Here is a 144,179-nt window from a genome sequence, read left to right as displayed (position 1 = left end):
TCCTTACCTCTGTCCCTTGCAGATCTGTGTCTGGCCTTTCTGTTGATGGGTGACCTCTAATAACCATGGTCAGTTATGTGTAACCATGTGTTTAGTCTCCCTCCCAAGGATCCTGCCTCCAGCTCTCACATATCAGGAGAGTGGACTTACACCCATTGGTTTGTCCCACATGCTCCCAGAGAATACCAGAATCTGACTGGTCCCTTTACATCATACCTTTTATGATGTGAATTATTTTTGACACTGACTTTAACATTCAGGTAAGTTGCTGTGATAATAACATCTCTAGGACTTTTTAAATTAGGGTTAATTGTTAGAGCCAGCAGCTGAGGGTATGTAACACAGGAGGCTTTCATTTTATTTGTTATAGTGAACTCGCATAGTAGTGATCAGCTCCAGTTTTGAGTTCTCGTTTATCATCATTGAAGAATGTTGTAATTGCTCTGACCTTACACTGGGACCCAGGGTTCTCAGTATTTTTGGTGGAATTTAAGCAATAAACAGAAATTGTTCTTCTCATTCAAACCTTACAAAAAGTTGGTGATCTACAACTTTTAGAAAGGGTAAACAACCAACTCAAGGAAAAGCAGACCCTCGTGTTTCGCTGACAATTTTACTTTTTAAGTAATTATTTCGGAAATAAGGCCTTGCACATATGTTCCTGTGAAGCTTTCCACAGTAGCAAGCAGACAAATGAACACAGAGTGACTTTGTTCTATATATTATTTTTTAAAGAATTAAGAAAATACTTTCAAACTGACTTATAAGTTCAGTGGTTAAGAAAATATTACCTTAGTTTTAATTATTAAAACCAGCTTCTAATTAAAAATGTCCATTACTGCTTACTTTGATCAGTAATAAATTTTCTAGAGACTAGTTAAATCTGGTTTAATAAATAAAAGTTTTCATCTGCATGTACACTGCATGGAGCACTCTTTGTATAGAATTTAAATATCAGGACTTTAGGGGGGAAAAATATTATATTTCACACGACCTGTAGTTAGCAAACCATAAAATTAAATTTTGTTCTAAATTAAGAATTAACCCCAGACTATAGCAAAAATGAATCTTATATGAGGTCAAGTACCATACTTGTACCAGACCATATATACAAAATGTAATTAAATCTTAGGTAATAATCTAAAAAGTTATCTTTTCTCAACTTTTGGAACAGTACTGCTAATTCTCAAAAATTTAAAGTAATTTCTTCAAGAAAACCCTTTAAAATAATTTTTTTTAAAGCCCATGAAAACATGTGACAAAATTTATTTTTGTGTATTATTCTACATTTTTATGCATGGAGAAAAATGCTAAAATATAACATTGAAAAGTTAAGGATTGAAGACAGGAGGCAAAGAAAACTAAGTTGGTTTGTTTTAAAAGCTCTAATGCATAAGTTTCTTATTTTTATAATAATGCCATATTTTTATAAAATGTCATCTTGACAATTTTTTCAGTATTATGAGAGTTATAATTTGCTGATTCTGTTCAGAAGTCATCAAAAAATTCAAACCCTTTCTGAATTTTTTTTTTTAAGTCAAAGAAGAAAATACTTTGGAAAGAGTTTTAATCTAGTAAATCCCGTGCTAACTTGTAATTCAGTTCTCTAACGTTTGTTTAATACATATATATTCACACTTTCAACTTTACTTTTCCTTTATAGAAAAATGTGCATTATCTCCTGTTAAGTGTTCCAGTTATGACCAAAATACTGTAGATGGCACTGCAGAGCATATGAGAAATTTGGTTTTTTTCATACTGAAGTCACTCTATTGCTAACTCTACTGCACAGTGGGTAAAGGCATGAATACAAAACCTTTGCTGAAATTTCAAGATCTTTTGAAAGATCATTTCAGAATGTGACTAATTAGACCAAATCAGGGGAAATATACCATGAAACACAAGTGATGAAAAGTTTTGTAAAATCAAAGATGGTCTTGTTTCTTTTTTCTCATGTGTGGGTCACTGTGCCTTTCACAGCTATTCAAGTCCTACCTACTTAACCTTTGCACATTTTTTGGTCACTTTTAAGCATTAACACTGCTTATATAATGATGTTTTTTTTCTTTATGTAAATAAAATGATGCCAACTCTTGGAGTGCAAATCAAAAGGGGTTACTGTGAGTCAGTGAGTGGCTCTGTCCAGATTAAAGGGGAAAAGATGCAGTCTGTACTGTCATTTCCAAACAACAATTCAGGAAATTCCATTATGAGTTCAATATTTTCTAGACATCCTAGTTTCTGAATGTGTAACATACAGGAAAATGTGACTTTGAAATGGTTATGGATGCTTGTGCTTCTCTGAAATGTGAGATGTGCAATGTACATTTTTCTCAATGTGTGAAAAGCTTGGCTGATGTCTAAGGGAAGGGCTCAGACTTATCTAATTAACATGCTCAAGTGCCAGGACCAGAATTTTATGACCAGTCATTCAAACTACTTTGTTTTTTCTTCACACTGAAGTGCCCAAGGACCTCCTACACCTACTCCTTGCATAAGTACAAGATCATGACTTGTCCCATTTTCTGTATCTTCAATGTACTGCTGAGTATCTTACCAGCAGTAAGCTGTGCAAGAGTTGGCTATATTCAAGGGTACTTTCTTTCTCTCAACAAGCTTTAAGCACTGATAATATGGACAAAGCAAATATGAGACTTGGGCTGCAGATCATGCACTAATATACTAATTTTCTAATGTGATATCCAAAAGAGACAGTAGCAGTGTTTTAGATCCTTAGAAGACAAGTGCAAAGTAATGAATGAGTGCCATAACTTCTACAGGATACAACACTGAGTCCAGTTTTGAAAAATACCATCCAATTAAAATGATGTTATATGCATGGATGTTGTTCAAAACCCAGCCACAGAGTACTTCTTCATCTTGTGAGCCAGCATCACAAGAGCTTATGTATTAATTACATAAGCTCAATTTGTTTAGCTTTTCAAAGAGAAATTGCAAGGTAGGTTTGATCATTTTTTAGAGTACATGCAAGAGAGGAGGTTTCTGAAGGCAGGATTTTAAAGAAAAAAGGATAATGAACTACAGCAGCAAATGAAAACCAGCTACCAAGTGATAATTTTAAAAGAAGCCTGCCAAGGATGTTGCAGGTAGTTAGGAAACTAATCACTGAAGTGGCCTGCAAATGGGGGAGCTGATGATCTATAAACTTGAAACTTTAGGTTGGATATTTTTAAGAGCTATGTTCTCACTCAATCACAAAGTTTTACATTAAAAGCAAAAATTTTTAAACAAAATATCATACCTTGTGTTATAAAGACCAGCTAGATGATCCTAAAGATCCTCTGCTGTCATAAAAAATATTTTTCTAGTACTGATAAAAAACCTGTACAGTATTTTTACTAAAAAGAAAATTAAGACCTTTGAGTTCAAGACACTAAGAATATAGATTCTATATAAAACTATGGTTATAATTTGTAGTTGAAGAGTAGTTTTTCTTTTCTACTCTTCACTCTCAAATGAAACTTTCTACACGTTTTACTAAAAAGATTCCAGATGGAGACAATGAGAAAAAAAATGCAAAAACACAAACAGGTCCAATTTATGACAAGAAATCAACTGGTTAGAAACATTTCTGAACAACTCTTTTATGCAAATCCAAGAGAAAAAAATCTACCTCCAAAATCTTATGGTCTTCCTGCCATTTATAATGTCCTATGAAGTTAGTTTTTTACTATTCAGCTGTAGTCAGTGTAAGGTTCTAGTCCATCAAGATTTTGGACAGTTAAATATTTCTGGCCAGGATGGTGCATCATGCCTTCAACCCTGGTTGCTCAGCTGGCGTTTTGAGAAATGTATAAAGCAGTTTTGAGAAATAAGGACACTTCTGTTTTTGCACAGATGGTATGATCAAAGCACCCTTGTTATTTTTAGCCTTTTTTGCAATTACTGTACCCTGACCTCAACACTGTGACCCAGAGAGCCACTGTTTTACATTTAAGTCTCAAGATGAAAGCAGTGTCAAAATTTTACATAATTTTGATATTCTACTCTAAACCACAGGCAAGATCAGAACCTGTTTTGTCCCCAGGAAGTTTTCATTTTGTAAGACAGCTAATTTCTGGACTCATATGCCTATTCAACTTCCTGTATTAAAAAAAAGATGTTATGAAATATTTTTTTTGTAAATTTTGAGAATATGGGAGAATTACTTTTCAACGCAGTCCTAAATACAGTTTGAATGCTGGACTGCATTTTACAGCTTTATAGAATAATTCCTCATTTCATTTCTTTTAATAAAATAACAAAGTTCTTTTCCAAAAAGACTGGAGGAAACAAATATCCATTTCCAAATCAAAAGATAAATAGTCCCAGACAGTGATTCAGTGAGCTTGGGTGTCAAAGTACTTGCTAAAAACTTGAAGAAAACTTAAGTATACCAAATATACTGTATTTGATTACTTCCATGAAATTGTCTATCAGTTTAATTTTAGAAAAAAACATTATCATGTAAAGCAGTCAGCAGGCTGATGGTTGAAATTTTCCCTCTCTACTCTGCTCTGGTGAGGACCCATCTGAAGTAATGCATCCAGTTCTGGGATCCTCAGTACAAAAAAGACATGGACCTGCCAGAGTGGGTCCAGACAAGAGCCACATAAATGATGGCTAAATAGGTGCCTGGAGCACCTATGAGAAAAGGCTGAGGCAGCTGGTGTAGTTCAGCCTGGAGAAAAGAAGGCTCTGAAATCTCATTGTGGCTTTTTAATGTATAAAGGGAGCTTAAAAGTAAGATGGAGATAGAATTTTTTTTTGCTTGTAGTGACATAACAAAGAGCAACAATTTTTAACTGAATTGTACATAGGGAAGAAATAAGGATAGGATAAGGAAGACATTTTTAATGATGATGGTAGGGAGACACTGTTGTAAGAAATTGTTGCCTGGAAAAGTTGTGCACACCCCATCTCTGGAAGTGTCCAAGGTCAGGTTGGCTGGGGCTCCAAACAGCCTGATCCAGTTGAAGAAATCCTTACTCATTGCAGGGGGAGGGGAAGATGGACAAGATGATCTTTAAAGGTCCCTTCCAATCCAAATAATTCTAAAATTCTATGATTTTATGATTCCATTTTTACAGTGTTGAAGCAAAATCAATCAAGTGTTTTTTGCAGTACAAAAATGCTTTTATTTCTGGGAAAATGCTTTTTTGCAGTTTGTTGATATTTTCTAAGTATGTTGGTGTAAAAAAAAAGTCCTGTCCAAACAGTATTTAGTATCAAGACCCTACTAAGGTGACAGATCCTGTGTTATGAGCCCTTACAGTTCAAAATTTTAGGAAACACAAATAATATACACATTACTGGATAAGCATCTAGCCAAGAAAAGATCACTGAAAAAATACATTTTGAACTACTCCTATATGAGTTAAGACATCCTTCCTCCTCTCTGTTCTTTGTGTCAGAATGTGAATTGATTAACCTTTATTTACTGTTTTATTGCTTTTCCTGGAGGAAAAATACCCACACCCTGCTGAGCTAATATGCGGGCAAAGAAAATATTTTAACTTTTTACTTCAATCTCTAAATCTTAGGTTGAAAAAAATAATAGAGAGAAGGGGAAAACAGAAAGGCATGGGTTAGAGGGATGAGGAAGAATAAGGAAAATAGAACTTATTAAAAGAATGTTTACTAAAATATTGAGAGGACATACTGGTAAAAACTTTTTTTTCAGCAGAAGAAAGAAAGCTAATAGCTCAGGAGAGGGGATGAAACAAGATTCAAAATGACTCTAGCAGAAACATTTTGAAAGAGAGTCGTTTGTGTGATGTTAAGAGAAGGAAAAATAAACTGCAGCATGTGAGGCATGAAAGGAGAGGGGATCTGAGGATCCTTAGATTTTGGAAGAAACTGAAAGGGTATAAAACTAAATGTGATAAACACAGATATAATCTGGGTGTGCAGGTCAAGAAAGAAACAAAAGGTTAAGTCAAAAGTGCCCAGACTCCATGTCTCTAGTGTTGTGATCCAACATGATAGAATCTAGGGGCAAAGGACCTTAGGAATTTAACTTGAGCCTTACTGATCCTAAACAAACCTGATAATTCCATTCATAACTTCTTAAAGTTACATACAAACATTTTAGCATAACAGAACTCTCCCTTAGAAAATCCAGAGTACATAAAAACATGCATTAGATATCGCAGGATCCTACAGAGGAGATATTTTTGGCTCCTCGCTGACCTTTTCAACCAGAAATTATGTGAGCAATGCCAGTGTTTTAACCATTCCAACACTAGTTTGTCTAGAAAAATGAAAATAATCTATCTTTATTTTGTCTGAAGTACAAAATGCTATTTTATGCAAAAGCAACAGGCAGCATGTGGTAGACATTATAGAAAACAATCGTGTGACACATTTCCCAAAATAAAAACACATGTAATAGCCATGTGTCAGTTGAATCAGAAATACAGTTATACTTAAAGGCAATTATTTCCTTCTTTCGTCCCCATTTTTTTATATCGTAGCATGGCAAGTCACTGCAATAATTTTTTACAGACTAATTTTGGCATTACAATTTTTCTCATCTTTTTTTTTTTTAAATTGCAAAAATAATGTCACAAAAATTGTAATGATCAGTACACATCAATATTGGTCCACTAAGAAAATTGCGCAGAATCAAAGGATGAGCAGCGGGGTATGGAAGCAAAGAGACAAAAGGCCCTGAAAGACCTACAAAATTTAGAAAAAATTATCCAAAAAATCTTCCAACAGATTTATACATGATTCCACATGATCAGTTATAAAATAAATGTATTTTAATTCTATTTGATGTTTCATCTATGAAACTAGGTATACTGTCAAAGCAAAATAACCTTTCCTCTTCTACTGGTTCTTCAATATCTCCATCTCTTAGTGGAATTGAGGGCCTTTATACAAAATGGAAATATTGCAAATTTGGATGGGCTCGTCTTAACTAAATAGGTGCCACACATTGTTCTAGGAAATAATGAAGAGTTGTATATCTTCATACACAGAAAAACAATACATCTTTTGTAAGTGTCTTCTTTCAGAGTAAAAGGAGAGAAAACAAAAACTACTGAGAACGAAACCCCATAATTCTTTGAACCCTGTCTCTCTGTAATCGTCTCCATCTTAATACACAAGACCACAGCAAGACCACTTCCCACTGCTGGGCAGGATGATTTCTTGCACTTAAAAGGGAAGTGGTTTGTTTCCAAATCAAGGAAAACAGACACCAGTCATCTCCACACAGTGATGTGCTCCACACAAGCACATACATGTAATGCAAGCAGAAATTAAAGTCAGTCATTTCCACTCCTGCTACTTACATGGAAAAGAGCTGAGTGTTGGAAGAGTTTAAGCAGTGGGCACAGATACAGAGGAACAATAGGAGTAACAGAGTGGATTTCAGCCCAGAGCAGTTTAGCACATTTACCAAAAGCTCTTCCAAAGAACACAATGGTTCATGTGGTGGGATTAATGCCCACCAACCACAACTATTTTGGTCCAAACTTTAGTTGTGGTCATACACAGAGTACTCTGACAGAGTTCAAAAAGGCATTTATAAATTCAAAGCTAAGCACATGTTCATTTGCCTTCCCAGAGCAGACAGAGTGTTTTGTGCCTCTCACACTTGAGTCCAGGATGAAATCAGACACTGAACAGAAGTCTGCACCAAGTGTGCCCCCACTCCACTGACAGTTCCCACCTGCGTGAGGAATTAAATCAGGAACATTCCTCTAAGATGCCAGAACTCCTCTACTATATAGCCAAAACATCATGGTGAAATCCTTACTAAACACATTTTCTAAAACATCAGCACAGTGTCAAATGGCTACCTGTTCCCTTTACCAAATTGTTTCAGTTACTAAAATCTAAAAAATTTTCAAGTTCATGTATTGTACTAACACTTGTGACACTTACACGGTTTCATTGTCCTGCTGAGATGAACTCTGCACACCATGGAGTTAAGACACAAAGGTAATCAAAAACATTTTGAAAGATGAGCACTGTGAAAACCAGATTATAGTACACACAGCAATTATTTTGTCCACTTTTGCCTCTTGCTGTTTAACAGATAATTGTGCAATATTCAAATTTCCCTGAACTCACCAGCTTCCTCTATTAAAGTCTTATGTTGGTATCACTATCTTATAAATGCAGCAGTTCTTTCTAGGCTGATGATTCCTATCTTATTATAAAAAATTTTCCACTCAAAACAAATGATTAAGAGTCTCTTAAAAATTATTCAAAATGGTTTTTAAAAGTGAGAGTACTTTGTGATTACCTGAAATATCAGGTAATGATTTAATACCTGCATAATACTCCCACAGTGTATCATTGTTGTTTCCTTTCACTGAAGATAAAAATTCCAGTCAAAGCCATGCTATGCAATGATTTGACTTGAGCTAGTGAGGCAGCCTTTATCGAATTTTCTGTTTTTGGAGGGGACAAGGATACAATGAAAGAAACACACCAGAGGGACAGTAGGTCACTGTCAGTATTGAATTGACACTGGATGCATACATATGCCATGATGGATTTTTTCTTTCCTGTTACAGCCTACTTATGTCCCATAATTTGATCTATGAAAAGCCAGAGAAAATGTTTGTCCGTAGCTTTTCTTTTATTTGTGTGATTTCTTTCTGTTCTTGTTTCTGTGCTTAGGCCTTCTTGATTTTGATATTGCTCATCTGCAAATAAAACACGTGATGAAGACCTGGAACTAAGTGCTTTTCTTTACTGAAATTTCAGATATTTGTTTGTTTTCATCAAAGTGTACCATGATATGAGGTTCTGCAAACCTATCCTATATATACGAAAAAACTTTTTTGCTTTCCTTCCTAAGTATACAACAAAACCACATTTTTAAATTATATTACTTTCAATGTTGAATGTTAGTTTTAGGAAGTTTGGCTGATTTTTTTTTTTTTTTGGTATATACAATATTTACATAAAGTTAAAAAAATAAAAGTTAGTCCAAAATTATTTGGTTAGTCCAAAATATCACATTATCCAACATTCAAACATTGCTTGGGCACACTTCTGAGGCAGTATTAGTAGCCACAATTTAGTCTTCAGCCACCATTATTCTAGAGTTAGCATTCTACTTTAAAAAAAAAAATTCAAATCTAGGAACAAATTTCTGATGTAATATGAACCTCCTTCATTGATGCAAATAGTGTGGTGAAATGTCAAGATGAATTCAGAGTCAAGAGGACAGTCAAGGAGAAACTCACAAACTGAAGGTTGCTATCTGTTAAAAAAGGTCAGTGCAGGAGGCTTGTGGCAAATGGGCCACCAGAAGTTCAGATGTGATGCCAGTGCCAGGCTATCCCCCATGGCTGTCAGATGGTTTCTGCTGTTTTTCTAGGCAGTCCAAACCCTCAGCTACAGCAGAAGTAAGATAGAAAAAGGTACTGAGAATATTATGAGCAGATTTCTCAGGAGACCAGCTGTATATCATTCCAGTACCCCTGAGAAAAGTTTGTCATCACTCACAGAAGGAACAATTGCTAAGGAACTCTATTTCTTAACTCTCCAAGGAATTTGAGAAATGTTCTGTATTAAGCATATCTTGTATCTAGGGTTAAGAAAGTTGACTGCTTTTAAGTTAGGAGATAATATCCTAGGGACTGGACAAATTGTAAGTGTCCCTAAGAACTAAGACACCAGAAGTAGTAAGGAAATACAATTGCAACTGCAAAGATTCTTGAAAACTCAAAAAATGCCAAAATTTCTATGAGTAAATTAGGTACCAAGGAAATGATACCTGAAACAGATCTCTGAACAGATGAATTCCCTCTATGTGTCAGTGGGTGAGTTTGAGTGTATGGGTGCATATATGATTTGCTGACATCGTTAGAAAATTTTTTAATTATATTCTTACAGTAAAGTTTTTATCAAAGAAAGAGTATAAATAACTTTACATTTTCTTAAATGGTGCACTAAAGAAGAATGATTTTTCAAAAATTTTATTGCTTCTTCTTAAGATGGGGCATAATTGTTATATGCTAAGATATGACACTTCAAAAGCATATTTAAATACTTAATTCAGATCTGATAGAAAAATTCCCAAGTCAAACACTTTTCTTCTGATAAAGGCTACACCTTGTTCAGCTGATGTGTAATTAAACTTAGCTCTGACACTATCTAAAGTATTTAAATATATTCTTTTTTTTTCTCAGTATACATCAGAATTTTAAGATGAACACCTCCATTATTCTGGCTTTAATATGTATCCTGTTAATATGATAAATTGAGTATATGTGAGAAAACAAGTCCAATGTCAGAAACATTTGTGCCCAACAGAAAACAAAAGTTTAGAATCAGGGAATGGAAGAGCAGATTATAGGATAAACAAGATATCTCAGATATTTTTATTTTTAAATTTTTTTTTTCAGAACTGCTGTTATGCCATAGAGGGAGCTGTGTGGATGTGACCTCAGACTGTCTCAAATGACCATGGAAAGTCAATGTTGTTCCCTGGAAGCCTGTGGGGGTCCCTAGTGGTGCACAGATCCACCTACAGCCCATAGGAAAGAGCAGTCCTTAGGGTGGCTAAGGACACCTGAAAACATTCCCACTTTCTATCTTTGAATGAAGGCATAGGAACCTCAGACAAGACAAAAGGTATCCTCTGTGGGATACTTTTAAAAGTTTCTTTGGTGGTAGAAGAAAAACCCAACAAAACAGCCAAACAAAAAGCAATAAAAAGACAAAGGCCTTCAAGCTGGTACAGATTCATCTATAAGAAAGGTATTAATAGTCTGCTAAATGGTTAGATTTATAGACAATGTATGTATTCATTTCATAGTTCAACAGAATAAATAATCTGGAAAAACCAGAAGTTTAAATGATGAAGTTAGAAAGTCTATATTACTCTTTTGATGACACCAATTAATAATTCAACTGAACGAGCTTCCTCCTAAAAGGATAACTGCCCTGAATAATAGCTCAGACTCTTTGGTTTTTCCTGGTGATACAACCTTGCATCTGCTGTCAAGTAAAAAAAAAAACTGCCAACCTACAGACATTGAACTATCAACTAAACTCTGCCCACACCTGTGGAGGACTCTATGGCAGACTGGAGCTATTCCTATTTTTCAAGCAACTCCTCAATCTCTTTCTCCCTGACAAAAATATTTAACCTGAGTTTTTTCTAGAATAGGCAATTAGATGACACAACGTTTTTTCCTCAGGCTGATGCATTATGTACTAAGACACAATTGACCTTCAAGATATGAGAAACACCAGGAAACAGTAACTGTTTTCAAGCTGTTAAAATGCTGGGATGAACTCAGATGCCAGAAAGAATCCTTTTGACCAGCTATTTGTCTCCATATGTAGATGGCTGTTATCCTTCCTTTCTACAAGCTGTGAACAGAACTAAGCTATTTTGCATAATAAGTAAAGCTAAGCAGAAGTTCAGGGACATCATAAAATTTATTTTTGCCTCTGACAGTCTTTGAGGTGAGAACTGGACTTCTGTTCTTCTTCTGAAAGGTTTTTTATTTGTATGTATAAAAAAGATACATGATAGAGGCAATGGCTAAGGGTGTTTTTACCAGGTTATTTTTAAGTGCTCTGTGGACACTTATAAGACAGATATATTGGTTTCTGTAAGGAATAACACCTAGAGGAGGGAATCTGGTTGGACACTTTTCATGACAGTGGTCCTCTTAATAGAGTATTAGATTCAGGAAATATAATTTTAGGTTTTGTTGTAGGCAATATGTGTGTCTTACCATTAAAAGATGGCAGTTTGTCTCATCCCTCTGAGCCTCTGCTTGAGAGATGTGGGGGTACAAGTTAAATTTGTTACACCAAGCCTGTGTCTGTCTGTCTGTGGAACACAAGTTAAATTTGTTACACCAAGCCTGTGTCTGTCTGTGGGGTGTCTCTCACCAGCATTGCAGCTTAGGACATGTTTTGTCTCTTCTTCCTCTGATGACACACTATGTGTTGAAATCATTAAAATGTGCATTTGCCAAGTAATGGCCGAGGTTTTTTTCCTCCTCCTGTGTAAATTACTCAATCTCCCTTTGGTGTGTGGAGGAGGGAATGTAGGCTTGTCATGAACATAATTCCTATATTGAAGGATTGTTTTCCTCTTCAATTGTTTTTCCTTGAACTTCATATAGACAAATAGTGGTTAATTGAACTTACTTGGGAAAAAAGTCTTCCTTCTAGGTCCTCTAAAATACTATGTGGATTTCAATGCATTTGAGAACTTGGATTTCCTGGTATTTATATAAATGTCCCACTGAATATTCATACCTGTGTGGATAAGTAACTTACAAATAACTCTTGGAAGCCTTTTGTAGAAATTAGGCATTAGGTTTAAAGATTGACATAATCATTATAAAATGCCACTCCTACTGCATCTCATATCCAAGGTGTAGGCATACCTTGGATATTTTATCATGTTCAGACAAAGGAAATAAAATACAATCTGTCTCTAAAAATCTATTCCATATAATTTCAGTCATTTATTATGAAGTTAAATCCAGTTAATTGGATTGAACCAGGAGAAATGAAGTTATCTTTTGTGTAGTTCCCAAGTCAGAAAAAAAAATACTGGTCTGATATTAAAATTTGACTGTATGTCACTTATCTAGATTGTCATATCCCTGATAAAATGCATCTTATCCTCACAGATATTAAAGAAGAAGCTGAAAACTTCTTTCATGTCTCATCTACCTGTGTATTGGACAAGTAGATATATTTTGCAAAAAATACCTACAATGAATAACTGTAAGCAATCTTCTTCACAAGCCTGTTTCTATAGCCTGTTGTTCTGGTCAGATGACATTCAAAACTTTACTGCAAGCCAAGAATTACACTGAGATCCTACAGTTGTTTTATGTTCTTTTTTTTATTATCTGACAAAGAAAGAAACATCCTGTTTCTTATTCAGAGTTACAGCAAAGAACTGACACCAGCAAAATGAAGTGCACAGACACTTAGTCAGAGTTTAAGGCAGATGAATTCTTGGATTTAGGCTTTGATTTCAGTTTAAAGAAGTTCAAGTTACAAGATTAAGGGTACAGCTGTTGTTATGAATTTAGAAACCTTCTTTAGAATTTAGAACTTGTTTAGTTGATAATTTCATTCAAAATCAGAGACCTGGCAAGGAAAAAAGTTGTGTGAATCTTTTTGCAAATAAAACTATGTAGTGGCAGTTATGTTACATATGGCTGGAATTTTTGCCAAATGCTTAGAAAATGACGTACTTATTTTTTTTATTTCAAGGTAGAAAACAAGTATTTTTATCTGCATAGATTCCAGACATGTCATTTGTTATACCATGTTTATTAATACAAAGCTATTGCAAATTCAATTGCATTGACAGTCTAGTGACATCAGTACAGGCGTTATATCCTGTTGCTTTTTGCAAGGAATAAGAATGTTAAAACATATTATATAACATTGCAATGAATACTTCATTATTTTTAAGTGTAATAAGCTAACTGTTTTGTTCTTAGTGTATGATCTTTCTTATGAGTTCTCTGTTTGAAGGCACAGTGAAGAAAAGTGCTTTATTTTCACACCAGGGGCTGCAGAGTTAAAGCTGTAACTGGTTTTGCATACCTCTCAGCAAGCCAGGGCAGGGCCAGGGCAGGATGTGAACAAGATTTTATGGATAGGTGTTTGTAGTTGAAAACCAGTAAAGCTCAGCAATGTACAAAATGTGGTACAAAATAGATGCTATCTAATAAGGCACCTGAAGAAAGACTGGGTCTCACAGAACCGTCTCTTTTGAGCCACAAGGTGTCGGATGGCCACAGGGTTTGTGACCCCAGCTTGTATTAAAAGTCTCTGCTTCAGCCCACGCGTTCAAAGGATCAGTCAAAGCTCTTCAGTTTTCAGTCTCAAGGCTGTTTATTGTATCATATCTATAAAATTTTCTCCCTGCCCAGCTGAGGTCCATTCAGCAGGACAGCCAGAGGCACTCTGCCTGCCCCCAGGGCGGTGTTATCTTCATATACTACAAACCACATATAACATGTTTACAATTATTTTCCAATACCTATCACCTAAGTTAGACAGTGAGTTCCTACTCTAAACCAATCTAAAAGTGCCAACATCACCAGTGAAGATGGAGGTAGAGAAGAAGAAGAAGAAGAAGAAGAAAGGCTAGACATGCCCAAATCCCTCCCTCTTGTCCCCCAAAACCCTTATACAAAAAATCCAAAAATCTACATTTTCACCCTGTGATACCTTTATTATTACACTACTTAAACTGCTGTGGCTTTTATCTCTTCATGTAAAGGTGGCAATTTGTTCCATGGTTCTTATTCAAACCCACTGGTGTTCTGGGCTGTGTGCCAGGGTCCCTGAGACCCCTGGCAAGGGTCCTGGCAACTCTGGACTCCCAAAGGGATGTCCTGAGTTCCAACACAAAGGAACAATATTATAGCAAACAGTCTTTATTTAGGGAGGAGTTCCATCAGCTGCAAAGGAATTATTTTGGACATAAAGCCTGATTTTGAGTACTTACTTCCAGTTTTACCTATTGCTTTGTAGATGCATTTGATTTTGAATTCAGTTTGGAGTATTCAAAGGTCTTATTATCAGATGTCCAGAAGGAACCTTCATGATACAAAGTGGAAGTGTAATTTGTAGGCTGGACTTTGATTCTTAAGATTGCTCAAGAGACTTCACATAAACATAACAGTCAAAGCTTATCCTCAGAACAAGTACCAAATGTCTGGAACAAGTATCTCAGGTCTGAAAATGACCCCAATTTCACATTAAATTCATGCTGAATTTAATGTGAATTAATCATAACATTGTGGAAAATACAAATAAAAGAAATTTTATAGTCAGGAGGTTTTTTGTTTGGTTTGGTTTTCTGCTTAATTTTTATTTTGCTTTGGTTTGGGTTTTTTTTCCAATAACAGCTTGTTTCAAATCTTGCATAAGCACTTTTATTGTCATAGCTGCTGTGCTGAAAAATTAAACTGTGGAAAATCCATTCAAAGTTTCTTTCAAGCCAGCTGCATAGGTGAAGAAAGGAGCAAAATCAAATGAAACAAAGGAAATCACTTACTGTCTCCAACAGAAGATGGATGCCCAGCAATTCTCTAAACCTTGGAAGTCAACCCACAACACCACCCATGATCTGTTTTATTTTTAACCATGAAAACCTATGGCATGGAATTTCCCTTTGGCCAGTTTGTGTCAACAGTCCCAGTAGTCCCCCCTCTGCAGTGTACTTCCTGGGGTGGGAAAGAGAGAAAGCTCTGATGCTGTGTGAACACAGTTCTATAACAGCCAAAACATTGGATTTTTTAGTAGTTCTTTAGGCACAAATGAAAAATGGGCTACTATGAAGAATGTTAACACCATCCCAGCCATCCTCAGGACAGGGATGCAGCTTCATTATGTTTACATCCTTGAATGTATCTGACTATATGAGAGGACCATAACTTATCATATTCCCCTCTTTAGCTTTCTCAGGCCTAAAAACATTTATTCCCAACCTCTTGTTCACATCAGATCTTTTGTTATATGAACTTGTTCAGGGTGTGTCTCTGTGTGTGCATGCATGTGTGTGCATGTGTGAATAAATACATATTTGGGTTCTTTTCTTTTTCACTGATTAGCCTGCATGGGAGACCCAGAGGAAAAAAAAAATCACCTCCTTCCTTGACAATTAACAGTTTTTTTGTATAAAGTAAAATGTGAAGCCACACCTTTTGAATTAGCTATCCAAGAGGTGGGATATGGTTAAGAGGACTGAGGGGAGTAAGGGAATAAGCTGATGAAAAATTCTCAAATAATCAGAATTAGAAGGCAGGTAAAAACAAAAAAAATAAAACTGAATGATCAAAATTATTTTATTCACAGGAAATTGCTGACAAGGCTGTAATTTGCAGGTTCTGAGGAACCTGTTGTGTGTGGTACACAGAATGGTCTCTAACTGAAAGGATACTAAGGCTCTTTCCTTTACCATTGTATTTAACAAAAGAATATCTTGGCTAATTCAAGTGTTTTATAAGGAACTCAGAAAATTATTATTCCTGCTTTTAATAATGTATTAAAATTGTTCTCAAGGTGTCTAATGTTCAGAAAAAAACCATGCAAACTGATAGTTTTTTTGTTCTATGGGGAAAAAGTTGTTAGTAGGTCATAACACAGGAAATAGAAGGAGTAGGAAAAAAAAAGAGGATTGCCAAGTAGAAAAAATTAACTGCTGCATGCTGGTCTACAGAAAAAAATGTGTGGGTGAGATGGTTAATCTTTGAGGGCTACTGTGAGAATAAAGAGAACACCACAATGAGATAAGTGCTTCCTTTCCCTGCAGTCCCAAGCTTCTTGTGGAACAATTTAGCTTCTTCTTCTTGTAGTTTAAGCAATGGTGTGACGTGTTTTCTGTTGGCATTTGCCTTTCCACATGGCTGGACTCTGTTTCTCTGTTTCACCAAACCAGGTGTCATTTCTCTGTAAAACAATGCCTCTTACACTATCCTGTTTTATAAGAAATGTCAAAAAAATGAATAATTAAATTAGCAAAATATTTAACTTTGTTTAAATGCAGCAAAATCTGTGTTGTGTAACACTCATTTTACTTCGATAAGCTCCATTAAGTTATATGGAAACTTGGCTCCTTTTCCCTTACTGACGCTGAAGTATATTGGAACAAAAGTCTATAGCAAATGGTGTAGATACTGTGCTTTAAATCTTGCACACCTTGGGGGAAAAGCAGACCTCAGAATTAATGATTTCATTAAGCATGTATACTGTAAGGAGCTCTTGAGTTTAAAAAAAAAAAATCAAGTCAATTTCATTTGTTCTTAAATTATGACTGCTTCAAATCTTGTACATGTAGAGACCCACTGTTTGATTCCTCTTCAGAAGAAATTTAGAACAAGTTGTTTCAATTTGCCATATGGACTTAAACTCATGGCAGAGGGTCTTGTGGGTTTCCCTTTTTTCAGAAATGAATGCCTGAGAAATCCAATTCAGCTTTTCTGACCAATTCTCTCCCATTTGACAGCCATAATATGATTTACTGGCTTAAACTGAAACTGCTGTTATTTAGCTTAGCACTGAGATAAAGAAAAGCTTTTTTTTTCCCCAGTCTTTTCAGTATCCTCAGTTTTGTTGCATAAAGGAATTCCTTTGGGTTGAGGACTGACTACAACTCAGCATGTCCAGCTGAGAGAGCCTTCAGACTTCACCGTTTTACACTGAATGTACCAGTAGGCATCCAGGAGCTTTTAGTATCTCACAGTGGGGTTTTTAACAGATGATGATCCTCGAGTGCAGAAAACTCTCCACCATGTCAGTTTCTGACCTTCCAAAGGGAGAATACCTTCGTGTTAATGCCAAGGTTTTACCCACCAGTTTTCATCTCACCACAAAACGTGCTGTTTGACAGAAGAAAGCATGAACTCTGTTAAGCAAGTGGAAATTCATTGTTGTAGCTACTTGAATGCAAGCAAACCAGTCACTACATTTTATGTTAGGCACTGCAAGCTAATTCTTACTAGAACTAGAACTTTCACATTTGGGTCTTGTAACCTTTAGGGTTTTGGGATCTGTTTTTTGCTTTGGTTGGGGTTTTTTTTTGGGAGGAGAGTGGGGGTGTTAACCTATTTATTTTTTACCCATTTTCATCCTTAGGGCATACTTTCTCCCTTCATTTTTTATTATTAATTTAAATTTTCTTCTGCAATGCCTTTGATCCCTGTCTTATGCACAGAGAAGGCTTTGGAGAGCTGACTGATAGTGGAAAGGTGAGAACTAATACATGTTTGTTTTGAGGTAGTTTTCTTGCTCCTGTGATTTTTCCTGGTTTGGTTACAACTTTCATAAATAAAACAGATGTTTGAAGATGTTTCTGGGGAAAGGAAAAAGCGTTCTGAAGATGCACACAATAATGAGATTTGAGTTTTACATTCAAGAGGGATATGACAGTAGGACACTACTGTCCTTATGTCTGTAGGACTGTAATGTGGCAGCCATATTTTCTAGTTTAATATAAATACTATGCAAATATTAATTACTGACCTAATTACTGCAGAAAGAAAATAAGATTTCTTCTCTTCTGTTATCAAAGTTGCATAAGCCACAACCACATAGTGATTTTTAATCACAGAGATGTTAATATTCTCAGTATTGACCATTGTGCATTGTCCTGACTGATGGGTTACTCATTGCTAGAATTATCACTGGTAAATAAACTGATAGCATATTAGATTTTTTTCCTCTAGAAACAAAGAATATATTGATAATACTTAGCCTCAGATAAAAATTTACTCAAAATAGCAAAATATCTATATTTTTAAAACTTTGTAATATTAATTTCAAGATATTCCAGAGTATATGGTAAGATGCTATTAAACAATGCTCTAATAATAAAGTATTTTGTAGTATCTCAATACTCTGCCATTGTCTTTGCCTTTCTCCTTTCAGTTCCTTCTTGAACTCTTGCAGAATTATACTAAATGTTTCTGATTATTCAATCTTTTATTCAACCACTTAAACTTTCATGGTGAAATTTTAGTTACTACATTATTTCATAGTCTTTTCAGGTCTAAGTGATTTAATTTATATAGTCCCACCCAAAACATATAACCAGAAACTATGGGCAAGAAACCTTTATTGGATAAAGGAACCATGTTAAATAATTAGTTTTGAGGAATAGCTCAATTGTTTACCTGGAGAGACCACAAACAAAAAAATATTTTTTTTGCTCTGAGAATGTATTTTTTTAATTTTTGTTCTAAATCTTTTTTAACTGCTATTAATGATAAAGAATCACTTTAAAATGCCCCAGCTGTACTTCTAAAACCATTTTAGAACAGGCAGTATTTAAAAGTCCCAGTACATATATTAAATGAGCTCATTAATTTAGTATTAGTTCAAAAATTCATCTTGCTAACTCTCTTCTTATTTTGGATTTCTAATGATATAATTATTTCAGGCTTTGGGTAAATTTTATTATAAAAAGGATGAAATCTATGTCCAAAATCTCGTGAAAAAGTTGAAAGAAATCAGTCAGATTACACTGTCAGAGAGTCAAAAAAGGAGCTTCCATTGGGACCACTACAGCACCTAAATCTCCATTTCAAGTAATCCTTGCTTCTTAGGAGGACAAGAACAGTCAGGACAGTAATGTGGTGAACCTGATCCCATAAAGTTCACAGAGCTGAAAGATGCAGAAAATATGTGAGGGGGAAGCAAAAGAATAAGAAGAGGGGTTTCAGCAAATGTGGAGTCCTAGGAATTACTCTCTTTGCTCCACTGCAGGGAAAATTAGAGCTTGTGCTCAAAAATTTTGTTTTGTGCACTTAGCAATGACAATGGGGAAGTCAAAGTAGAAATCAAGACTATGAAAGCCTCAGGCTTTGGGCCCAACCTGCTGTCCCCTTTCTCTTGCTCTAAATGTAGCTTCCTGCAGTGTGTCTATGTGTGGAAGTCATTTCTATTGGTAATTCTGCTGAGCTTTTACCCTTGAAAATAATGGTCACACAGTTCAGAAAAGACAGCAGAACCTTGGCAGTCAGCTCAGTAATTGTGTCCTGTCTGACTCACCAGAGGTCTGATAAGAAGGCACTGAACACAGTGTGGCTTTGTGCCAGGCTATAAATATATTTTAGAATCATCTAAAGCCATATAGAAGCCACCACTAGGTTTTACAAGGATGGAGAGCAGAACTGCCAAATATGTTATTATGACATTATTTTCTCCTTGTCATATGGTGCCGAAGAATATTCTAATAATACTTGCCTCTCAAAAGCATTAGAACAGTAAACTCTTGAAGTGGGTAAAATTACTTTCCCCACATATGTTGCTACCTGAAAAAAAAATGCCTATGATTATTCACTACTTTTCTTCTGATTAAAAAAAAAAAAAAAGAAAAAAAAAAAGAATTATGAGAGAAAAGCCCAGAGAAAGGAATATTAATTTCAAGTTAAAAAATAGTAGTTTCAGGTAGAGGTGTTGTAAGGCATAAAAATGGAAGAGTTTTTGGATCCACTGAGTATCTGTCATGTTAATCACCAAAATTCTAAAGGTGATTGCCAAATGAAATTAAATTGCTATGAGCAGTTGCTTTTGACAAGTACTACAGAAAACCCACAAACAAACAGGAAAAAACCCAAAAAAACCCTTAAAAAATTACAATGTGAGCATCTAGGAAGAATATAAATTTTGTTAATCCCTGAAAAGATGAAACAGACCAGGAATGTAATTTAGATAGATTGAATCCAACAAAAGATATTTTAAAAAGTAAAGACATTGATATATAAATGTTTAAATTAAAAACAAAAATAAATTTCTACATGCAAATGACATAGAAGTACTAAGAATGCCATCAACAGCATTTCAGAGAAAATCACATTATTTAGAAAACAATAACAAAAATCTAATGTACTCTTGTTAATGAAAAACAATTTCACACTATCCACTAGAAAACAGTATTGGGACTGTTTTTAGCTTATGGTGATTTTCACACACGGTGTACTTTTTGTTTGTTTATTTGTTTGCTTGTTTGGGGGGGGTAAACTGCTCTGTCCATTTCTATATTTATTGCTTGGATCCTTTTATTCCTTGTGTCCTTAGCCTGTTCCCATATTGTAACTCCCAGTCATTTCCATTTCCTCGTTGTCGACATCTAAAGTCCTTTCTCCTTGAGATGTCTTTGCCAGAGGATGCTCTTGGGCTGTCATAATATTTATTAATAAGCCACTGCTATCTCATTCTTTCCTCTAAAAGACATGGAATGTGTCAAGGCCTTTAAAGAATGTTCTAGGTTTCCCCATGGTGAGTTTAAATGAAACAGGAAAGGGTGCCTATAACTGATATGCAATGAGACCTATTTATTTTTTCTTAAATTGTTTTTTTAATAGTTTAGTCAAATAACAGGCAGAAACCTATTTGTAGAGATTCAGAGCTGTGAAACAAAGAAAAATGGCTTGGAATTTAAAATTCAGATTAGCTATCAGGAAGAGGTATTTTTACAGTGAACACAGCTGAATAATAGAATAAATTACCCAGAGAGGTGCAGCAGTCTAATGACTTCACTGAGCAGGTGAAATTAAGCATACTTGTGGGAATAGAGAACAGGAAAACTGTGTGAAAATGATTTCCTGGATAAAATGTCCAGATTGTTTTCAGCTCAAAAATTTGAGGCTGTAGTTGAGTTAAACTCACTGAAGATAATGTAAGCTCTTCGGAAAATTTAAAAAGAAGTGAAACAAAGCTTCTATTTTTCATCTTTTACTGCTTTTGCACCTCTTACTAGAAAAATGATTTTTTTTTAAATTAGAATTACATGAAAGAAAAATAAATATACATTGACTTTACAGAAATTACATAAAGATTTCCATATTCTAAACTCTATAAAACATTACCACTAACCACTTTGGAAGATGTTTTGCCAAGACAATCTGTTGCTACTAAGCTGAAACAAGATGCAAAATTTTAAGATTTTAAACTCTGTGTCAGAAAATCACTTATTTCCTTGTTTTTTGATATTTAGTCTGACAGTTACAAAGTCACACATGGAACTCCAACCAACTATATCAGTATATTGTCTGTTCAAAGGTACTAAAGGAAAAGTTATCCACTAGCTCACAATGTCCATCTGAAATGATTGTTCATATTTCAGTAGTCATTGGCAGTTAATGGCAATTCTGTTAGTTGTTTATTTACATTTTAATGGCTAACTAAACAAATCTCAATACTATTAAACTCCCTCAAACCTTTCCACTGCATTGTATTTTTCTGTCCATTAACTTAAATTATATTAATCAATAATTGAAGACAGTAAATTCATGCCTTCCTGTGTACTTATGTACCACAGAATAAAATCTGGTTCTAACCCTTATGTACTCTTATTTGATACTGCATTAACATCAGGAGGGTGTTCAAAATAATTTAATATATTATTTTCAGTTTGGAAGATTTGTGTCTGTCCCTGTTACTTAACTGAAAACTGCAAATTTTCTCCTGAGGTCAGAGTCAGGCAGGTTCCTTTTAGATATATCCAGGCTTTGAAAGTAAGATGATCTACATTTTCCTAGAAAACTTCTCAGATCAACACATGTCTTTCCAGGAAATATCTGAACTGCTAGAAAACTTGTTCTATTTTCCTTAGCCTAATTATGTCAGTTTGGAGCCCAAAATAAACATAACCCAGTCATAAACCATTTTATGATGTCCATTCACACAGCACTCCTGATAACCAACTTGCAAATCTCTAGAGTAAAATGCACAAAAAAATTCAAATCATTTTACAGATCCACAGCCAGAAAGATCCCTGCTGGCTCCACATCTGAAAAATACCAAACAAGCATGCTTTTTCTTCCAAAGTTAATGACAATAAATGCATGAAGAAAATGAGCCAAGTTTTAGCATTTTTTTCAAAAGGAGAACAGTATACAAAGAATTCCCTGTTTCTGGTGAATCCCTTCACCTCTACAGAGAGATCTACAATCATAACACTGGAATACAAATTGATAATTCCTTGAATTTCAGAGGGAGACTGAATTCCAAGAGCCATGAGAAAGAAGGGGAGGCTGCTGCCAGCACTTTAACTGCTTTACATGAAATCTGGAAACACTGTGTTGATCTCTGGGCCATTCAGTTATACAGATGCTAATAGCTGACATTTTTATTTTCCATTTATATGATATCAGTGAAAGGGTATCTCTGCTCTCAAGAGTGTTGATAAAATATTCCTTCTGAAGAAATACACAATTAGTTAAGTACCATTATCAGCTAAATCTGGCATTCCAGTAAAATAGTCGCTGAACTCCAGAGGGGACAAATGTGAAAGGTTACCCTTGGTTTTTTTCTCTTATCAGAGCATACTGCACATGTTCAGAGTGTTATCTCATGTCATCAGGTTAGGGCAACATCAGCTGAACCTTTTCCTCTTTTACAATTGTGCATTATCAGTCCAGTCCAGTTGATATCATACACAACTAAAAGATAACAGCAGCAATACTGAAATATGATTTTGCACTCCCAGTCGACTCTCAGTGGAACCAACCTCTTAGCATAAGGTTTTTACCCTTGAGAAACACTTCAGTACTGTTAGCAGAAAATAATTCTCTTTTAACCCCTTGCAATACCTGCAAGTGGAAAAAAAAAACCAAGTCTAACAAAGAATCACGTAAAAGAGAAATAACTGATGTTCTGGGAAATACAACACAAATATAATTACAAAAAAAAAAAAAAGCTTGTGCCACATAAAAAATGTTGAATGTATAAAGACAGTTCGCTCACAGTACTTTGGAAAAAGCAGGTACTCAAAGGACACCATACTATGGCAAAGAAATGTTATTTTCTGTTCTTAACTAAGATTGCTTTCCTTCCTTCCTTCCTTCCTTCCTTCCTTCCTTCCTTCCTTCCTTCCTTCCTTCCTTCCTTCCTTCCTTCCTTCCTTCCTTCCTTCCTTCCTTCCTTCCTTCCTTCCTTCCTTCCTTCCTTCCTCAAAGCCATTATTTTCTAGCTATTTGCATATTTAGTACCTCAGTTACAGTCTACTTTTTTGGTTGGATTGTTTTTTTTGTTGCTGGTGTTCATGTCCTGTATTTTCTCTTGTATCTTTTCAGAGAATACAAACTTTAGGTCTTCATACCCCTTTTTGATTTTCTGTCTGTAACTGCAGCAACTATGTAGCAACTTATTCACAATCCAAGGACTTTAGAGAAAGACCCTGAATTCCCCCATATGTAATAATCCTAAACATGAATAATTCCTTAGGAAATGGTATTGAAACTGATGCAGAAAATGATATCTAAGCTTTGTTTCTCTTATTTCATTTCTATCTATAGTTTCAAAAAAGCAGGAAAAAAGTTTTATAAAATCACATACAAAATCTAGGTACTAAGCAAGCATAAAATATATTGATGTCCTTGAAAAAATACAAGTAGTGAGCCAGAAGAGGGAGATCCTTGTTGACACAGGAGAACTGAAGTATATGTGGCCACTGAAGCAAAACAGGATTTACTTTAGACATTACTTTTATAATCAGTTAATTGGATTGAAATTCTCACAGATATAATAAGAACCAAATTTTGTATTTCTAGTCTGTTCCTACGGGTTCTTAGGGCACACAAGGTTTGAACAGCTGAACCTCTTCATAGCAATTGGATTAGTGTCTAACAGGGAACTGCCCCATATCTCTATGTGGAGAAACACTGCCTCTTACCTCACTAGGTATTTCAATACAGCCAGTCACATTATAAACAATATTGTATTGTCCTTCTGTGATTGGGTATGACAAATACAATGATTTACATACTATTGCAAGAGGTCAGGGAAAAAAACCCAAGAAAAATGCTCCAAAATCATGGTGGAACTTCTGTGATTTAGATCCCTACAAACCTATTACTAAATGTCTGTCATTTTCAGTGTAATCAAGCAGTCAAGTACAAAACTTGTTTTTCATCTAAAGTGTAGAATATATAAGATGTTCACCAAGAAACCTGAATGTAAATCCAGTTGGTCAAAACAGACTTAGGGAAATTAATTTATTTTTGTGGTGTAATGTCCTGGGGCTTTGCTCCATGGGTAGAAATAACCACATGGCAAAACAACTTATATTAGAAGCTAAGATGAATTTTAGTGGCCTATATTCAAGAATCTATTGCTGATTTCTGCAGAACATATTAACTCAAACTTTATCTGGTCAGTCATAATAGGTCTGCAAAATGAGACTGAATACAGTGAAAGACAACTGGACATACAGTGTGAGGTATCTAAAATATGTTTCTGTGTAGTCACAGATCGAAACTGAAATAAATTGGTGTATACTCCTACCTCTCCCCTTGTCATGTTATGATAAGTCCTGAAACCTGTGCAATTTCATACTGGTAGGAACTCTGCCTTTGCTGACTTTCATGTATGGTAATTGCAATACTAATGAATTAAGCTTTTGAACATGTTCTCTATTCTCCAGAGCAATTATTTTATCCTTTCACATACCCAGACTCAGTACAGTACACAAGCACTTTCTTGCTTCTGATGTGGGATGCAATTATTTATGGAAGCACAACATGCTTGTTTTATTGACAAACTGAGCCTGAATATTTACATTCTGTGCTTCACTTTACCTTCACAAAATGCAGCATCACATAAGTTGACAGATATCTGAGCATATTGGTAATGTCAAACCATAAGTATTTTGAAAAAAATTTGGGAGAATTTTTAGTAGCTGGAAGTACAGCGGAATAGGAAGTTACTAAGGAGTAGACCTAAGGAAATGATGCTTTTAAAAACATTAACAAAGTATAGTTTCTGTACATCAATGGTATTGTCGAAAATGTAGTTTTTAGGCCTAGCAAACCATACTTGAAAAGCCACTGAATTCAACAGTTTAGCACAGAAAAGTGAAATTATTGGTACATGATATTGTGTAAGCAACATTCCATCCAAGGCCAGTAGTTCAAAGATAGACAGGTACTGAAGGTTCATTCCTGCAATACCTAAAATCCCAAGGTCTTCCCATCACTGCTAATATTCAGCCTTGTGCACAAACAGACTGCACTGGAAACCTTTCCACAGGCAAGCTGATGGGTAGTCACCTACCCAAGAAGTGAAAAAGAAGATAGTGAAAAATTACACAGGTAGCTAAGGAAAATACCTAGCTTGGCATCTGGAGTGTCATTTTTCAGATTCAGATACCCTCAGTTACAATACCTGGCTGCTACAATTCCTGGTTTTTCAGAATTGTTCTTGTGGTCAGTTAATTAAGGAGTCTGAATTCTCTGCAGCTAGTTACTGTCAAAGTCAGGTTTGTTAGCCTAAATTCTTTAAAATATTAGGTCTTTGTGAACACAGCTAATTCTAGACTCAACCACAAATACACAGAGATGAGAACTCCTGTGTATCCAGTCTAGCCAACCAGCTGGATTTGGAGCAGCTGTGAGAAACAAGCAGGTAACAGCACAATTCTTGAGAGCAGCTTTTTGCAGATGATGCACTGAAGAATGTATAGCTGTGCTTGCCACCAGCATATCATTGAGTTTGATCTGATGTTATAACAGCTAATTTCTAAAGTGGGTGTGGTATTCAAAGAGCCTGAAAAATATGCCCATTTCACAGCTTATCTTAAAACCCCTCTGTGTTAGTGGAGAAAAGGAGGCACTTTGCCAAACATTTCTTCCTTATCATGCAATCTAACATGGGTCAGATTAATCTCATTCTAAAAGTTTTTCAGTTCTCACAAACAAGGCCTGACTTGTGAGAACAGATGTAAATATCTACACTGGAGATCTCTAAAAACAGAAGGACTGATCCTAACCTGTGTGGTGTTATGTATAAGCCCCATGAAAAGCTGGATTTACAGTACTTTTGTAAAACCAACCAACCCTAACACATTAATTCAACCACCATGGGGTTTTTTTTCTCTTTTTCTTTCTTTCTCTTTTTCTCTTTCTTAATAATTTTATTCTTCTATAATGGAGAGAATAAAAGGAGTTCTGAGAATGGAGACTTGGACCTCAAAGGTACTTGTACACACACAAGTCTCAGTCTGCCTGAGACCATAGCCAGGCTAGTCCCCGTTCCTAGCATGTATGTAGCCTGGGAGTCTTCTTGCCAGTTGATCATTCTAAACCCAGAGCTAAGGTTTTAGGACTTCTCACTTGCCTCTGAATAAAATTGTATATTCCTTATGCCATGCTTACTGTCATCAGGAAGGGAGAAAGCAAGCACTTTTTATAAAGAATAATTTTTTTCCTGATGCCCAGTAGCTGACCTGCTATGCAGTTACACCTATTTAGAACAATGAAACATGAATGTGGTTTTTTCTGAAGCTCTGAATCTCATTTTAACGAGACACTGAACTGAAATTGCTGCTCAGGTCCAGAAGAAAGATAGAATTCAGCTTTTTTACTTTCCAGTTCTGTCAGTTGATTTACATTTCCCTTGAGCCAGCATGCTAACACTTGTTAATTCCCTTTATATGAGATTAAGGCACCAAATTCCCTGTAATGAAACCCACTCAGCATAATTTGAGAACATTGTGATGGCTCGATCACAATAACCATGTTGTTTCCTTAACTACTTTAATGCTAAATGAGGTTTATAGATTCCTCTCTAAAGGGTAAGAGATCAAGAAGAAAGAAAAATGCCACATGGTGTGTCAAAGGGTATATTTATTGATTTCTAATCAAGACTGAGGATTGATCTATCCTTTGAATCCCAGCTTCACTGATTTTTCACGGGCAGGTTTTGAAGGACACCATTTCAGACATGTTAGATGCTTAGAACATTATCAGGCACCTAACTGTATTTAAAGCCAACTGCCAAATTCTAAAAGAGGAAGGACATAAACAGATGCTCATGAATATCCTCCAAAATGTGTATTGAAGTGTTTTCATTTATGTACATATTAGTTATTATCTCCTCTAAATCACTCTTGAAAGAGGGATTTGTGTTTTCATAACTTTATCCACAACATCCCTATGACCTGTGTTTGATCATTATACAATTTTAAAAAGGCATAGGTACTACAACACTAGAATTAGAAAATTAATCTGTCTTATATCAGAATAGATCACAATTGTAGGATCCCAGATCAGAGTAATTTTGATTCCATAGTGACCATATTTTAAAACCATCCGTTACTTGGAAATGTTTTAAATTTCCAAGAGGCACATTGAGCTGACTGTGCTACTCCAAGAGTTAAGTTCTATGCAATAGAGTAATAAACACATTTCGACTTTTAAATCAAAAAACAGAGATGAAGAAACTGTACCACATTTATTCATTCAAAGCAGTACTTTAATCTTCCTTCAAAAATATTGATAATGGTATCAATAAGTCCACTAATATAGGAATCTCTCACAAAATTATATAACATGCAAGTCCACCAGTCTGGGAAAACCACAAATATTATTTTGTTGCTGTGAGATTTTGAACATGAAAAGGCACTGTGGATGGTTACCATTGTAATACAAATCTATACTCTAAATTTAAAATATATTTGTAATTGATACCCAGTATTAAACCCATGCAGAATCATGAAAATATAAATGACTGGAAAACAAGTTCAAAAATCAGTCTTTGCTTTGCATTTGTGACTGCCAAGAGCAGTATGAATGACTTGGCCAGTTTTAGAATTTCTTCCCAGCTGTGCAACACTCTTAGACTTCTAAATTAGACCATTTTTGGCAAATCAATAACCATTTACATTTGGAAAACAGTAGTCCTCATCAAAAGAGGCCAGGTTGTGGGAAAGTAATTACTCCTAATGTGAAAGAGAACAAGAAACCAAATCAGCAAAAGAAAGACATTAATGAATCCTTTTTCCTAAACTTCAAAAGGGAGGGGAAAATAACTTGGCTCAAGTTAACATTATAATAACCATTTGTATAATGAGACAGACAGGAACTTAGTTCTTCTAACTTGAACCGAGCACAGGGTTTGACAATATTCTTTAAAAATAAAGATAAACAGTTCAGGGCTCTAGTCCCTGGAAACAGTGAAAGCATTTGGCTTCATTACTGTCTCTAGAGTCTGGAAAGACTCCTTTTGAATCACTGTCAAATGGGAACAGTAAATGTTTACTGATTTCCAGCTATGGTAAAATATTTTGTTTCCAAGTTTTTTCTATCCAAAATGTTGAATTATCTAACACTTACAATCAGTCCTTCAAAACACATATTTTTTTGGACTAACATTTCAAGACTATAAAGTATGGGATCAACACCTAGAAAAGACACCAAAATAAAACTTAACCATCACACAGAGTTCTTTTTTCTTTAACAAATACAGACTTATTCACATTTCTGTGTCAAAAAATATAGCAATTGGAACGTTTTCAAACAGGGAGCATTTTGTTGACTACCTACAGAAAAGAAGTTTTGAATCAGCAACAGAAATGATTTTATTCACTAAAGTTTTATTCTAGATATAATGACAGCAGTATATTTGCATCTTGAAAATTCAGACAAGCTTACATGGACAAAACTGCCACAGTCCCACTGATGAATGGTGCTTTTAGAGATTTTCTTTCCCCTTTTCCTAATTTGAAAATGAATGAAAAATGAAAATGGCTTTTAGGGAGAGGAGTTCCACTTTCTTTTCTTCCTATCTTCTGAAGACATCAGAAGGCAGGCAAAAACCTGTAGTATTGGGTATACTATGGAATAACTAACTAGTTTACACAATGAAAAGAAAAATGGGTTGACCTAACCTAATTATTCCCATAAAATGGCTTCAAGTGATATTTTTGAGTATTTCAAATCATGTTTAAAGCTACATATAAGTATCTTCAGAAAAGACACTGATTGGGAAATAAGTTCAATAAACTTTGACAAAAGTTTAGATTTACATGTCCTATTATATGATTTACAAAAATATCTCCAGGGAAAGAGCATTTTATATAAAATAATTACAGAAAAAAGCAATGGACTTTGATGTTATGTTCTGCATGGTGAACTTCCATATGTCATTTTAGTAATGTCTGGTAGCAACCAAAATTCTCTAATAAGGTATTCAAATGCCATGGTTGGGACATTTTAGATTATCTATATTTAATGATTGTAATAAAGAACTAGTATGACTTTTATTCATCCATTATTTAAAATAAAACTCCTTAACCTTATGGCGCTGTGTATCAAGAAGTAGATCCAAAAATACAAATCCTGTGATTTCATAAAACATTGAGGGGAATTCTAAAGATCATGAAGGATGTTTTCACATCCTTATAAGCCAACATATATTGTCTTTTCCAGCTGTAATAGTTTAATGTGGAAAAAAATAGCTTTCAGTTAACACAGACTTACACAATATGGCAAAATTATTTCCATTCATCATCTCTATAATATATGCATAGGAGTGGGAATGGTTATGAATAGCTTATCTTTTCTTTTTAAATTTGTTTAATATAGAAAGTAACTACTAATTAAATTTCCATGAAGGAACAGGTGGTTCTTTGCATAAAATAAGAAACCACAGAGCATTCAAACAGAACATCCCATCCCACTATTCTGACCTGAGCAAAAAAAAATACAAAAGTCAGTTTGAGTGACAAAAAAAAAAAGGAAATCAAATTTTTCAAATGAGGAAAAGTTCAAGATATATGAAGCTCTTAAGAAAAGTCTTGGAAAGTTTGCACTTTCAAACAGAATTGTCTCAATAATTGTTTCTCTGATAAACTGAAATATAATTCTCTAAAGCTGAATTTCTCTCTCACAATAGCTTCCTGCTCTGCAGATCCACATACAGATATAGTGTTGCTATGACTTACCCAGTTTTTACATTGGTATCTTTAGATCAGCAGTGACATCTAAAAAACTATTCTGGTCTGAGACTATCAAAAATAATGTAATTTGCTTTGTTATACAGTTCAGCTATACCTGCCTAATTCATTGTTGTTTCTGAGCTATTGAAGTTGTACCAGATTACAGTCTGACTTGTCAGGCATTTCCATGTAGTGTATTCCAGACATAGCTTTTCCTGTTCACTTTTCCTATCTGCTTTTCCTGCTAGTTATTTTAGTGAGCAGAAACTGGCCCTGGTGAGGACTCCTATGCTTAAATCACCATTTAAAACCTTGCTCCCATGTAGTTTCTGTGGTGAATGACTTATTTTTACCTCCAATGCAGTGTAGTGAAAAAGCAATATTTGTTTCACCCCTAAACATACAGGTTTAGTTTCACCAGAAATATCTGCATATTTCTGCTCTTTTGTTTTTTAACACTGTTGTATAAGTGGAATACAAAACTGGTAATGGTCAAGTGAATTCTCCCAGCTGAAGACTTTAGTCTCTAAGGATGTCAATCAGGAATCTTTCATCAGCTCTGTATTCTCATGCAAGCAAAATTTTCTGCTGACAAAAAACCTGTGTTGACAAGCTTTAGCAACTGCATTGCTGCTGCTTAATAACTTTCCTGCGCTATACTAATTTTAAAGTTAAATAATTTCTATTTCAGAATGGAACTAAATCTCTATACCCTGCTCTTCCCTATAGCAGGTATGATATGTTTCAAGTAGTATTGTGCATCACAAAAAAAATCTTAAAATATATGATCTATAGCTTAAAACAATGTTGCTGCCAAATGGTGCATTCTAAGACTAGAAAGGTTTTTTTGTACAGTTAATATCTGTTTGTCCTCATTAAACACTATTGCTCTTAAATGTTTTTGCTAGTATTAATATAATGTGGTTGAAAATTACTTTAACACTTTTCACTGATTTAGTGTTTGAGAAAAGTGAATTTCTGTTAACAATAGTTGAATGGAAAATTTCTGAAGTCTCTTATTATAAGACCTGTTGTTTGAAGGACTATATTAGTCACCTATTTTGTACTACACTCTGTATAAACACTAGCATATGCTACAAAGAAATCCGGTTTTGGGGCCCATTCTTGGATCATACTTTTGTCTCAGTTGAAACATATGCTTTTAAAGTTACATTTTAAACAACAGACTATCTTCAAAACACCCAGTGAAGTCAGCTGAATTGTAGTATACTAAATAAAACTTCTCTATTAAGTGACCAAAACAGTAGAAACATTTCTTTCCTAATTTTTTAACACTAACTTAACCTTTTTGCTGATATTTTTTCTTTGCACGTTACTGAAATTTCTAATTCAGCAGCTTTTCTGGACACAACAGCAAATTTGTGCATAGACAAGAAAACAATTAAAAGGTAAATGGGATGGAGCAAGATAAGCAAAGCTGTTTTTAGATTTTTGAGGTTCTGTTTCCATGGGTACCTCAGACTGCTTCACCAAAAGCTGTTGTATTAACTAGTTTTATGCTGCTCATAATACTCAGTAAAACACAGGAATAGCAGTTCCCAAATACGTTAGAAGAGTTGCAGGTCAGTCATGAATCACCACATATATGTAAGTATGCAGCTGCCCTAGTCATAATGAATTAATCTACCAAAACAATTGATAGGACACAGAATTATGGTCTTAACTCAAGATTAAGCATCATTATGAAACATGCCAGGTAAATGGACATTCAGATTGGGTCTCTCTCACTCTATTTGAATCCATTGTGTTTCTGACAGTTTCTGTTTTGTTCATCAGCGTGCTTTGTGATGGGAATGGGTAGGATGTTTAAACCCTATCACAATGGCATAAATATAGAAATTATACTAATTTAGTTGAATCTAATCCCTTGTCTAGGAGCAGCACTAAAACCAGTGATGCAACCTTTCCTGGTGGATAAAACAATTCAGATCATCCTTTACTTTGGCACAGCATTTTCAAGGGATATGTATCCAAATATATTTTCCAGCTTTTCATTTTTCTGCATAGGTAATAATAAATATCATGACCAAATATGAGAATTCATATCACAAAGCTGCAAAGAAAAATGAAACAAGAAATGTAATATGCTATCCGTAACTGTAGTTTAATGTAACTGATTTTACGAATTCATTTGATGTACATTTCTCTTCCATGAGCTCAGAAAATACGGGGGCTTTTGGATGAAGTTTATTGTTTTGGTAGAAACTGCATTGATTGTGCTTTTGTTTCTTTCAGCAACATCAGATGGGAGAATTTCCTTCTATTAAACCTCATGATCTGGTTCAATACCACAAAATTCTTTAACACATAAGCAGGAACACGATTACACTCTGTATTTTACAATTTACACTATTGTTTCTTCTTTGTTCATAGTACTTTTAAACTATATTTACTAGTTCATCGTTAACTACAGAATAAAAGTGATCAACTTTATTTAATAGATACTAATAGGCATACTAATTCTACAGGCATACTGAGGCAGCAGAGCATTGACTTTGAGTAAAGGAGGACAATGAGAGAGTGTACAGGTTTTAGTAGGAATGGAATTCCTTTTTTTTTTAATAGCAGATTGTATGGGGCTGCATTTTGGAATTGCTGAAACAGTGTTGCTAAGTCAGGGATGTTTTAGCTGAGCAGTGCTTACACAGGAGCAAGGCCCTCTCATTCCACCACACTGCTGAGGAGGCTGGGGGGAACAAGAATTTGGGAGAGAACATAGCTAGGACAGATGACTCCACTGACCAAAGAGATGTTCCAGATCCTGTAGTGTCATGCTCATCATGTAATGCTGGGGGAACAGGAAGGAAGGGTGGGCAAGGGAAGTTCAGAGTGAAGACATTTGTCTTCCCAAGTAACCAACAGACATAATGAAGCCCTGCTTTCCTGGAGATGCCTGGACACCTGCCTGCCCATGGGAAGTGGTGAAAGAACTCTGGAGGGACTTTGTTTGCTCATGCAGCAGAAGTGAGTGGTTCTGTGGGCTTAGCTGCCTATTGGAATTAAACCAACACTCTACATCTCTCATCTTCAGGTGATTGAATCAACTGGAAAATATTTACTGTCTTTCTAAATGCCCTCATTGCTTTCTACTTTCAATATCTTTTGTAAAGCAATTTTGAAAAAAATTTGGTTCTTTAAGTTTCAGACTATGAAAAAGCTAAAATGTATGGTTTAAATATAATTGCATAGTCCAACTTTGGCAGTGTAGGTTGTCATCAAAATATTATTGGATAGATTAGTTATTCCAAGGTCTTGAACAGAAAAAAATATGTGCTCTTTTCCAAATGGGATTTTTTTATCATTGGTAATCATAGAACACTTAATAATGTGAAACATAAGGGTAAATTTAAGCTAAATGGCAGAATCACATGTAAAACATGTGTTTTTTAGTGTTTTGATAATCTGCATTCAACAGAAACATTGTAGTGCTGGGGGTAGGAGCTATAAAGAAAGTGAGATTACATGAGAGGAGAAATACTGCATTATGCAGAGGAACTGTAGTGACTGACTTTTCTCAAGGAGCTGTTGATATTGGTCCCCTAAGCACTCATCAGTCCAGCTACATGTGTCAGCTGGGTGACATTTATTCTTCATTGGCCTCTTCAGTACCTTTGGGCCTGGCTTGGGGAATCAAAGAATGGAAAATACTCTTGTTTTTTGAGAACTGACTTCCTTAGAGCTTACAGATGTCCATGGGCCACCACCTGTATTTACTAATATAAAACTTTGGTACTGTATTGCATGAGTCACCTCAGTGCAGTCAGCAAATGCCTCTCTGTCTTTGAGAGCGGTTCCAGAAACTGTCCTACGCTGAATACAGAACTAGGACTGACTATCCAATTCAAGGTAGTAAAACTTCTTTTTTTTATTTCTAGCACTTCATTTAAATTTAAATGATGCAAAAGATAGTCCTTTCCTTGCACAGCTAACTTTTCCATGACAACTTGGATTACTTTTCCAGCAGATTAATCTAATCTGGAGTTTTTAACTGAAGTATCTAATTGCAAAGCCTCCTTGCTCTAGGTTGCCTCTATATTGACTTCATGGCGCACTGGTTTGGAGAGAGGAATCACTGAATCTCTGCTCAAACCTGAACAGACTGGTCTGACCTCTCCAAGTGCAGCTACATGTCCATTGTCACTTAATGAAGGGGACAATCTGGCTGCCCAAAACACTGCATGCATTGCCTGTAGCACACCAGACAATGTCACTGAACTGGGAAAACCCACCCAATTCTTATGGCAGGATGGGAAGCCTGCTTAAAAATATGTTAGAGATCTGAGGTTTTCATCACCTATGGATTTTGCTAACAGATATGCATCTTCCTGCTAATCTTCACCTAACTTCTAGCCCCTAGGCTTCTACAGAGACTTTTCTTCTGAATTCACAGGAGGAAGTAACATCTATAAATTTATAGAATTAGAAACTTCGAGTTCTGAAAAAAAAGTTTTTTAAAACTGATGCTGTAGTTTCTTGATGTGGAAACAACATTACTGATTCAAAGTGATTCATTATCATCTTTACTAAATGATAGAAAAAATTGATTTAATTGATTTGTCAGTGTTATCAGTGCTATTACCACAATAGACAGTACAAATCCTGTCCCCTACTCAATATCCAAAGGGACTCCATGAAGTACCAAGGACAATGAATGAACCAAAACAGGGAGCTCACTGGCTTAGGCCAGGAGGTGAGAACACTGACTGCATGTAGATCACAGCTACTCTTGTCAGGGGAAAAAAAACCTAAAAGAAAAAAAAAGTTGTAGTAGCAAAATTAGTTTTTAATCATATCAGTCAGGAAGAAATTGAATTGTGTTCAAGTAACTAGCAATAATATTTAAATTTAATATTGTAATAAAAGCTTAAAATAAATGTAATCACTGCTTTAGGGAATGGTGACATAAGATTTAATTCATCATATAAATAATTCTGAACAACTTTGCTTGCTCTCTTGGTGCTTTATTTTTACTTTATTTTTCGCTAAAATACTCTTCCTTCCAATCTTTTAAATGCTGCTCACGAAATTCATAAAAAATATGAATGTCATTATGATGGAGGGGGAAAGAAATAATTTTCAAAGACCTAAGTTCATTTTTTTATTACTCCAGATCCAAGGAGACAGGTAAACATTTATTAAAATTTTGGAATTGCCAAAGTTTTTAATGTTAAACACATGCTTGAATAGTTTTTTGGATCCCATGCCTACAACAGAACTGTCTTCATGTGTAGTTTGGTAACAAAACAAATGCCGGAATTTGAAGAGAAAATTATTATATCTTCATGTACTTAGGTACTATTCATAAATAATTTTTGGTTCATAAATAATTATTGGTTCATAAACTTGCACAGTATATCTTGGCTTACAATGTATTTGGCTAAAAGTACTTGAGATTTGAATTTCCTTTCTTCTGCTTTTAGATAAGGTAGGTCAGGACTGGAAATTTCTTTCTTTGCACTTTTTCCCAAAATTTAGCCAGAATTTTCTTTATTCTTCGTTCTTCATTTGTCTTATGGTTTTGGTTCAAGTCTTCTGATTCCTGAAGGGTCCATGTACACAATGGCAAATCAACCCAATCCTTATGCCTATGAGACACTTCAGGTGGGAAAAAACCTCACAGAAGTCACTACCAATCCCACCACCCAACACTTGCTTATGTTTCCTGTCTGCTATCAAGTCAAAAGTTCTTTGATTTTTTTCCTTTGTTTATTTTGCAGGTCTCTTTGGTCAGTGATTGTATTTTAGCATTATCTTGTTAAGAAAGTTCAAATTAAATATAAAGAATTTTTTTTTTCCTGATCTCTCCTCTCTGGTCAGTACCTTTGATACAGTGATTTCTGAGAGCTATTCTGAGATACAATGGAGTTCCTGAAATTCAATTTACAGATTAATTTAAAGAGAGTATAGCCCATATGTACATACAGTGAAATAATGAAATGCAATTTTTAGCAATTTAATATGTGAGGGTTTTTTTAGCAAGCCTCTTCTGATAATGCTTACCATGTTTTAAAAAATACTAAATTGAGCATTTTTGTTTTGACTAGTTTGTGACAGCTCTGAGAATCTATTGTAAATACTTGTGCTGTCATAAAGCATGGCTGCAAGCAATCCCCATATATGTTCATTAGTAGGTGAATGAATTGACATAATAGCTTTCACTCACTTTCTGCTTCACTTTGCATTATTTTTTCCCAGACAAATGTAAAAATATTGATTGCAGCAGCCATTTTTAGCGTATTATACTAATTTGTATTCTTAGTTAATGTGCTAGTATGCAATGAGCCATGCAGGAAAATGAATACTCTCATAATAATCTGGTTCACATCTAATTTCCTCTTGAACAGTTTGAGGAAAATCCTTGGCTGGTGTAGCTACTGTAAGTGCACTGAGTTCAGCATATGACCTTTTATTTTTAAGTACATGGAATCTCCAGATTCACTTGCATGTGAGATGTTACTGAATATTTTCTTAGGTGTTTGAAGATGAAGCATTTGAGTGACCCAATACAAACCTAAGAATAAAATTTAAAAATTAAAAAAAAAAAAAGAATAAAAACAGTCAAAGAGTTTCCAGGGCTGGTGTTTCTTAATGTGTATTTTACCCCCTCTGAAGTACAAATGCTGAAATTTACTGTGACTCATTGAAATGCTTTCTTGTAAACAATGCCTTTAATTTATTTTTGCACAAAGATACAATTTATTTTTAAAACAATTTTCAGACTGACAAATTTTCAGTTTATTGTGATGACATAACAAAGTTTATCTAAGGCACAACCTAAAGGTCTCTTCTGAAGTTTGGAACTAGCAGATACAGTTTGCCTATTGCATAAGCAAATTAATGGTCCTGAATTTTCAACTTGCTGGCAGGATCTCTTTTGACACACCCCAACTATTTCCCTCAAGATTCAGGGAAAATAAGTAGAGGAATGTGTGCACAGCCAAATTCATCTGCTTTTCCAAAGCTGGATAGAGGTTGGATACTTTCTTACACAGTGGCTATATCTACCCCTAAAACTGGAATTAAATAAACCTGACTTATTCCTGAATTATATAAACCTGACTAATTCCTGAATTATTCTGGAATTATATAAACCTGACTTATTCTTTAACTCTTTGTAATGCTTCTCATAAAACTCTTCATATAGCCTCTGACATGTGCACATAGGCATGCAACCCCAGGCTAAAAGGTAGGTAAAGTGAAAAAGCTAAGCAAACATCCTATTACCATATCCTCTCCATGCTTTTAAAGGAGTGTGAAGGAAAATGGAGTTTTGCCCAAGATCTCTTCTCTACAAATCTCGATGTTAAATCAGATTTACAGCTCAAAGTGCATTAAGTACATTAGGCAGACAGTAAAGTAACTGTAGAATAATGTCAGGTTCCTTAAGGCTTAATCCTGCAAACACAAACAGGTACATAGAGTTTTATGAGAGCTAATTCTCCCATGGAGGTAAATGAAATTATGTGGAAAATTAATTTACTCCTGTGTGTGTCTATAGGACTGGATCTTTCATTTTGTAACTTCTAAAATTATGAAGCAATAAAAGCAAAACCACTGAAACAGACTGCTTTGCCCTATAATGCAGGAGAAAGCAGCTAGTAAAAGAGATTGCCACAGTGGATGCAAAATATAGAATATAGGTCTGTTGAATGGATCAATTGGCTTCTGGCTTCCAAGAGTATTGGCAGGGGTCATTCCCTGAGTGACAGGGAAATAATCTGCCCCTGGCAAGGAGAATTACAAACAGTTGTGTAGAGGATGTTCTATGACTCTGTTGTATAACTGTAGCTTAACAGAAGTAACACTTTTGAGCAAAGCTAAATGTGTGTTATTGGATAATCTTTGTTTTCCCCTGGCCATGGGAATGCACTGTCCCCCTTGAACTGCTGACTGGCAGAATATAACAGATGGAGCAGAGGCTGAATAGGCTAAGCAATATCAATGGTGAGCTACAGCCAGCATCTTCTAAATCTTTCCTTGTGATGTTGACCTAGAAACACCAGCGTAGGCAGATTGGCATCAAGAACACACAACATGAACTACTTCATTTCTCAGAGGGAAAGACTTCAAAAACATACTTATCTCAAGGCAGACCAGGCCAAAGGGCTTTCACCCTTTCTTTTGCAAGCCCATATTTCCTCTGTAGCTCCCTGCCTTGTCCTACATGTGCCAGCCCAAGATCAAAGTCTGTCTCTTCTGAGGCTGTAACACTGCTCTAACCCATCGTTAGAAGCGCTTGAGAGTGCACACTACCAGCAATCTCATGACAGATCTTGTACCTGCAGAAGCAGACTAAATGATGAGCTCTGGATAAGCTGAGGCTCTTTCATTTTGCACTTTATTATTTCTTTATCTGTTGGTAATAGTGCCAGGGTGTACTCTTTCCATTAACTACAAGTTTTGACAAGATGATTTGCTGTCCTCAATAAATGATGACTGACAAGTAAGATATCCACTTTCCATTCCCAGTCAGTTTTAAGGTGAACAGAATTTAATGAATAAGTATTCTACCTCACTGGCCAAAATATCATGCCATAAAAAAAATTAAGTAAAAGCTTTACAAAATAGTGGCAAATAAGGCTTATTTCAAGTAGCAAAGACAGCTGGTAGAAAGTTTAATAATTTCATAAATAAAACTGCCTTGTAAAAATGACAAATATTTAACAGCATGGAGAAAAACTCTCAGCTAAATCTAGAAACTACTGCAGATTTCAACAATTTTTCTTCAATCAAAATAAACTACATATAACTAGCTCTTAGTCATAAAATAGCACAACATGAAGAAGAAAACTAAAATCAGAACATACAAATAGTTTCCTTTCTAAAAAAGGGGGTCCAAAGAATGCATCACAGAATTAAGTTCATATATTTTAAGACTAGAAAATGACCTTAACAAGAAAAAGTAGTAATTAAAATATTTATTAATTACTGACAGAAATCCTTTGAAAAATAATAAATTAATTTTTAAGAATCCATCAATAAGCAAAAGTAAACAATAATCCTTAAAATATATAATCTGTGTTTTTCAAGTGGCAAAATACTAGTTATAATTAGTGTAAATACTTTCAAACTAAAAAAGATCCTGACGTCATTGAAAATTATTTTTTCACTGAGTAGATACTTAGCTGTTAAAAGTCAAAACCACTCTACCAGATCCTATTCATCAAGGCTAATTTTAGTTAAATTGCAGAAAGATGAAAGACTATTCAAGTCTTTAGAAGTCAACTAGATGCAACTCTTGAATTGAACAAGGGCAAGAGATGATAATCAAGTAGGGTGCACCACAAAAATGTCATACCCACAGGAAAAAAAATTACTTGAGAGGGATATATTATCCTGTGATGTTAATGATGGCTATTTTTCTTTAACTCAAACTTGTGGTAGATATCATCCCAGTACAAAAAATATCAGTAGTTTACAGCACTTAGAGCATAATCAACTTAGTTACAAGGAGAAAAAATAATAATCTAGTTGAACAACAAGATTATTGAACTAGTTGAACTACTTCTGCAAAGTATGTATCACTTGTGCTTTGGCATGTTATATTGGAGAAAATAAAAAATAGCAGCAATAATAGAGCAATTTTGTCAAGGGTAACAAAAGTAATAATCCATCGCAGTTTTATAATTTCACATATGGTTCTGAATATTTCTTATAATGAAACTTGCTTCTGCAGTTGGTTTCAAAGATATCAACATGTACTGCTACAGTGATGTTTTAAAAGCATGCCTTTTTATGCTGCTTCTTATGTTATCTTCAAGTTCCTTGATAATCTTATCCTACAGTCTTTCTCAGTGGCTTTGACTTTCAAAATTTTATTCACCAGTAATTTCTCTCTGTGTATCATCGCTTCATATGAGTAATAAAATACTGTGAGCAAAAAGAATTCATCTCACACTCTTTGATCCTTCTTACTCACTGTTTGTCATGAAAGATTTATTAAAATAATACAAACTCTGGTTACTTATAATCACCCTTAAAAACACACAACTGGTATCTAGGACACTTTCTTTTTCTGCATTTAAGCATGTAATTTCTTCTTCTTCAGAAAGCATCTGCTAATGCCCACTGATGGAAGGATGTCATACTGAGTTATGAACAGCCACTCTATTCATTTCAAAACTTGTTGCACTGCTGCCCTGACAAGCCATGGAGAGAACATTATATTGTTAAAAAAGGTAGCTGCTTGCATTTGTCAGCAGTCTTACTCCTTAAGACCCAGAGGTTTAACAAATGAGAGATGTTACAAGTAAGAACTGAAATTACAGGTTTTCTCTGCAGAAGGATTATCTACAAGACACTTCGTAAGATTAAGGTCTGATGTTAACTCTGTTGATATATTCAGTAGAAAATATCTGCAAAAGTATAAAAAATATATTTAGTACCTACCTCAATATTAGAAAACTGAGAAATGCTGACCTGATACATTCACTGACAAATCAGTCCTTCCCATCTAAATAGTCACATGGTGAAGTATTCCCCTCTGAAATATCAGTACTCTCAATGAGGTCAGAAGGCACATGACTTCATCAGCATCCTAGGTAACTGTACAGGGGCTAAAGGGTGGCTGTGACTTAACTTCTGAATTTCCCTTCTCTATTCTAATCTTTGACTGATGAAATTTTAAAAAAATCACGTCTTGGGGGCTAAAATTAATTTTTGGGATTGATTTCTGTTTTTTTCTATTATATAATTCCATTTATAATTCTACTTCTTTTAAGTGGTGCAAATATTTGAACGTGTAGAGTATAAAAGCTTTTTTTTGTATATGTTTCCATTGCAAAAATACCTTGCTCAGCTATGTTTATTTTTAAAGGATAACTTTCATTCTCAGTTATCCCTCTTTAGACACTGGTTTATCTAGCTCTGAATTTATTTCATTTTTATCAAAAATGCTCAGCCCAGTTTCCTTCCTAGGATTGCCTAAAGATTGAATTTGAATCTGTTTAATATTTTCTAGCATATTCTATGGAACTAGAAAATTCAGACTGCCTTAAAGTAGTGTAATTCCTGGAATATATGTCTGTTTTCTTTGCAGAGTAATAGTTGCTCATAATGTACTTGGTTTCCCCCCTTGTGTTATTTCATGTATAGCAGCATCCCCTCGGATGGTCTATTATTCTGATCATCTGCAGTGCCTAAGGAAAGAAAAGAGCAAAGAAAAATATTTGCTGGATCACCAGGAATATTTGGCTGCACTTTTCAATTTCCTATCACAAGCACTCACAGTTTTATCCTGCCAAAGACTATCAGCCAAGGAATCTAACGTCATTTTGGAGTATGATGTGCATGATTGCAAAGAAAGGAGGAAAGGCAGGCTCTTAAGGAGTTTTTCTTGGAAGAATGTGTCTTGTTATGCTTCTTAGTGTAGTGGGTCACTGCAGAAGGTATTGGAAGAGCATGGTGTCTTTGAGCAGAATTTCCTCAGAGTACAACCAAAGACATTGATTGTCAGGATTTGTGTGTTAGCAATGAAGAACCACATAAACCCTGTGTTTTGGCTGTCCCAGGCCTGCTCCTATGTCAATATGTAGTGAAGCTCAAAGCAACACTCAGGGTCTGCTGGATGAATTTGGCTGATTACCTGTAATGGCAAAGCTTGTCCATGTGGATGACACACCTACAAATCTTATTTAATGATGAAATTAAGCAACATACCCTAATGCTTAACAGTCCTTTACCTGACAACAGAAATGATTCAAAGATTTCCCAACGTCTAAGAAAAGCCTGCTAAATTGTAAAGACTACAATGACAATGCACCTCACTATGAATGAGATCTTTTTAGTGGGAAAAGTTCAACCAGACATTGGAAAATACCATGAGGATCATTGAGTCCAGCCATAACTGAACATGCAAGGACTGGTCTGATGCTGCAGCAACCAGTTTTCCCTGCTAACATCAAAAAGGTCATAAGATTATTACCACCTTTTCTACCATTTTATTGATATTATATTTTCTACTATTTCCATTCTTTGCTCAATAAACTATTTGAGATATGCCTTCTTGAAATCCAAAAAGAAATAGTTTATCCTCAGTGCAAAGGAAGGAGTGTCTTACAAGCAAATGATCTAAGCAAACTCCTATATTTCTATGTCAGTAAAATCAGCATTAAATCATCATTTTTCCTGTGTCAAACTAAAACTTTCTTCCCTTTAGATTTGAAGCTAATTATTCTTCTTTTCTGTGTAGACAAACTGTCATATACCAATTGTGTGAGGTTGCTATACAGCACAAATGAGCTTTACCAAGTAATGATGAATTAAAAAAAAAAAAACAGAGAAGGAAAACTGTATTTTCAAGCAACACTTAGACTTTTTGACAATGTTCTCTGTGATGTTAACAAAATAGATCAGATTGATTGTGAGCCAATTTTTAAGAGGGCCTCAGGCAAAAACAGTATCAAAAAAGACGCTTTAGCATGACAAGCTTCTACATGTAAATTAAAGGGGAAATAGGAATACAGATGAACAAGATGTAGATTAACCATGGATCTTTTTACTTTTTTCCCCCCTACAGCTGTAAACCCATCATTAAAACAGTTTCTGGCTTTAACTCATGATGGTTATTTTGTAGTATGGTTGTTACCTAGGAACTGGTTACAGTGCTAACATAGAGAGCAAGTTTAACAATTTCACCATAACAGAGGTTTTGGGACCAGTTTACTTAATCTAAAATTATCACTTCTGCTCAGTCTGCAATATTTCACTGTCTGGAAAATTCAGGTAGCTAAAAATATTAAAGAGGTTTGCTTCATAAATCGTTCTGCCCATTTCAAGAATTATTACACATTTTCTGAAGTAACCCGAAGAGAGAAAATTGAGATTTGGGTCACTGGTCTAGAAAACAGTTATGCTGAACATGGGTTCTTCTTTTTTTTTTTTTTTTTTTTTTTTTTTTTTTTGATCAATGATAATAAAGTGCAAGGTTGCACAATATAGATTACATGGAAAATGAGAAAATCCAAAGCCTTACATAAAAAAAAATAAAAATAAAAACATTTAGAGTTTTGTTCTACTTTGGAGGTCTAGATATATATGTAAGTTATGAACAACCATTACTGCAGTTTCTAGCCATGGGTCTAAAAGTATCCGACATGTGCTCGCTTATGTTATAAATTCAGTTATCACCAGGAGAAATCTCAGTTTCTCTTGCTTTCCTTTTTTCCCTGTCCAGCATATGCACAAATACAGTTACTATAGAGCAAGAGACATGGAGTAAGTCACCCTGGAGCAACTTAATGCACTGGAGCCCTAAGAAGTTCTTACAAAAATAGGTAGATCTGTAACTAGCTGTTGTTTTCTAACTAGGTCTATGAAGCCCTGAATTTTTGAAGGAATGAGTTGGGTTTCATTGTTTAATAAATTTTATTCCATTACCACAAACTCAACCTTATCACCTTCCAGTGTGTTAAGGCTTCTCTGTGTGAGAGATTACTTTGACACAGCTGTTTTTCAGCTGATTTTCCTGATTCACTCCTTGTGTGAAACCTTTTGTTTTTGGAATAAGAGAGAAAACTGGAATGAGACATTTTCTGGAATTAGAGAAATTGCAGATGAACCTAATCAAGATTACTTAAATCAGTTTAAATTGACAACTCACCTTATTCCAAATAAGTTTTCATGCATAGGAATTATTAACCTTGAGTGTCAGTTTGAAAGCAATGGATTTACAATGAACTTGGGTGAAAAAGTTTCCTCCCCCATAAGAATGTTCAAGAATTTTTTATTATTTATGTTAATATTTTTCTCTACCATAATTATTCAGTCTTCCCCAAAAGGAAAAGAAACTCCAAAAATCTTCAACTAGAAAACACACCAATGAAATGCTGGTAGTGCACACTTGTGCTAAAGGGTGATGACCTGTAAAAGAGCATAATTTCCAATTAATTGTTTCTGCTAAAAATTCCCATCTGTGTCAAAGGTTAATTATACTACAGCAGAAGTTCATTATCTGAGAAGAAACCTGTTAATATGCTTACCTTCAACATTTAGTATTCCAAACTATCAGAGAATATTCAAGGTTTTTATATGTAGAACCAAATTAGAGATGTTAAACAAGTTAGAAAACCTTTATTCCAAAACAGACCACTTATTTCAGCTACATCCATTATATCAAAAGTTTTGGTACTGAAATGGGCTGCCCAGGGAGGTGGTGGAGTCACTATCTCTGGAAGAGCTGACGAGTCAACTGGATGTGGCACTGAGTGATATGCTTTAATTGACATGATGATGGTTTTTGGTCAACAGTTGGTCTCGGTGGTCTTGGAAGTCTTTTTCAAACTCAATGAGTCTATGATTCTATGATCTATAGAATGCTTTATTCTGTATTCACAGAATCACAGAAAGGTTGGCAGGGACCTCCATGGGTCATCTGTCCCAACCTTCCTGCAGTCTCCTGGAGCACATCACTCAGGACTTATCCAAACAACTTTTGAATACTTCCAGTGAGGGAGACTACACAACCTCTTTGGGCAATTTGCTCCAGTGCTCTGTCACCTGCACAGTTAAAAAGCAGAATTTCCCCGTTTATCAGTTTCTACCCACTTCCTTTTGTCTTTTTTCTCTGCACCCCTGAGAAGAGCCATCCTCTCGACACTCTCCCTTCAGACACTTAGAGACTTTAATGAGGTCCCCTCTGCCATCACTTCTCCAGGTTAAAGAGGCCCAGATGACACTGTCTTTCACCTCCTAAGTGAGGTGCTCCAGTTCTTTAATCATCTTCATAGCTCTCTTCTGACCTCATTCCAATAGTTTCAGGTATCTCTTGTATTGAAGAAGCCAGAACTGGACACAGAACTCCTGGTGAGGCATCATAAGGGCTGAATAGAGGAGCAGGATTCGCTTCCTTGCCTGTTGACAATGCTGTTCCTAATGCAGTCTAGAATTAGATCCCTTATTCCAGTTTAACCTACCTTCATGATATTTTTATAGGTATTAAATTTTCTAAATACTCAACATGTTGTACAAGAACTAGAACTTGCCCTTTCATAACATTGGTTATGTTTTCCATCATTAGTTAATTCATAACCTTGTACAATCTCCTCAGTTTAATCTGTGTTTTCCTCTTGGTATTGCTGACTAAAGAGACTGTTTAGAATATTACTTTTCTGTGAAAAGTTTATTTTACTAAAATACAGTGTTTGTGTTTACCGAAAGCTGACTGTTTAATAAAGAGGTTTGATAATGAACCAAAAATGGTAAAAATTTACTTTAAAAATTCTGTGGACAATGTTGACTGAGAGAAGTGAAACTACAATAAAGTGGATGGATTGTGAAATGAGGACTCAGGCTAGTTCCCAGAATGTTTTTTATTGATGTCCATGGCTTTTGAATCAAACCTCCTTTATAAATGTCTTTGTGTATGAGGAAGAATTCTTGTGGATCCACCTCTTCATATTTACAAAGACGCAATTCCCTGCCTTTCTCCCCTTATTCTTCTTGAAAAAGATGCAAGCTGATAGTCAGGATGTTTCTAACTTTGTCTTATATGTGAAAGCAGTTGTCAAAGTGTGGATCTCTGCCACTCCCTATCTTATTTATTTAAGGGGAAGAAGAGAGAGAAGAGGAAAGGGAAGGGAGAAGAGACAGCAAGTCAATGAGTGTTGAGTCTTAAATGAAGTAAAAACAGAGTAGTTTTGACAAGTTATGAAAAAGCTGTTAGGATGAGAAAAGGAAAGAATGCAATGTCTGTCCTGTTATCTATCTTTGATCTACTATAACTATCAATTTAGCTGAGCTGGTGCTGACCACAATATAACTGTAAAACGAGTAATAACAACCCATGGTCAGCAGGCATTCTATTGTCTGAAAATAATTCCAGACCAGCTCACATAAACTGATTTCTGAAGTCTGTTTGCTGAAATAGCAAATTTCAACTGTGCATATAAATCTTGTCTGATACTTAACAGTAGATTTTCAGAGAAGCTCAACTATCATATGGGATCCTCAAAGGAATTTTTGAGAAATGTTGAGTGTAATGAAGGATTGAAATCTAAGCACCAAAGCAGAAAACTTCTTTGAAAGAAAGGTACCTTCACATTAAAAAAAAAAAAAAGTAAATGTGACATTAATTCATTACTCATATTTGACTCAATCTTTGAAATTGAAAGCTAAAAAGATGCAAGAAAAATAATTTGTTTCTTTTCTGTTTGATAATTTATATAGTCAATTACTTTGCTCAAAATTTTACCAAACATTTTGTCTCAGAGTGTTAGCGTTCTTAAAGGCTTTAATGAATAATAAACATATATGCTAACTGCAAATAACTAGAGGATTAGAACGTAAACTTCTGATATTGATAAAATAGGGGAATTATAAGAAAATATCAGTAAAGAACATTGCATAACTCTAGGGAGGAGCCTGACAAACAAAGTTTAACAAGTGTGCTGAAAACAGAAATTTCTCGGATTTATAGAGTAAATTTAACTTAATGATCCTGAAATAATGAATGAAAATTCTAGAAACCTGTAAATGCTTAGATGCACAAATCTAGCTAAAAATAGCACAACACTGATTCCAATTATCCTCTTCAAAATTAATGCCATTTGTACAATTGTCAGTTTTATAGTGAATAAAATTTTAGAACTCATTTTGAGACATTCTTTGCGTGCTCCATTCCACACACAATTGTAGGAGAAATTCTGACTTCTTCCTGCCCAGAGTTAAGAAAAAAAATACTAAAGGATATTTTGATATATCCTTTCTTTATAAACACATTTTCTTCTGGCTGGCTGCTCCTTGAAACTTTGAGGGACCTGTGAGATTTGCTGTGGCAAAAGGTTATCCAGGAACCTTAGGAAAGATGTAAACATTCTTTCATTTTTCAGGCACTACATTCAGGCACATAATTTTCTATCACAACAAATAATGCTCCTCTATTTGTCACTGGACAAGGCAGCTATATTTAATCATAATCTGTTTTCCCAAAGACCTCCTGAAATTCTGAGAAAAGGAAAGCTTTTTCTTCATGGAAATGTACACAATTTGTCTCTTTTGAAAATGGCCTGAAATTACAAAATGCATGGTATTTTTTCCACCCATCTTTGTATTTCATATAGTTAGAGCATACCTGCACAGCTAGGAAGCAATAGAAACGCATCATATTACAGCAGCTTTATGCAGTCAATATAATTATCCAGCTTAATAATGCTGGCAGTTGGGATGGCAGTAAAAAAAAAAGAAAAAAAAGCTCTGTACCTTTGTGCAACAGAAGCATTAAAGCACACATTGATTTCAGTCAATAACTTTTAGGGACTTACATTGCCAAGGAATACTGCTTTTCTGCTTTTCTTCTCCTTTATAAACCAGTTCACTTTTATTTCTTTGGCTAAAACTGACATTGGATTTTATATAGATGGCAACATCTTGCAGCACCTTATCTCCAAGGTGGGGTTCCAGCTGCTACAGCTCCTAGACAGATTTAGTATCCATAGGAAGCTATAGTACTTTGCTACTCCTTTACCAGAACAATATGTAAATCATGAGCCTTTTTGCAGGTGCAGAAAAATCAATCTTGGCTAAAACTTTTCCTGTTTTGCACTGTCTCCCTTGTGCTGTTCTAAATGCTACAAAAATACATACCAAATGCTATTAACTCTACAGTACAACATTTGAAATGAACAAACAGGACTGTAGTTGCATAAAGAAAAAAAAAAATCTGAAATTATGCCTCGTATATTTTCAAACAATTAAAATGCTACTTTAAAATGCTAATTAAGGGTTTTATGGAAGTCTAAGTTTTTTTCCAAGGCAATACAAGGAAACTATTAAAAAATGTTAATCCAGGGCTTTTAATAAAGTAATAAAAATAAGGCCATTTTTAAGTAAGTAGTCCAAGGCTATAAACTGTAGTTTGGTCAACTGCACATGCTCAGTTGTAATGACTGGTAACTAAAGATTATGACTCTGTGATAAATCTGTAAAAAAGATTTAATTTTGTCACATTCATGCAATCAGAATTTTCTGGTTGTTTTCCTAAGAAGAGACACTGAAAAGAGATTTTTTTTTTAATATGCTGAAAAAAGGTTGATTTATTAGATCTTAGAGAAAAAGAAAATATTAACTTATACTAATTTATGGTTCATTCCATTTATTGTAAAGGAAGTAACAATTTATAAGTGGGTCCCACCACTTTAGATGGAAAGCCAATATAAGAATATAATGAGTCATTACAAATTGTTTGTGACAAGTTGGTTTTCATTACAAGGCAACATTTAATTGTTAGTTTAGTTTTCCATTATTGAGGAAAGGTAAAACAACTTTTAAAATAAATTATTCTATTGTCTTATAATGATTTTCTGATTCTCTCATATTACTATCTTAATTTTTCATATTCAATATTTTCCCAAAACAGTAGTAACTAAATATTGAAATAAAATTATACAGTTTTGGGAGCATTCTCAGTATATAAAGCAGCATGAGTCAAAGATTCTTTTACATCAGAAGTATTACTATTAATGAATCAACAAATTTTACTTATATACATGCCTGGTTTATACATATAAGAGCAGACTGTTCCATAGCTATTTTTGGAAGCATTTCCTTCCTTGTTAATTCAGGAATATAAGGTCATATAGAAAGCTTGGTCCATTAAATTTTATTCAACAATACAACCAGATTTTGTCCTTGAAATGTTCTTGTTGGCGATCCTAGACTTTGAAAGATGATGACTAAAATATAACACTTGCAAGTGCAAATAGTGTAAGTAACATATATACAATCCATAGGTGCATAGGGTTCCTGAAAGATTCTATTTCTTCAACAGCCTTGAACCACTCACTCTTTATATATTTTCCTAGATATTTAATGTAAGAAGTATTGAATCCAATTCAACGTATTAGATATTTCTATGAAACCCAAGAAGCTGGAATAAGAAACAGAAATCAGTTGTTTGTAACCACATATAAATGGATTTTTTATTTCAGGGGGCAAATAAGCCAAAACTAAACATCCCTCTTTACTCTCAATTGTGAGATATAAACTGCTTTTATTTATAAATCTTTTGCCAAAAGCAACAAACCTTCATTTCACTGCCATTTCCCCCCACAATTAAACAAACATAAGTAAAGTGAAACAGTCAATTCTTTCACATACAAACCACTATATTTCTTTTCAGGTCCTCTGAGAAATTTAGAGAAAAATATAAAGCCATATTCACAATGTAGCTAGAAGAGGATGGAAAGAAATTTTATACTCTTTTTCTATCAACTGCTTACAAGTAAGAGTATTCCAATATAATTTACTTTCTCTAGTGTTTGAACTCTAGCTCTCACTTCCCAGGAGGCCCAACAGGTTAAAAACACATTGGGAAACCAAGGGAGAAAGTCTCCCTAATCTCCCATTTCTTGTCTCTTCTGTGTTGTATAAATAATTGAATATTCATTATGTTCAGGAGCAGAGGCCTCTTCTTTCCGAAAAGCATCAGCCTGGACTAATTCTCACTTTCTCATTCTGTATTCCAGTGACTATTAAGGTATTTTATTTGAAAGACAAAACATTCAGAAGGAGCAAAGTAGGAGTTTTACTAGTTAGCATAACTTATATAAGAAATGGACAAGAAATTGACAGATTTAAGAGTTAACAAAACATAATTCAAGCCTGTATTATGACAAAAAAAGAATTGAAGTACATGTGTTCCATAGGCCCAATAGAGGTCAGTACTCTACATAATGCCATTTTTTATCTGAAGGTAATAACTGCAAAAATTACAGGTAAAAACTGAGTTATTTTAAAGGAAAGAATATATTTATTTTGTGAATAATACAGGACCCTGTCGTAAGGAGAATAGTGAGAAAATTTAAAATAACTTATCTAAGAATTTTTGATTTAGATTAGCCTCATATCTATAGCCTAGTACATAAAATAAAAAGGAAAATAACGATATAATTAATCTATCAGATATATGACAAAACATCTGATAGATTACTTAGGGGAATTAACAAGTGGGGGAACATCAGAGCAAGAATTGCACCATAAATAGTAAACTGACTAAAAAACAGCTAGCAACTGACAAACCTGAGAAGGGAATAATCAACTGAAAGAGTTAGCCAAGGATTAGCCATGGTAGAGATCTTGTTTCATACTTTGATTACATTTCATGTAGACACAAAAGTAAATGCCAGCTGATAAACCTTAGTCAAACAATATCAAGCAAACCACAGCATAGTACAGAAGTGGGTAATATGGGATTGTATAACACTAAAGGAACAAACATTAAATAAGGAACGAAAGTAGGTTCTAATCTCAACAGCTGGAAGAGAAAAAACAGTGTGGAGCAGCTGGGTGATTGTTGACAACAAAGTGTCACATCCATCAAACAGCAAATATAATTCTAATTTTTATGTGATGAGGTCCCCAGAGTATCCAAAGCAATATGAAATAAGACAAAAAGGTCTTGTTTAATTTAGTAAAATGAACTGGGATGTGATAAGATTGCTCTGCATAAATATATGGAGTGGTTAGGCATAAACACAAAAGAAAAGGAAAAGGTATTTAAAATAAACAACAATGTTGACCGAATAAAAAATATTTTAGATAGGTAATAAATACATTTGGATTGGAAACTTGAAGTTGTAATCAACAGAGCCAGAATATTCTGTAACAAGTTTCCAAAAGGAGTAGCAAGGGCAATAAACCAAACTAGTTTTAAGATGAAGCACGCTTCAGAAATAAAAATGTTACATATAAACATCTGTTTCAGCTAATACTTGCCAAAACACAGACAAGTACCCATAAAACCTTGCCTAGTGTTCTTGCCAAATTGCCCAGTGAGATGCAGTAGAATAGAGATTTTTAGGATCTTTGAATGAGATGACTCGTCTCTGACAACTATTTTGTAATGGGGCACTTCAGAAGCATTGAGAGACAGAGATGTTTATCTGCTTTTCAAAATTCAAAAGAAACCTGCTATTTCAGGCAGTTTGATGTTGCAGGAAAATTTAAAAAGCTTTTTCTAATAGTTAGTGTTGAGAATGAAGATCATAACTATTTAAGCATCAGACCCTTAAAGTTATACTCTTCTACCTCACCTAACAGAAGCTGAGTTTCTGTTATCACAGGAAATAAGATACCTCCACTTCACTGCCACTCAAAAATAGAACAAGCTGCAGCAGTTTAGATTTGGCAACTGAAGGAAAGCCTTACACAGAGCAGTAACATTTGGCCAATTTTTTGTGTGTGACAGAAATTATATCAGTTGACAGGCCTATGAAAGTTTGCAGGTAGTAAAAATATACAGGCATTGAGCAAACCTTCAAACTCTTTTCAGCAAAGCCCATTGCAGAACTGACCACAGTCCCAAGCAACAACAGGGATAAAATACATGTAGAATCAGGTCTGAATATTTTAACAGTCTAGAGCTCCTCTAAATGAAAAGCAGCAGAATATTTTTGCATTGGAATTAGGTCTTCACTGACATAATACACTGATCAGATTTAGTTTTGTTATTACCTGAGATGACCTGGTTTTCCAAAAAACTGGACAATGTGGTTTTGTCAGTCATAAAGTCAACATCTACATCAGCTTGATTCTGCAATGAAGATCATACCATTCAGGAATGGTCCTAAGATGTGTTAGTACAAAGTGTTTCTGGAGCACCTTTGAGAGAGACAAAGGATTGCTGAGGAGTCCATCCAGCTTAACCATGTGCATCCAGAACAACACCTTGTCCTCGGCTCGAGTTTAAGATGCAGTGACAGGAACTGGACTATGTTTCAAGTATGCTTCCAAACCCTATGGAATATGTACATCATTCTGAAAAGAGTGCCCAGATTGATCTGTTCAGCTTCAGGCATGAACAAAGCTCCCTTTCTTTGAATGCAAGTGACACTTTCTTGCCCAGATATATCTCCATTCCTGGAAGTGTTCAAGGACGCATTGGATGGGGCCCAGAGCAACCTGATCTAGTGAAAGGTCTCCCTTCCCATGGCAGAGGGCTTAGAATTGGATGATGTCTAAATGTTTAAGATCCCTCCCAGCCCTGACCATTCCATGATTCTTTGATATTTTTAGCTTCTCATATGGTTATTTTAGATGGCAACTTCCTAACCATTAATTCGGCTTTATTACCATAGGTGCAGAACTGTGTTCTCATGACAATAAAGTACAAGCCACAAAGTATGGTGAAGTTAAAAGTTAATGAAACATTCAAATACAACCTCTTGAACCATAGAATACCATAGTCTTTCTTTTCCTACAATAGAAAGACATTGTTAAGCTTGTTCATATTGAGGGAATTTATGGCTTTCCAATACCATGTTTTTACTTACTTACTTACATTCATTGGGGTTGCCAAAAATTAGGGCTAATTTTACATGAAAAATTCAATGAAGGCAAAGAACTTGCACAATCCTCATTAAAGGATTGTTTAAAAATGATGATTATAATAAGACATTAAATATGAGACTTGATAAAACAGGTTAGAAGTAGTTGGATCATGGTAATCAAAATTTACTGCTGAACACTTTTTCCCTTAAATCAAAGGTGAACTAAAGGTACCATGTGATGATTTTTTGTGGTTAGCAAGGTTCAGTGCCTTAAGTAGACTTGTTCTAGCTCTCATATACAAGTAGGAGTGTTCATATGGTCAGCTGCTGCATTTCAGCTGTCTGGTAACTTTAAAAAAGAATCATGGACAGTTTTTGGGCTCTGCCTATAGTAAAACACATTTTCAGAAAAAAAATAGAGATGACAAAAAAATTAAGTAATAATCAACATCCTATTGTAAATGTCACATCAGAAGCAGATTGCCAGTGTACTTTACTATAAATTCTGATTTTTTTAATTCAAACTAGTGAAAACGGTGATTAAAAAGAGGTCAGGGGAAATAATAAAATTTCTAAAAGTAAAATTAAATACCTATGCTATATACAAAATGACTAATTAAGTCTAAAGCATGAAATCTAGACATGGTCAAAAGCAAACTTTGATTTCAACACCCAATTCTAAATAAGCTAGTACATAAAGATTGAACTCCAGAGAGCATGTATAGTATCACAATTTACAAAAGTATGTAGATAGCAAGCAAGAAATATCATATAAAAACCAGATAAGACTTAATGTAAGATCAGCAGCCACAACATATTAACAACTCATCTATGAAAAATGCAGCACATTTTAGAGGGAAAAAAGTGTCTTTATTAACTTGATCACCATTTTAGCATTTGGTGGGTTAGCACTGGCCAGCAGCCAGATGCCCACCCAGCAGCCCTCTCACTCCCCTTCCTGAAATGAAAGATGGAAATGAGATGGAAAGGCCTGTGGTCAGTGATGAAGACAGTGAGATCACTTACCCATTACCTTCACTGGAAAAACAGGTTAAGTGAATTCCTTCATTCCCAGTTCCTCTACCCACCGCCCTTCATCCACAGTGGCACAGAGGGGTGGGGAATGGGGTTTTCAGACAGTCTGTAAAAGTTCCTTCTCTGTCACTCTTCCTTCTCACACTTCCTCTGTCAGTGTGGGCAATCTCCATGGGCTGCAGTCCTTAAGATGAAGCAGCTCTGGTGCGTGTCATCCACAGGCCATCATTTCTTAAAGAAATATCCACCTGCTCTGGAGTCTGCTCCATAAACTGCAGGGAATTACCTGCTTCACTTTGTGATCGCCTCATCCTCTTCATTCTTCTCTGACCCTGATAATTATGCAGGGCATAATTACACTGAAAGAAACTGTATCTATATGTTTCTATGGTAAAACACAAAATGAAGTCCAGGAATAATTCCTTTTCCAGGATCTGTTCTAGTAACTATGTAATGTGAAATAGCATATTAGAGAAAAGGGTGGGCCTAATAAGACTTGAAAATTGAAAAATCTGAACTGGTTTAAAATTCAGATCAAACCTATTAGGCCAATGAATCTGCAAGATGGCCTAGAAGATAGCAACATACATTTAGAAAAAGAATCTTCATGTGCGAAATGTTAGTTTTATATAAAACAACCAAATATGTATTTGTCTTGCTTCAGTTCATCTAATTAGTATGGAGAAAAAAAATTGTATTTTAGAAGGCGTTATCAATGCAATGGTAAATAAAAGTCAATAATACCAAAATTGCAGAGATATTGAAATATTCTTCTCTTTCTGTGAATTAAAAAGAAAAAAAATCTTTAGATGACTTACCATCTTTTTATAACAAACCTTCATCAGTGTTGTCTGATAACGTGAATATGAAGTTAGGGTTATGAATAATATCATGAATCATAAAATAAATTTAGGTTGTTTCTTACAGTGGACAGAAACACAGAAAGGCCAGTTTTGTATACTTTCTGCAAGTGCAATTAACCATGTGTCAAACACTGTTAGATACTATTTACTTTGAATTCTTCAAATTCAGATGTAGATGAAAACCTCGATGGAGTGAGGAATATCAGAGCACCATACACCTTAATCCATGTCACAGGAGATGGTGTGTGTATGATATCAGCTAGTATGGAGACAGAGGAAAGAGAGAGCCCAGTCTCTACTCTTAGTTTTTCTCTCCAGTAAATATTCATCTGAAAATATTAAAAGTAAAGCCTCTGTCCCACAGGCTTTGGGATAACCTCCAGCACAGTGACATGTATCATGATGTCATGTGTCATGAGGAAAGGCTGCATGGAACTATTTGATATAAGAAAAGCTTGCAAGGTTTAACTATTAATTATTAGGCCTTACTGTCTTTGAGAAAACTTGTCTATTATTCCTCCTCTACTGCTGCTTTGAGATCTCTTTCTGGGACTCTACAAATCTGAAATTTCTTATTGCAGAGAAAATGTGCTGTGGCATAAAACTCAGGAAAATACAAAACCAGGACTGTTTATGTAAAAGACAGGAAGAACATAAAGGAAAATTTGCCTTTTTTTTATCTTTTCTCCTTGTCTTCCATAATCATGGAAGAAGAAGAACTAGGTTCAACTGTATGAATAAAGTGAGCTGTGTGCACTGAGAAAAGTCACCTCTTTTAGGCTTCTCCCATCTGTGTGGATCAATGGGCATGCCAAGAAGGAAAGGCTCACTGCATACCTGGAGTGGCATCAGCATCAGGATCTTCATTTTGACAGCTGTTGCAGTGACAGCTGAGTCTGTGGAAAGAACTTGAAGGAGAACCCTGGTTTTACAGAAGGTACAATCTGGCCTATAGCAGTGCTCCTCATGCTACAAACCTGGTTGATAAATAAAGGTTTTTATGTTTAACACAACACAACAGCTTCAGAAAAGTATTTCACTTCAAAAGAAAAGGTTAATATATGTATTCATGTGCACACACATGTATTCACACACAAAATGTATATTCTGGACTCTTACGATGTTTCATTTGAGATGACTGAACTGCTCCAAATGTTTCTGTTCAGCAAGAAAATTGTCATGAATTTCTGGTTTAGTGCCTAGGATAGTCAAATGTTAATTTACTTCCAAATTTTGAGCTATAAATACAAGAGATCCATTAATCTTGTAAATCTTATTATTTTCCTTGGAAATTTAATTTCATGTGTTCAAAAAAGGGCACCAACCATGCATTAAATCTTTATAGTTTTACTTTTAATTCAGATTTTTATAAATTTTCCTACTTTTCTTGATGATAAGTGCTATTAATATTATTATAATACAGAAAAAATTACTTTGGGAAAGATTATGTAGTTTGACCTTCTGAATACTGCAGGATATTGGTACAGTACTTTTTTTTTCTGGAGGGGGACAAATTAACTTCATTTGCACTACATATCAGTATGTGGATGCACCTCTGATACCATGAAACCAGAGGACAGAAATCAATTTATTAAAAATCATTCCTTCTGTTTAGAAACACACCTTTTCTGACTATCAGTTCATACAAATGCAACCAAGTGCAATTTTTAGAAATGCTAAATTTTGTTCAACAAAGTGTCATATTGCAGTCTTGTATCCCATCTTGATTCGTTGAAAATCCCCCTCCATGTGCTGATCCACACCTTATTTGTGAGAATGGAATGGAAAAGCAAGTGTTTAGGAGAAAAAAAGTACCTGCATGCAAAATGTAGTACCAGTACCAACATGGCATATGAGAAGTGCTCTGAGGCACTACCCCCCAAGCAGAGTACTATTCCCACTCTGCAACTAGTGTTATCAAATCTGATCTGGGCACTGCATACAGCATCATAAAATTTAAATTCCACATCTACATTACAGAGCAGAAGTGGCCTACAGGCTTAGTTTGAAATTAAATTTACCAACTGTCGACTTTGCTTAGCAAGCAGTGCCTCCTAAAAGCTGGCTCTGGATAATCTATACTGAATGAACCAATAAGAGGAAGGAAAAGGGGGATTGTATGGCTTTTATTTCAGAATACCCTCAGGTATACATACACAGCTGGAATACACAGGAAGCCCAGAATTCCATCTGACTGTGCTGTCCTATGTGCCCTATACCTTGTTCTATTTGTTTGTAACAAGGTTGTGCAACTGTCAACAGAGAACCCTGGGGTGTTTCCTAAAAAGTGAAAGACAATCAGGACATTAAGATAGCTAGGCATTCCTATATTAAGTTTTTTAAGTTTAAGTGATTATAAATATTTGCTTATCAATATAATTCTGATTTATTCCATCACAATTTATGGAATTAGAAAAATAGTCATTGAATAATTCTGCTGGAAATATTTTCAACTCCTTATTTTTTTACTTATTTTATTGATCAAACAAGGCTGTCACTACTACTACTAATTTTTATTAGATCACTACTTATAAAATTCATTGAAAAGACATACAAAAAGCTGGGATTATATTATGTCATTCCAGCCTCTCTAATTCAAACTCTAAAGTTGTGAAAATAGATGACGTTCTAATGAACCAACAGTATCTGTATCCTAAATTTCACAATAACATAATTTTTTTTCCCCTAGAAAGAAGAAAGAAAACCTAACAAAATTATTTGATGCACATCAAAATGAATTTTTGGTCTAGTTTTGCCATACTGTGGGGTACAGCAGCCATCAAACCAGTTCAAATAACCACCTAACCTCAGTTTAGTACACTTTCTCTACAGCAAAAAGAGCTTTGTCTTTTTGGCCACCACAAAACAAGAAAATAAGAATAAATAAGAAAATATTATCCAAGTCTTCTCATTTCAGAGGATAAGAATGTTTTGGATGACACCTTTTCTAAAATATCTTGCAAGAGTAGGGACGAAAAAGACAAAAGTTATAATTGCTTTTCACAGGATGAGAGCCTTTAGCTTACCACTATTTCTGTTCCTCTAAAATTAGGGAGAGTTTATCATTGTCTTTAATGGGAGAAGAGATGAGATGAGATGAGATAAGGCTTAGCAAGTCTGAAAACTCAGCCTATAATCTTGTTTGATGGTCTAAATTGCATTCTAACAGCTGGTACAGAGAGAAAAATTTCAGGCTGAACTAAATGAGATGATGCCAATAAAGAAGAATAATTTTGAGAATCAACAGAGAAAACCCTCCCAAGAATCTGGGAAACCATCAATGTTGGGATATAAATGGCTGGGAAAGATAATAAAGTCATTAAAAGAAACATTTAAGAAAATATTAACTGTCAGAAAAAAAAAACCACAAGTACAACATGTTTGTGAAAATGATACAGTATACAAATTAAAGCAAAAGTTGATAGAATGGACACCTAAAGAGAGCACTTTATGCTTTCATTTCATAAGTCTTGAGTGAATAAGCCAACAAACACACTGAAGTAAAGTAGAAAGCCACATCTAATACCACAGTCAGAATTTATTTTTTCAGCGGAATACAGTTATATTTTGATCTCTGGCTGAGAAAGTGTCTGAAACCAAACCCAGAATTTTATAAAAAAGTATAATTCCTCTTACCTAATGTAATAGTGTAGCTAGTTTATGCTCATTGCTTCAGCTCTTCTTATAGTCAATATCTAGAAATGAGCGTTGTGAGGAAGTGATTCATTTATCCCATCCATAACTAGCTCAGAGGGTTTTCTTGGACAAGTTCTTGGCTCTGACCCCCAGCCCTATGCTTCTGAGCAATAAAGATTTTAGAGAAACAACAGTGCTATTAATCAGAATGTACTTTGACTAAGTGAAGTGTAGGTGAGATGAGCCTAATTCCTTTCCAAATTTCTACTTTCAAGAAATTAGAATCAGATCTCCTGACATGACATTTTAGAAATCAAACTATCAGACAACTAAAAAGAAGGAGTAGAAAATTCATCAGAGCTAAACTTCATCAGAGCTAAAATTCAAAACCACATTTTAAATTACTCTGGATGTGAAGCAGATACTAGCTCTGTTATTTTTAATCTGCAAAGATATTTTATATAAGAACTTTATAAAGTTAAACTTTATACAGTTTAACTTGTCGTATATTTTGTCTAATTAAGAATGGAGCTGAGTTTATTATCAAGATATCAAGTGAAGATTTCAAAAACAAAAAGTAACTGGTTGTCCCAGATATAAAGTCTAAAAAAAAAAAAAAAAAAAAGGAAATAGAATAGAAAAAGAAAGAATATTTTCATTTTCTTATTGGCTTACAGAAATTTTGCCAGTATCTCCATGAAAATCCATTTCATCAATAAATTATCACTTCTATTCATTTTATTTACAGGTGGTTTGTCTTCCAGGTGATCAAAAATTAAATTATTATAATTTTTTACTCCTTCTGTTTAATTTTACACGCCTCTATACCTCTATCTGCCTGGATGTTTTTTCAGCTATGAATAAGGAGTTTTCACAGATTTTAAAGGATATCTTAAGATAATAATAGACTACATGTATTTAACACATTATTCACTTTAAATATGTGAAATTTATAGCTATCCTCAACTCATCAAAAAATGAGTTTAAGCCCTACAAAAATGCTACAAAAGGTCTTCTGCCTTTCTAAGTCATAGATTTTCCCATAGCAAAGAATTTTTTGCATTCAACCTAGTGTGTAGCTCTAGAGCTGTGGAAGGAATGAGAAGCAGGAAGAACAGTGACCAAGGGATTTGCTATTCTAAATGCATTTAAAAATTACTAAAAAAAGACAATATGGGAAATGAGGTTTGTATAAATATTACTATGTATTTCTTACATATCCTGTTTATTTTAACACAACCCCAAAATACCTCCAAAAATAATTTACTTCAAAATATATGACATCAAAAATATAAGATATGGTCATAAACTAAATCATAGAATCATTGAATATGCTGTGTTGGAAGGGACCCATTAGTGCCATCCAGCAGAGCTCCTGCATAGGACAGGCTAAGAATCACATGAGGGGCCCCAGAATGTTGTCTAAACACTTTAAAAATATTATTACCAGAGCATTTCTTAGGACATCTCATATAATTTACCTTCCTTTCAAGCCTGAATGGATAAAAAGCTGTATAACTCAGTTTTGTGAATTATGTATGTATATATATACATGCACACATGTGAACAACCACAAATATTGTAAAAATCTTTATTAGTTCCCCAACCCTTATATAAAGGTTCTGCTAGTATATAAGCCAGTTTTATTCTGCTCAGGTGGATATGACTAAGCTTGACTCATGACAATGACAAATATTTCCATGAAAACTATCACAGTCTGAAATGGGAAGATAATAAAACCATGAAAAAAGTTTATCCAATCCACCAACTTGATAAAATAAACAACATTGTGACAGAATGTTCATTTGCTTCATATAATTCACTGAGTCCTGATTTGGCAGCTCTTGTCAGCCTAGCAGAAATGGCATACAACCATTCCCAAGCTTCTTTATCAGTGAGATTTAAGTAGTCAGAGTGGGATTTTTTCACTGTAGTCTGGACATCAGTTGGTGTTTATCACATTGCATCATATTCTGGGGCAAAATAGGCTGGATGTTGAAATTCAAACAATGGAGCACACTGGCAAGTCCTTTTCAAATCTTTTAGACCTAGCAGAGGGCTCATAGAACAAAACAAAACAAAATCAATAAAGATAACCTGAATTAGTATGTGGTTTGGAGGATGAAATAAGCAGCAGGATAACACTTCTAAACACAGAAAGTTTTCTGTGCTTACAGCAGAGACTTTTCCATGTCTCAGTCAAAGTCAAACAGATATCCCAGAGCTCGGTCTTGATGCCTCACTCCAAGATCCCTGTGCCATGTTCCTTCAGATGAGACTCAAGTCAAGAGCACAGTGAAATATCTTCTACCATTGCCTTTGTTTCCTTCTCTCTCAAGAAGAGAGAAGATGATAATGCACATCTAGAGAAAATCAGGTCCCATACAGACCGCAGAGCCATCCTACACCACTAAATCAGCTATAGCTGTAAGGATCCTTCTACTTCTTGTCAGTTTTCCAAGCAAAGCAGGACCTCATTCACTTGGGAATGCAGTGATCTCTGAGCAGTTGTGTGCAGTGGGAAAGATATCAGATCACTGGTGAGCCATTCAGAACTTTTTATTTGTACTTATGAATGTGTTGAGATGGTTCTGAACAGCCTGTGCTGTCCTTCCATCTGGAGGAAAGGGTGGCTCTATTACCAAGTTCTCATTTTGGAAAAGGAGAAACCACGGCCATTCATTTATTTTATACTCAGATATTTTTAGTGAAAATATTTCTCACAAAGTAAAGGCTGTCTGACATTTCCTCCAGTAATCCTTTCTAAGCCTCTCCAAATATCAGGATCTGGTATCTGTTCAGGGAAAATTTTGTGGACATAGGAAGGGGGAGTTGAAAGATTTCAGACTGAATGAAATTACAATTACTGAACAAAACTCTTCAATATCATATATTTCATTGCCACTTTTTGCAAACATCTAGCATAGAATTAGCTGTATCTAGGAAGCTGAAATTTGGCAGAGACAAGCTTCTTATAGGGGTGCTTTTCATCATGCCAGTAAAGAAGGTCTGATTTAGTCATAAAGAACTATCTAAATAGAAACTGGCATATGCAAAATAGATTTAAATCCAGAATTCTTTATAATAACTACTTCTCTTGGATATCAAAGTGAAGATTTTACCCAATAAATGTCAAATTTATTTAACATGAGGCAGGAGCTTATACATTAGAAGTGTCAAACTGACTATTGCATGAAATCATGCACAGAATGTACATGTTTGTTAAATCTCCCACATTCTCTTTAATAATTTTGACTTCAGTCTTGTATATAAATAACAGAAGATAACACTGATTAATATTTTAAGATCTTAACATATGCTGTGGTAACATAGCAGTTGTTTCAAATAATATAGTAATTCTCATCTCTAGTGACAGAAGAGATTTTCTGAAGTGTAAGTACTGACTCTGGGTGGATGCTGCCAGCAGCTGGTATGTACCCAGATCCTTTCTTCTTACCATCTACAGTTGTGTGTTTGTTGCCATTGCCCAGTGAGCAACACATATGTTGCCTGAGAACTTTGAGAGGAAATAGGAAGCTGATTCCAACAACAAATGCAATTCATCATTTAATCACAGAATGATTGAGTTTGGAAGAGGCCTCTGGATGTCACCTTGTTCAACCCCATCTGCTAATACAGGATCATTTAGAGCAGAGTGCCCAGAGCATTGTCTAGACACTCTTGAAAATCTCCAAGGTGAAAACTGCACAGCCTAGGCAATATGTGTCTGTGCTCAGTCACCCTCACAGAAAAAAAAAAAAGGCATTAAATGCATTTAATTCACTTTTTTTTTTTTTGAAAGAGAGGGAGGTTTACTTCTTTATATTGAAGGTTTTATCTCTATAAGAGTTAAACGATTGGTTGCTTTTGTAAAGGGATCAAGGACAATCTCTAGTTTCAGAGACTGACTCAACAGATGACACTTTAAAATACCAGTTTAACAATTGTTTCTGGAATTTCTTTGGGATTTATTTTAGTGGTAAAATGTAGTCACTTTTCATACACATATAATGAAAATAGGGGTTTGGTTATAGATTAGCCTAAATTTAATGCATTGTTATTTTACTTCCACTGCTAATTATGTAACACTGAATTGAATTAACATATCCAGCCTATCACTGGTATTAGATCCAAGAGAAAGCATCTCCAGGAAGCTATAAAGAAACCCAAGTTTTCCACAGTGATCTATCTGTATTCTGCTATTCTTACAGGCGTTACCAGACAATACTTGCTGAAACAAAATTCTTGTGCCACATAATAATAGCCTAAATCTGTACACAAATTACAAGCTCAACCATTACAGAGATGCTAATCATTAAAATACCTACATTAGATGTGAATTTCTTTAACCCCCCCATGCTTAATGACAAAGAAATGAAAAAAAGACATGATCTCCTGTTGATTTTATTATGTCTTGATTAATGATAACACACTTTTTAGGTCTGCATCATAATGTGTACAGTGAGATCTTCATAAAAGGATAATATGGTATAAATTTTCTAATGAAATGCATACAACACAGAAACATTTCATTATGCACAGCACCACATCAACTGAAATCCTGTAATGAAACTCCTCTGCATTTCAGTGGAATTATGTCTATGCTCTTAGTGAATTATTGGATGCTGGACTCTTAAAGAATTTAGTTAATTTATCTAACCTGCTTCGTTACCCCCCCCATGTTCTGTGACACAAAACACAAGTCTAGAATAATGCCTAGCAGATAAATATTAGGTTAACTTTTACCATTGGAAGGTCTTGAGAATGTAATTTGTTATCTTGTTGGCACTGAAATTATACTTTCAAATATAAGTATCAATTTTATATGCAGATATACACAGACAGGTCTTAGAATGGAATAAAAAATTCTTGCTCTGGGCCATATTTGTAAGGCCATAAATGTTAGTTTTGGAATATATAATTTGTCATAACTAACTTAGCAGATTTCTACTACCTATGTGACAGTCTCATCTTCAAGGCTAATTTAAACCTATAGACATATAAAGTGAGCATGTATGAAACACAGACTGCAGTGTATTTAACTCAAGCTGACTACAAGTATTATTGTGGATAATAAGAGAATCACGCTTTTTAGGATTTTAACCAAGGATCAGCATAGCACAGAGCCCCAGTATGTTTGATCTTTTTCTTGGGGAAATACAGGGAGTTTCTTTCTAAAAGGGCTCTGAGCTAAAATAATTTAAACACAGGAAGGCAGAAGAAAAAAACAGACACAAAAAAATTATATGATGACTGGCAACAGTGCTTTACTTCACATTTCTAATAGGGTGAAGGGTACCTAGAGCTAGTTGAAGATAGACAGAAAGAAAAGGAAAAAGGAAATGAGGGGAAATTAAAGAAACGACAAAGGGTAAAAGGGTAAATGTGGAAAACAAATTCTGAATGACATTGAAGGTTAGAGCAAACAGTCAAATCAGAGTAAATAAAAGTCTAGTCAGAACTCCACAGGGCTTTGAATGAATAAAGTCCAAGCTTTTTTTGAGTCTGAACCTAATATTAATAAAGTTCCTTAGTGATCTTCTCAGCTGCCATCAAGATCAGTGATAATACACTCTTTTGATAAATTAAGACCTGGACAAAATTTTCAAGATTCATCTTTATTTAACAGGTGTCCTCTAAACAATTATTAGATGTCTGTGCTTTCATTTAGGTAAAAGATGTCATGAATTCCAATATAATAGGGCATTGAAAAATTAAATGAAGATGCCCACAGCTACATTGTACTACATGGCATATTTTTATTAACAGTAATGGTCTTTCACAGATGAACAATCAGAAATTTACCAGGTAAGCATAACATGAGAGGTTGTCTTAATTACCTTTTTTTTCCTCTCCAGAATACATAATAGAATATTTTTGTTCTTTTGGATAATCAATTATGTGATTAAGATTGCAACTGATTAAGTTATCAGTTGTGAAAAAATTATCACTGCATTTTCACATCCTTGAATTCTGCATATTGTGTTAGGAAAAATCCTTTACTTTAATAAGAAGAATGTATTATTATTATTATTATTATTATTATTATTATTATTATTATTATATTATTATTATTATTATTATTACTATTTTTGTTCTTAAAATACAAGAAACTAAATATTATCTGGACAAACAGCAATGGTTGAAATGCTACAGGCTGAAACACATACACATATTTGTCAGAATGAAAAAATGTGTTTCATAGAATACCTATAAGTTCTGAGAGCTGGTGAACAGAGGCTGGTAGCTCTTTGTTTTTCCCAAGCAGAAGGTTTAGAATGTCATTCATTTTGCACTTAGACAAACAACATCCTTTAGATCCCATGGTAGAAGTGAATACTGGAGTGCAGAATGCTCTGTACTCTAGTGTTGGTATTTTCAAGGATTACCAAATATTCATTGCAGCACAAACAAGTCTTCCTCTTAAATGATCCTCTCAGCCTGGAAAGATCAGGAGCATGTGTCCTCTTCCCCATAATATATCTTATTGCTCCTGTGGAATGTTGTAAAAGACTTTTTCCTTTAAATTTCCTCACTAATTATTAATATATACACTGGCAGCACTAAAAGTTTATCCCTTTTTTATCAAACTGCATCATTGTTTCAAGCCTCCTGAAGCTCTTTGGATTCAACCACTGGTTTCAAATAGTCTGTAAATATTTTCTTCAGCTTCTTTAAAAAATCATCTTATGCTCTGCCAAAAATTTTAGAATAGTACTATTAAAGAACATATACAGAGGCAGGACAGAACCATTGCTTTCTCAGATTGAATTGGTTCTGAAAGTTTTCAGTCAAAGTATTTATACAAGCTTTGTTATGCTGGGAATATTTTCAAATTCCTGTAAATTGTTATATACCAAGTGCTAAAGAGTTTCTAAAATACTGCTTCAACTGCACCTTCTGTGTAGCTGCCAGATAAAAACTCAAGCCTCTATGGTTCTGTGTTCTCAAAGATGTTGATGAATGAGAGCTTTTCTGCAAGGAGACTGATGGGGTCCTGCTGGGATTTTAGGAAGGAGTCTGGGAGGGAAAAATGTTACCTATTTTTTCTTTTTATAGGCCATTGAAATAAATTGGAACACTAATAGATGTGTACAATAAGCAGCCACCAAACAGGTAAGTATGTTGAAGAAAAATATTTTTTTAAAATATGATTTTGTTCAGCTTCTGTTTTCTTAGGAGAGCACTGGAGCCTTACAGAATATATTCTATTTTGATTCATGAGAAATTGATTTAAGCAATGTGTCTTTTTCTTTAAATTGTTCTGTTTATCCTACCTTTTTTGTTTTTAAATACTGAAAAATATATTACTATTTTTATTACTCAAAAATGTATTCCAGACCTAAATGTATAATTTAGACACTTACCTTAGTCAATTTTAGTATTCTATATACAGAATAAGCTTCATCTTTCTAGCTTTACACCACAACATTCTAGTGATTTTGAGTTCCTTATTTTTAAATACTAATCAAAAGTGTGTGCCATTTCAATGTATTCAACCTTTATTTTCAATAGTGTTCCTTTTAGTCTTAACTAAGAACTAGAGAGAGTATTTTATGTGGCACTTAAAAAAAATAACAACGAAAATTAAAACTAATATCCAAGTCATGAATATGTAAATATTTTTAAAACCCAATTTACCAACCACAGAGAAGACCCCACTGAAAATCATGCCTCTTTCTTGAGAAATTTTGAGACTTCAGTAAGGTTTCTTTCTGTTAAAAATGAAAATAAAAAGAAACAGGTGAATTAATTGCAAGTATTTAATTTCTCTGGCTGCAAAATTTTCATTATGTTATTTTAAAATTTTATCTATAACTAGACAGTACTTAAAAGTTTTATTGTGACAGAAGAATTTTTCATTGAAATAGGTCTGAAAAATATAACCCAGCTGGACATTTTTTAAGAAGACCTGCTGCTTGCCAAGACCAAGACCATCAGCAATAGCCATAGTGCTCTGGGGTAACAGATTTAAGAAAAGGAAAGAAGTTGCTGCATTTCAATTTCCACAGCATTTGAAGGCAAAGAAAGGAGTGGGATTATGTGAGCAACAACTTTGCTGACACCAAGGTCATGTAGGAAGGGAGAGAAGTTCCTCCAGGCACCACAGCTGAGATTGTCCCACAGCCCCTGGTGCAGTCCATGGTGAGGCAGCTGTGCCTTGCAGCCCATGGAAGGAGAGATCCACTTACAGCCCATGGAGAACCCCACTCTAGAGGGGGTGGAGGTCCAAATGAGGCTGTGACCCTGTGGAAATCCTGCACTGGAGCAGGTTCTTGACAGAAATTGTGTCCCAATGGAAAGAGGAGCTCACACTGGAGCAGGATTTCTAGCAGACATTGTGACCCCATGGGGAACTCACACAGGGGCAACCTCTTCCTGAAGGAGTGCACCTTGTGGAAGGGACCCCACAATGGAACAGTTTATGAAGACCTGCAGTCTGTGGGAAGGACTCACCTTGGAGAAGTTCACAGATCACTGTCTCCCATGGTGGGGACCCCACGATGGAGCAGGGGCAGAGTGTGAGAAGTTCTCTCCCAGGAGAGAAAGGAGAAGCAGAGACAACTTGTGGATGACCTGACAGCATCCTCCATTCCCCTTACTCCTGTGGTACTGTCAGAGAGAAGGTAGTGGAGTTAAACCCCAGAAGAAGGGTGGAGTTGAGAGAAGGAGAATGGAGCTTTTAAGATTTGGTTTTGTTTTTCATTATCCTTCTTCTCTTATTTGATTAGTAATGAAATAAAATAATTTCGCCTAGTAGAGTCGCTTTTGCTCATGATGGCAACTGATGAGTGAACTCTCCTTGCCTTTAACTCAACCCATGAGTCTTTTGTTATATCTTCTCTCCCCTGTCCAGCTAAGGAAGACAGTGATAGCATCTTTAGTGGGCCTTTAGCCCCTGAGCTTCCAGCCAGGGTCAACCTAACACAAGATGTTATCAAAAACACATGAGTAAACTTTTGAAATATTACAACTCTGGTGATAAGAACCAGAATCCCCAATGAAAGATCCAATGAATATGCTGAGCATCACTAAAGTCAAAGTCCTTTTCTTATCATTAAAATCAAAGTCCTTTCTTTGCTGTTTAAGGTCACAAACATGACATCAATATCTTCCTGATATAAAAACAAAAGGACAAACCTTACTTTTTACCAAGCACCTTTACTTCTGGGAGATTGGCACCAATCCAGTATTCACTGGTCTAATTTTCCTTACTGCAGACCCATTCATTTTGATCAATGTTCACTTCATCTAATCTGACAATCAAACTTCTCTCCAAGGGACAGCAGAGAATTAACTTTCTAAGTCAGTAAGGGTGTACATTCTGAGCTGTAAGGAAAACAATAAGTGCTAGTTAGAGGATGTGTCAAGAAAACATCCCAAAAAACCCAGATAGGCAATATCCCCATGACCTGCTATCTGAGGAAGACTAAGAGCAGTGTTTTGTCAAAAAAGGCAGCAAGTGTAATAAAATATCACAGAGTCAGAGAACTAGCTGAATTGAAAGGGACCCATAATGATCACCAAGTCCAACTCCTGGTCCTGCACAGCACCATTCCCAAGAGTCACACCATGTGCCTGCGAGTATTCTCCAAATACCCCTTTCAATTCCGGCTGACTTGATACTGTGATCACTTCCCTTGGGACCCTGTTCCAGTGCCCAACCACCTTGTGGCTGAAGAACCTTTTTCTAATATCCAAACTAAACCTCACTTGATGCAGCTTAAGGTTTTTCCCTCAAGTCCTGCCCCTGGCCACCAGGAAGAAGTGTCTGCCCCTCCTCTTCCTCTCACAAGGAAGTTGGAGACTGCAATGAAGTGTCCCTTCAGTCTTCTCCAAGTTGAACAGACCAAGTGACCTCAGCTGCTCTTCATTCAGTCTCCTGTCAAGGCCCTTCATCATCTTTATTGTCCTCTTTTGGAAAGTCTCTAATTCTTATATTGTAGTGCCTAGAGATGCCCACAGCACTTGAGCTGAAGCCACCCCAGTGCAGAGCAGACTGGGACAATCCCCTCCCTTGCCCAGCTGGAAATGCTGTGCCTGATGCCCCCAGGACAGGGCTGGCCCTCCTGGCTGCCAGGGCACTGCTGACTCATGTTCAGCTTTCCATCAACCAGGACCCCCAGGTCCCTTTCCCCTGCACTGCTTTCCAGCCTCTCATTCCCCAGTCTGTCTGTACATCCTGGGTTGTCCCATCCTGGTGCAGAATCTGGAACTTTTCCCTTGTTTAATCTCATATGGTTGGTGATTGCCCAGCCCTCAGGTTTATCAATGTCTCTGCAGGGCCTCCCTGGCTTTGAGGGAGTCAACAGCTCCTCCCAGTTTTGTATCTGGAAACTTGCTCAGTGTCCCTTCCAGTCCTGCATCCAGATCATTCATGAAGATGTTAAAGAGCACCGAGCCTAGTGACAGGTCCCCAGTCTGATTTCACCCTATTCCCTGTAACCCTTTGTGTCTGACCTGCTCACCCATCACAGGATGGGTTTATCCAGCTGTGAGCTGGATATTTTATCCAGAAGGACTCTGTGGGAGACAGCATTGAAAGCTTTATTGAAATCCAAAAAGATCAACTGGCTTCCCTTGATCAGCCAGGTAGGTTACCTTGTCATAAAAGGAAATAAAGTTTGACAAGCAGGATTGTCCTCTTATGATGCTGTGCTGGTTGTGGCCAATGACTGCATTCTCTTTCAGGTGAATTTCAATACCTCCCAGAATAATCTCCATAGCTTTACCAGGCACTGAAGAGAGACTGACAGGCCTAGAGTGTCCAGGGTCCTCCTTCTTGCTGTTCTTGAAAATCAGCACAACATTTGTCAGTTTCCAAGTAACTAGAACCTTTTTGGATTTATAAGACAACTCAAAAACCATCAAGAGAGGTTTTGTGACGATATCAGCCAGCTCTTTGGGGATTCTTGGATGAATCCCATCAGGCCCTATAGATTTGTAGCAATTCAGATGGAGCAGCAGATCCTGCAAGCTTTTGGGGTTGACTGTGAGTTGATCATATGCTATAAGATGTACTCAAAAAGATGTAGTCAGTGCTCCCATCATCCACTCCTGAAACACAACTAGAATTTCATCTCTGTCTGCAATGATAGATTTAATTATTTTCTAGAATAAAAGTTACATTTTGAAACCCCTGTCCTGGCTCATTTTTTCTTTCAGTATTTTAACATGAGGCACACACCTCTTAATGCTTCAAAGGATATAATTATGTAACAGTGATTTTCACCTCTCCCTTCTCTAGAGAAAATCAGCAGAGTATAACCATGAAGAGACAGGCAAATGTAAATATAATCTGTGGCCTCTTAAGAAGTTTTTTTTGTTTCTCATCTGTTAGTATCACTTAAGTAGGCATCCATCAGAAACAGGCTGTGTTAGTGGCACTGCTCTGAGTAGCTCCAGCTTAAAAACCAAGATCAGAAGCTCTGGGAAGACCCTTTGCACATCTCCCATCAGCTTCAGTCCAAAGAAAACCACCATTCTCAATCTGTGATCCCTCTGAGGACATCAGTGTGTATGTCATCCTTCTCTAACTCTTTCCATTCCTGGTTTGTGACACAAAGGTGAGGAGGGAATGCACAGCACTACACAAACCCTACCATCCAGTGCTGGACAATTATAGAAAGCAGAACTGCTGGTGCCCACGGAGTCACAGTAGGAATGGGTATCTGATCGCTGGGGTACTCCTCCTCTGAAGCAGCCTGAGCTGGAACAAGAAAGGGGTCATTTATGCTGTTACAGAATCAAGGAAATGTTCTCACACAATTAGAAACTGTCTCAATTGCCTAGTACCAGCTAGCAGCTGAGAAGCAGTAAGATTCCTCTTAGCTCTAAGTGACTTTGTCAAAGCTAAGTAAAGCACATTGTCTCAAACTCCCTACAGTGGCGGTTTGAACTAATGTTTAATTTTGCCATGAAATGGACTGTGAGTGCTCAAAGAGCCAGGAAACAGCTGAGAAGCAGTTCAAAAAGCTGTTCAGGCATTTATCCTCTGCACCTCTCAGCAGTCAGTTACTGTCTGCTGATTCAGACGTGGTGTGCGAGTGCTACCCATAAAAATGAATTTAATATGGGTAAACATGTCAAGCCTATGACAAGTTTGGGATTCAGGTAATTATATGCGCACTGGAGATCAAGCCAAATTTTCACTGGAAAAATCCAGTTCACTCAGCCTTCAATAATCAGTCTTAAATAATTTACATTCAGGAAACTTTCACAAAAAAAACAAGTGAATGAGATCTGTAGCAGAACACAGCCTAGTAAGGCCTAGAGTAACTCATATTTCATGAAAGTTTTTAACAGCATAGAAAAAGTCAACATATCAATTTCCCCAGATTAGTTTTTTTTAGCAGTTATGTCTGTCCCATTCAGCAATGAGAAATGCCAAAAAGCAAATAAATAAATACATTCAAAAAAGAAAACCAAAATGTATTGGCCCTAAAGTTTCTAAAAAGCAAACAACTTCATATAATGCTCTGTAGAGCAGTAAATGAAACCTTTTGACAGAAATGACATAATATTTTGTGATGGGTTTACCTGGGCTGGTTGCCAAAAGTTCACCTACCTGCTCTCTCTCTCTACCTTCTCAAAAAGAAAGGGGGAGGAATTAATATGGAAAAGGTCATAGGTTGAGATAAAGACAAGAAGTTAATTTACTACGGGCTACCAACATGAACAAATCATCCTTTTCTTGGGGAAAAAATATTTTTATTGCCAATTAAAATATATATTTCAATGGTGTGAACCAAACCTTAAAACAGCATTCCTTCAACCCCTCTCTCCTTCCTTTCCAGGCTCAACTTCATTTCTTCATTTCTGATTCCCTCTACTCTATTTGGAGGGACACAGGAAATGGGATCCGTCCATAACAGTTCTCCCTTACTCCTTCCTCTGCTCTAGCATGGGCTGCAATTCTTTAGGACAAACTGAGACCAGCTGGACTCTCCACAGTCCTTCATCCCTGCAAGAAATATCCACTCATTCCAGCACAGGGTCCACTACAGGCTGCAGTGTAAATATCTGCTATGCCACCTCTGTGGGCTGCTGGGAAACCTCTTTTCTGCTGCCTGGAGAAATTCCTTCCCATAATTTTTTTCTGGCCTTGGTGCTCACATCTTTTTTTTTCACTTTTTTCCTTACTTCACATGGCTTACTCTGCGTTTTGCTCTTAAGGACATTTTCCTGGAGAAGCCCACGATGTCCCAGTGGGATCTGGCTGGGTGCAGCACAGGGCAGCCCTGACTTGCCCTCACAGAGGCTGCCCCTCAGTCCCCCTGCCAGTACCTGGGCACCAGCATCACAGTACACCACCACAGAATAATTATGGTTTCACCCCTTCTCTTCACACCTCAGAAAACTGTAATCAGCATTCAAGTATGCCATCCAACATGGGTAATTTAAAGAGAGATGCTGGACAACTCTACCTCGCAAAACACCCAAGTGATCAGAGGGTTAAGGTACTTTCATGGCCTTATGGAGTTAATTTGCAGTTTAAGGGAAAAGAAGGGATTGAATCTGGAACTGCTCCATGTTTTACTTGCTCTGCTGATCAACTGTCCCATTAAGAACATAGACAGACCACCTTCCCCAGTGATTGTGTCTTCTTTAAAAAGGGCCTTCTTTTTAAATGTGTACAGGATAATCTGTGTTATTCTGCTGAAAGTTCAGGTGCTCTAAGACTTAAATGGCGGGATTTTCTAAGGCAGAAATCAGACATCCATTGCTAAGTTGATGACCAAAACAAGTGGTCCAAATAAATATAAGAAGAGAACCAAGTTTAAAGTAATTCTTGACTTAATTAATCACTAAATCAATTAATAATTGCAATGGTTGTTATGTGATGCCGATTTGGGTTTTGCCTTTTTTCCTTTATATGTTCTCTGTATTCTTTGCACATACATTTGTAGCTTTGTTGCCTATCATAAAAGTGGCTAGTCTTCCCAGTACTTTTTCATGGTCTTTCCCTAGCAAAAAGCCAAAAGAATTCCAAGCCCCAAGAGGTACAAGGCCCCAGTGCTACCTTGGTTCTTCCTGGGAACCAAGGCTGAGAACAACTCTTTGAGATACATTTTCATGGGCAAAGTACAGCTAGTGCTGAGGGAGGGACTCCAGAGAAGGGGCTTGAGCTGGGGGATGGATTTCACCACCATTTGTCCTCCTAATTGGTGCTTTTAATCAGTTATGTTAATTTCCTAAAACCTATAAAGATGTACTCATCTCTGGAGGGAGTGGGCTTTTATGGACATCTTTCCATAACTGCCTCTGAAGGCCTTTAAATAAAGACCCCCTTTTACCTCCTTACTAAAATTATCTTGAGTTTCATTTCCAGGTTAGGAAAAAGGCAACAGTGTCTATGAAAGATGATGGTCACTTTAATAATGATTTGTTTAATCTCAACAGCTCTGTTTTTTTCATGTTTTTTCAAGAAAAGCAGAACCAAGCTTCAGAAGACTTTCATTAATGAAAAGACCTCTGGTTTCACTTGTTCTATAATATAATATTAGGCAATGAGACAATTTATTTACTTATATGTCATGCATTAAATGTACTCCCAGTAGACCAACATGTATTTGGTCCTTGAACTTTTCTGACTCTCAATAAATTGATTGCATTAGACCCCACCACTGACTCAAGATCTTAAGTGTTCATTAAAAAAAAAATAACAAAAAAGCTCCAAAAACCCCACAAACCTAAACAAGTTAACAAAAAAAAAAACAAACAAACAAAAAAAACCAAAAAACAAACAATAAAATCTAAAGCAGAGAAAAACAAAACAAAAAGCCCCCAAACAATACATTTTTTGCCATTGAATTGAAGTTTAAAAATTGGAAGTTTTAAGGCTGGAATGCACCATGTTGGTGTAAGTGGGACATTTGTACTTCCATTATAACCATCTGAAGACTGTGATAACCTGCCATGCAAATTAATTTGTTTCTAAAAAAAAAAGGACAAAGGTTTTAATGTTTCCAGGTCATTTATGGGAAACTAGCAGAAAGATATAACAAGAGATCAAGAACAACAACAACAACAAAAATAATAATAGTGTGAGTGCTAGCTCTTTCACAGGAAAGAAATGATAGTTTTACTTGAAAAATATCTAGTTTTCAATAAATTTAAATATAATCAATCCAAAAGCAGGAAAGCACATATTCCACTTACGCAATACTTGTTTTATATGTGAGAAAAGAAATCAGTTGTTGGGTATAGCTGTTATTCTCTAAAATTCATTGTATTACACATATTTAGAAGATAAAACACACTTTTTTACTTGGATCAACACCAAATGTCAGGATCAGAATATAAAAGGGGAAGAATGAGTTTTTAATGCTTGCTTGCTATTTCATGGAAAGATTGCTAATCAGATTAATAATGTCCTTAACAGAAAGCAGCAATGCACTACATCATTACTGACAGGAGTTCTTTAAAATCTTAAAACAGTGAGAATGTAAAAGTCTAATATTGGTCATTTTTCAGTTTTGTGACAACCAGCTGAAATCTATGTTGCCATTTGTTTGATTTCTCTGGCAACCACAATCTGATATACTATTACAACTAAATTCCTACTCTTTATTACTTCCAGTAGCATTACACTAATATTCTCTTTCAAAGTAATGGAAATTCTTTGAATATGGATCTAGCAGGCAATGGCTTAGCTGAAAGTAGAGGAAGCTGAAATTAAATATGTGAATTTTAAAATTTAATTAAAATAGAGAGACCAATATGACACTGAAACAAATTTGTTAAAGGGTATGAAATGTGACTTAGCACTTTAGAGGAACACTGAAATCTCTTTAATAGAAAATATGGTTGGTGCAACCACTTGTTCTTGGCCTTGATGCTAAAATAGTAATAAAAAAAATACTGAGACTGTTTTACATAGGAAGCTAGACAAACATATTTAGGCTTTAGTAGCTCTCAAACAAAAATTACTCATCATTGCAGTTGCCATGGGGTTAATATTTGCCCACAAATAATATATCAGAAAAATAGATCACCACATTTAATTTAGGATTTCTGACATTATTCACAGAACAAACTACTGTGGCTTTTACTTCCATAAGTGGGTCTGCATATGAGAGCAATAGTGCTGTATGCTCTCATGGAAACCAGGATACTCCAGGTAAATGTACAAGCTACAATTTGCATAATGAATGTGCAGGATCAGGTCTTGATGAGGAGGTTTTTTTGCTCTTTTTTTTTACCATTTAATCACAGTGATGTGAACTAAGCAGGTGAGATTAATTCTAAGTGAAATCAATGGATTTGTATGAGGCATAAGATGTTGATGAATTCTCTAAGATATCCTCTATGGTCCAGTACATCCATTCTCTTCACAATATAGACCAAAGTAAAAAGAAGTTCCCTGCATATAAAAATATATACTTAATCCTCTTACAGGTTGAGGAAGACAAAATTGTCAAAATGTCCAACAGAAATTTACAACCATTTCTAACTGAAGACCAAATTCAGCAGAATAGTTATAATTGGGCAGTTGTCCAATGTGTCAAGATTATCCTATTTTTCATACCAAACCTTTTATGTTCCAATGTGTTGTACATACATTTCTTTTATAGCAAATTATTAGTCAACAAAACCAACAGAAAATGAAGTATTATTGTAATGAGAATATTTATATTATAAAAATGGTACTAGGGGCAAAAAAAATAGGGTTTTTTAATATATTGGAATGGCAGGGATTCTGTGTTGGTTTCTACATATTTCAGTGGTTCTTTTTTTAAAAAAGGAGAGGACCCATTCCACAGTCCTTAACATAACAAGGTGACCTAACATAGTATCAAAGGTAGAAAAAGCTATTGAAGGGAAAATCTGATCAGAAAAAAATAGAAATGAAAGATGAACACTGGAACTGATAACAAAACCTTTTTTCCCTCCAAGTGAAAAAGTCACATTAAATTCTAGTTTTCAACCATTATGGAGATGAAACAGGAGAAAAAAAGAATGTGATATTTCAAATGATTACCGACCGTAAGACTCAAAAACTTTCAACTGAATTAGAATGGCACTAGTAGAGCCCTTGCCACGTCTCCCATACCAAGAATTCAGGGGTACTAAGTCACATAAATAATGGTCTAGAAAATAGAAAATTTAGGGAAAGAGATTCCACTCTGCTTTACCTGTGAATTTATAACCTGAGCAAAAACTAAGACAAATATTTCTTACTGAATAACCAAGACAGATGAAAGCACCTCAGCTCAGAACAGAGACTTAAAAACCTTTAAATACTTAAGAATGAGGTTACCAGCATTCATGTCTTCAGTCTTTAAATTTATGTTCCCAGGCATCTACACCTGTTTTTTAGCTTTAATATCACAGAGCAAATTAATGCAAGTTTCAGCCATAAACACCTTCATAATTTGCAAATTATCATTACCTTTCTTCTACACTGAGAAGCGTAAATCCAGTATGTAACCTCAAACCACAGTGACGACTCCATTCCACACAAAATACCATTGCAGTTGCTTTCTTCAGCAATTCACTGCTGTCATGGCCCAGTTGATGGCCAGTTATAATAAAAGTCCTTTAATTCCATCCAGTAAATCCTGAACATGAAAAAATACATCAAATTAAAATATGCTTCCAGAATAAAAGTATCCAAACTTGAATACGAAAAAGAATAAGTGAGAAGATTTTTTCCTTTTATATGATGTCTTTTCATTTATTCTTTGTGTCCAAAAAGAAAAAAAGAAAGTATTTTATTCATCATTACAATTTGTCTAGTTTCTGCTTCTGGCTCTTTTGCTTCCTTCATTTGATTAATGCATCTTTTTTATTCAATTCTTGTATGGGGTTGTGAAGACACAAAAACTCATACACTTCTGGTCCTTTCTAAAATCAAGGATAAAGAAAGTTACAGGGAAATGTATTCAGCCACTACACAGAGTGACAATAATTATTTCCTCAATTCCTAGTTCTCAGTTTGAAATGATCAGAAACTCTGTCTTGTTTCATTTCCCAAATATTGGTACAAAGGCCTAAAAGAAGACACAAAGAATCACATTATTGATGTCTCTCTAGGGTTCATCTCCATTGACATGGAGACTGGTAAAATTACCTGAGAGAAAAAGAAGGAAAAAAGAGAAGAATGGAATGGGAAAAAAATCAGAAAAAATACAGAGACAAACATGTAGAAATTAATTAATTTCACAAAGAGAATAATTTGAAATACTGTCAAAAAGGCCAGTCATGTTCTTTACATTGAAAAAAATTATTACTGCTACCAAAATACAATTCATCTACAGTAAAACAAGCAAGTGAGGGAAAACAAAGTTTCAGTTTGGGTAGAATGGAGATATTCAAATTAAATCTACAGATTTGACATTGTTCAAGGTCTCAAAATATTCAGCTTATTCCACGTACTTTTAAAAGATATTTAACTAAATATGTGTCTTAAAAATCTGCATGCACAGATACCTAGACGACCTTAAGATCTTGAGAGGTATTAATAATTGCTTAAAAAAATAAAGTAAGGAAAAGCACCAGATAGATAAGATTCAAATTCACCTGTATTGTACATGAAAATGTGGGATTATGATTTCTGTATAGAATTTGGAGTCAAGTAACTTCTTAACCAGGAAATGCTTGCTTCCTGATCACAAAAAAAAATAAACTTAATAACAAGAGTATGTTATGGCTCTTATGTGTGCTGAGCTGGTTCAATATCCAGAGAAATATGTCTACAATAAAAATAATGTGGTGGTAAAACTGCCCCCAGAGTAATGAATACAATTCTTTTACATTTCTTATAAGACCATTTTTCTCTATAAATGTATTATTTTCAAACCATTCAGTATCTAAATTTCATCCTGGTTCCAGAAGCATTTCATAGTGAAAATAAACTCAAACCTAAATACTGAATACTTCAAAACTGTTGACTTGAGGATTTTTCTTAGTTTTCTTTATCTGTATTATGAATCCAAATCATCAAAGAAAACCAGAACATGCCTGAAGAAGTACATGTATTTGTAAAAAGAAATTGATAAGAAAATCTTGTTTATAGTGTATGATTTACCATGTTAATTAGAAGAAACTTTATGCCATTACAGGTTTCCATTCAAGCTAGCATAATAGAAAGAAGACCAAATAGATATTATCTGTGTATGGATCAGACTGTTTTTTAAAGAGCTCAGTTCTCATAGCTGTCATTAAACTGCCACATATGTGACCATCTTTTCAGATAAGCCTGTCTCCAACACTTCCCTCTGCACTTTTCCAGTTAGAAGCTCCCTGGGGGAGCCATTAAGGAGCTGTGATTTTGGAAAAACACTCCACTCTCTGATGCCCACAGCAATAGCCACAATGTGCTCCTTTTTCCACACAGAGGGGTGGTCCTCATCCTGAAAATGTCACATGTCCAGAGAAGATGCATGTCAAAAGTACACAGAAATTGGGGAAAAAACAAGATGTTGAAGATGTTTACACCACCTAAATGCAATTTGTTTGGACACTGGAACTAACAATCTAGGGTTCAACTTATGCCTTGCTCAGACTGGGTTTAAGCCTAAAATTTGACTCTTCTAGACTTCTGATTTGCCAGTCATGCAACCATTTAAGGAGGTCTCACACAGTACATAGTAGATAACAACCTCAAAGGTAGATCTTCCTTCCTACCAGAGACTTTGGTGAGCCAGGAAAACTTTGTTTTCAGTGGAAAATACATACTGTTAACTCTCCCTCAGGTGGAACTGGAGAAGAAAGCTTCAGCCAGTCCTGCTCTAAGCTCCTGCTTCTCAGCTGAATCTGGAGCCCAAATTACAGCAGTGTGAGTTGGTTTTTTTGCCTTTCCTAAAAGGCAGAAGCAATCAATAGTCACCCTGGCAATTCATCTGTCTCCATTTAATAGTTCATTCTCATCTCATGTATAAACTGATAACTAACATCAAGGAATGCTCAGAAGCAGTTTACTCATTAGTCCTTCAGCCTCCTGATTTTGGGAGCAAAGCCTTCTAAAAGTGCACATGCCTGAGCTGGCCCTCATCATCAGAGCAGCTGTGTCAGTACACAGTACTTATGGGACTCTAGGGATGGTGACTGGCTTAATCCTTATTGTGGGCTATTTCTTTTGCAGATTTCTTTTAAGCTAAATAATTTTAGTAACCTTGCTTACAATGGGATCTATACACAATTATACTAGCACAACTTGGTGAACAATGAAATGCAACATGTGGTAAGAGCTTTTTAAATCAGCTTTCTCATCCAACTGAGAAACTCAGCTGTGACTCATCTTCTTTCTGAACAGCATATTAATACTCAGCATCTTAGCACTTCTGATTGCAGGTCCTCCCCTACAGATCTGAAGTTCTGCCTGAAGAGGCATTGTTAAGGATGGAAGTGTTACTACAGTGAGTGAACCTAGGGTGCCTGATGAATTTCAATCAGGAAAAAACACCTAACTTCTTTATCTTATACCTATGAGTAAACCTGAAATTTCAAGTATATTTACATACATATATTTACATATGATATTTAGTTGGACTTTTCCAGAAAACAGAATCCCATAAGCCCTATAAAAGAACTTTCCATCTCAATTTGAGAAAGAGATGCTTAGAAATTATGGATACAATATTGGTCATCACAGCATGGTTCATCACTTGTTTAAAGGGTACAGATTCCACCCTATCTCCTTAAAGTTCATTTTTTGTCAAAGTTCTATTTATCTACTTGGCATCAGCTGCATATGTACATGTAGCTGTTCTGCAGGATATATGCTAATAACAACCAATTGAAAAGAAGTCATTACAGTCTACTATCACTAGGTTAAATTAATTACTAGGGAGGAATTAGATAAAAAACTTACCCCAATTAAGTAGAATATACTGTAATAATATTTTACATTTATACAGCACTTTACATTTGGCATTTGACCAATTAAGCTGAGAGAGCCATGCTAAATCACAGCAGGCCCCTTGGAAAAAGGGCAGCAGCTAACTGTCAAATTATTCTGCTTCACAGTGGGGAATTTCTCACAACAACAGTGGGCAAAATCCCATTCTCACATCATGCAACAGACATTTTTCAGATTTTGAAGAAAAGCAACATGTCTCCAGAATTATATTGATATAAATTCTCTTCAGTAGCCTCAGTATTTTATCCATTATGGTGTTTCTTTTGTCTAAATACAGCCTAGAGTGCCTACAATGGGGCTAAAATCCAAACTGTATGACTCAAATTTGAAGGGACCTTAAATGCTTCAAACCTGTTTTTAAAAACTAGTTACACATCCCCAGTAAAATACAAAGATTTCTGAGGCTGCACTCTGTCACATTTTTTTTAAATCCCTCAAAAAGCCTGTGTCTTCAAAAAAAAATATATCCACTCCCACTTTTTCTTTATTAAATCTTTGAGGCGTTTCCTATGCACTCAGCAAAAAGTAGCAAAGTTTAACATCTAGTAAAAAAAAAAAAAAATAATCCCTCAATCTCAATCTGCAGATATGTGTGCTCACTTTATGTCCATTTAACTGAGAAATGACAGTCACGGTTTTAAGATCTATCATTGCATAAAATAATGTGTTTTATCCTGTTATGGAATTGTTAAATGGTAAAGGTATTTGAGAAATTGTTTTGTGAACAAAGCATATTACTTACTAGGAATATATTTAAGAAAATAAAAGAACCACCCCATTTCTTTTTCCTTTCTTCCTTTTTTTCTTTTTATTTCTAAGTCACACAAGCACTCAATGAACTCAGCTAAATTGGAAAGAGCTAATTGCTATGGTCAGTAGTCTGAAGCCACTGCAGGTGTGAGGTTTAATTGAAAGGCAGATGCACAAAGACAGCAGGTAGAGATGGAAATTAGGTTAGGAAAGGAACAGGACAAGGTGAATACAGAAATCTGAAACCTAAATAAAATCATACACATTTAAACAGTGTTTTTCTGTGGTCCATTCATCAAAAATTACGTTTGGTGGTTTGTATTTGGGAAGAAGGTAATGATATTGCAGTCCCTGTTCTCTAATAAGTGCAATTATTCTTCTCCAGGTATTCACTTTTTTTGGAAAAAAAATTACTTTTCCTCATGAGTATATTATCATTTAAAGCTGCTGTTTGGCATACATAAGGGGGTGTTTTTATTTGCCCCCTACATGAATTAATGATGTTATATGTTACTAGCTAAGCTTCCATCAGGAAATATATCCTATTGCTCACATATTGTTAAAATTAATCATCTAAAGGAAAGGCCAAGTGCTTCAATCACAACTACTTTTAAAAGCAATTTTACGGTGTATGTTTTCAGGGAAAAAAAATTATTATGTTAATGGGAAGATCTTCAATCATAACATAATGAGATGCCTGGGGTTAAGAGTATTGCTGCAGCACTGCTGAGCCCTGGTGGTAGGACACAGCTTGTACTGGGAGCCAAAAAGCAACATTTGGCCAAGATTATCACAGAACGTGCTAAGTTGGAAAGGACTCACAAGGGTCACACCCTGCCCTGCACAGGAGACCCCAAGAGTCACACCATTGTGGCTGAGATTATTGTCCAAACACTCTTTAAACTCAGTCAGGCTTGCACAGCATCAAAAAAGTTTGGTTTAAATCAATGTCCTCTCTGCTTAGCTGGAAAGTTTTATTGGATGCTAATGTGGACCACTAAAAGTATGCATACCAAATTAAAAGCAAAAATGTTTCTTAAAATATATGCATACAAAGAAGCTATTTTGTCTGTTTGACTAGTTTATTAAATCTTTGTTTCAGCTGATCTTCAGTTTGGGGTAGAGATCTGTAGACAATCTTTTCCTACATTTTCAAAGCTGAAAAGGCATGGAGATAAAAAATTCCTGAAATGCTTCTCACTGTAGCATGATGTTACATGTTTTTTTGACCCTGAAGATATTGTTAGATTATGTGATAAAATAATCACACTGCATATGTTAAGGGTTCCAAAACATCAAAACAGAATGTGGGGAAAACCCCAGGTACCCAGTCAGAGAAATAACAATTTGCCTCAGCTGCTCCCAGGTCTGTCAAAGGAGAGTCATCAGCTCTGTGGAGTGGAAGTCATACCCTCAGTGAGAAGATTTCTATTTAGTGAACATGTTTGTGTGTGAGTGTCTGAGTACTGCAGTCATGGGTCACAGGGCCCATGTGTGACTATCTCTCTGGAGTGCCAGGAGCTGAAACATGGGGTAACATGCATCCAAACTAGCTACTGAGTAGGACAAGCATCATGGAAGCCAAGTGTCCAAGTGGCCGTAGGTCCGGGAACAATAAATCTGTGAGTGTCTGTGACTGTGTGGGATGCATCATTGAACTGCCCTGCATCAGGCCTCATCCTTGAGTAGAGAAGAAGACATGAGATTCTTTAAGGAAGCTTGAAAATGCTTTGAGAGCCAGGAGAAAAATGGAGAGTGTTGTAGCAATGTGCTTTCCTCCAGCTACCTTGCAAATAAAAATTTTATTCTCCTTTTTCACCATGATTATTAATAATTTATAACTGATTGTAATCACAAACCAAAATTAATGACTTACCTTCCCACTATAAAAAAAGCACCTGATGGATAGGACTAACACAGGAATGCTATTATGAATACTTTTAATTCCTAAAAGTTACCTGCAGCTGAGAGCCTAAAAAATAACCACAGGCATCCTTTGCAGAGCTTACTTCTCTGTGATATAAAGCATGTGTGTGTGGAAATCCTATAACTGTAATACAAAAAAGTTCTCTTTCATTAATGATGCTGATCATGAACATCTACCTCTAACTCAGTTCCACTGACTCATTTAAGCAATTGCATATCTCAAAACTACAGAAGCCTTTCTAAAACATTACAATTATTTACCTGACAAAATAACTGTAGAGATCAAGTTAGGGGTGAAAAGGATGATGATTTCTAATAATGTCCTATATAGAAATTATAGGACATTAATTAAAAATGTATTTTTGTACCTAATCATTCAGACTCTGAATGTACACACATGTAGGGAATTTGATAACCATCATGAGCAACATTTAAAACTGTGCATAGGAGAATAGGCATTTTTAATAGAAAATTTATCAAAATCTTCTGATAAGGTTTCTGCTTTCTCATTTTGGTGCAGATTATAAATATAATTCATTGCAGCACTAGCTAGCTGATTAAAAGCTTCTTTCAATTTTCATATGAACTTAATAGATTCCAATCTTACCTAATTAGGTCTATATTGCAGTCTTAAACAGAGTAAGGATGAGAAATATTTGAAGAATAGTGTAAGGGAACAAACACATTAATCCTTCATCAATTATGTATAACCTATTATTTTACTCTAGATGTTCACAAAACTGACTTTGTTTTGTGAATTTACAGCCTAACCAAAAAATAAAATGAGTCTAACTAACCATGGCTTGCAGGAAACTGTCTCCATTGCAAACGAGGTGCTAACTGGAGTATATACAGCTGTGCTTGGCCCTGATAACATGAGCAATTCTGAATTAATTCTTCCTTAGCAACTCCTGAACTCTTAGCAACTTCCAGAAAAATGTTCAAACAGCAACATTAGACAACATAAAAAACATATAAAAGACAACATGGAAAAGAAACAGAAAAGAGCTAGGATATCAAAGGAAAAAAGAAAATGCATTTGCTTTTTAAAACTTCTGTGTAGCAAAGAAGGTTTTCATAAGCATTAATTTTATCTTTAAAAAAGTTTACTACAGCATAGTTTAATTTACTTAGAGTTGGTAAATACAACCTGAGGAATGCCTATTTGATATTAATATTCCTAATTGTGAAATTCTTTGGGGGCATTTTTCTTGGTGAATAAAAGAATATTCTCAAATCCTGTTTTTGCTGCAGAAATTAAACACAAAAGCCAATTTTTGCAATTTTCAGCACAGAGCTACTGATTCTTTGAAATATTAAGGTTTTCTTTGGCAAATCAAGTACTGCTGTCCAGATTCAAGACAATACTTCAAGGTATCAGTAAAATGTCCCTCTGTGCTCTTTAAATAATATCTCACCACATCATAAAATGTCTGAGTACTGAGATCTTTCAAAAAAGACAGGAAAATCTATGATACCCCAGAATCACCTGTTGTATTTCCTTCACTCTTTTCCTTACTTTTTAGCACATAACACCTTACTCAAGAGAGAAAACCCATCCAAAAATATTTGGAGGAATAAAGAATGAGAAAAACAATGTTTTAAAAAGCATAATGGCCTTCTCAAAGAAATTTTGGCCCATCATTTCCATCATCAATATAATATTCATATTCATGTAACTTGGAAATCCAGCAACTGGTGGTTTTAAAATTTTCCTTCTTTAGAAACTAATCTATTGCCAATTCCAAACTTTCTTTTACAGGAGAATATGGCTGTTCCAAGTCTACTGACAAAATTTTTAACCTATTCAATCACTGTTAAAATCTGCACTGGGCACTCTACTGAATAATAGTCATCACTGGGAAACTGTGGCGTCTCTTCTAGGTTTCTGAGCACTTTTAGAAGATCATAGTCACCCTCTGTACACAGAGAATTACAAAATGAGATGGGAAATCTAAGTCCTGGAAAACTTCCTGGTGCAATCTTGACAAGTCAACCTGTGCATTTCCCTGGGACTGACCTGAAAAACACCCACTGGTGGAATCTGGTCAGAACAGAGCAGCTCATCTGAGTCTCAGCAGCGGCTGCAGCTACGAGACTTTCAGTAGTTGTGTTTCCACGAGCATTTAGGTACACAAATAGCCACTTAATCTTAGTCATATCTCTCACAACTAATCAGAAACTGAGAGACAAAAGATTCTCTTTTTCTGAGCTGTCACATTTTCAAGTGTACTAGTGGAGACATGGAGCCTAGTGGAAAATAACACATTTTTGCACAAAACCCGGAGATATATAATGTGCCCTTGAACACAATTTCCCATGTTAGGAATTGGCATTTTCTGGTTTTTGTCTTATAGTTGAACATGGTGAACATATGGACTGTGCAATAATTTCTCTTATTGCTAAGAGGACTATATTCCTGTTAATAATTTAAGGGCTACAATGACAGATTTTTTTGCAGTTTTAGTGGCTTTTACATTTTATTTTCCAAAGGCCTTTCATCTGTGAGGATTCCGAAGGGCTTTGAACCTTGATCTGAAAGCCTGGAAATTCTGTTCTGTACTGTGGAACACGGGGTTAAATCCCAAATAAAATGTCACTGTAAATATATCTCAAATTCCTGGACACAATTTTTCCTGGATGCTTTTTCTCTAGCACCCCATTTCAAAAATTCCTGCTTTCTTCTAGCTCTTCCTGCCTGACTGCAATTTTATGCCATGTGCACTTTCTTCTGGCACTAGTGGCAGCACAAATGCTTTATGGGATCTTACAGATACACAGTTAATTAACTGGGAGAAAACAAAAGAGTAAGAAAAAAAGAGGAAGGGGGGAAAGGGGAAAGAGGTAGACATGGGAAGAAAGAAGGGGAAGGGTCTCTAACCTTGCTGCCAAGGTGCATGGAACTATATTCTAAATCAGAAAGTTCACAAGTTCAAACTTAGCTGGGAAATGAAGAACTAGCAAAACCTTTCAGCCAGCCTTTTTTAACACTCAATAAAAATTAATTTTTCATGTCATTTGATTAGCCACAGGTAGGCACATTACTACTAATTTTCAGTTTAGGTTAAAACTCCACAGAGACCTCTGGTTTTCAGTGCCTGAACTGGCATCTGACAATTTGTGAGGTGTCAGGTGAGTACTGATGAGGTTGAGAACTAGGTGTTGTCTTGTTAATGCACTTGGCAGGGAAGCAGAACAAATTCACAGCAGGAAAAGCCTGCAGTAACTCATGACTGAGGATACACCTCGGACTGGATGATGTATTTTAGAGGTCTGAATGCAGCAGTTTAAAACTGGGTTTGGACTTTTAACATTATGAGGAAGGAAAGTTATGATTGTAATTTCAGATTTTGAACTGGGTTTAAACAGTACACAGTAATGTAATTAAAAACTACTTTTTTTTCACACTTAAAATGAGTGACTTGAGTGTGAGACTATAACTGGAAATATAAAACAATAAATATAATATAAATTACAGATATTTCAGGTAACAAATGAACTATACAAAAGAAAAAAAATACGAAGAGGCTCTAAACTCATAGTATTACTAGAGTTTACATCTTTCACTCAGATAATCTGAGCAGAAAATTTAAAGAATTTTACAGTTCTCTGTAATGATTGATAGCTGGATATTAAGCACTTTTAACAGGAGCATTCCAAAACAGCTTCCCTGCACAAGTCACCAGAAATCAACAAACAAAACTATAAATATAACAAAGGTAAATTCTCTGCTTCCCTATTTAATAAACTAATAGATTTTTTTTTGTGCCACCACTTGCATGGATTATTTTGTATGCAGCCAAATATTTTAGTGCAGTTGTCTGTGCTGATTCTTGATGTATTTTGATTTTGCAAAACACAGACAAATTGTGCTCTTTGCCAATGACTGATGTTTTATGCATTAAACATGTAATCATGTGGCAATTAAGGATAGTGAAATTAGAATAGTATGATAATGAAGTTCACTTTGAAACAGTATTTGATAAACAACCTCTGTGCAGGATCTCATTGCAAATTTTTTTGATTGGCTCTTTTGTTTAAAAGAATTTCATTGCTGGAAGATCATAGGAAAATGTTTGTGGAAGACAGACATTATCAAAGACACTAGAGAGGATGTGTCCAAACCAAGGATTATGTACATCACAGAATTTTGTCAGTTTACATAGAATCCTAGAATCATTTAGTTTGTAAAGGACCCTTAAGATCATCAGGCCCAACCATCAAACCTAACACTGAAAAGTCCCCCATTAAACCATGTCCCTAAATGCCACATCTACATATCATTTGAATACCTTTAGGGATGCTGACTGCACCACTTATATGGGCAGTCTGTTGCAATTCTTTAGCACTGTTTTGATAAAAAAATTTCTTCTAATATCCAATCTAAACCTACTCTGGAACAACCTGAGGCCTTTTTCTCCTATCCCTTCATTTGGTACACGGCAGAAGAGATAAGGATCACCTCACTCCATTTCCTTGTCAGATAGTTGGTGAGAGTGATAAGGTCTAAAGTCTAAACACCTCCAGCTCTCTCAGTGACTCTTCATAGAACTTGTACTCCAGACCCTTTGCCAGCTCCATTGCCCTTCTCTGGGCAAGCTCCAGCACCTCAATATCCTTCTTAAATTGATGGTCCCAAAACTAAACACAGGATTCAAGGTGCTGCCTCCCTAGTGCTGGGTGCAGAGGGACAATCACTGCCCTGGTCCTTCTGGGCACAGTATTTCTGGTCCAGATCAGCATGTTGTTGGTCACCTTTCTCCCCTGGGCACATGCTGGCTCATGTCCAGCTGATATTGACCAGCACACCCAGCTGCTTTCCAGCCCCTCTTCCCCCAGCCTGTAAAGTTGCATGGGATTATTGTGACCAAAACTCAGGGCCTGGTTTGAAGTGTTGTGAATCTCATACAATTGGCCTCAGTCCATCAATCCAGCCTGTCCAGATCCCTCTGCAGAGCCTTTCTACCTTCCAGTTGTTCAACATTCCAACCAATCTGGGTCGTATGCCAACTGATCTTTGTCCAGATCAGAGATAAAGGGATTAAACACAATGGCCCCAACACTGAGCCCTGTAAAACAACACTTATGAAGAGGTTCCTGTTGGCTGGAATTCCATTCCTCACCAATCTCTGGGCCTGGATCCTCATCCAGTTTTTTATCCAAGGAACAGTTCACCTGTTCAAGCCACGAGCAGCTCATTTTTCCAGAGGATACCATGGGAAATGTTGTTAAAGGCTTTACTAATGTCCAGGTAGACAACATCCACAGCCTTTACCTCATCCACTAGATTGGTCACTTTGCCATGGAAAGGGATCAGGTTGGTCAAGCAGGACCTGCCTTTCTTCAAACCATGTTGGCTGGATTTGATCCTCTGGTTGTCCTGCACATTCTCATGATGGCATTTAAGATGATCTGCTCCATGAGCTTCCATGGCACCGAGGTCAGGCTAACAGGCCCATAGTTCCTTGAATCCTTCTCTGGCCCTCCTTGTAGCTGGGTGTCACATTTGCTAATTTCCAGATAACTGGGACCTCCATAGTTAATCAGGATTACTGATAAATGATTGAAAGTGGCTTTGTGAGCACTATAATTTGAATTTGTCTGCAATTAAGTAATAAAAGGAAGGTAGTAACTACCTTAGGAGCCTTCCAATACATAAAGGGGGCTAACATGAAAGCTTGTATTCAATGTACTGAATTGGGATGGATTTGAAAACCTGCTATAGGGAAAGATGTCCCTGGCCATGCCAGGATGGATGCAACTAGGTGATCTTTAAGGTCCCTTCAAACCCAAACTATTCTATGATTCTATGATACTGTGATTCTGTGATTCCACTATTTCTGTTTAAATAACAAATAAACTACACACTAAAAACCAGACAGCAAATGTTCAAAAACAGTGTAGCAAAATATTCTAACTTCTCTTCTATTTAATTCTTCTGGTTCTTTGAATGATATTCATAGGGTGTGTCTCCTCTCCCAGTTTCATGCAGGTGAGGAACATGCTGTTGAAGACATTCTCCTGGAGATAGTTCCCACACACCACAATTCAGTTTGCATAGTAGACTTGAAGAAGTAAACTTTTGTCCTTTTAGATGAAGTTAAGCTGGTCACCTGCTCATCAGACTTAACAGAACTATTCCACAATGCTGTAAAATCTTCATATTGTAGGTGCTGGGTTTTCAGTTCATTCACTCTACTGGGTGGGTTGGGTTATGTGCTCTTACATTGCTGGCCATAAAAAGATAAAGTAAATTGTATCCAGAAATTTCTGAGAGGCAAAAAGTACCGATTCACTCTACTCTACCAATTTTATCTAATTCAATAGCTTTCAAAACTTTTTAGAAAAGCTCAGCACTGGCAGGGATAGGAATCTCCATTTATCTTTTTTAGACTTGTCAGATTCTTTTGATGCCAAGATTCTCCTATACATAATCCTATTAAGCTTAATCTTTACAAGCAGTTGTAACATTAAACATAACATAGACAACTTCTCTAAAAATCTTTGTTCAATTGTTTCAAACAGCATACTTTGTAGTGTCAACTCAGTGTGTCAGCACCTCATCCTATATTCATGATTCCAGAAATCAGGATTGCCAGTGCTGCCAATGTTCTTGCACTACAGTGACATAAGAGGAACAAGCTGGTTGTGAGTTACTGATCTCATTTTTTCCTTATTCCATTTGCTCTCTTATAAAAAGTAATGTTCAATTTACACATAATTTCAGCAAGCAATATTCAAAATTTCCTCTGAAACTGAAGGTTTTGTTTCCCATGCTGCTTTTACAAGAACCTGCCACCATTGCATCTCCCTCTAAGTATAAAGATATTGAAATCTATTGATCATGAGGAATCTTAAAAACCAGAACTGAACAACTTTTTTTCATTTTTGCTTTCTTTCTCTTATATTTTCAAATCAGATCAAATTGAAAACAACAACAAAATAAAACCACTTGCCAAACCTTTTATTTTTAAAGTGCCAGCTTTCTTTATATTTCCAAATTTATTTTATCATTGCTGTTAAAAATACAAAAGATTATTTTATATTGACAATTTAAAAAAGAGTTTCAAAATAACATGGTATAAATTCATCCTAATTGTGAATTATGCTTTTAACATATTTAAATTCAGCTAACCAATTTTTTCTGAGAAATTCAAAATGCAACTTAAAATATAAAATTTTTAAAAATATATTTTACTTCTTTCTCCTATAAAAAAAGGCTTACTATAGAAAAGTAACTTACAAAGACGCAGAAGAAACTTCCTTATCCTATGAATTAACTTCTAAATATCAACATTATTAATTTATAAATATGTAAGTATGGTGTCTAGTTTTTTTTGCTTCCTATTTCTCATCTACTGACTCAATAATAATGCAGTAAAATATGAAGGAGGCAATCCAAACTCATCTATTTCGATATTTGTCTAAGATAGGTAAATTTCAGATATGACAGGAGATGGTTTACAAATTTAGTAGGTGGCCACAACAGTTCACAAACTGTTCTTCAGATGTCCAGTGTAAAAACAATAAAGGCTGAAATGCTCCTGCTATGAGTGCGAACAGGAAATCTCCACATTGTGAATCAGACTGAGAATGCATGAAAAATGATCTGACCACAAAACCTGCAGCCAGAAATGCAATTGAGCATGTGTCAACTACATGTGAGAGTAGGAGGAAATTGAAATTTGAATTATATATTCGTTTTAAGAATTTCTCAGGAAACTAATGGAACTAATGTTCTCTGCTTACTGAGTCAGAGAAACAAAACTAAAAACATTATCTAAAAAGTGCCTCTTCTCATCTCTCTTTCTCTTTATTAACAAAGTGTCTTTTCCCCACCAAAAAAAAAAAACTTTGTGATTTTCTTCAATTGTTTCTAACTATAAGTGAATCAAAATAGGAAAAATAACACTGATGACATATTTAATAACATGATCAGTTCAGCATAACTTTTGTGTGAAATGCTGAGCATCAAATATTTACTGTAAATAGCATACAACAAAGACAAAATCAAAAACACTTTAAAAATATTAATGGAAAATCACTCTCACAACAAAAAGGCTTCCTCCCTGCTTACACTGCTAGGGTCATTTTTACTGCTTACAATTACTTCACCACATTCTCTGATTTGTCCTCAGGAAGGAATGTAGCTGGGAATAGGCTGTATGAATTTTTTGTGCTGTGGGAATGTGCACTGTTTTCTGTGACAAGCCAGGGAAGTCCTTGTGCCATACAATTAATGCCACATGCAGTGCCATCAACTGAGACATGTGCAGCAAATCTGTCACTTCCCTGAAGCACCAGTCCCACTGTGTCTTTGCAGATGGATTGTCAAAAATCTGGCCAAGATGGCCAGGAATGTTACAGTAAATACAGTAGATAGCACATTATTACAGAAATAGACAGTATTTACATCTCCAACTAAACTTAACTGTTCTCTTTATAGATCCTAATGTTCTGTTTCAGAACTTTGGCCCAGTACTCAGAAAACATAATTTGCTTGGCAGAGATCTATATTTAGGGTTTTATTAATGGGAATTTATGTAAAAAGTTTTTGCATCTCCCACTAAAGGTGTTTTGTTTTTCAGTATTTTCTTGGTTATTTTTCTTCACAGTGACCCTTAATTTAGTCATATTCTTATTTCACTTTGGAGTTTTCAAGGATTCAAAGGCCTTTTTTAATATCAAAATCCCCGGAGGGGCCCTTCTCTGAGACAGGAAGCTATATTGTCTCCAAGAGGATGTCCTAAAAATTACCTACTATTCTCTGTAACAAAAACATAAATATGTATATATTTACATGTGCCTTTCAGGAAAAGGAATGAAATCTTATAATTTCAATGCGGATCAATTGAGCAAGCTTCAGTCCATTTCCCTGCACTTCTTGTCATCCCAGTTGCATTTATTGCTTTCACTGTGTTTCAGAGTTTTCTAATTTTTTTTTTCTCATTCCATGTCTTCAATGTGTTCTCCTGTGTCTTTGCTTACCTTTCTTCACTGATTTTGGGATTTCAGTGGAAATAATTTTGGCAAGTTTGGTGCTTTTCATTGCACCTCCTTTCACCTCAGTCATTTGGTTGTAGTAACATGATTTACAAATTTCCTGTTTGTTTTATCAATATTATTGGTTTTGATCATATCTCCTTGCCAGAGAATTTGTTCCACTTTCTTATCTGATTTCAATATTTAATTCCCTTTCCTGAAACAAAATAAATATAAATATAAATATAAATATAAATATAAATATAAATATAAATATAAATATAAATAATAAATATAAATATAAATATAAATATAAATATAAATATAAATATAAATATGTAAATATAAGGAATTAGAAGAGAGAGCTGGGATAAAAAATACTAATATTTTAGTAGCAAAGTTTATTTAGAAATTAAATGCAAAACAAACTGTAGAAGCATTTGTTTTGTGAACCTGGACATAGGACAACCGTAGTGGGGTAGAAGACACCCCACATTTGGTCAAAGCAGAATCTTTCACAATCTAGATGCCACATTCTTTCTTAGAGTTAAGTATTATCCATCTGCACAAGCAGAAAAATTAAATATGCATCTTAAAATGTCCAATATCCTCATGTCTGCTGTCTTCAGTTTGACTGCAAAAGCTCTTGACTTCAGCCTCTGCTTCAAGAGATGTTGAAGAAGGGTTGAAACCACTCTCCCAACATCTCAGATGAGTCAAATGACACTAATGACTGTACTACCTGCAGCAAATATGTGAGCATGCTTCCCACACCTCTCTCTCTGTCTCAACTACCTGCTGTGCTAAAGGAATATTAGGGTGTCCTGTGTGATTGGCTCAAGGTTCCAGACTGATAGCAATTAAATTTCAAGATTCTTTGTCTTCTACAGATTCTTCATTCTCAAGTCATCTCTTTCCTGACACCAGTAACATGTGATAAACTCAACCAAAATATCTGCATTCCAAACTTGAGCCTCATTTCAGAAATAAGTCCTGTTGGTTGATCTGGCCCTTTTTGAGGTGCCATACTACCACAGACCTTTTTACAAGACCTGGGATGCTGTTTTGAATGGTAAGATGGGATAACATTCCTCCCAGCTGATGGCCAGCTCTGCTATGATGCCCATGATGCTTGCCTAGGTGAGCTTGCAGCAGTGTGACATACCAATGTCCAACAGCCACTGTGCACCAAGGAGGCTTTGGTCATCTGACTTACTTGATCATGGCATCTTTTGCATTCATATATATATGAATATAATTCCTGCAATGGTTTCCACAGTCAGGTTCTCTCTCAACCATAGCCCACATCCATGTTGCACTTCTCTCTGGGGCTCAAAGGTCTATTTCTAGATCCCCCTTATGTTTCCAGTCTGGGTTTCCCTGAGACACTTTCACTCTTATTCCCAGTCATATTTATGATGCCTTTTTTTTTAAGCAGTGCTGTTAATTTCGCCAAGGCTGTTGGAGGAACTGGACAATATTCAGTATAATTAAAGAATTAGATACCATAAGAAATCATGGCAAGAAAATGACGGTTTAATTTACCTCGCTGCTTCAGATATAAATTGTTTATATACTATAACACTTTTTAAGAACATTTTGCTATGCTTGTATCACTGAATTTACTAAAACTGAATTGGAACCCTTTCACTATCAAACACATGTTCTGTACCTGAAGAATGAAACAGAAGTTGAGTTACCATTTGTGTTAATGCCTTAGTTTAGTGATATTAAAGGGAAATGTTCCTTAACTTTCCTGATCACAGACATAAGAAGACTGAAGAAATAATGTAAGGAGGCATGATTAAAATATATCAGCAATTTTGAAAGTCTGCCCTACATATTTGTTACAACATGGGTGAGTAAACTCAAGATAACTTCCCCTTAAAAATACCATATAAATGTCATATAAAATATCAAAAGCAAGACCTCAGGGATAAGATTAACAGCCCAGACCTTGCAAACTAACTTCAGTTTGTAAGATTTTGCTTCCAAGGTTATACTTCCAATACTAATTTTTTTTTTAGCTAGTATTTAACCCAATGAGATGAAAGCTATGGCACACACAGCCATATAACTTGCAATACTATCCTGCCACTATAGCATACATTTAAAGCTACTGCAAAGAAAAAAACATAGGAAGCATATACTCATGAGTATTTCACAACAAACCCCTTTTACCATGTCTTAGAAATTAGATTTTTTTTTTGGTCAATCTAATAATCTGGGAGTATAAATTAAATAATGAGCAAGTTTTTATCATACAGCTATGAAAATTAATACAGTCCAAAGCCACAAGGCACAAAGCACTGTTGATGAATTGCAGCTAGTACATATAACTATACCAAAGGCAAAATACATTACTGTTTTGGGAAGGACCACACATCTCATACAGCAATATATTAAGGCTGCTAAGTACATCATTGCAAGCACAATTTGACTTCATCAGGGATTTAAGGGTTGTGATAGAAATAGTAAAGGTTAGACAGCTCTCATAGGCTTCAAGAAGAATGCTATTTAAGCATAGTTCGTAATAATTAATTAAATAATTGATTTGCCTCCTTATCCTCAAGTTTCTCAATGAATGGGACTGCTACAGATGCAACTTGCCTTGAATGGCAGTACCTTCCTTGAAAGTCTAAACCACAGGGAGCAGGTACATATTACTCCATGACAGCATCACCTTACTAAGAAGGAGTGGTTATTAGAATGAAACAGTTGTCTTACTTGTTATCAAGTACATTCATTTATTATTTAAGAAAACATCATTAAAGAATGATTTAATAAAACTCCTCAAATAGAATAATCAAACACCTGCTGGATGGTAATTTGATTCAGAATTTTCAAATTATTTTTTGCCTCACTCTTCACTGATAAACTCTTCAGTCTCAAACCACGACAGTGCACCAGTAAAACTGCTCAAGTCACGGAGGCAAAGGCAGAGATGGGACAATGAAGATCCACCCACCACAGGAGAAAATCTGGTTCACAAACATCTATGGAACCTGAAGTTACACAGGACTATGCATGAGACTTGACAAGATGCATCTGCAGGTCCCGAGGGAATTGGCAAAAGAAGTGTCTAAGCCACCATGCATCCTGTTTGAAAACTCATGGCAGTCCAGTGAAATTCCTTCTGATGGGAAAAGGGGAAACATAACCCCTGCAGGGGAACTGCAGACCTGTCAGTCTCACTTCTGGGCTTGTAGAGACCATGGAGTGGATTCCCCTTGAAACTCTGTTAAGACGTGGAAAATAAGGAGGTGACTGATAGCAGCCACCTGGCTTCGCTAAAGGGTAAATTGTACCTGAAAAATTTAGTGGCCTCCTTCTACAAGGAGGTTACAGCATTGGTCTGTGAAGAAGGTGCAACTGACATCTTCTTTCCAAAGCGGAGCAAAGAATTTGACATCCTTGCTCACACTTTATAGTCTATAGAGAAGTTTTAAATCCTATGGATCCAGATGGTTATTGTGTTTATATTGTGGGAATATAAAAACTGGACATGGTAAATATGTCTGGAAGAGTCACCCTCACAGCAGGTAATAGCTGTCGTGCAGCTATTACCAGGCTGACTGAGACATTCATTCTTCGGTGAAGAAGTGAGCTACCTTTCTCTTGTGCATGGAGAGTAAGAAAATATAGCTATATAATTCTCTGTCTAGGTCTGAGACATTTATTTCTTAAACTATTAATTTCTGCTTAACATGTTCCTAATCAATTTTTTTTTTTTTTTTTTTTGTCGGTAAGAAACAATGAATTCCATTCCCTGGGACTGGGAAGAATGAATTCTATTCCCTGGGGAAGAGTGTCTGGAAAAGTGCTTGGCAGAACATGACCTGGGAGTGCTGCTCGACAGCAACTGAACATGAGCCAGGGAGTGTCCAAGTGGCCAAGAATGCCAATCCTGGCTTGTATCAACAGTAGTGTGGCCAGGAGGACCAGGGCAGTGACTGTCACCTGTACTCCACAGTAGTGAGGCCTCAGCCAAATCCTCTGTTCAGTTTTGGACCCTTCACAATGAGACAGACATTGAAGGGCTGGAGCAGGTCCAGAGAACGACAATGGAAGAGATAAATGCTCTGGAGCAATGAGGAGTGGTTGAATGAGCTGCAGTTGTTTGAAAGTTGTTACAGCTTCCTCATCTGGGCCAGCCATGGTTCTGGGGACCTCTACCTCAGCCCAGAAATGTTATTCAGGTTAGGATTCAGATGGCCCCTCCTTATACATACTCATGTAAACTAAAAGAAAGTCTATCTTTAGAAGCTTGCAATATAGCAGGAGAGATAGAACTTGTTCCTGCTGAAGAAGAGCAAAGGTATCACTTTCTTATCTTTTGACAGATTTAAAAGGTGGGGGAAAATAAAACCCCAGACACACCAATGCTACTGCCCCTTTTCTTTTGATAAAAAGCTTACACAGTATACCTAATTTTCAAATTCATTCATTTCTAGGTGTGTTGGTTTTACATAGCTTCAGAATATAGTGACAAAGAAACACTTGAGATTATCAGAACTCATCCAGTGGCAGAACCACTTATATGTAGTGCTTTAAGATCTGCTCTCCTAGAGCTAATGAATTTATTGTTTCATTTTATTGTTGAATTTCCAGTGTCTAGAAGACTTACAGTACTTCACAAATATTGTTTTCTATTCCTTTTTTCCTGATTTTTTACCTTATTGAACACACATTTAGGCACTATGTAGCAGGTGAACTTGCGCCACCATGTAACTAATATGCATATTAAATCAAAGAGTGCCACCAGAAGAAAAGGGCAGTTCTTAATAATGTAATAGTGTAATAATGTGTTTTTTATCCTATCTCCTCCAACACTGAGAGCTAAAATTGGCTCTGTAAAATTCTGCCTTCATTTATATATAAAGCCCCCATGTACTTAAACAAGTGTACTCTCAAAGTCATCTAGAAGGGAATGTACCCTCTTTTTAAATCTGAAGTACATTGGACTTTACAGAGAGGAATTAATACAGCCCCAGGAAATGGAATTCAGCTACCTCCTCTAAGCTATTGCTGTAGAGCTAATTTTGTTTCCCCACAGAGGCTTTCTTTCCTGAAGGCTGGAGCAGATGTCAAATCTAACATTCTGGCTCTCTGAGTCCTCTGGCCTTCTCCTGCTCACTCTGCCCAGACCCAGCCCATCAGGGAAAGTCTGCAGTGCCGCGCCTGCGTGCCATGTGGCACAAGCCGAGTGAGCCACTGAGGTTTTGATGCTCCAGACATCTCTGAAGCCCTGAGGCTAGAATACATTTCTCCCTCTTATGTGGAAATAGTTTTCCAACTGCTCAGCAGGTGTGTAAATTTTATTATGGCATTCAGCCCACTGCCATAACACAGACACAGCTTCAATTTACTGTTTATCTTGGCTGATGTATTAAAATTGTATCGTTAATTATCTTTCATGCACTTCAGTTTCATTCAAGTACATAAGCTTGTAATATGGCATTGAAATTAGAAATTTATCCACACTGTATGGGAGTGTTGCCAATGCTGAGTGTGCAGACATCAGAAAGAAGAGATTCATGCTTGGATTTCTCAATAATTTTACTCAAAGCATGCAACCTGCTTGGACTGAAGATCTCCAAAGAGATGCAAAGTTTATTAAACACACATACTGCTTGTGTTGAATCATTGCTTAAATTTATGAAATAGAACAAGCCAAGTGTCTATCTGCACTTCATATTATAAGAAATAGAAAACCAAAATATTAGCAGTTAAATAGCTTGAACTTCATCCATGTCATTTCATAAACATGAACTTTATTTCATTGCATATCCTGAATTTAAAATACTCACAGCTGGAAATAGCATCAATAACATCCATTTCCAGCCAGAAAAATCCGATTAGTTGCATGTGGCTAAATCCTTTAAGCCCAAAATATGATGGAAAGTCCCTAAAAGAGTGACTATTTAGGAATTTGACTTGATGATCTTTAGGATCCCTTCCAACTCAGAATATCCTGCGATTCTGTGAATGATTCTCCCTGATTGTTAGATGTGAGATGCATACAAGAACTAGAAGATTTGTATTCATTTTAAATTTCCCATATAATTTATCTCCCAGAATTGGCATGTGAATGTAAATAATTTTTAGAACAATAAATATTTCTGCAGCATGAGATTTTCTGCAGATTCAAAAATAAAATTTTTCCTTGTTTTTTTGTCATTTCCCCTGTATAGAAGATCTTTTGTCTAATCACAACATTTGTTTGGAAGGTATTCCGAAAAATAGAAACAAATTAAATGATTTGTCTTCATGGCTCATCAGCTTTTGTCAAATCAGAGTGCCTTTGATATTGATTTCCATTTTAGTTCATCTATTTATATTTCATTTGCTTTTTTTTCCTTTTTTTCCTCTTGGCCACATGCTTGTTGTTACCAGTGACAGTTTTATTTAAACAGAAATTGTGCTTTTCTCTCTCATGGCTCTTCCTGATAGATGAGACAAATATACTATAGAACTAAGAGCCATAAACAACAGAAAAGCAGAAATACAGCCCCCACTGAATTCCTGAAGATGACTGGAGTTAAGGCACCTAGGAATTGATCAGATCAATACCTAGACCTACAAAAAGAGATAATGCTAGTTTTATGCATCCTCATAATTTCTTTTTTTTAAACAAGTTATAACACAGAGCTCCCCCTTTTCTGCAGGATGGGGAGAGTGGGAAGGAGAGAAGTTTCAGTCAAAGATTGTCTTAACAGCATACAGAACACAGAAAATGGCAAGGCAAAGAAATTGCTTCTGTATCAATGCTGGTTTTTTTTTTTTTTCAAATGTATTTCCATAGAATGTTGTTCTTTAAAGATTTGTAAGAATTTTTACCACAAGCATCCATTATCAGGAGATCATAACAAGAATAAAAGAATTTTCTTGAGGACAAAATGTCGTAGACAAGATACTGCCAAACTTAGAACTGCATCAGGAGGGCAATTTCTGATGAAAACATGGAAATATGAATGCCATTAGAGTATAACTGCATGGCACAATTGTATTACCAAGCAATTCCAGTTAAAGCAGTCTGAAGGGGAAGCACAGGATTCTGAAGAGACTGCTCTAAAGAAAATGCTAGAAAAAAACTTGTGCGGTTGGCTGACTTTGTCTGGCTTCCAGGTATCCTTCAAACCTCCCCTTTCTCAACAGGATAGAAGGAATCATTTGGAAAATCTTGTAGGCCAAAATAAAGACAGGGAAAGATCACTTACCAATCAATTACTGTCATGAACAAAATGAACTCAGGATTATTAACTGAATTTAATGCCAATAAATAATGCAGTGGTATAGTGAGAAATAAACACAAAACTTAAATCACCTTGCCCACACATATATTCCTCCTCGATCTTCTTGTCAAACTCAGCTCATTCCTAACTCTTCTGCCTTCACTCCTCAAGTGGAGCAAAGGGTGAGAAATGTGGGCTGTGATCAGTCCAATAACCTTAATCTCTGCTGCTCTTTCTTCCTCACACCCTTCCTTGGGTCATGCCTGGGGTCCTTCACACAGGAGACCTGTATGATGCAGCTCAGTGTGGCCTGGAGTTCACGAACTGCTCCAGCATTTTCCATGGGGTGTAGTCCTTCAGGAAGAGATTTCTTCAGTGTCAGATTTCTTAGTCAACTAAGAACTGAGAAAGATAAGGAAATTTTTGCTTTTATTTCCTAAAACCCAATGTTCATTCCAGCAGAAAATTAGCAATTTTCTTTATTGTCATTTCTTTTAAGGTTCTCAGTTGAGGAATTTATGATCTTTCCTGATATCAATCAAACAATGTTTCTTTTAAGTAAGTATTTGTAAACTTAAGGGCCAGTCCTTAATAAATAGGCTCAGAAAACCAACGGTCATAGTACAAATAATGTTTGCTGGATGGAGTGGATTGCACAATATTTCACACTGTGTGAGTTAAAAAGCAAAAAGATCAAAATTATCATCAAACAAAACAAGGGTTTATTTAAAAAATCCTAAGAGAAAATTTTAATAGTAGCTCTAATCTGCAAAAATATTCTAATTTTGAATGGACTGGGTAAAAAGTAAAAGACAATTGATCCTGTCTCCTTGTCATTCTCCCCAAGGTGAACTGCTTTATTTTGGTGAGAAGGCATCAAGAAATTTGAATGTACTCTTTTGTGAGACACTAAGTCTCAGTCCTGAAGGCATTTAGAATTCATTTATTGTTTGTTTCAACGAGACAAGATAGGTTAGTGACAATAATGCTTAACATGGTTGAAGGAAAGCTTAACAGCATCAATTCCAGCAGGCTGATGTAAGCTCACTCTAAGTGACAAAGCCATTCACATAAAATTGAATGACTTCTCAAACTTCCAAATGTCAGTAAGAGCTATTCAGAATACACAACAGCAGGGACAGGCAATTCCAATTTTCACAAATCATCTTCTATTACCCAGTCAGTAATTGCTGGGTGCTCAATTAATCATCCATGTTAGTGCTTATAAGCAGCCTACAACCACTTGTTTAGTGGGAAGCAGATTATTTCCCAGAATGAATAGGCTAAAATATAGTGGTAGTTTTTCCTGAATGATAAACAGAGGTTACGGCTAAATATGCAGCTACATGCTTTATGTAACACATTATAATAAGTGATTACAGAAGTAATTATCATTGACCTTTTTTTTTTAATTAAATAGAAAATGCAGAAAAAGAAAAATTGAAATTATTGGATTAGGTGCTTAGTAAGATACTAGATCCTTTAATTAAAGTGGTAAAAAAATAAAATGAATGGATAGACTTGAAAAACTTAAATAAGCCTTATTTTCTTTCTGTCTAAAAAGGGTTAACACAAAGACTTTTTTGCTATTGCCAAGGTAGGGCAGCCAGATATTTGAGGATTAATTTTAAAGGGTAATGAAAAGCTTTTATATTGAAATTTGTGCTCAGAGATTTCAAAGTCAGCAATATTATGTTAAATTTTACAGATGGGAAAATTCTTTAAACATTACTGAACAAAATAGAAGTTTAAAGTACCTTCCTTATATAGAGCTTTACTTTTTTCCACTTTGCAAGAGCTGATAAGAAGCATTAACAAATCTCCACCTTGCTTTTCTAAGGTGTTCCATATTAAGCAGATAGGGAATAAGATTTCCAGACAGCTGGAGCAAGGATATCTAAGTTGCAGACAACAAGACATACACATTTTTTTCATAATTCTCATTAAAACAATAGTTATTATGTAATTGTGTTTATATAGCTGTATGTCACGATATACCTTAGATCAAAGAGAGGTTGTCAGTATCTAAGTGGATCACTTGAAATCATACTAACAAGTGAAATATCAATCTGACATAGTGCAGTTACTTTTTAACAAAGATTTGAAGCTAAAATATTTTCATGCTCTTGCACTGGACAATTGGACACAAGATTTTAACAAAAGCAATAACTACTCTACTACTAAGATCTTCAATGTATTAGGTTTTGCTGTAACTTATACCTAACCAGATAAATCCTTTACTGAGCCCTGAGCAGACTGAAGAGATGTCTCCACAGGAATCAAAGTTTTCTATCAATTTATTCTTCTCTAAAGTATTCTTCAATATTTATAGGAGAGTTCAAACATTTCATAAAAACATTAGCTTTCAACTACTGGAATAAAAAAGAGTTTAGCTCCTCAAGTACATGCAAGTTTATTAGGTACATTCTTAAATCATTTAATATCAATTAATAGTTCTGCAGTGTAATCACTGGAAAATTTATACACAAATGAATGTGGTTATTTTAATGGTTTAAATGCCTATTATAGACAAAAGTGCAAGCAAAAAACTGATGTTACAAGCTAAGCACTTAATGTGATAAATATGCCTATTTTGATTTTTTTTTTTAAAAAGCTGATTTCAGGTAATTTATTATAGCTGGTAAATCATATGAAGAGCATCTATAAATAATTTGGCTGTGGTAAATTTTAGGAGCACTTTAAAAAGTACTTTTAAACAGTTTGTACTTATATCTAGGTCACACATTTTAGTGTTACTTACCCATGCACATGGTGCATTGAGGTAATTTCAAATGTGTATGACCAAGCAGTAAGTACTCCAAGATTTCAGAAAACTTTTGGTGGTGTCTTTCCTACCACAGATGTTTGAAAGCCCCTGCTTTTAATTTATTCTGAATGATTCAAGGCAGAATGACTTTCCAAAATCTTTGCAAACCATGTCTTTACAAAATGGTGTGATAAATAGTATTTTAGGTTATCCCTCAGATGATCCTCAAAGGATCCTTTAGGTTACACTGCCCATTCACAATTTAAAGAGCTACAGCTTGCCTCAGCAACAGAAAGCATTTTTGCAATCTCATGGCCTGATTGGCTGACAATGGCTTCTGGAAATATACACAAAATACTCATCCTCACTTCTATCTTCTTGACTCTATTAATGTGTCCAGGAGTTATTTCTACTTCAGTTTGTCACTGCACCAAGTCCTACAAGACCATAGACTTTGGGTCATGTACATGGACCATATGCAAGGCCATAAACTGTGGGGTTTTAAAAAAGTGTGCTTATTAAAAAGCATTGATCACTTAGTGTAGTGATAGAAAAGATGATTTGTGAACAAAAACAAGCCTAAATTGTTCATTTTTATAAAAGTAGATGTTCCTCTTGGCAGTGTAAATCACAGGTATAGTTATGGCAAAGGTTAGTGCCGGTAGCATTTTTCTCTTCACTGTGAGTTTTATCTCAGTTCCACTCAAAGCAGTAGTTTCAATCCCATGTGCCATACTTCTTTGTCCTCTTTATCATTCCAGTTCATAAAAAAGTTTCTATTCATTAATCTTATGTTTATTCATTTATTAATATTTTCACAGGAATTTAAAAAATCTCACTTTTTCACAAAAACCAGTCCCATGAGAATCTGGATTCATTTTTTTCTCCAAAATTTCCACGGTTTCCTCAGCATTTTTGACAGTGAAATCACCCAGCTGAAATTCTCTAAGGATTTCTGGTGGGGTTCCTGGACTTTGAATCAAGAATTACATAATAATTTATATAAAATTAATAACATATGTTCCAAAGATGCAGCCCACAATCAGCCCTGACAGACATAAATTACTGGCTGCTTCATCATAGATATTTCTAGGTATTTTTACAGCACTGTATTTGCACAAGTCTTTTGGGACCTTATCACTATTGAAGTCGAGGGAAGATCTGTATTTCATTTAGTGCTCATAAAAATAATCCCCTGAATTTAAAATATTAGATGTATTCATCTCAAAGGTAGTTGGTGGTAAATGAATGTTGAAACCCTTGTTCCAGAATATACTGTGGTGTATAAGACAAATAATATGTCACTTTCTTAATCTCTGAAAGACAATCCTTAGAGACTAAAAACTGACATGACATGTACTATTTGAAAAAGTCTATTTTACTTACCATGCAATGAATTTATTTTATTGTTTATTTCCAGATCATACCATCACATTTGACTAAAATTGAAAATTGCATTTGGGTGTGAGAAAGCCTAATCTGCAAGTCATAAAGTAGCAGTGAGTCAAAAATTGACTTTTTTCTGTTTCATTTCTTCGTGATCAGCAGTTTTTGCTCCCATGTTAGACCATTTAATAATTCTGAATTAGCTATTATAAAAATCAATAAAGCACCCTGTCTAACATAGCATGGATGTCCTAGTTATAGAGGGTAATTCTCAACTAAGTTTTTCCTTCTTTCTCAAATGTGAATGCCACATCAAGAAGCTGATTTTCATGATTATCGCTTGAGCTATGAGCTATGACTTTACATCTGTGCTTCTCATTATCACTGTAACATTATGCAAATGTAGTCCCTTCTCTCATCTGAGTTCACTCTGCCTGATAATTACATTGCAATGCCATCATGTAAGCACCTACACCTCAAGTTTCACATTTTTGATTTGTATAATAATTTTAAACATGTTATTGTAAACATTTAGCAAAATATTCCATAAGAAAGCTAAATGGATATAAATATAAAGTTACAAGGTCCCATGGCTGAACCTGTACATCCTTCAGGTCATCACTGACATTTAGCCCCCATGGCCCACATTTTGATTCATGGGCTAGTAGAGTCATGGAGGACAACAAAAAAACCTGCTACATTCTACATATTGTCACAGTGAAATATGTTCTGTAATTAGACCAGCAGTGTCAGAAGCATCATTTTGTCTACATAAATCATGATTAATTTGCATATTCTAGATAGCACTTCATTTTGGAGTCAATGGAAGCAGATTTATTACCAAAGGTATCTATTTTTTACAGCTCTATTGTCTCAAGGAAGCTTGCTTTCAAAACTAGAACAAGACCAAGAAACATGGGTTAACTTTTCTCATTCCAATCTTTTTTTATGTAGTAAAATAGTATAGTGATCACATCTGTAAGGAGATTCCATTTCATCCATTTCATCCTGTCAGACCAATGCTACCAATGGAGTATATAGCATTGGCAATTATTGCTGTGATGATAGATAACCCCAAGAAAATTGCTCTTATTATATATTTTACATCAAAATTGTCCCCTTACTAGAATACATCATCAGAGCAATAGCTCTTTATGTCATCCATCACTTCAGCAATGCTGCCTGGAGTTATTCATCATAGGAAAGGGACACTTACAAGGCATACATCATCAGCATGATGGTCCTCCCTGTACAAGGCAAAATAGCTTTTCTTGATATTGCAGGTGTGGTAGAGAATTTATGGGAAAACTTCTCATGATTTTTAAAGAAAATAATTTGTTAAAAATAACTGCACTGTCTAAAGGTATGTAATATGCAGAGATTTGATAGCACTGTATTAATTTATGAAAAAAACCAAAACAGCTCTTCCAAGTTTCTTTGTAACTAACAGGACACTTCTAAGGGTAAAAAATAAAAAATGTTTTTATGGCATAGTGGAATGGGAGAGGAAACCATGCCACAAGATAGAATGGGAAAAGAAAACTACAAAGCTAATGATCCATCTGTGAATCAACCAACTTCACTTGCCAGAATCCAGAACTCTGAGCAGTGTTTCCTATTATTAGTCTTTAACTGAGCCTCTGAATTAGCAGCTATTCTGAAAGAACATTTCTTGAACAAGGGCTGTGCAAATATCTTTTATTCAGTCTAACAGCAGCATCTTGCACTGCAAAGACATTCCTTTCCAGAATTCTTATCTATTATGAACTTCTTAGGAATATGAATATGAATTTTTTCCTCCTAAAGAACATGAAATTTACCTTTGATAGTATCTTCAACTCTACTTTTGGAGAGAAGATTACTTTGATTTTTCCCAGAATGTAACTTTAACAAAAGAAATCATACACAAATGAGACAGAGAAGAACTGTTTTAGCTCCTGCAAAATCTTAATACTGTTTTTTTGCAAGCTGATAGCTGTGCTGCTACCTCAGGGCCAGCAATGCTTCTACCTTTGCTTCCCTTTCCTGGTATTAGTTGATGCATGCATGCCAAGGTATTTCCCTTCTGCATTAGAAAATTGAACAATTATGTCAGGAATACATTTCATTGTTGTGTACATTACCTTATGTCTTTTGGATGTTATTTGAATAGATTTGCAAAATAAGTTATTAACACCTTTGAATATATGCACCATTTGGGAAGTTCAGATTTATTTCATCTTGTCACTATCAGTGGCAGTGATTTCTAATAAGTTCATTTATTCTTCTGGAGCCAAATGCAACTTTGAAGAACCATTACTTCAACCTTAGGGGTTTATGCCATTTTAATTATGCTTTTTCCAATTAACAACACTACATTTTTGTACTAAGCCTAGCAAGTACAATTTACATGAGCTCTACCTTGCAAGTTTGTGGCCATGAACCATACAATTTATGCAGTCCTTCAAACTTAATATTAAGTCCCTGTATGTTACACAGGCCACACAGTTTCCTTACTTAGCACAGTAATTAAAGTGACTGAAAGTTGTTCTGTCAATCTAGTGCTCAAATCATGGGTCATTCTTGGAGTGTTACCTAAGCATTTTTAATCACTACATTCACTATTGGCTTTGCCACCTTTAGTCTTCTTAAAACACCAGCTAAGGCAGTTCCACAGTGATAATAAGCACTGCAAAACTGATCATAGAGTTTTACCTTGGGCAGTTTCCAGATTCTTAAAAGAACAGTGCTCTTCTTTGACAGACTATCCAAATAAATTTTAATGCTTTTAAGCCACAAATATTTAATGTCCTGGGAAGTAAAATAATTTCAGATACTTAAACTGAAAAGCTATTTCAGATGTTTGTAATGCTATAGAGCAGGAACTCAGCCATCTTCTTGAGAGAAGGTTGCATAAAGCAGGTGATAGAATTTGAAGTGTACACTATACACAAAGTATATAGAATTTTAAGTGTCTACCAAGTGTACATTTAAGTGTCTACCATCAAGGCTCTTTACAGAAAAAGGAACCCATTTGTTTTCATTATTATTTAACTCCTAGCACAGCAAGAGAGCAGCAGACTGTTGCAATAATATTTAGTTACATCATCTTTATTATGGAATTTGAACATAAATCTTGTGGTTATGCATGTGCTGGCACTTAGCGACCAGTGTCTGCTATGAATATTAAATAGAAATTTCCCTCATGTTCTTTTTTTTCTTTTTTTTTATAAAAATCTGGTTTCACAGAATTACAGAGCCATAGACACAGAGAATAGTTGGGGTGGGAAGGAACCCCTGGAGATTATTCTACCCCTGGGTGGAATGAACCTTCCTGCTAAAGCACATTCACCTGGAGCGGGTTGCAGAGGATCGCAGCCAGGAGAGTTTTGCACTTCCTTAGAAAAGGGGATTCAGGGGAGATCTTATCATTCTCTACAACAGCCTGAAAGGAAGTTGTGGTCAGGCAGGAGTTAGTCTGACTTCTCACACGTAACTGATAGGACAAGATAAGATAACTTTAATTAGCACCAGGGGAGGGTTAGATTTGATATTAGGAGAAATTTCTGAAAGTTTGTTCAGGCTGCCTGGGAAAGGGGTGGAATCATCATCTTTGGAAGTGTTCAAAAGGAGTGTGGATGAAGCTCTTGGGGATATGGTTTAGTGGGGAACAGAGTGTTAATTGTTAGATTCAATGATCTTAAAGGTCTTTTCCAAACTAATGATTCTATGATTCTACCAGTGTCATTTGCCTAACCCAAACCTCCCTGATCAAGAAAAAGTCTTTTTTTCTGCAGATTTGTCTCCAGTGTCTGGGGTTCCTAGGGCTGGTGTTAGCAGCAAAGACTGAAGCAAAGAAGAAATTCAGTAGCTATTCCTTTTCTGTATTCTTCATCACCAGGTACCCACCTGATTCCTCATCAGGCCCACAGTTTCCTTAATCTTCCTTTTGATACTGATATACTTGAGTGGTCCTTGACATCCCTTGCAACATTTAATTCCACATTGACCTTAGCCTTCCTCATCACATCTCTGCATAGTCTGACAATGTTCCCATACTCATTCTAAGTGGCCCATCCCCTTTTCCACATTCTTTACACTTCCTTCTTCTCTCGATTTTTGCCACAAGCTCCTTGCTTATACATGCAGTTCTCTTGGCCCCTTTCTGGATTTCTTACTCATGGGGATACATTGCTATTGAGCCTGGAGGAGAAAATCCTTGCATGTTAATCAGCTTTGTTGGCCCCTCTTCCCTCCATTGGCTATTTTCCTGGTATTCTCCCAAGAAGATCACTGAAGAGGATAAACCCTGGTCTCCTAAGTCCAAGAGAGTGAGCTCCTTGCTGCCCTAAAGATCTTTTCAAGGTCCCTGCAGACCAGGCTGCCCTTGAGCTTCACATTCCCACCACGTCTTCTTTGCTGATGCGAGCAAGGTCCAGCACAGCTCCTCACTTTGTTGGCTTCTCTATCACTTGGAGAAGGAATTTAGCAGCAATGTATTCCAGGAACATCATGGATTTCTTATGCCCTTCTATATTATTGCTCCAGAAGATATTGAGGTGCTTGAAGGACTCCATGAGAACCAGTGAGTGTGGGGCTAACCCTGTCTGTCCACAAAGGGCCTCATCCCCCCAGCCCACCTGCTCAGGCAGCCTGTAACAGACCCCATCCTAATGTCAGCTGTCCCTGCCCTCTCTGCATGAAGTATTATTTTGTAAGCATGAAGAGTGTAACATGAAAAGGATGTCCATCACTGGTCTAAAGTATACTGCTTGCTCAATAATTGTGAAAAAATTAAGAATAAAATACAAGAATATACTTGGCTGCAGCTTGTTTTCAGCTATACACAACTTGGGATGTCAAGATAAAAGTTCAAGCACATTTCCTCTGGTATTTCATTAGGCACCTGAAGTAGCTCTGTGCAATGTATGAAATACAAATAAAATGTTTAATTAAATCCTCTTATGCTTTAATGCAATACCTATGTAATAGCACTTAGAACTTTCAGGAAGTGGGATTTTATATGAAGCAGACAGGGAATATAAAATAGTTACATTCTAAAGTAGAACTACTATATTAATGAGGGAATATTTACTCATTTAGAACAATGTTCTTAAATGATGTGAGGGAAGGAAACAGTGTTATAAAAGTTATATTTGTGTTATTATAGCTGTAGTAGGCCTAGAAGAATTATCCTTTATTTTCTAATATCAAAATTGTGGGAAAATTCAGGTATAGCCATAATCAGTATTCTGCCATTGTTCCAATTCCCCTATGTACAACACTTTTTTTGCTATCAAGAGAACTTTCCTGGCTAGTAACCAGGCAATTATTCATGTTTAAAAAACAGTTCTACTGCCACTAAGATAAGACTATTGTGTAGATGTCTAGCCCACATGAAACACATTACAAATCTCAGTTCTGGCTTGAGCATTTCTTATCTGAGTATAATTAAAGATTTAAGAATGAAAAGTCTAAGGGTAACCAGGTAGATAAAATTTATTTAGACATTTTTAAAGCTCTTAATAGAAGGTCCTTACTATATATGAGACACTGAAAAATAACTGATTAATACTGCAAACTGTTATAATGAATAAATCAAAGAATAGGAATTGAAGAAATGCAAATAAATAAGGAAAAAATATGCTACTTTCTCTTAGAGTGAAGAGTATCCTACTTCAAGAACAGTTTTTCAGTGGTTTATAATGTGTAACCCTCAGAATGAAAGTAATTTAATAGTGCATGGATTTTAGGGATCAGGACTGTTAAGTTTAAACAGTCGTTTGAAAGAAATAAATAAAGAAAGTTGCTGAAGAAGCTGTTGGTGATTACCTGTTCTTGGTGTTGAATGCTGCAGACCCTGAGATTACAAAAATTTAACAAAATTGTCCAGTACTATAACAAAATCATGTATCAACAAAGGCAAGGAAAATTACATGGAAACGATTATTTTGGTCTCCTTATACTCCCTGGTAGCTTCTCAGGGGCTGAAAACATTGTGGAAAGAAAGCTAAACAATTTTAGGTAAAAACCATATTCTGATGAAACATGGAACAGTCATAACTGTGAATAGCATACTGTGATAGATAAAATTAGAAAGGGACTAATAGACATTCTGTGTAATTGCCTTCACTGCACTTGTGGAATGACTGTGTGAGGATGATATTAAGGCTGAAAGACTTTTTTTCACACTTCACAATCACATATTTTCTCTTCCTATACTGTCTGTTGGTCTGCTTTAATCTCAAAACCTTCCTTATGCAAGTGATGTTCAAGCAAGAATGTACTGGAATAGTAGAGCCATTTAGGTGATATTAGTTACCAGTCTTTGAGAAAAAATCTGCAGCTGAGTATGAAATCCAGCAACCTTGCTGTCCTGAAGGGCCCTCAGTGCTGTGACCAGCAGAGCTGATGAATTCCAAGGTATTTATGATGCTTTTGAGAAAAGCATCTTGGCCCTTATGCCCGTTGGGAGGAGTAAAACAGTGCCTCATCTGTTCTCTAGGTTACCTGGCAGCAGAGGTAGAAATATTTTTTCTTTGGTCTTTTGGTTTTTACTGGCATTAAAAAAATGCTTAAGGATTGAAATGAACTTTATGATCTGGCTCTGAATAATATTTTCCTTCAAAAGAAACTAGTCATGAAATTTGGACATTTCCAGCCATATTTTCCTGAACAGTTCTTTTCAACACAGGCAATCTTAGGATAGTAACAATAAGTCAAATTGTAGACATATGGAGTTATGGTATGCTGAATTAAGGGTGGTGTGGGTGATATCTTGCATTGAAATAAGTAGCTAACAATAGAATGAAAGGTAATAGGAAAAGAAAAACAGCAAAAATGTAGCTTCTCTATAGTAAACCATGTAATAATTTTCAGTGTAATTCTTTTCCATGACTAAAAGTTAGATGAAATATTTTTCAAAAGCTGGTGTCCCCTTTCTTGTTTTTCTTTGACCAGATTGTGTCCTGTGCACCTTCTTTTACTTCATATCTTTCCTAAATAAATTTTGGCAATAAAACAAAATTCTAAGAAGACATATTTTGGAGAAGTTGTCACTGCTGACAAGGATGCCTTACAAGTTCCTATTTGAAAAAGCCCTTATTTTCAGACAAATTGCTTGTAAGGCTGTAGATTAGTACACATTGCACACAGCATCAGTGCTGGTTATTATATCACAAGGCAGTGCTTCCTTTTGCATAATAAGTCTGCATGTTTACCTTAAGGAATGTCAATCATTCTATATTCAGACTGCCTGTCAGTTAGACAGCTGCAATGAAAGACTGTTTAAATACTTCCCAGCAATTATTGCAGATTTAAAATGTTGCTCTTTTTTTTAACATACCCCCCATTCACAAAAACTAAAAAGTAAATTATGCTCCCTTCTTCATGAAGAGCTGCCAATCTCACTGACTTTGGTGGAAAAGTCAGATTTCCAAATTGCTGGCAGTGCAGGTTAAAATAACCAAATTCACACTTGAAGTCTATGCAAGCACACACAACACATCTCCTGTACCCTGACCATGCCAAGGAGAACCATGCAAGCAATGCAAAGATGATTCACTTGCATGCAGTAGTACTGTTGTTATGGGGTCCTGTCTGCCAAGCTGTGTGTGTGCAGTTCAGTTTTTTTAGCTTTTGTTTCCCTGTTGTGCTGAGTACACTGAAAAGGTTCAGAACAATAGGATCACAGCCTCAAAGTATGTCTGGCAGCAAACTTGGTTCTATTTACTAGTGGTTTACAGCTTATAACTCACATAAAATAACCCATAATATTCCTTTACTTCTATCAAAAACTATACAGAAGTTGCATTTATACTTTAGAAACTTCCCTGTATATGAGCTAGGCTCTGTTTCAATGTCTTTTTTATTTCCACTGCCCAATAGGAAATATTTTCTCTCCTAAATCTCTCTGGATTTACTGAGATTGCTACAAGTGTTTTCCTGACCCCACTCCCTCTTGCTCCCTGGAACCAAGTGTTGTAAACTGTGTGCTGTGGCAATCATGAGCACCTGCAAGCATGCAGTTTGTTAACCTGCTTTTGTGAACCCCTGCTGCCTTTTCAGCCTTTCTTTACACATAGTTATTTTGTTAACTGGTTTCCTAGAGTTCTCTTAACTTTTCCCTTAATCCTACAGTTAAGACAGGCTTTATTTATCTACTTCCTTTTCAACATTTAGAATTTTTGGAACAAGCTGTTTTTTCTATATTCATAGCTATTGTGTATTGACCTAATCCTAATACTACAGCTGCCTGAACATATCCTTTTCTATTCTTAGGAGGTGTCTCAACAATTGGGTACCAAAATGATACACAGCATAAAATACTTTTCTATGAGCAGAATTCTGTTTCATACATTAAAGACCAGTATGCAACAATGAGAGATACACCCCATATAAAAGGCACCACTAAGCTTTCTGAATCTCTAAAACTAGAGAGTATTTTCACTCTGTAGCCTATACTCAAGAAAAAGTCAGCTAAAGCTTCACACTAAGCACATACTAAGTATTGTGCATTGCTGTAACCACGTGACATAAAGTACAGATTCAACAGCTATTCAAGAGAATCAGATTTTCTCTTCAGCTCAATCTTACATGGCCATTTAGCTATGCAGAAATACAGGAATTCATTTAAGGAATTTATTTGAATAATATTAAGTGTACATTGATACATGTGAGCTACCCTATTACCTGGCTATGATGACACTGGGTTGTTCATAAAAGGAAGTAAGATATTTTCACTGAATTAGAATGTTCAAATCAATTGCCAAAATTACTTTTTGTTAGTAGGTAAGTAAAGGTTATTCTATAATAATAATGCATCTATGATAATATGATAATAAGTAAGGATGTAATTTTGCTAATAGTGATCTGTGCTGCCAATAATAATTACATTCTCCAGTGTTAACCAATGTGATTAAAAATGATTAGAAAATGAATATTTAAAGTGGAGTGTATTATTCATGTGCACAGAATATTTCCTTGGACCTTCCCTTTTTAGTTTTGGACATCGTGCTAAGCTTCTTCTGCTAAACAATCTTAAGCTAAACAATATAAATAGCATAAACTATTTTGATTTTAATCACAAAGGGTGATCCATGATTTTCTCCTTATTCCATATATCTGGCATGAAATGAATCTAGTAAATTTTTTTTCATATTAATGTTTAAGCCTTCTGTGATTTTAGATTTTTCAAATATGATTCACAGATCCTGGCAGTTCTGTGCCACTGACAAATCTGGTCCTCAAAGCATCTGTCCATTTCCCATAGTGTTAATACCGGCCTACCTTTAAGAGCCAGTGCCTTTTACTCTGAAGCAGATCCCCTGTAGTGATGTGTTCACATCTGTATTCTAAAGAATTTTTTTATTAAATTAGTGATAGCATTTTACAATGTTTGTGGTATAAGACTGAAAAATTGTCCAGCCTTACATGTTTCCCCACCTGTGAGACAAACTCCTTCCTCATGTAAAATGGTAAATCCTAGAAATGCTGCAGATTTGGACAGCTATGACACACACACTCAAATCTTGCTTTATCTGTTTCCAAAGTCATTATGGTCCATAGACTGAACTGGTTTATACAGGATAGAGATCAAAGGGCTGTCCAGAAACAAGGTTTACAGCCAGCTCTGGAAGCACTGAAGTACAACCTGCTGTGAAATCAGACACTAGCTGTTCCTAATCCCTTTCCAATAAACAAGACCAGTGATTCGGGGAAGACATATAATAATTTTACTTTCAGAGTGGGGCTTAGGTAATTCACAGATTGTTAAAGGAAAACTATCATAACAAACTAAGGAATAAAATAAATGCTGTCCATCCATTTCTAGACAGTGCTGGAATCCCATTAATAGCTTGGTCCTGTCAGCAGATCTGTCAGACCATGCAATTTGAATATGCAAATGACTCACAGCTTTCTCTCATTTCTCTCCCAGTGCTAAGACTCCATAGATGATTTTGCATTAAATGTGATGCCAACTGTACATCAAAGAATTAAATCTGCCTCTTAGATTACTTTGTATTTTATATGGCTTCACACAAAGCTGCCTTCCTCTCAGCTGCAGGATTTACAAGGTACAGGATTTACAGGTTATCGAGGACTGCATTCCTCACCTGATTTATAAACTGCCCATTCTTGGATGAGAGGGGGGATTTAAGAATAACCCAGGGGACTGTGAGGACACATGAAACACAGACATCTATCTTCAGGAACACAAGGCCACCTTGAAATTACTCAAATCTTGCTGGTGAACAGACAACTGGCTTTTGGTTCATATACTCCAGACCATGAGACAAATTGACAAGGAACTGCCTGTGACAGGAAAAAAAAATATAAAAAGAATGCTGCTGGGCTTTCAGGGCCAGGAGTTTATCAGCATGTAGCCAGGCAAAACTAAGTCCTAAATGTTATAAAGGCAAATGAACAAATGAAAAATTCACATTAACCATAGATCTCTCCTTAATCACTGGGTTATTCCTAATGGTTTCCTCAAACCCTCAAGATTCCTTTCACAGACTGGACTTTAAAAGGCCACTTGGGTTAAGGAGAAAGACAAAAGCAATTAAAAAATCTGCCCATCATTTTGTTTTATCTAGCACTGAGACTCCAGGTCACTGTTAAGAAAAGCCATTAAGAAACAGTTTCTCAGATGTTTCATTTCTTCACTGAACACTAAAGGTAAGAAATTTTCTCTACAATGGAATATAGTAATGTGTCTTAGCCTTTTACCATTTTATTTTTCAGCTAGCCACTACACTTTTCCCCCCAAATTAACAAGGTCATCAACAATTAAAGAACAAAAGAACTAGCCAATCACTTGTAAAATGTGGAAATGTGAAAGCAGAATGCCACACTACTAAATTTTTGGGAATAGTTGGCTATTAATATTATGAAGCATCATTTTTGTGGCAAAACTTGTAGACAACAATTTTATGTTCTCTATTTTATTTAAGGGATCCATTTTTGGCACAGTTGCTTTCTATGGGGCTGTTGCTATGGTAAAGGGCCCTTTTGGAGGTAATATTTCCAAAATTTTATTTCAGTACAAAGCCCTGTAAATAGTGTGCTTTTATGGGGGAAAAAAAATGTCTATTTTCTACTGCAAACTTCAAAGTCTCAGCAAATTAAAAAATTAGGACTTCTTTTTACAGAAGAATGATATGTATAAAGATATATCTAACACCAAACCTGTATAATGTGGGGGAGCTTATCCCAGATGTGCCCCAAAACAAAAAGCTTTTGGCCCCACAGTTTACTGAATACTCCAAGCACCATTTTTTATTGGGTTGGGGTCTTTTTGTAGTAACAAATTTTGGAAATTCAGTTCTCTGCTACTGTAATTTCCTTTAATGAAAACAAAACTAAACAACAATTCCAAACTTTACTTATAACAAAGTGATGAAGAAAAGGTATGACAGTAGAATTGGTAAATTTTAATTGTAAGTGCATGGGAGAAAACTAATATTTGTAGACTCTTTTTGTGTTCTTTAAACATTATTCTTATGCCATAATTATGTATAATCACATTTTTAAAAATTATCACCATTTATGTGCTTGCAAGAAAAAACTTTTTAGAAAAAACTTGACAGAAAACAATCATGTCAATCAATCAAATGTAATCAGTCATTAGAAAAGAAAAATGCAAAACAGAGGTTTCTTAGTAAATAAGAATAAAATCATTGCCAAATAGATGTTCCATATTTTCAGGGGAGGATTTATAAACTGTTTGAACAATACAAAGGTGAAGGATTTGAACTCTTCTGTGACTCACTCATGATCTCAGCCAGAAAATGAGTGCCTGTTTCTTAGCAGTTTTTGGTGCAAGAGGGTTGTCATGCCTCTAAGAATGTGCTTTTTCCAATTTAAAGTGATCTTCCAGTCTTAGAATATTTTCAGTGGCGTTTAAACAAGAATTAAAAAGCTTGTCATCTTGGTTCTATGTTAGTTCTTACTATGTTTTCTGAATGCAAAGGTAAAAATGGCAAAAAATTATGTGAGTTGTAGCAGTGAAAAATATACATTCAAGTGCTTTAAGTTCTGAGATGGACAATTCCCAACCAATTTTTAGATTTCAGAGGTCTACCAGTTTATTATGTCTTAATAGCTAGAAGAAAAAAACACCTTTTTTTTTTTTCAGTAAGAATGAATTATGGAGCCTGAAGGAAGAAAAGTGAAATATCCTATCTACTGTGAAGCAAGGTTAACCTGAAATATTTCTAGAGAGAAATTGCAATGAGAAACTTACTTTCAGGAATTTCAGAGCACAAACAGGGTGCAAACCTTATCAATTTATCTCAAGTACCATAGCTCCTCATTTCAGATGCAGTTCATATCTGGATGCTTTGATGGTGAAATTCAGTTGCAGTAACACCTTAAGATATCCATTTACCCAATTAAAGCTTTTTTTAATGATTGAAGAGGCAAAGGTGCAGGTACAGGGAATGCTTATGAGTTTAGACCTCCCCTATAATCTGATGAAACTGTGCAGTGAAAATGCCTCACAGTTCTGGGTTTGAGATTAAAGCTGCATATCTTTCTTTTGTATATAGAATTTTCACTGTTACTCAGAAATAACACCTGACAACATAAATACATACATGTTTTACTTCAGATGCCATTAGTTTGCAAAAGATATGAAGCAAAAAACTTAGCAGAAATCAAATGGCACTGCACAAGTCCTTTTTGGAGCCCATGGCAACACTCAGATTTCATGGTCTGTCTGGTTGCTTCTTGCTGAGCTCCTCTGCAGTACCTCCCAAGGCTCTAAAGGCTAACAGTATGGTCTGAAGCTTTTGCAGCTCATCTGTCTTAAGGTTCTTGACATTATTCTAAGTTCCTTTCAAAATATATACTGTGTTGCTTTATTTTTGAAAAGTAGTTCCATAAAAATGTAACTTGATCCTAAGAAATGAAGTACCTCAGACTCTCAATTCAAATTCAAATTGAGTGAAAGCCTTTCTGAAAGCTGTAAAGAGACTGACTCACAAATTATTCCCCAACACACATATAATTCTCTGCCTTTCCCAGCTTATTCTCTTTTGATGACATTCAAAAGGAAAGAAAATCTATTATCACAGAATGTCAGTCTAATGGTAGAAATGTTGAAAATACAAACAGTTTCCTCTTGTAACATTTGCTGCAAGACTCACAGTGTAAAAAGAGTGTAAATAAGAGAATATAGACTCCATCACTTTCTGAAAGTAACTTCTAAGACAGAATACGTAGAATATTCATTAATTAAATTAATGCTACATTTCTCTTGCTGATGATACCATGCTAACTACATGTCCTACATTTGCAAAGAGATTTGCAATCATCCTTAATGTTTAGAGACACACCTCAGTTTGAATAAATATAGTATTCTCCATTTCCATCAATTTTAATTTACTTGAAGCTTGTTCAGTTGCTGCTGGAAACTGGACAACACACAGAAGTAAGAACTGCAGAATAATGCTGGGATATGGCACATGCTGCATCATCCAGTGAACAAAAGAATTAGAAAGAAATAATAATTATTCATTACATATATTTTACCACTGGCATTCATTAAATATTTTTTAACAGAAAGAATTTTAATGCATAACTGGATTTACTGACTTACCTGTTTTAGTTCTGGTGTCCTACTCATTTACTATCTTGCCTAGGATAATTAGAACCATCACTAAGAAATATTTAGATAGCTCTCCAGGCCATATATGGCAAAACTGAATAGGGCGAATAGGTGAAATGGGAGAATTGGCAGTTTAGAAAATTAGAATGTCTTTTTCTCAAAGATGAAAACAAGTATATTTCAGCAGAGTTTTGTTCATATTTTGATGGTGTTTTATATTACAATAATTCTTCTCAGTCCCCAGATAAATGAAATGTAAATCTAACATACACTTGTCTTCATCTTTTAATAAAGTGTTAGTGACCAAAATGCATTTAGAAGCTCAAGGAACTTTAAGCATTTGGGAAGCAGAGACAGAGCTTTGCTGTCTCTGCTCTGCTGAATTACACCAACAAAACCATCTCCATTCCCTCTGTGCACAACTGTACCACACTATTTATTTACTTAGCAAAAAAAATAAAGCATTTAGGGACACATGTCACTTTTTAGGTTGGGTCAGAACATTTGTGCTGCCTTCGTTGTTTGCTCCTGCCTTTGTAATTGGAAAAGTTAATAAACAATTAAAGACCATTATTGCCTAGCTGAAAAAGGAAAAGGAAAAAAGGAAGAAAAGGGTGGTTTATTAGTTTTCTTATGTTTGTTAGCAAGTCTGTAGACTATATAATAGGAATTAAGATTCTCCCTCTCTCACTTACCTTACTCACCAGTCTGAAATAGAAGACAAGTAAGGCAGACATGAATGTATGATACAGAAATTAGATCAAGCAGAGAAAAATCCATTATTTATATTTTGTTTCCTATCACTCTTCCAAAGAAATAAAAGTCATACTGATTTATTGTCTTTTCACCAAAATTATTTCAAGAACATCACTGTACCTCCTTGGTGTCTCCATTAGCAGTAAGTAATTCCAGCTGGTGAGCAGTGTACCAAGAACTGTGTTCTCTAATGTCAGAACACCCGAGGGAGACACCAAGAAAGATGAATATGTCAGATATGCAATACCCAAAACTGGTTTATGAGCTCAGAAACAGAGAGCACCACATTTTGGAACCTTTCAAGTATGAAATGGCTTTTTTATTTGGATTCTCATGAGTTAGTTTTCGTTTCAAAAATCATAGAAATATAATTAAAATTTTAAAAACCTGTTCCCTCTGAGCAGGTTTTCAAGTGTACACTGTTTCATACCCAATGATTAAAAAAAAGGAAGAGCTTTAATACGCTCCACAACTTGTGTGTCATGCTTCTTAAAGACAAGGTAGGTGATCCCCAAAGCTGGGGCAGGCATGGAGGGGAATGGGCAGAGGGAGGGCTGGAAGCTCCTAGCTATCACTGACTTTCAAACGGGAGTTGGAAATTAATTGTACCTCTCTGTATGTGTTTCTGACTACAGTTCACTACTACACCATATGCTGCCTCATACTATATGCATTCCAATTCAACTTTCTTATAAAGGAGAGAAACCTGGGACAGCAATGCATCTTAAACTTCTAAAAGAAAACAATTAGGTAGACAAAAACTTAATGAAAATAGAATTAAAATATGGCATGAAAAGACAAAATATTTAATACAAAAGTATGACTGATAAAAATAGAAGTAAATAGATTTCAGAAATAAAATTATACAAATTATTTTGCATTCAAAATAGCACAAAGCAAAATTATTCTTTAGAAAACTAAAACAAAAATGATGAGTAGAAAGATAACCCTAAAAACAAATAGTTCCTAAGTGGACAAAATAAATATACAGCTATCTTGCTGTCTTTATATATCAAGGTAAAAAAATTACAGTATCTTGTTTCAATTCTTTTTTTTTCTTGCAATTCATTTTCAGCATCAACACAGCCAGGATCTTGCCCCCAGGCAGAGATGCTGGACACGCACTGGTAGGCTGCAGTTTGGATCAAGAGTGCAGCTTCTCTGTGCAGTTCCTGCTCTCAGTGGGCACAGTGCCTTTGTACTGCTCATGGCCTTCTGCTTCAGCTCAGTAGCTTGACTTTCCCCTGCATCCATCCCTTTGCTCTTCCAGTCAAGCTGTTGTGGTACTGTTTTCCAGAGCTTCTGGGCAGAACTTTTCCCCATGGAGCTCATGTTGTCATTGTTATGGCCTTTAACTCTTAAATCCCAATATTATTCCTACAGCTAGTTCTCAGGGCACTCACATAAGAATCACTCCTTTCTTCTCTTTTCTGCCCTTGGATTTTATATTTTGCCGTAGGGATTACATTTATTTTACTTTACCCAATAAAACACATATAAAAAATTTAAAACCCAATCATCATGTAACTGTCCCTAATAAAATGTGCTCTAATCAGTGTTGACAACACTATAAACAGCCCCTCTCCACCCCCAAAAAAACCTCCCCTCCCCAAAATTTAAACAAAACTAAAACAAGCAAACAAACTAACAAAAAACCAAACCCAACCAAACTGACAAAAACTCCACAACACTCCCCACTCTTTCCCCCCAAAAAAACCAAAAAAAACCCACCCAAAAACTAATGGGGACAAAATCCCTATGGTTACCATGGCCAAAGAATTATTGGAAGACCTTGCTGCACTGGAGGAAGGGAATATATTTGCCTTGGGAGCCCTCCACCACTTTCTTCTCTAGACATCCACTTAGGAGAGTTATCTCTTCCTCCCTCACCATCACTCTGTCTCCTTTTTCAATTGATCTCCAGCAGTAACTTTCTCTGTTTGATACCCATGGAGGAATCTTCATGAACATGAACATTTTCCGTCGTCTCTTGCTCCAGGTTGACTGCAATCTTGGAATTCATGAACTAGATTACTTTCAAAAGAAAGTAATCTGGAAGGGGAGTGCACCTATTACATGCCAGGTGGTTGTTCAGTCCATGGGACTAGATTAGAATTAGACCTACAAATATATATTTTTTTCTTTACAAAAACATGGGTAGTGGAGTAGCAGGGCCTCGGCTACAGTTGCACCACAACACAGATTGGTCTGAACTCCTTGCCAGTCCAGACATAACCACTGAATCTTAATTGCCAACAATAAAATAAAGGAAGGGTTTAAGGAAGGCAAGGACTCATGAAAGCTGGAGCCGAGGTTTCCAACTGAGTCATTTTTTACAAAAGGGGAGACTGAGGAATTGTCTCCAACTGTTTCACCACTGTAAGAGGATTTAGAACAAGCTCAATAGTGACAAACTGCCAGGAGCAGATGGTATTCACTCAAGAGCTCTAAAAGAACTCAGATGTGAAATTGCTGCAGTGTACAGCTTATTATTTAAGTCATTCTCCATACCAAGAGTTAGCAAATGGGACACAATATCATAAAAATCTTCTAGGAGATATCAAAGAAAGATAGCCCAGAAAGGCTGACCCTTATACCAGACAGATCAATGTCTAAAGAATAAAATGAGGAGATATGTGTATAAACAAAGGACTCTGGGAAATATTTCCTTAAGAAAATAAAATTCTTGCCTCATATATTTTTACTCTGAGAATAGGTGTATGAAGATGTTATGATCTATGAAATGTACTCGGGTTTCAAAGATCTTTCAACAATTTGTTTCACTAGAAGCTCATAAGAAATTAAACCATGGCAAGATAATAAAGTCCTTTTGATTTCATGGCACTGGGGGAAAAAAGGAAAATTGTGCTTTGAAACTAGACCAATGAGAGGTGTGCCCAAAGGGGGACACAGTCTGGGTACAGTCTGTGGAGTGAGTGATCTTTGAGAAGGGCTCAAAAGAGAAATAACAAAGTTTGCTGATGATGTGAATGCATATTCCACATCTCTAAATAGAAAATGATGCAGACAAAAAATAAATCTGACTATTCAATCACAATAGCAGTGAATAAATTAACAACTAACTCTTAGGAAAGAGATTTTTAGAACTGCTTACCGGAAGCATAATCGCTGATGATAAAACTCTTTCAAAACTGAGAGATATGAAACTGCTTAGAACTCTGGAAGTATTAGTAAAGAATCATAGAGAAAATATCTTCTCTGCAAGCCACAGATGGGAGCTAGGCAGTGGCTAAAACACAAATAAGAAACTAACATTTTTTAGAATAGCCATTGAAAATAAGGCAGGAAATATTACAGTATCACTGTACAGTTTATCCACAGTATCACATGGTTTATCCACATCCTGAATTCAGTAAACAGTTTTATCAGGAAGACAAAAAGATAAAGCAGTAAATATAACATAAAAGGAGACAAAGCAAATAGAGCCATAAATAGGGGTTTGACATGTATTTAGCAGGCTAGGTATTTAATTTGAACAAATAATTACATATAAATAAAGGAATGCACTATTAGAGTCTATTTGTTGGCACGTATCTACTATTACCCACTAGTCAGCATATAGCAAAACTAGAAGGGGAATAAAAAAGATGGAATCTTTTTTTTACAATGTTGTTAATCTCTACAGAAAAGAATGGAGAGCAAAAATATGAGTTCAAAGAAGAATTAGATTAAGTAATATGGGGTAGGTCCAACAGTTTCTTTTCAAAAATTACATTGATAACCAAACAGGAATGAGACCTACAAAATTTTCAGTTCTCTTTCAAGAATAAGATAAGAGACTGAATGAGCCAAGCTATACCCATTGACAAATACTTTCTGAATCTGCCATCTCTTCAGAACAGTGAGAAGTTTTTATTGTTTAATTTTTTTCCCATGTTTTTAGGTATTTTCCTTGTTAAATAAACAGTTTTTTCCACTTTTCTCCAAAAAAATCTTTCTTAAACCAGTGGGGGGGGGGGGGCATTTGAATTTGATTTCTAGAAGAACCTCAGTCAGAAGTTTCCACCCAAATTTGCCCTAAACCAGGACAGATATCTAAATTGCACAAAACATCACAGTGTAAACAAGGTATTTGTTCTCCAAGGACCATCTTGAATGAAAAAAATTTCCTCAGTGAAAATGTTACCAGATATCCAACTCTTCTGTTACAAAAAGAAACAAAAAAACAGCAACAACGTCATATTACTTACACACTGAACTGTGTTTGCAAATCAACCAACATTTTTTTTAGGTTGTACCTTTAATTTTAAATATAGTATATGGTTGTCTTCTCTACCCATTTGTTCTCTATGGGAGAACAATTCTTACACCTTGAGAATAATTAACAGTGGGAAAAATCACTAAATTTTTATGATCTTTCAATCAGTTGAAGCTCCCTTAGGTAAATAATTTGCTTTATACTTTTTCAAGTCTATAAAGGAGGTAACTGAGCTGTCCCACATCATCTGGTGTGGGACAGTGATTACACAACACAGCTGAGCAATGAAACCTTAAATTAAGTAGCTGAAAACAATAAGTGAGAAGCTTCTAAATAGACATACAAGAAACTTAGAAAAGAGAGTGGAAAGATATAAATATACAAATATTTGCACCAAGATTTTAAAAATTTTGAGAAAAGGTGGAAAACCCCTGGACTGTACTAGGGATTGTGAAGATCAAAGCATGCTAAGAAGGGTATGGAAATAAGAAAATTGAAATATTTTTTAAATTAATTTTTTCTATATCTGAAAATTTCTTGTACTGGCCAAAATAAAAAGTGATTACAAAACCCTTAAATAATCTTTGTGTTTCTTAGTTACTGCCTGAAGAGATGAACTTCTGCCTAGGTTGAAATTTCTACAAAGGGATTGAAGACAGAGCACACAACCAGTTGAAACAGCTGAAAATGTCGGGGTTCTATAATTAAAAGTGAGACCTGGCAGAGTAAATGATTGGACATCTCAGATGGAGATTGGACAATTCAGAGGGAGACTTGCCAGGGCTCTAGGAGACAGCAAGAGTATATTTTTTCACAAGTCATCAGGTAACTAATAAGTACAAATTTTGATGGATAAAGGCTCTCTAAAATTGCCTTGATGCAGAACAGCCATTAAATCCTTGTCAACAGACATTAAACCTAAGCTCTCTTAAAAAAATAATACATTATGTTCAAGTACTATGTTTATATGTTAAACTATATGTTTAACATATAATACAGCCTGTAGGGGGAAAAAAAAAGTCCTCCATGAAAGAGAGATTCAAAATACCAAATTCCACTTTTGGAAATTCCTTATGGAAATTGCAGACAGATACTATAAAATATATTTTATTCAGTTTATTAGTTTACCTTGATGTTATTACTAAGGGCACTGACATGAAAGTATAACTTTTTATTAATGAAGCATATCTATATCAGCTCTTACTGTGACATCATCTACATTCACAAAACAAAGATTTCCAATGTCACAGGAGAGGTGATTTTCCATTAGAATTGAGTTCTCAAGAGTAAATATAAGACCTGCCCTCTAGCTGGTTTCTTAGTAATTTGTTGCACATCCACAAGTTCTTCTGAAACAATTTCTTGAAGCATTGTGTGAACCTGTGATGTGTTGACCCTGGCTGGATGTCAAGTGCCCACCAAAGCTGCTCTATCACTTCCCTCCTAAGCTGGACAGGGGAGAGAGTGAAAGGCCCAGGGATCAAGGATAAGGAGAGATCACTCACCATTTCCTGCCACAGGCAAAATAAAATCCTCTTGGGGAACAGAAATTTAATTTATTACCAAACCAATCAGAGTAGGATAAAGACAAATAAAACCAAATTTTCAGAACAACTTCTTCTCACCCCTCCCTCTTTTCTGTGTTTTAATATCACTCCCAATTTTGTTCTGCCTCCTCCCCCACAGGGGCCCAGAGGTATTGAAGGTGTTCATCACATTATCTCTGCTGCTCCTTCCTCTCCAGAGGGAGAGCTCTCCTCCAGCATGGGGTCCCTTCCAAGAAAAATAATCCTCCATGAACTTCTCCTACTTGAATCACTCTCATGGGCTGCAGTTTTCATGAGCTGCTCCTTGTGTGGTTCCTTGTGGCTCCTTGTGGGTCACCCATCGTGTCACACGTGCTGCCAGCAAACCTGCTCCAGAATGGGGTCCCCTCTCCAGGGGACCACAGGTCCTGCCAGGAACCTGCTCCAGCATGGGCTTCTCACAGGGTCACTGCCACCTTCAGTCATCCACCTGCTCTGGCATGGAGTCCTGCAGGGTCTGCCAGTGGTTATCTGCTCTATCTGGACTTCATGGACTGGGGGGTGACAGACTACATGGAAATCCCTGCTCTGGTGCCTGGAACAGATCACCCCCCTTCTTCCTCAATGATCTTGGTCTGCAGAAGTGTTTCCCATATCATCACTCTGCTCTCAGCCTGCAATTGAGGAGGGTTTTTCACCCCTTCCTAAATCTGTTATGCCAGGTTTGTCACTGTTTCCACCATTCCTGATTGGCGCGGCCTTGGAGAGCAGCAGGGCTGTCTTGGAGCTGGCTGATGTTGGCTTTCTCGGACATGGGAGAAGCCTCTGGCAGCTTTCATGGAAGCCACCCCTGTAGGCCCCTCTGCTGCAAGACCTTGCCATGCAAATCCAATAGACATATTAGTCAAATGGAAAAAAAGGGTGGTTTTGATCAGCTGATACAGCAATGGAAAAAAAAATTAGTTTTCAAAATGGTACCGTTTGGTCAAAATGTTCAGACATCTTATTTAAATGAAAAGATTCTCATGCCACAATTAAATTTTTATTCTATATAGTTATATATAAAACTTCTCCAAGAATGGAGACTGCAGCCTCTTCAGACAACCCGTGCCAGTGCTTGGTCTCCCTCGCAGTGAAAATGTGCTTACCTGAGTTCAGATGGAGACTTGCCTGTTTCAGTTCATGCCACTGCTTTTCACTGAGCATTACTGAAAAGAGCCTGGCTCCATCCTCTTTTCATCCTCCCTTTAGGTATTGATATGCTCTCATGCCTTCTCTTCTCCAGGTTAAACAATCCTACCTCAGCCTCTCCTCACAGCAGAAGGAAGTGCTCCTGTCTGGGCAATCCACAGTAACCTCAGAGACCAGAATGCAATAACATAGGCATACATGTTTTATCAGACAATGTCTACTCAAGCTAAGGAAAATTGTGAAAAATCACAAGCAACAGATTAATGCAAACCCTTATGTATTTTTTGGAACTTGAGTGACTGAGAATAATACCTCTCCAATATTAGTGGAGGAAAGATCAAACAAAATATTTGCAGGATCAAAAAAATTCATATATTATAGTGTTCATTCAAGGTCCAGGTTTTTTTTATCTGGGGCTTAAAATGTGATGAGGCTTCAGCAGGGTCACTACTACCACTAAAAAGTAGGGCAAAAATGTCCCAATTCTACAGACACAGCCCTGAGCTATAGGTTTATAGAAACCTCTCCTTTTGGGGACCAAGTCTGAAATGAATGCAGTACTTATAAATCCCTGCATACAGATGCCATGGTTTCATTCAACCATGTGAGGGAAGATGTTAACAGTAATTTCAGCACACTCCTAAGATCTGAATTTAATAAAGAAAAAAAATTATTGACAGCACTTCCATAGTGCATAGAAATACTCTGGGATCACTGAATATTTTTTGCAGAATAATGAACTAAATGTCAGTCTCTGTGTGAACTACAGAAAATAGCTTTTTCCTCAAAATTTTCAGCAAATGTGTGGAAGAGGAGGGAACTGTAACCACAAATACCAAAATTTCTACACAGAGCAAAACTATATAAGGAGCGTGTATAAAAAGTATGGAATTTATACAGTCAGACCACATCCAAGAACACTTAAAGCCTAATAACATGTTTGAAAAATAGTTTTACAACGTAAAATGAACATAAAAATAGGTCAATCCATTTTTGAAATTTCAAAAGCCACATATTATAACAGAGTGGCAAGAAAAGGCCTGATTTATGAAGTATATTTCAATCAGAGTATGAATTTGACATTAATTTCTGAGCCCCTGCTGTGACATGAGTCAACTAAAACAAAAATAAAATAAAGACAGCTTACAATTTAGATCAGAGAAGAACTTACCATTTTACAATAATACTATCTCAGTTATTGTATAGCCTATTTCATCAATCAATCTCTAAGCCTTTTACCAAAGGGTAGTTCTCCTGCTGTTTATGTTTAAAACAAAGACCCGTGGTATAATCCCAATTCTATGGATCCTGCTGAGCTAGTTTGGTACTTAAAGACTTCCATACTTTTCTATAGGGAAAATATTCCATATGGAACTCAGGACACAAACCAGTGAAAACTACACAAAGCTGCTAAAGAAGTATAGCTTGCATTTTTAATTTTTTTTTTCTGGAATTAGAAAAACTAAGCTTTGCTGATGCACACACAGATGATCCTGTTCCACCTTCAGATAGATAATTGCTATTCACTATTAATTATTTTCAGTGGCAAATTGAGCCTTGTCCCAATCTTTCCCCATGCTCAATAGGGATTTTCTCATAGAACAATCACAGCATGATGAGTCCTGGACTATGGGCACCATGATATCTTGTAGTAATATCTACTCAGGCTTTTAAAAAGTATAAATAAGGAGGTAAAAGGTGGATAACCACTGCTTCTATAAATTAAGACTATCACTGTGACTGCTTTATGCAATGAGCAAATGCCTCCCTCTCTGTTTTTTGAGCATCTGAGTTAAGGACATTGCAGCCCATGAGACTTTATTCTGGAAGTTAGTCTGCAACAATGTGGATGTGTATACATACACACATACACAGAGATAGATTAGATAGACAGCTAGATAATAGCTAGAGAGAGAGAGAGAGAGAGAGAGAGAGATGAATAGATAGATATAAAATAAAAATTAAGGAAAAAGGTCAGAAAATGTTAAGTGGAAAAATGGAAGTGGCTATATAAAAATGGACATCAACTGAGGCCAGAACTGAGATTCAAAAAAAATCAGCAACACAGTATGTTGGAGTTTTTTTTCCTTTCAAATACTGGAATGTAAGAAAACTGCATAAAAAGTGTTAAAATATAAGTGCCTTTGGTTAGCAAAATAAATTGCATTTCAGGTTCATGTTTGATAGAGCTAGATCTGTAATATGTTGTAATATGCCAACTATGCACCAAGATTACGAGAAAACTAGGATGGCTTCACTCAGATGTATATAAGCCAGTAATAATGAGCCAAAAAATAAGAACTTAAATTTCATTACTGTATTTTAAGAAGTAGCATGAGTTCAATATAAAGATGTTTCTAGGTACTTCTGTAGGTAATGGCAATTAATTTTTATTATTACATGATATCATATGAAATGCAATCAATAGCACCTAATTAATTCTCTATTTTTTTCCTGTTCACACTTCTTGAACTGGACCGAAGTTAGGATATATCATAAAGTCCTAAGATTACTAATATCTGGATCATTCACTGAGTTGAAGACTTTTTGTGGAAACTTAACCCATCTGCACACATGTGAGCAGCTGAGTAGTGTCTGACCTCGGATTAAATGGAGAATTCTCTGGGTGCTACAAAGTCTGTCTTATCACACTGTGCCCACCTGGAGCCCACCATGAGCTCAGTGTCAGGATCTACATACCAGTTATTTTCAGGCTGAAAATATTCATCCTATAAATCTCATTTCTTGATGGGAACTTCTCTTCTGATTCAGTCCACAAACATGGAGGAAAGTAGATTATCTTCCATGGCTTAATGGTGTTATCTGAAACCTGTATTTGCTGTAGTATATAACTCTTCCGCTTTTTGTGTACTTATTGGAAAAGAAAAAAAAATTAACTCTAATCCTACCCTGCATATAGCCAGCAAAGGCTCACTGGGGATTCACTGCTCTTGATTGCTGAAACATAGATGTGACCTGCTCACGTTGTAAATCAATCTAAATTACACCTGATAATACAAGACTATTTTCCAACACTGTTTGGAATTAAGACAAAAAGCTACCGTCAGCAACATTTTGACTCCTCCTGAATTCAAAGTCTTGGATTCATTAACTTTAAGGCCATCCTTTGACAGGTACAGAGTGGAAGAGGGAGCCTGGGAAATAGCAGCAAACCTCCTGCTATTTCAAAGGGAGGAATGATCTGCATTAAACAATTTAGCTGAGGGATAAGTTACATCTCACTATAAGAAAAGATAAGAAAAAAGAGCAGCTTTACTGACTGAAGCAAAGTTGAGATGGAGTAAGTTTAGTTTTGCTAAGGAGGAACAAAAGAGAGCAAACAAGTGTAGAAACTAAATTTAGGAAAAGTTCAGTTCTCATTTGGTACAGCCACACTTCAGCAGGAATTACATACATAGTGACAGATGTACTCCCGTTTAAGAAATCAAGTCATGAAATCAATATCAAAGTCAAGAAATCAATATTGAATCTACAAGAAATAAAGGCCTGAATAAAAGTTCCACTGGGATCCATGGAAATAGTCCATTGGCATTACAGGTCCAGAGTGCAATTCTGCTTGATATAGGTAGGGAATTATAGGCTCATACAACAAATATAATATATATTATAATATACCATAATATAATATATCACTATATTATATATCACATACTACCATAGCACAAAATACATCATATAATATCAAAATTTGCTGAGTTGAAAGGGACCCACAAGGATCATCAAAGTCCAACTCCTGCCCCTGCTCAGGATACCCCAAGAGTCACACCATGTCCCAGAGAGCATTGTTGAGAAACATCCTGAACTCTGGTAGCCTTGGGATGTGAGCTCTTCCTGGAGAGCCTGTTCCAGCTACTAGGAACAGACTGTCCAGGAAGGTGAGGAACCTTTTCTTTACACCTAACCTTCATTTCCCCTGACTCAGCCTCTTGCCTTCGATCCTGTCCCTGGTCACCAGAGAGAAGACATCAGTGCTGCCCCTCCACTTACCCTCATAAGGAGGTTGCAGACTTCTGTAAGGTTTCCCCACACCCTCTTCTGAGTATCATTATACTCAGTCCAAAAAATTAAAGCTACATACAATTTCTTTTCAGAAGAGAGACAGAAATATTCAGGTATTCATCCTTTTGGTGTATCTATTTCAAAAATGTATCTATTTCATAAACGTTTTTGGAAACTGAAATTTACAGTATTATTCCTCACACCCCAGAAGTCTAGGGGTTTTCCTTAAAGTCAAATTATTCTTGGAATCATCACCTTTCCCTTCTGCCTTACCAGTGTGAGTTATTCCAAATTAAAAGCATTTCCCAAAAATCTTCTCATCATGAAAAATTTATAATCAGTCAAGCGATTTTCAGACCCTCAGATTCTCAAAAGCACTCAGCACATCCCCTTAGAAATTTTAACGATCATCATTAGGGCAGACACTTAGTCTAGTACATGCTCTGCAGTCTAGAAACTGTTGAATGAGGAGTTTATGATCCTTGTTAGACTTCAGAACATTTTTCTTCTTGTGATTCCATATCCTTAGAAAGAGCCTAAAAAATATCTCAACAGGCTTATGGTTAACCCAGTAAAAGATGAAACCTATGTTTGCACTTAATTCTCTTCAGGTGTTGTTATGTTTTATACAGACTTTACATTTGCTCAGTATGTATTTCTTAAGGGAAGACAATTTCTTCAAATAATCTGAGGTACTTGATTGTACTGCATGGCATTAGAGGTTTCTTTCTCAAAAACATTTCCATATTGTAAATAGTTTACAAGTAGATACTGTATTATTATCAGAAAATATTTTATCTTACTCTATGTTCAATAATGCGCTTTTAAACATATGTTTTGACTTTGATAGCTGGTTTTTATATTTTGCCCAGTAAGATCCTGTACCTAGAATTCTATTTAAGACTGCACAATAAATGTCACCTTTTCTTTTAGATTCTAATTTCATCAACCCAAAGTTCTTTTCAGAGTGATTAGGGAAAGCAGCTCCTTACAAACCATGTAAGCAATAATTATCAAATAGCTAGAAAGATACAACTTTTTGTCATCATGAGGAACAAATATTTTCTAAGGAGAATTTTCATCATTAAGGGAGCTAATCAACATCTGTAGATTACTGTGGTTTTCTTTAATGTGATTACAAAGGTTTTTAGTTCTCCTGCTCTTCTAGAACTTGATTTTTCAGTAATTTTTCATCACAGAATTCTAACTAATGAAATACTTAAGCACACTAATTCACTTTTGAATCCTTACCCATGCTCATGAAAAGAATTTAGGCTATGTGCATAAACATTTGCTACTCCTGACTTTTACACTCTTTCACACACATTATTGTCTTCCTTGAGAGGCCATTGGTATTCCAAGCCTGACAGTGTTTAAGAAATATTTGAACAATGCCCTCAATAACATGCTTTAATTTTTGGACAGCTCTGAATTGGTCAACCCCTAGATGATCTGTAGGTCCTTTCCAACTGGAACTATTCTGTTCTATGTTAGTCTAACATAATTTAGCACTAACTGAAATTCTTCCCAGGTACTACTGTGGTAACTCGTTAAGACAACAGGGAAGAGGAAAGTCAAACAGTTTGGGTCTTGTTAAATAAAGTATCAGATAGCTATTTTATTTACAGAAAAAAGTATTTTGTACAAAACCAAAGAGACTGAGATTTGTTTCTATCAACATAAACTGAAAATCCTATTTAACAGATCAGCACAAGTAGGCATATACTCAGCTTGCTATGTTGTTATATCCTTGCAAAAGCCTTTTTCTGATATCAAAAACCAAGGCAGAATTTAAGCCTATCTCCACAGATCCAGAAAGATTTTAGTGTAGGAGCTTTTCAGCCCTGAAAATGTTTTTTTATCGGATATTGTCAAGGAGAAACCCCTCATTTGAAAGATTATTTAAATTCACAGCTTCAATCCATATTACACACAAAACTATCTGTGTTTTTCTCACAGATACCAGAAGCATCTAGACTTCCCCATGTGCTGTAAAAAACCATCTGGACAAATTTAATTTCATCAAGTCATCCCAACAATGTCAAAGAACTTGTCTATAGAGGTAACCCTGAAAGGGGTTTTATGGGCAGCACCTTCAAATTCACATCTGAAAAACCTGACACTTGATTTATATTTAATTCTGACTCACAAGATTTATTGGGGTATTAGGTGGGGTATTGTCTGAGAGGTTTTCCCTGTCCACTGTAGCACTTGTATGTAGGCTCTGTCCTATATCAGCACTGATTTTTCAATAACACATTTGTGCTATTACTACTATCATCTGGCAACAGGCTAAAGTGCTTGATCTTCTTTGACCAACAATTTTGAGGTACTTCAAAAATGTGGCTTTTATTTGCCTAGGTCTTAGCCAAGACCTGGAAAAATAATGAGACCCACAATCTTGCAAATCATTTGGCCTCCTGCCCTTGGGCTCTGATCCACAGCTACAGGATATGATTTTGAACACTGAGCAACCATATCAATGCTTTTATATCCCTAGATCAGATTAATTTAGTGTTCCACTCAGCAACAAAACAAGCCAAAGGAAAGGGTTCCTAGAAATATATGTTACAACTGGAATACAGGTAAATTTTTTTTTCAGTGATTCTTGTCTATGGCTGTGGAGTCTTTCTGGCAGGACCCAAAGGTTTATGCTTTTCACTACACAAGAAGTCTAGATGCACAAAGACCCAGTTCAGGTCTGCCAGTGCCCTGGTGGGCTCCTGCCAGAGCTATGCTTGCTCAAGAAAAACATACACAGACAAACTGAAGTGCCTGGCTAAAGCCAAGTTACCTGGATTGTCTGTGCATGCCTGTTGAGCACATAATGGTTACCTGGGTTGCCCTCCCTGTCCTTTCATTTTTAGATTGTTCTGACTCTTCTTATCTCACTTACAATAAAAGGTTTGGTCCACTCACCCATGTTAGAGCTGGTATAAATGCTGGCAGTCAATTATGACAATCAAAAACTTGGAACTCAGCTGTCTCTTATGTGAAAAGTATAAAATTAAACAAAGAAAAATATATAAAGATAGTAGATATCTTGCCACTTATATTTTGGTAGGATTTTCTGAAGCTAATTTCCACCTCCAGAACAAGTTTTCTGGAGCAGAATTGTGGAGGAAGGGGCACTGATTAATTTCTACTGGAACATTTATATGACAATTTCAAGAGAAAAGAGTGAATGTTCATTACATCATATGTGTACAATGATGGTCGAATCAGGCCTCACTTAAATAATCACTGGTATACTAAGATTAAAGTGAAAAACATTTGGATTATATTGAGGAGGGAAAATATTCTATATAAAACAGTGCTATAGACAATCCATAGCAGAAAGGATTACACTTTTAATAATTTACATCTGCAAAACAGAAAATCTTTTTTTGTAAAATAGAAGAATTGTTAAAATTTCATCGATTATAAAAAAAATCATGAAGGCAAGCAGATACTAATCTATATAGAGAAAATTTTAATTTCAAGATTAAATTTCCTTAGCCCATAGAAATAATAGAGACCAGAAGGACTTTAGAGTTCACCTGGTAAAATTTAAGAAGGCACTCCATTTTCACAAGGCATTAGCTCCCAGACATATCTGATAATGAATGGCAGACACTCAGAATTGTTTAGCATCCAATGGCATTAATCTCCAGATTTTCAACAACTCACTAGCTAATGCAGAGAGCTCTCTGAGAATTTAAGCACTTATCTGTCACCAAAATGGGAATAGAACATGTTAAAACCTGGCCTTTGCTGAGTGCATTGAATGCTTCTGCAATCTCGTCATTAGTGCTTTTATTAGGATCAGGGCTTTGAACTCTGCTTTGAAGTGAGTGCAAAGCCAACATGGCCTCAAAGTAAATATTCACACCAGTCTTTGTTGCTAACGAGGTGTGTTTTGTATGCTAAAACAGACTGAGATTTTTTGTAGCTATTGCCTCCAAATCCAGGTAGATTAAATTAAAGAAGTGGAGGCTGAAACTGACATATACAAAAACCAACAACAACAAAGTCCCAAGTTCAACCATTAAAAGACCCAAAATGAAACAAAACAAAACAAAATAAAAAAACCCAAACAAAACAAACAAAAACCCCAAACAAACAAAAAAATCTAACTAACCAAACAAAACCTTCAATTATTAAAATCAAGCAGGAGAATGATAGTCACACTTGCTGAAAATAGTTGTCTTCAATGCAGTGTTAATACAAAGAGTTGGGCAATTGTTCTCACAGAACAGAATTTTGTACATTGGCTCAAAACATCAAATATTTTGGAAAATTTTGTAGGAACAATTTTTGTTATACCCAGAAAAAGACTCCTCTGAATCATACTCCTTCTCTCTTACACTAGGGAGGGAGATATATGAAGCAATGTTACCTCTTAAAGTGGTCTATACCCAATAGAGGGAGGAAATATTCTATTTTGTTCTGAACTGAAGTTGTCCCTGTAGTACCCTAGACAGAAAGCAGTATTTGTGTATAAATTGTTATCTTGAAAAACAAAGTTGCTTTAGGATTTTTGATGTGGCTAAGTGTGGGAAAACATTTGGAAAAGGAAAACACTCTTTTCCCAACTATTGACCACACCTGTTATTGAACAAAACTATTATTAAACTAGAGCAAACAAAATGTTTGAATATTTTATGTAAGAGCTGCAGTAGACAAAGTATAATTTCTGAAAGATAAAGAGTAAACTTATCATCCTGACACAAACAATCCTGAGTTTAGTTGTCACCATTGACAAAGTGTTTTGAGGTCTCTAAGAAAATGTACAGGTATTTCTGATATTAACAAACCACAAATCCAGCAGGGAGAAAAGTGATAAAGTACTTCACATTTTTTGTGTGCCAAGTTGCTTTTTTTCCCAGAAGATGTGTAAAATATAAGGAATTACTAGTTTTGTGTTACAAGACTATAATAATTAACATTGTTTAGTTTATATAGGATCTTACTGATCATTTTTCTTCCATTTTCAAATTTTACTTTTGGCAATACTGTTGAGCCTTACAGCAATTAAGCATAGAATTGTAATATTTTAGAAGTGCAGAAAGTTTTTTCATATAAATTATGTAAAGTATTATTTATACATCATGATGTTCCATCCTAGTTGAAAAGTGGAAAAACATCACAACTCTTTGTTTCTTTCGAAGTTTCATGAGTAAATAAATTTTCATTCTGAAATTTCAGCAATGACCCAAATAAAGCATTATTAATAAAGAGAAAAAGAAACACATGGAACACAATGGAGAAGGTCTGAGAATGGGTTGTGTAATTATATCATCATGCTTATATATCATAACATTATAATCATGTTTATATAACCTGTCATGTCTTTTATATTTATGTATAACTGCATACCAATTCAGGTGATATGCAAATAAATTCTATTTTTGGAATAATATACAATCAATGAATCAGTGATAATCAATGATCAAACAACAAAGTTTTTGGATTGAAATACAAGTATTTTTAAGGTTAATATGTTGAGTTGACACAGCATTCCTGTCTTAAGTGTGACAATAATCCCCACTGTGGTGTCACAATTCTCATAGAATCATTAAGGAATAGAGGGAAAAAATTAATTAATCCAAGTCTCTACCAAATCCCTCCTTCTTCAAAATCTAAAATTTCACTGTTAGATTGTCTGTACTTGTTGCTTGAAAAATTCAGAGGTGGAATTTTTTTTCTTTAGTCCCCACAGAAAAATATGCGCATCCTCTTCTGTCAGTTTAAAGGTTTTCCATAATGTGCAACCTTAATCATTCTTTCTGCAGTTAGAGTATACTATACAATATTCTAAGAACTGTAGCCATGGATAATTAACTATTTTCTCCATCTATGAAGTTCTGTTTTACATGTTTGAAGACACATCACGTGTCTTTCCTTGTTTCTTTTCTAAAGGGTAAACAAAAACTCTCCACTTGGTCTTTCTTTTTTAATTCAATTCCATTGGACCATTCTCAATCTAGTTTATATGGCACCCAAACCAAGTATGTCCAACCCACTGAAGGAGAGGGTCAAGCTTTTTCCTGAGGGTACAAACTGCCCTGGGCAGAACTCATCAAGTCAACTTTGGTGTAAAGGCCTGTAAAGCAACAGTAATGGAATCTCTCCACAGCTGATTTCCAGACACTTCAATGACTAGTCTGACCTCAGCAACCTGGTCACAACCATATCAATGGAACTATTTCCAGTCAGAAATGGCAAATGTATTCACTATGAGATAATATTTGGTGTGTTATGTAATAAAATGCTTTTAGAGAAAACAGAAAATTAGGTTCATTGAGGAAAAAACCACCCACAAAACAATGTTGGATTCATACTCAAAGTCGAAGAAGAAATATAAAGAAATCCAGATAATACCTTTCATTACTCTGAGCTGCTAATGCTGTAGCAAGATACGGTTCTGAAACTAGAAACATTCACTTCAAAACAGCATATAGAAGACTCAGGATATCAGCTCTAGAGTGGGTCTGTTCCTGAGGATGATGCTTGAGAGTGATATTTCTCATCTATTGGAAAATAAGTGGGGTTTAAGATATATTATGAGAATATAAACCCATCAGAACAAATATCTTGCATCAGTAAATATTGTGTACAACAGATAAAAGAGCCAGTATTGCTCAGCACCAGGAAATGAATCCTTGAAATTGAGTTTAGTACTTGAATGAGAAAAGTTAATTTAAATGTATTGCCATTAAATTAAACTTCCATTTCACAAGAAGCTACTGTTTCTGTCCTCTAATATCTTAGTTTAAATTGGTGTCACAGCTGAATTCTAGCTCATGAACAGGAATCATTGAGTAAAACACTACTACCCTAAGGTTGATCTATTAGCTTCTGTGTCTGGTCTTTATCTCCAGTTAGAAGAGATGTCTCTATTTATTGTTCTGCTGTGGAGGGTATAAAGCAGTGCAGAAATTATGTGTTATAAAGCACTTAAATCCATATTGAGCAAAGGAACCATTGCTTCCAAATGTGCTGGGATAGGGCTCATTTCTATTATATGCATGTGTTCACACACAGCCATCTGAACTGAAAGGCTTTCTGAGTCCATTAGGGAGAGAATACCATTCCCAGGGCATTCATTTAAAGGAAATCCTAAAAAACAAATGTAGGTTCAACAGAAACTGCACCGAGACAGGCTGTTGTAAAAGGATAGCCCACTTAAGCAAGGCAATTCAACATAACTGCCTTCAGTCTTGACTCAGATCTTGAGAAGTTCATCCTTGCAAAACCACTTGTTACAGTACCTGTCATAGAATTAACTGCCTCACTTTGCCAATGTAACCATTTGGGAAGTCGTGCTGTAAATTAAACTGACTTTGGGTCAAAACTGTTGACAAATGGTTTCTCAAGGACCAAGAAAAATCCAACACTTCCTATTTGATAAGAAGATTCTTGATATAAAGGTTCTTTAAAACATTTTTTCCTTTTAGAAATTCACTAGATAGGCCCTCTCAGGCCCACTATATATCAGTGTTCTGATATATATGGTATGATATTTTACCTAAGTTTTTGAAGTGTCTGGATGAAGAAAAATTTTGTATCTATAAACAATTAAAACTTTTTATTTATTGTCTATAAATAAACAATTATCTAATATTATTGACTTCAGATTCTACAGAGATAAATTAATAAGTCTTTGTAGCATCTTAAACTTTCCAATTAAAATCTGTTTTGATGATATGCAAAACTAAATTGCTCCCTTTTAATTTTTGACCCCAGCTCTATACTTCCATGGAAGACCCACTAAAGGATGATTCCATTAAGTATAAATTTGGTTGATTTACTTATTTTTTGTATATTTCAGAGGGCAGAGTTCTATTCCAAAATTGTCTGGGTCTAAAGTTGCCTCTCTTGTTTGGGGGACTTCTGTCGTTGTAGAGTTTAGTGGGATTACAGTTTGCCACATTCGGCAATCTTGTCAAAGTCCTTTGAATAGCAGCCCTGGCTTCAAGTGTATTGACTGCATCCTCTTCATGTAGCTTTACATGCATTTTGACAGGTATGCTTCCTTTCTCCTTCTCCAGGATGATTAATTAGGCTAAACAGAGAATAAGGAAATTATTTCTCTCAAGAGATTCTAACTTTTTCTTCTTTCGCCTCTGGTAATTCCTCACTATCTTGAACCCTGACTCTGGACATAAAAGGATAAGAATCCTGGCTGGTGGAGAGTCAGGTTAAAGGACATCTGCTATTTCAGCCACTATTGTGATTGTGACTAATACACCTGCCTCATCGAGTAGTACCCCTCATTTCCCTTATGTTCTTTATGCTAATATTGCGGCCCCTGATTTCCTTTGCTGGTTTTGTCTCCAGCTGGTGTTTGATTTTCCAGAATTTTTCATATATGACAATGTTTCTTTATTCTTCATTCACAGCCCATTCTCACTTGCATCTCATATATGAATACATTTGCACATATACATACATAAATACATAGGTACATACACACACATACACACACACAGAGACAGAGAAACACACACACACACATATATGTGTATATATATATATATATATACAGATATAATATATATAACCTTTCTGAATGGAATCTTCCTTGAGACTTGCCTGCTTAGGCAAGTTTTTCCTTACATCATCATCTTGCTTTTCTTTGTACAGGATAGACTAGGCCTATACTCATGCTTAGAGGAAGTTGTCCATAAAAGACCTGATATTTTTTTCCCTTTAGAACTGCCTTCCCACAAGACCTAACCTAATTCTCTTAATAAGCAAAAATCTGTTTTCCAGAAGTCTGAAGTACATACTCTGCTAATTTATTTTCTGATTTACAGGAGCTTGAAATCCCCAATTTCTGTCACTACCTTTAGAAGAAACCTATATTCTGTGGAGAGAGAAGACATTAAATACAGAAAACCATATAGAAGTTTTAGTTTATCCAACTACATTTCCCTAGTAGTAAATGACATTTTCTTCTCCAAGATAAATATTTCAAAACCAAACTTGATCTGAACACAAATTCACAGTCCATAAGGATACTCACATTCACTTAGTAGCCAACCATGAAGATGAATGGAACTTGGAAGAGCACCTGAATTTTTAATGGTCAACAAGCTCACATCCTCATCTGTGAAAGTTTAACACAGCTGGTCTGTCCCAATTTAATGGGGCATCTGCATTTTAAAATCTTGAAGCAAGACTCGATGAGAAAAAGAGAACATATATGAGGTTTGTTTATAAGTCAAAAAATGTGAAAGTTTCTTATAACTGACAATAAGTGGTTCACTGAAAACCAAAGAAAATGTTATGCATTGCTTAACTCTGTGCATTGGTTATGAAAAGGAAAGCAGAAAACATTGTATTTGAACCACTCCATACCTGTGATGAGAAGAAATGCTTTTCAGTCAGACTATTGGGATTTAGCATCAGGAAAAAGTTTATGGGTACCTAAAGTTCCACCAGAACCAATGAAAATCAGTCAAAGTTGTCATCAGGTGTGGTCTGTGGAGCCCTTCAGATGACTAGCCAGTTAGTGCCTGTCTTAGGATGACCTACAATCATCATCTTGGCCCAGATGTGGATGGCTAAAAGTGAAGCCATATGCAAATGCCTCAACTGAATGTTTTAATTGTAGAGTGAATCCCACAGAAGTAAATATACTTCATAGAAGAACTTACTAAGGAAAATGCACGTTAGTTTTGAGAGAAAAATGAAGGGAAATGTCTTTTGTTGTAAAGTGCCACATCAGTGCACTTTCCCATTGCATATGTCAATACAGCATCTATTCTCTCTTCTCAGAGATAAAGCAAATAAAAAACCCCAAACCAAACACAAAAACACACAATCATCCTACCCCCCCACCCCAAAAAAACCCACAAAAATAGCCCACTCCAAGCAAATTAGTGAGATGCCTTTGTTAATTCCAGATTAAACTGCCTCAGTTATCCACATGGAGGAATGAGAACAAATGCAACAAAATGACATCTGCATTCAAGGCATCAAGAGAAAAGAGCAAGTAGCACCTGTGTTTCACTTCCCACTACATGGAAAATCACTCAGGATGATACACACGTAACTGGTGAGGCTAGTAGGGATTTCTGGCAGTTGTCTAGTCCACCTCGTGCTGCTCAAAGCATTGACAACTATATCAGATAACAGAGAGCTATATCCAGTCAAGTTTGGAAATCCTCCAAGGACAGGAACTACAAAATCTCTTGGCAAAGTTTCAGGTGTTTGGCCATCCTCATTTACTTATATTCAAATGTAAATTCCTGGTTTTAGTTTGTGCTCATTGCCACTTGTCCTGTACCTGGATTCTACCACTGAGAGGCATATGACTCCAATCTCCTTTACTTCCTCACAAGGTACTTATACACATTGATAAAATCACTGCCTGAGCCCTTTCTTCTCCAGATGATGGATGCAGCTGGGATCCAGAGAGTTCTCAGTTCTCTCATCATCTTCTCACGTGAAAGATGCTTCAGTCAAATAACCATATTTGTGCCCTGGACTGGACTTGCTTCAATAAGTCCATGGCTTTCTTGCAGTGGGTAGCCCAGAACTGGACACAGTGGGACACATGGGATCTCCCCAGTGCTGAGGAGAGAAGAGATATCGCCTGCAATGACTTGCTGCTCTTCCTAACACAGCCCAGGTTATTGTTGGATTTTTTTTATCTCAAGGGCATGCTCCTGGTTCATATTTACCTTCTTGTCCACTCACATGCCCTGGTCCTCTTCTGCAAAGTTGTTCTGCAGCCATTTGGCTCTCAGCCTGTACTGTTGCATGGGGTTATTTCTGTACATTTCCTGTATTAAACCTCGTGCAGCTCCCATTTCTCCAGTCTGTCAAAATCCCTCTAAATGGCAATGCAGCCATTTGGTAAATCAGTCACTTCTCCAGGTTTTGTATCATCTGCAAATTTGCTGAGGATGCACTATGCCCAACCATCCAGGTCATTAATGAAGATGTTAAAAAGTGTTGATTCAGTATTGATCCTTGAGGTACACCATTAGCAATTGGCCTCCATCTGGATTTCACTCTGCTGATCACAGCAGCTCAGTCAGTTTGCATTTCACATCACTGTTGATTTGTTTAGCCCATACTTCACCAGATTGCCAAGGAGGATGTTATAGGAGACAGGATCAAAAACCTTATTCATTTTGAATTACTGTTTGAAAAGTCTAATTATTTAAATAGAAAAAAAAAAATCATGCAGCCAAAAATTCAAGTACAAGGATTATTTTAGTTCCACTTGCTCATCAGAGTGTACTCTCTTAAGTTCTGAAGGAAAATGTCTGAGTGTAACTTGCACATTACATTGAACAGGTAGAGTATATTTTTGTTTTCTATCCATTACATAGTACAAAAAATTTCCTGAGTTACTAGAGATCCATTTAATTAATGGGCAATAAAAAGAAAGAAATTCAACAATGCCCATCAATTTGTCTCAGAAAAAACTTACAGTAAAATGTGTATATTTCTGTTATCCCAGGAATAGCTAAAATTTTTTAACAAGAGAAATTATGCTTATAAAGAGAAAAGACATTTGTGACAGTGTAAAATATTCAACGTGCAATATCAATACAAAGAAACTATCTCACATAGGACTTCTTTTCAGATTGACACACAAGAATGCAGTATCTCAGTTCTATTGATGGAAGACATGCAGTAAAAAGAGAAATTCTCAAACAGAAAAGAGAAATGAAAATATAATATTGAAAAAATCTGACGACTGAGATTTTAGGTAATATTTTTAATTTTTCAAGGAAGACAGCTTGAAAGATCCAAAAGTAGATTTTCACCAGTTAATGCAGCATCAACAGTGTAACTAGAGTCAGCATATAAGACTCCAGGCTTTTTGTCTAAGATATCCCAATATCTAACATTTCCCAAGATTCTATCTGTCCCTTAGTAGTGCAAAGTTGAGCTTTTTGTATGTCTCCAAAAGCAAATACATTAGGGTGGAGATCAGTAAGCCTAAACAACAAAGAATCAGATTATTAAACCTGACTACATGCAGATAAATTAAGAAAACTGCTATTAAACATTATTTAAGTACATTCATTCATATCAAGGAGAGTAGCACCCTTTTCCAAACTTATGTCCTTTCCAGTTGTGGGCTGTAAGATGTCTTAAGAGCACAGTAACTTATTATGACATTGCATATGACATTGATAACTATTATGCAAAACCCCATTCAAAAATTACTGCATTTATGGGTTGTTTCAGTGGATTTTCTGAGGTCCCAGGAGGAGGGAAGAGACGAGACAGTTGACTCCATGCATCAGAAGGCTTGATTTCTTATTATATGATATATAAGATATAAAAACTATACTAAAAGAATAAAGCTATAGATTTTACTACCAAGGCTATCCTAAGAATAGAAAAGAATGTGTAAACTGAAGTCTTCTCAGCCCGAGACGGGCCGAACAAGTGAATTGTGATAGGCTCTCAACTGGAAACAGTCCGACGGGGCCAATCAGAGATTTTCCCGTGGCATTCCACAGCAGCAGATAAGAATTGTTTACAGTTGTTCCTGAGGCTTCTCAGCTCTCAGGAAAGGAAAATTCCTAAGTAAAGGATTTTTCATAAACTATGTCAGTGACAATGGGTCATCTTAATCACAGAATCACAGAACATGTTGAGTTGGATGGGATCCACAAGGATCACCATGTCCAGCTCCTGTTCTGCATAAGAAGATCCCCAACAGTCACCCCATGTGCTCAAGAGTATTGTCCAAATGCTTGAACACCTTTCTGGCTTGGAGATGTGACCACCTCCTTTGTGTCTGACCTGTGAGATGGTTCCTCACCCACCACAGGTTGTGTTTATCCAGCTGTGTGCTGGATAAACACAGAAGGATTCTGTGAGACACAGTGTTGAAAGCTTTGCTGAAATCCAAAAATATCCCACCAACAGGCTTCCCTTGATAACTGCGTGGGACACCTTGGCACAAAAGGAAATCAGGTTTGACAAGCAGGACTTTTGCTCTCATGAAGCCATGGTAGCTGTGACCAGTGACTGCATTGTCTTTCAGGTGCTTTTCAATGCTTCACAGAATAATCTCCCCCATAACTTTGCCAAGCACAGAAGTGAAACTCACAGGCCCTGTAGTTTCCAGGGTCCTCCTTCTTGTTCTTTTTGAAAACCAGGACATTAGCCAGTTTCCAGTCAGCTGGGACATCTCTGGATTCCCAAGACCACACAAAAAGCATTGAGAGAGGTTTTTTGATGACATTTGATAGATCTTGAAGATTCTTGGATGGATCCTATCAGGTCTCATACATTTGTAGAGATACAGCTGAAGCAGCAGATCCTCCACATTTTCAAGGTCAACTGGGAGCCTTGTACATACCTATTTCATCTTACATATAGTTGCCTTTACCCAGAATTAATATATTGATCATTTGGTATTTGCCTCCTTCCCATGCATCTGTAGCAACACTGGCCCACATTTTGGAACTTATTCTTATACATCCTATTCTGTACAAACCCAGCTTGGGCAAATCAAACAATGGCCCCAGTTTTGTTGCCCCATCTGCATCAGTTTCACCAGTGTTATCCAGTGTTACCAAGCATTGCTCAGAACAGGAGTAGCCCTCCAGCAGAGAGGCACTTACCTGATAGTTATCTTGATTTTATGAGTGGTCTGTCATAGGCCTAGAAAGAGATCTCAGACAAGGCCAAAAACAAGTTTGATTTTCTTATATTTGTAGAAAAATTAACCACATCTTTGAAACATGACCAATTAGATTACAGTAAAATTACCTCTAATTAACTCTCTTGGAATGTGTGAATTATTTACCAACAGTTGGAATGACATTCAAAATAAATCCCTCTCTGCTTTCAAAAAAAATGAAACAAGCATCGGCAGTAATAAATGAATTTCTTGACTTGTACCTATACATGAAAGCCATGTTGATCAGTTTAAGATCAGCATTAACTTTTAGATAAAGAAATGTGTCCCTAAAAGTCAAATGAGATCTCAAGTCCCTACCAAAGCTACCAAATATTTAAATCATAAATATACATAAAGCAAATTTCACCCATGCACTATGCAGGTGGTTTAAAACATTCATTAACCCCTTCTTCTTTTTTTTTTTCCCTCATCAGCTAGTCAATTTTCTAAGCTGCAAATCAGCCAACATTCCAATTCCAAATTCCTCCAAGCAAGGTCCAATGTGTGACTGAGGATACCAACAAGGCAAGACCAGCAGTTGCTGTGTATTTTCACAGCAAGTGAAGGGACCCAGAAGCTCCTGTAGGCTAATCAAGCACAACAAACTAATCCCTGGCATATTCCACTGCAAGCTGAACTCTTTTCAAGAAAGTGTAATGGAAAACAAAAAACCTGTTCTTCACAATAACTGAGAAAGCATGTTTAATTAACTCAACTTTCATTTACTGCCATTTCCTGAAGAAAAGTTAATTGTATTGGTTAGAAGCCTGTTGCAGCAACAAGGCACTACAAAAAAATAATTACATAAGCACTAATAGAAGCTTGGACAATACCCAGGGTTTTTTACGTTGCCTATCCCTACCTTCTCTGACTTAAGCCAGCCATCCTTTCCGTTCTCCTTGTTTAATCTTTGCACAATTTTCCCTTTCTTTAGTGGCCCAGTACCAAGCAACAGAGAAAATGGAGAAAATTTTCCCCTTAACATCTCTCCCAGGCTGGTGGTTTCTGATTGTGCTGGGAATCTGGAAACTGTGGTCCAGACTTCCTCAGCCTAAATGTAATAAATGTGTGCTTCTCATTTCATTAAATGTGTGCTCGTTTCCTCAACTGAGTGTTCAAGTCACAAGGCAACCCCTAATCACAGCTCTGGCTCTTCTCACATTCCAAATGAGGAGTAGTCAGAGTCCATGCACTAGAGACAGCTTGGGCACTCAGATCCAGGACTGGCATTTCTGTCAAGAATCCAGCCTTGAATAAAGGCTTTTACTGCCAAATGTAGGTCAGAACTTACTTTAGCAAAGCTGATTTTGTGTTACTTGTGGGCTGATGTGAGAACCCAACTTCATGTGCTCACAGTCATATATCTGATTTGAAAAGTTAAAGTAACAATTGATATTATTCTAAATTGATTGTTTTCATATTTCATGCATTCTAATGTTGATATATTTTACAAAATGGAAAAACAAAGGGTCTGAGTAAGTCGATAGTTCATCCTTATAACAGTGTGGCTGTTTTTATAAAGCACAAAAATATCTTAGTCACAAAGGAGCTTTTATCACTGAGTTGCATCATGATGCTGCGCATATCACTTAACACCTGAGACTGAATTTCTTTACTGATGAAGTGGAAGTTGCTATATTTGCATGCTAACCACAAGCACTGTGAGTAATGTTGGTTGGAACACCCTTGTACTGTACGGCATTTCAAAAAATGAACCTTTGTTCAAGAGAAGATGATTTGCAAAAAAAAAAAAAAAGCAGATTTGAAGAAAGAGAAGAACAGATTGATTATTAAAGGAACTAGAGGCAAAATCCTTAGCCTGTCTGATTCAACATGTTCTAGCAGGAGAAAATCTGTTTTGGTTCACATAGAACAATGTAATTGGAGCTGGATTTCCCCTGTGCCAGGCCAGTTCCCTAATCACATCCACATGTTTTGATACATAAACATTTATTTTGATAATTCCATTTCAGCCGAAGTGTTCCAAAAGGTTTTGGTCTTGTTCCAAGGTGGAATGAAAACAAATGTTATAGTTTCTATAGAATGGAATTGCTCTAACTGTGACACACAGCATTATACATTTTAAGAAAGTATATTATATATAAATATTAGCTAAGGATGCTTATGTACTACAGTGTTTGTGTGCTCTACATAGGTGTAAAAGACAATTTAGACCAAAATATAAGTTGTTGATACTAGCTTAGCTTGATGTGATGTCTGTGACAAAAAAAAAAAAAAAAAAAAAAAGACTACTTTGATAGCTCCACAATTTTGTTAAAATCTACTTTGCATTCTACTTAGCAGACATGCCTATTCTCACTGGTGTTCTCTGGCAAATCCAATGACAACCAGGATTCAAAGAATCTTGTTCACCAATTTGATCATTAGTGTACTAAACAAACATCAGCTAGGTACATCTGTTCCTGGATATACCTGAATAGGCAATTTTTCCAGAATAATAAAATATTGTTGTAGTTAAGTCTAGTAATGGATGATGGTATTGGAAAAGGGCAAAACAGGGGGAAGTAGGAAGATGTGGTTGTTGTCTCATCGTTGTCACGACGTAAGCCTCCACCTACATGAGCAGTCCAGGAACAGTGGAAAAATTTCCAAATATTTTCAAGGAATAAATAAGATGTTCACACACTTAAACACAAATACAATGCAGAGTGTCCTGGATTTGGGTCCCAGTGATGTTTTTTTCTAGTCCCTGCCGCCTCAAATTATGCTGCTCTGTTCAATGCATTTTTCCCCATCTAGCAGTTTTTTCAACATGGATGCATTCTCTTTCAAGTTTTCTGCAGGAAATATTGGTCTCAACTATACCCATACAGGGTTGTATGTAATCTCAGTAAAAAGAGTGCTTTGAGAACTGGAACTTAGCAAGGGCAGATAGAGCATTTATGGATGTGTCTGTGATGAATTATAATTTTTTGGTATAATGATAGCTCTTGTCAAAGCTTGCAGTAAAGAAGGTCTCATTCAACTATCTCCATGAGGTCCTACTCTGAGACATGGCGACAGTCTGGTGTGGTGCAAAAAAAAAGCCTTTTAAGGAAATTAAATTAATTGTAACATTTGTCCATATGAAATAGCTAATGACAGAGTAAGAAAAATTCTGACATATATACAAGATTCATTATTATTTAAAGAATAAGACAACTACTTAGCCATTTATAAACTCAGGTGTGGGCATATGAATTTGCTTTCTCTTATAACAAAGTATTTTCTTTTACTTTTAGGGATTTGTGTAAAATGATAGTTCAAACCATCTTTAAATTTGTCTTTGAATGAATAAAATCTTTTCTT

The sequence above is a fragment of the Serinus canaria genome, chromosome 2, assembly GCF_022539315.1.
Source record: "Serinus canaria isolate serCan28SL12 chromosome 2, serCan2020, whole genome shotgun sequence".
Lineage (NCBI taxonomy): Eukaryota > Metazoa > Chordata > Aves > Passeriformes > Fringillidae > Serinus > Serinus canaria.
The sequence above is the reverse complement of the archived record's forward strand: the minus strand, read 5'-3'. Positions refer to the sequence as shown.